Source organism: Anolis sagrei, chromosome X (assembly GCF_037176765.1).
Source record: "Anolis sagrei isolate rAnoSag1 chromosome X, rAnoSag1.mat, whole genome shotgun sequence".
NCBI classification, from domain to species: domain Eukaryota; kingdom Metazoa; phylum Chordata; class Lepidosauria; order Squamata; family Dactyloidae; genus Anolis; species Anolis sagrei.
The window spans coordinates 107,100,842-107,243,963 of record NC_090034.1 but is presented as its reverse complement, the minus strand read 5'-3'; the positions used below and the strand labels follow the sequence as shown (position 1 = coordinate 107,243,963).

General features: G+C 44.8%; 6 protein-coding genes across 6 annotated transcripts; 4 read left to right on the top strand and 2 right to left on the bottom strand.

Annotated features, from left to right (window-relative positions):
- The first annotated feature begins 38,886 nt into the window (after nucleotides 1–38,886).
- Nucleotides 38,887–50,304, top strand: LOC137095005 (apolipoprotein E-like). Its single transcript, XM_067461138.1, has 4 exons — nucleotides 38,887–38,994; nucleotides 43,568–43,623; nucleotides 43,751–43,901; nucleotides 47,603–50,304. The coding sequence occupies exons 2-4, from the start codon at nucleotides 43,581–43,583 to the stop codon at nucleotides 48,231–48,233; spliced, it is 825 nt and encodes a 274-aa protein (XP_067317239.1). The 5' UTR covers nucleotides 38,887–38,994; nucleotides 43,568–43,580; the 3' UTR covers nucleotides 48,234–50,304.
- A 10,442-nt stretch (nucleotides 50,305–60,746) lies between these two features.
- On the top strand, nucleotides 60,747–70,380 carry LOC137097984 (apolipoprotein C-I-like). Its single transcript, XM_067473535.1, has 4 exons — nucleotides 60,747–60,856; nucleotides 62,587–62,679; nucleotides 66,057–66,210; nucleotides 70,128–70,380. The coding sequence occupies exons 2-4, from the start codon at nucleotides 62,625–62,627 to the stop codon at nucleotides 70,201–70,203; spliced, it is 285 nt and encodes a 94-aa protein (XP_067329636.1). The 5' UTR covers nucleotides 60,747–60,856; nucleotides 62,587–62,624; the 3' UTR covers nucleotides 70,204–70,380.
- Nucleotides 70,381–73,287: 2,907 nt separating this feature from the next.
- LOC132780669 (apolipoprotein C-II-like) lies at nucleotides 73,288–79,576 on the top strand. The gene is made up of 4 exons (XM_060784396.2): nucleotides 73,288–73,465; nucleotides 73,690–73,794; nucleotides 75,736–75,895; nucleotides 79,371–79,576. Exons 2-4 carry the CDS (start codon nucleotides 73,743–73,745, stop codon nucleotides 79,459–79,461), a joined length of 303 nt encoding a protein of 100 aa, XP_060640379.2. The 5' UTR covers nucleotides 73,288–73,465; nucleotides 73,690–73,742; the 3' UTR covers nucleotides 79,462–79,576.
- A 4,820-nt stretch (nucleotides 79,577–84,396) lies between these two features.
- LOC137095004 (trypsin-3-like) lies at nucleotides 84,397–92,317 on the top strand. The gene is made up of 5 exons (XM_067461137.1): nucleotides 84,397–84,461; nucleotides 88,087–88,261; nucleotides 88,716–88,975; nucleotides 91,748–91,884; nucleotides 92,068–92,317. Exons 1-5 carry the CDS (start codon nucleotides 84,422–84,424, stop codon nucleotides 92,215–92,217), a joined length of 762 nt encoding a protein of 253 aa, XP_067317238.1. The 5' UTR covers nucleotides 84,397–84,421; the 3' UTR covers nucleotides 92,218–92,317.
- A 24,928-nt stretch (nucleotides 92,318–117,245) lies between these two features.
- On the bottom strand, nucleotides 117,246–122,940 carry LOC132780526 (C-X-C chemokine receptor type 3-2-like). Its single transcript, XM_060784243.2, has 2 exons — nucleotides 122,899–122,940; nucleotides 117,246–118,274 (listed from the first exon to the last, which is right to left on the bottom strand). Exons 1-2 carry the CDS (start codon nucleotides 122,938–122,940, stop codon nucleotides 117,246–117,248), a joined length of 1,071 nt encoding a protein of 356 aa, XP_060640226.2.
- An 8,244-nt stretch (nucleotides 122,941–131,184) lies between these two features.
- On the bottom strand, nucleotides 131,185–132,304 carry LOC132780153 (C-X-C chemokine receptor type 3-like). The gene has a single exon (XM_060783710.2). The coding sequence runs from the start codon at nucleotides 132,292–132,294 to the stop codon at nucleotides 131,185–131,187; it is 1,110 nt and encodes a 369-aa protein (XP_060639693.2). The 5' UTR covers nucleotides 132,295–132,304.
- Nucleotides 132,305–143,122: the final 10,818 nt, after the last annotated feature.

The following is a 143,122-nucleotide window of genomic DNA, read 5'->3' as shown; positions in this document are numbered from 1 at the left end:
TATCATATCTCCTCTCATCCTTCTCTTCTTCAGGCTAAACATGCCCAGCTCCTTAAGCCGCTCCTCATAGGGCTTGTTCTCCAGACCCTTGATCATTTTAGTCGCCCTCCTCTGGACACATTCCAGCTTGTCAATATCTCTCTTGAATTATGGTGCCCAGAATTGGACACAGTATTCCAAGTGCGGTCTATTTACTATACAAAAGGTGAAAAACAGGCCAAACTTTCCTCTCCAAACAAGTAGGAATTCATTGCAAGGAAGTGGAAAAATGCATGCATTCGGAGGCAGAAAAGAAATCTCAACTTCATATGTGCAGCATATGGGAAGTTTACACACGTCCTGTACATTGACTAACCTTGCTGAGACTAACTAAAAAATGGCTCCCTTCCCTTCCCAATTGGCCTGAGCAAGGGGCGGGACCAAACTCAACGATGATGGACAGGTGGCTTGCCCTATAACTGCAACCAAAAGAAGCCACCTATCTGCAGAGTCCCTGAAACTTAAGACTGCAAACAAACATACAATGTAAAGCAAACAAAATTGGAGCTCCTGCAAAGGACGAAAAGCAGGCCGAAGCTTCCACAAACCCATTTATTTAATTTTTAAATTATCATTATTTTTATTTGGGTCAAACTTTCCTCTCCAAATGGGTAAATGATTCCTTGCAAGGAAGTGGAAAATGTATGCATTTGGAGGCAGAAAAATCTCAATTTCATATGTGCGGAAATGTGTTGTGTATTTTGGAAACTGCACGGTGGTGAAGCATTATTTATAACTAGCTGTGTGCTGCCACGCGTTGCTGTGGCCTATAGTAAAACTTATCAAAGTTGAGGTAGATATCTGGACTATTATGTGTGTGCAGCGGCAGGGGGAATGATGGAGCCTGGGGTTGCGTGTGTGTGTGCGGTGGTGGGGGGAGTGATGGAGTGTGGGGTTGCGTGTGTGTGTGCGGCGGCGAGGGAGTGATGGAGCGTGGGGTTGCGTGTGTGTGTGCGGCGGTGGGGGGAGTGATGGAGCATGGGGTTGCATGTGTGTGGCGGGGGAAGTGGGGTTGCGTGTGTGTGGCGGCGGAGGGAGTGATGGAGCGTGGGGTTGCGTGTGTGTGTGTGCGGCGGCGGGGGAGTGATGTAGCATGGGGTTGCATGTGTGTGTGCGGCGGCGGGGGGGATGATGGAGCCTGAGGTTGCGTGTGTGTGTGCGGCGGCGGGGGGAGTTGGGTTGCGTGTGTGTGTGCGGCGGCGGGGGAGTGATGGAGGGTGGGGTTGCGTGTGTGTGTGCGGCGGCGGGGGGAGTGAGGTTGCATGTGTGTGGCGGCGGAGGGAGTGATGGAGCATGGGGTTGCGTGTGTGTGTGTGGCGGCAGGGGGAGTGATGGAGCGTGGGGTTGCGTGTGTACGTGCGGCGGCGGGAATGATGGAGCCTGGGGTTGCGCGTGTGTGTTTGCGGCGGCGGGGGGAGTGGGGTTGCGTGTGTGTGTGCGGCGGCGGGGGGAGTGATGGAGCGTGGGGTTGTGTGTGTGCGTGCGGCAGGGGGTGTGTGTGTGCGGGAAGCGGCGTGGGGGGGCTTGGAGTGGGCATTGCTTCTGCAGAGGGAACGTTGGCCGGAAGGCTGTGTGCGCACGCCAGGGAACTTGCGGCTGGGCACCAATGCGCATGCTCAGTTGTTTTGCCGTTTTGTGAGTGTGTTGTTGTGTTGTTTTTCATTTTGAGTAGATATGTTTGTACCTTGTGGGTTGTGTTATGGGCATGGGAATTCTGGTTAAGTTTCGTTGGGGTTTTTTTGAGTTTTGTTGTTTTGCCGTTTTGTGAGTGTGTTGTTGTGTTGTTTTTCATTTTGAGTAGATATGTTTGTACCTTGTGGGTTGTGTTATGGGCATGGGAATTCTGGTTAAGTTTCGTTGGGGGGTTGTGGAGTTTTGCTGTCCGGTTGAACCAACCTAACAGATTTATATATATAGATGCAAAGGACGAAAAGCAGGCCGAAGCTTCCACAAATCCATTTATTTAATTTATTTAATTATTATTATTATTTATTTGGGTCACAAACAAGTCGAGTATAAGTTTCTAAAGTTCTAAACGTCTAAACCCATGTATTTAAGAAGTCCAGGTAACTACAACAACGTGTATTTGCACCCTTTTTTTCAACCATGGTGGCTTTTTTTCGCCCTGCGTTCACCAATCCATTCCTTTTGGGGATGCTCCGAAGGTCCTTCCGCCCATTCCTTGAATTCCTCCATGTATTTCCGGACGGCTTGGAGGACGGACTCCACCAAGGGCTGAAAGGTCTGCTTGATCTTCTCCATCCCTTCCTTGAACTTCTCGTAGGGCGCCCACGAAGCCTGGAAGGCCTCCAGCTTGTTCTGCAGCCCTTCGGCGTAAGGCACCAACTGGTTCCTCAGCTCTCCCAGTTGCCGTTCCAGCTTCTCAACCAGTTTGGGCCTCTTCAGCTTGTTGGCGGCTTCGGCCACCGTCCGGCGCATGGCGTCCGTGTAGGTGTCCACCGTCCGGGCCACCGAGTTGGCGAAAGGGAGCACCGTGTCGTAGAAGGACGTGACCAGCTCGCCTGCGGCCGGAGTGGCCTTGTCCTTCAAGCCGCGGAGCGAGTCCAGGCCCTTCTTGACCACCTCCATGGAGACCCCCACCACCTGCTTGTAGGCCTGAAAGACCTCCGCAGGAAGCTCCCTCTTCAGCTCCATCACCCGCTGCTTCACCCCATGGAGCTGGTCTCTGTTAGGAAGACAAGCAAAGAGAAGAGGAAGAATGGAGGTCAATCAAAGTGGTGGTGGACGTGATGATGATGACTGTTATCAAACTACAAGAGAGGAGATTCCATCTGAACATGAGGAAGAACTTCCTGACTGTGAGAGCCGTTCAGCAGTGGAACTCTCTGCCCCGGAGTGTGGTGGAGGCTCCTTCTTTGGAAGCTTTTAAACAGAGGCTGGATGTCCATCTGTCAGGGGTGATTTGAATGCAATATTCCTGCTTCTTGGCAGAATGGGGCTGGACTGGATGGCCCAGGAGGTCTCTTCCAACTCTTTGATTCTATGATTCTATGATTCTATTCTATATCCATGGTGTTGTTGGGACCGCTGGTTGCCTACAGTGGCCACTCTTTAAGGCTGTTCCATTCTTCACTCCCTTTTCCTCATATACCTTCTCCCTCTCTCTTTTTTCTTTCTTTCCTCTTCCCTTCTTTTTCTCTCTTAACTCTCTTACCTTCAACCCTCCTCCCTTGCTTTCTCTCATATGCTTTTCTTCCTTCCTTCCTTCCTTCCTTCCTTCCTTCCTTCCTTCCTTCCTTCCTTCCTTCCTTCCTTCCCTTTCCTTTCCTTTCCTTTCCCTTCCCTTCCCTTCCCTTCCCTTCCCTTCCCTTCCCTTCCCTTCCCTTCCCTTCCCTTCCCTTCCCTTCCTTTCCTTTCTCTTCCCATCTTTTTCTTTCTTTCCTTCATACCTTTTCCTCTTTCCCCTTTCTTCCTTTCCTCTTATGGTTCTTTCCCCTTCCCCTTCTTTTTCTTTTCCTACCTTCCTTCCACTCTTATTTCTTCTCTTCCTTTCTTTGTCTTTTTTCCCTTCGTTTCATACCTTTCCCCTTTCCCTTTTCTTTCTTCCTTCTTGCCTCCTTTCCCTTATTTTTTCTTTCTTTCTGCTTTCCTTCCTTCCTCTCTTCTTACTTCCCTTCTTTTCTCTTCCCATCTTTTTCTTTCTTTCCTTCATACCTTTTCTTCTTTCCCCTTTCTTCCTTCCTTTCCTCTTATTGTTCCTTCCCCTTCTTTTTCTTTTCCTACCTTCCTTCTACTCTTATTTTTTCACTTCCTTTCTCTTCCTTTCTCTTTCTTTCCTTCCTTTCATACCTTTCCCCTTTCCCTTTTTTCCTTCCTTCTTGCCTCCTTTCCTTTATTTTTTCTTTCTTTCTGCTTTCCTTCCTTCCTCTCTTCTTACTTCCCTTCTTTTCTCTTCCCATCTTTTTCTTTCTTTCCTTCATACCTTTTCCTCTTTCCCCTTTCTTCCTTTCCTCTTATGGTTCTTTCCCCTTCCCCTTCTTTTTCTTTTCCTACCTTCCTTCCACTCTTATTTCTTCTCTTCCTTTCTTTGTCTTTTTTCCCTTCGTTTCATACCTTTCCCCTTTCCCTTTTCTTTCTTCCTTCTTGCCTCCTTTCCTTTATTTTTTCTTTCTTTCTGCTTTCCTTCCTTCCTCTCTTCTTACTTCCCTTCTTTTCTCTTCCCATCTTTTTCTTTCTTTCCTTCATACCTTTTCCTTTTTCCCCTTTCTTCCTTCCTTTCCTCTTATTGTTCCTTCCCCTTCTTTTTCTTTTCCTACCTTCCTTCTACTCTTATTTCTTCACTTCCTTTCTCTTTCTCTTCCCTTCTTTTTCTTCCTTTCCCTTCATACCTTTCCCCTTTCCTTCCTTTCTTCTTGCCTCCTTTCCCTTATTTTTTCTTCCTTCCTTCCTTCCTTCCTTCCTTCCTTCCTTCCTTCCTTCCTTCCTTCCTTCCTTCCTTCCTTCCTTCCTTCCTTCCTTCCTGGCTCTCTTATTTCTTCTCTTTCTTTCTTTTCCCTTCTTTCTCTTTCTTCCCTCCCTTTCATACCTCCCCCCTTCCCCCTTTCTTCCTTCCTTTCCACCTATTCCTTCCCCTTCTTTTTCTTCCTTCCTCTTTTATTTCTTCTCTTCCTTTTTCTTCCTTTCCTTCTCTTCCTTTCCTTCCCTTCACACCTTTTCCACTTTCCCTTTTCTTCCTTTCCTCCTATTAGTTCCTTCCTTCCTTTCCCTTCTTTTTCTACCTTCCTTTCTCCCTCTCTTATTTCTTCTCTTCCTTTCTCTTCCATTCATTCTCTTCCCTCCCTCCCTCCCTCATTCCTTCCTATCTTATTTTCTTCTTTTCCTTTCTCTTCCCTTTTTTCTCTTCCCTTCCTACCTTTCCCCTTTCCCTTTTCTTCTTTCCTTCCCTCCTATTCATTTCTCCCTCCCTCTCTCCCTCCCTCCCTGACTCTCTTATTCCTTCTTTCTTGCTTTTCCCTTCTTTCTTCCCTTCTCTTCATACCTTTACCTTCCCCCTTTTCCCCTCCCTCCCTCCCTTCCTCTCTTATTTCTTCTCTTCTTTTCCCTTTCTTTTTTCTTTCTTTCTTCCCTTCCCTTCATACTTTTCCCCTTTCTTTTTTCTTCCTTCCTTCCTTCCTCTCTTATTTCTTCACTTCCTTTCTCTTCCCTTCTTTCTTTCCTTCCTTCCCTTCATACCTTTTCCCCTTTCCCTTTCCTTCCTTCCTTCCTTCCTTCCTTCCTTCCTTCCTTCCTTCCTTCCTCTCTTATTTTTTCTCTTCCTTTCTCTTTCTCCCTCCCTCCCTCTCTTATTTCTTCCTTTCTCTTTCCTACTTTCTTCCCTTCCCTTCATATATTTTCCCCTTTCCCTTTCCCCTTCCTTCCTTCCTCTCTTATTTTTCTCTTCCTTTCTCTTCCTTCCTTCCTTCCTTCCTTCCTTCCTTCCTTCCTTCCTTCCTTCCTTCCTTCCTTCCTTCTCTTCATACACTTGCCACCTTTCTTTCCCTTTGACATTCCAGATGGCCGACTTTGATCTCAGGAACTGAGAAAAGGGTTAAAACAAAAAGCAGAAAGCAAGGTTTTCCCCACATCTTTCAGCCCGCACAATGTCCTGAACTGGAACATCATCATCATCATCATCACCACCACCATCACCATCCTCAGGATCCCCACCTTTCCCCACCATTAGGACTGCAATGCACAAGATTGAACCCAAAAGAGAGGAACTCCCCACAGGAAGGACTTACACGAGTGCCTGGGTGAGCTCCAGCCTTCGGATGTAGTCTATCTGTTCCTTCACGACTTGGGTCATGTTCCTCAGGTATTCCTGCAAGTCGCCTTTTAACTTCTCCAGCTGGGGATTGGCCTCGTTTCGGAGGATGAACGCCTGGCATCCTGGAAGAGAAGGAGAAATGTAGGCCCCTAATGGTCTCACAGGGTCCTAGAGCTGGAAGGGACCCCCAAAGGGCATCTAGTCCAGTCCCGGGCAGGAAGACACCATCAAAACACTCCCAACAGCATCTGCTCCAAAACCTACAGAGAAGGAGACTCCATTGGACTCCCAAGCAATCTATATTGCGTTAGATTTAGAAGGGGTTCCCAAGGGTCACCTAGTCCAACCCTCTTCTGCCAGGGAACCCCAGAGGTCATCCAGTCCAGCCCCATTCTGCCATAAAGGAAGATTCAATGGAAGCCCTCTTGACAATTTGCCCCAGTTGTCAAACTACAACTCAAAGTTCATCCAATTTAGAGTGCAGATGCACCCTTCATGAAACTAGAACTCCCAAGGTACATTGTACAGTGTAAGATGCACCCTTTGTGAAACGACTCCTCCCGATATACATTTTACAGCGTAAATGCACCCTTAGTAAAACTACAAATCCCAGGGTACCACAGCAGTGAAACTAGAACTCCCAAGGTACATTCTACAGCACAGATGCACCCTTTGTGAAACTACTCCTCCCAATATACATTTTACAGCATAGATGCACCCTTAGTGAAACTACAACTCATAAAACTACAACTCCCAGGATCCCACAGCCATGTGGATGCACCCTTTATGAAACTGGAACTCCCAAGGTACATTCTACAGTGTAAGATGCACCCTTTGTGAAACTACTACTCCCAGTATACATTTTACAGCATAGATGCACTCTTAGCGAAACTACAACTCCCAGGATCTCACAGCAGTGTAGATGTACCCTCCATGAAACTAGAACTCCCCAGGGTACATTCTATAGTGTAAGATTCACCCTTCGTGAAACTACTTTCAATATACATTTTACAGCGTAGATGTACTCTTAGCGAAACTACAACTCCCAGGATCCCACAGCAGTGTAGCTGCACCCTTCATGAAAACAGAACTCCCAAGGTACATTCTACAGCATAAGAAGCACCCTTCATGAAACTACTACTCCTGATATACATTTTACAGTGAAGATTCACCCTTAGTGAAACTACAACTCACAGGATCCCACAGCAGTATAGATGCACCCTTCATGAAACTGGAACTCCCAAGGTACATTCTACAATGTAAGATGCACCCTTCGTGAAACTAGAACTCCCCAGGTACATTCTACAATGTAAGATGCACCCTTCGTGAAACTAGAACTCCCCAGGTACATTCTACAATGTAAGATGCACCCTTCGTGAAACTACTACTCCCAATATACAGCGTAGATGCACCCTTCATGGAACTAGAATTCCCAAGGTACATTCTACAGTGTAAGATGCACCTTTCATGAGACTAGAACTCCCAAGGTACATTCTACAAAGTAAAATGCACCCTTCGTGAAACTACTACTCCCAATATACAGCGTAGATGCACCCTTCGTGAAACTAGAACTCCCCAGGTACATTCTACAATGTAAGATGCACCCTTCGTGAAACTAGAACTCCCCAGGTACATTCTACAATGTAAGATGCACCCTTCGTGAAACTACTACTCCCAATATACAGCGTAGATGCACCCTTCATGGAACTAGAATTCCCAAGGTACATTCTACAGTGTAAGATGCACCTTTCATGAGACTAGAACTCCCAAGGTACATTCTACAAAGTAAAATGCACCCTTCGTGAAACTACTACTCCCAATATACAGCGTAGATGCACCCTTCATGAAACTAGAACTCCCAAGGTACATTCTACAGTGTAAGATGCACCCTTTGTGAAACTACTACTCCCAATATACAGCGTAGATGCACCCTTCATGAAACTAGAACTCCCAAGGTACATTCTACAGTGTAAGATGCACCCTTTGTGAAACTACTACTCCCAATATACAGCGTAGATGCACCCTTCATGAAACTAGAACTCCCAAGGTACATTCTACAGTGTAAGATGCACCCTTTGTGAAACTACTACTCCCAATATACAGCGTAGATGCACCCTTCATGAAACTAGAACTCCCAAGGTACATTCTACAGTGTAAGATGCACCCCTAGTAAAACTACAACTCAATTGAAAATGGGGCGAGCCTTCCACTTACCTGTGAAAATGGCCAAAGCCAGTGCCATAGTGAGGACCTTCATGGTGGCCCAACGTTGGATGTTCTGCAGAACCTTGTGGTGTGGAATCAATGGGACGGGTGGGTTTTAAGGTCCTGTGGAGGGCTTTCCCCAGCCCCTTTGCATCCTTTATTAACTCCCCACCGGCCTCGGGCGTCTGCGGACGTGCGGGTGGGCGCCCTTTGCAAACACTGCAATTCCCAAAAGCCATAAAAAGAGAAGGCCACACATTTGGGAAAGCGTTGAGCAAGTCGGGAAGGAGGCCATAAATGAATCAGCAGGCCTTCTTCTTCGTGTCAACGCTTGGGCTTATCTCTCCCAAGGACACATCCCCACCGTAGAACGGATGCAGTTTTGACCTGCCTTGGTGGAAAGTACTATGAGATCCTGGGAATTGTAGTTTCACTAAGAGTGCATCTGGACCGTAGAATGAATGCCATTTGGCATCACTTGAACTTCCCTGGCTCAATGCTAAGGGATCCTGGGAGTTGTAGTTTCACTAAGGGTGCACTGACGTTGTAGAATGTAACTTGAGAGTTCTAGTTTCATGAAGGGTGCAGCCACACTGTAAATTGGATGCATTTTGACCTCACTTGAACTGCCTTGGCTCAATGCAATGGGACCCTGGGAGTTGTAGATTTACTAACGGTTCATCTATGCTGTAGAATGCACCCAAAGAGTTCTAGTTTCCTAAAGGGTGCATCTACACTGCTGTGGAATCCTGGGAGTTGTAGTTTCACTAAGGTTGCATCTACACTGTAAAATGCACCTTGGGAGTTCTAGTTTCATGCAGGGTGCATCTGCACTGCTGTGGGATCCTGAGAGTTCTATAGTTTCACTAAGGGTGCATCTTACACTGTAGAATGTTTTTTGGAAGTTCTAGTGTCATAAAGGGGTCATCTGCACTATAAATTGGATGCACTTTGACCCTACTTGAACTGCCATGGCTCAATGCAATGGGATCCTGGGAACTGTAGTTTCACTAAGGGTGCATCTATGCTGTAGAATATACCTTGGGAGTTCTAGTTTCATGAAGAGTGCATCTGCACTGCTGTGGGATCCTGAGAGTTCTATTGTTTCACAAAGGGTGCATCTACACTGTAAAATGTATATTGGGAGTAGTAGTTTCATGAAGGGTGCATCTTACACTGTAGACTGTACTTTGGGAATTCTAGTTTCATGAAAGTTGCATCTGCACTGTAAATTGGATGCACTTTGACCACACTTAAACTGCCATGGTTCAATGCGGTCGGATCTTGGGAGTTGTAGTGCAATGCAATGGTATCCTGGAATTTGTAGTTTGCACTCTTGGGCGGAGAGAAGGGCTAAATACCTTGCAAAACTACAACTCCTAGGATCCCACTGCACTGGGAATTCTAGTTTCATGAAGGGTGCATCTGCACTGCTGTGGGATCCTGAGAGTTCTATAGTTTCACTAAGGGTTCATCTTACACTGTAAAATGTATTTTGGGAATTCTAGTTTCTTAAATGGGTCATCTGCAATCTAAATTTGATGCACTTTGACCCTACTTGAACTGCCATGGCTCAATGCAATGGGATCGTGGGAGTTGTAGTTTCATGAACGATGCATCTGCACTTCCATGGCTCAATGTAACGGAATCCTGGGAATTGTAGTTTGCATTCTAAGTCAGAGAGAAGGCTAAATACGTACCTTGCAAAACTACAACTCCTCGGATCCTGATGCATTGAGTCATGACAATTCAAGTGGATTCAAACTTCACACATTTCAAATCTGTACAGATTACATTTCTGAAATTGGAAAGCAAAATATATATGTATATACAATACATATATGTATGTATGTGTAGGTAGGTAGGTAGGTAGGTAGGTAGGTAGGTAGGTAGATAGATAGATAGATAGATAGATAGATAGATAGATAGATAGATATTGGAGAAGAGGATGTGAAAATACCAACTTCCCTCTTTCCTTCCTTCCCTTTTTCTTTCTTTCTCTCCTTCCTTCCTTCTCTACCTCTTTCCTTCCTTCCCCCCTTTTTCTTTTCCTCCCTTTCTCTCCTTTCTTCCTTCTCTATCTCTTTCTGTCCTTCCTTCTCTCTTTGCTTCCATCCTTCCTCCTCTCTTTCCTTCTCTCCCTCTTTCTCTCCTTCTTCCCCTCCTTCCTTTGCTCCCTCTTTCCTTCCTTCCTTCCCTTTCCTTCTCTCCTTCTCCCCTTCCTTTTCTATCTTTCCTTCCTTCCTTTGCTCTTTGCTTCCATCCCTCCTTCTCTCTTTCCTTCCTTCCCTTTCTCCCCTTCCTTCCCTTCCTCTTTCCTTCCTTTTTTCTTCCTTTCTCTCCTTCCTTCTCTATCTCTTTCCTTCCTTCCACCCTTTTTCTTTTCCTCCCTTTCTCTCCTTCCCTCCTTGTCTCTATCTTTTTCCTTCTTTCTCTCTCTCTTTGCTTCCATCCTTCCTCCTCTCCTTCTTTCTCTCCCTCTTCTCTCCTTCTTCCCCTCCTTCCTTTGCTCCCTCCATCCCTCCCTCCCTCCTTCCTTCCTTCCTTCCTTCCTTCCTTCCTTCCCTTTTCTTCTTTCCTTCTCTCCTTCCTTCTCTACCTCTTTCGTCCCTTTTTCTTTTCCTTTCCTTTCTCTCCTTCCTTTCTTCTCTATCTCTTTACTTCCTTCCCCCTTTTTCTTTTCCTTTCTTTTCTCTCCTTTCTTCCTTCTCTACCTCTTTCCTTCCTTCCTTCTCTCTTTGCTTCCATCCTTCCTCCTCCCTTTCCTTCTTTCCTTCTCTCCCTCTTGCTCTCCTTCTTCCCCTCCTTCCTTTGCTCCCTCTTTTCTTCATTCCTTCCCTTTTCTTCTTTCCTTCTCTCCTTCCTTCTCTCCTTCCTTCTCTCCTTCCTTCCTTCCTCCCTTCCTTCCTTCCTTCCCTTTCTCTCCTTCCTTCCCTCCCTCCCTTTTTCCTTCCTTTGTTTTTTCTTTCTTTCTCTTCTTCCTTCCTTCTCCAATTCTTTCCTCTCTCCCTCCCTTTTACTTTTCCTTCCCATACTCTCCTTTCTTCCTTCTCTGCCTCTTTCCTCCCTCCCTCCCTTTCTTTTCCTCCTTTTCTCTCCTTTCTTCCTTCTCTACCTCTTTCCTTCTTTCCTTCTCTCTTTGCTTCCATCCTTCCCTTTCCTTCTTTCCTTCTCTCCCTCTTGCTCTCCTTCCTTCCTTCCTTCCTTCCTTCCTTTCTTTCTTTCTTTCTTTCTCCACTTCCTTCCTTCCCTTCCTCTTCCTTCCCTTTTTATCTGTATCGTCGTTTAGCTTTTTGTCATTTAGCTATTTTGGCTTTTTAAGTCTCTTCCGCTGTGTTTTCCAGTGTTTTTATGAGTGATGGTCACTCGTTGGCCTGAGAGGTGCCTTGTGTCCAAATTTGGTGTCCATTCGTCCAGTGGTTTTTGAGTTCTGTCAATCCCACAAACTAACATTGCATTTTTATTCATATAGAAGACTATAAGAATTCCACCAGCAGAGGGCAATGAAAGCTAGAAGAAAGCATGCAATCTAGATACATAAAAATGTAATGTTTGTTTGTGGGGTTAACAGAACTCAAAAACCACTGGACGAATGGACACCAAATCTGGACACAAGACAGCTAACAACCCAATGTATGTCCTTCACTCAAAAAAACTGATTTTGTCATTTGGGAGTTGTAGTTGCTGGGATTTATAGTTCACCTACAATCAAAGAGCATTCTGAACTCCACCAATGATGGAATTGGGCCAAACTTAGCACACAGGGCTCCCATGACCAACAGAAAAAAAAACTAGAAGGGTTTGGTGGGCATTGACCTTGAGTTTGGGAATTGTAGTTCACCCACATCCAGAGAGCACTGTGGACTCAAACAATGATGGATCTGAACCAAACTTGGCACGAATATACCATATGCCCAAATATGAACACAGATGGAGTTTAAGGGAAATAGACCTTGACATTTGGGCGTTGTCGTTGCTGGGATTTATAGTTCACTTACAATCAAAGAGCATTCTGAACTCCACCAATGATGGAATTGAACCAAACATGGCATACAGGACTTCCATGACTAACAGAACACACTGGAATGGTTTGGTGGGCATTGACCTTGAGTTTGGGAGTTGTAGTTCACCTACATCCAGAGAGCACTGTGGACTCAAACAATGATGGATCTGGACCAAACTTGGCACGAATATACCATATGCCCAAATATAAACACAGATGGAGTTTGGAGGAAATAGACCTTGACCTTTGGGATTTGTAGTTACTGGGATTTATAGTTCACTACAATTAAAGAGCATTCTGAAGCCCACCAACAACAGAGTTGGGGCAAACTTCCCACACAGAAACCCCATGACCAACAGAATACACTTAAGGCCATCCAGTCCAACTCCTTTCACCAGGGCAAGAAAACCCTCCTGACAGAGAGCCATCCAGCAATAGATATAGATAGATATATATGATTCACAAAACAGAGAGATATAGTATCACAGATTTGAAAGGGACTCCTAAAGAAGGACAATTACATGTTGCATGTTCCAGAGGAGGCAAACCAGACAATCTCCACATCAACACTGACAAAGAAACAGCAAGAAATACTGTTGTTTACCCACAAACATAAAGAAATTACATATATTAGAAACCAACACTTTCTCATTACTTTATTTTCCAGATCAACAGACTGGGCCACAGCGACACCTGGCAGTGGGTGGCTAGTAATGATACATGTACAATGATCACAATCTGGCTACCAGTATTAAAAAACTCTAAAATTACAACAGCACAACAACAGAGAGGAAACAAACAAGGACATCTAATCACCTCTCAACAAAAGTTTGCTCCAGGCACTGTCAGGTCATCAAATGCTAATCCAGGTGGTCAGTTGAAACATTCACACCTAGGTTGTTGTGGGTTTTTTCAGGCCATGTTCTAGAGGCATTTTCTCCTGACATTTTGCCTGCATCTATGGCAAGCATCCTCCTCACTACCTCTGAGGATGCTTGCCGTAGATGCAGGCGAAATGTCAGGAGAAAACGCCTCTAGAACATGGCCCTATAGCCCGAAAAAACCCACAAGAACCTAGTGATTCCAGCCATGAAAGCCTTCGACAATACATTCACACCTAGCTCCAGCAGACAAGAGTTCTTTGTCCCACTCTGGTCATTCCACAGGTATATAAACCCATTTTCCTAGTTCCAACAGACCTCACTACCTCTGAGGATGCTTGCCATAGATGCAGGCGAAACGTCAGAAGAAAATGCCTCTAGAACATGGCCATATCGCCCCAAAAAACCTACAACAACCCAATGATATATGTATATATAGTTTCCTTGCATTTCTCTATCCCAGTAGGTTTTGCAAGACCCTCTTCTATCTTATCTCTCCTTTTCTTTTCTTTGTTCCCCCGCTTCTCCCTTTTGAATAAGGAAAACTACAACTCCCAAGATGCCATAGCACTGGGCCATGGTGGTCAAAGTGGTGTCAAACCGCATCCATTCCTCAGTGTCGATGCACTCTTTGCAAAAAATACAACTCTGGCAATCCATAGCAATGAGCCTTGGCAGCCAAAGTGACATCAAAGTAGATTAATTCTGCGGTGTAGATGCCCCCAAGGCTCCTTGGAATGGTGTCACTCCTGCCATTTGAAGGCTAGGCTTTTGTCAGCGAGATCTATTAGCCGAAGCAGAGACAAAGTTATCAGCAAGATGGGGAGAAGCTTAAGTTAAAATTGCAAAAGAGCCATTGCAAAAAAAAGAAGAAGAAAAGTGCCAATAATTAGGGAAAGGTTATCAATGGAGGGCAAAGGTGTGTGTTGTGTCTTTGCTTTGAAATAAGGGATCTGGTTGTATACCTACAGGAAAGGCCATTGTTTGCATCCAAAGGTATTCCAGACTCTCTGTGCTTTGAAACCCTCCTGAATCAGATTACTAAGCAGGGCCGGCCTTGGTTAGCATTTGGATGGGAGACCGCCAACAAACAGCAGGTTCCATAAAGCTCGATTTCGGAGTAAGAAACTGATAGGAAACACTACTAGCCTAGTCCGAAGTCATAGGCCCAAATGCTGTGGGCCCAAATCCAACTTTTCTCTCACCGATACTTCCACCAAAGTTCCCCCATTGTTCCTATGTCTCAGCACCGGAAAAATCCAGATCTTGGCAGGATCGCCAAACATCAATGTTTATTACCATTGCGTGACTTGGACCTTTTACTCTAGCACTTAAGACCTGGCTTTTTACTAGAGCATTCGATCTCTGTTAATTTTTAAATTCTGTATGTATGTATTTTATCTTTTACAATTTAGCTGTAAATCGCCTGGAGCATTCTCGGATGGAGGGCGATGAATAAGTAATTAAATATGATGATGATGATGATGATGATGATGATGATGATGATTACGGTCACTCATTGTCAATAGCCAGACTGGCTCGCAGGTCCTCAGGACTCACCGGTCACTTGGACATCCGAAAATCTCCATAATCCACTCAAGAATGCATTGTTTCCCCTTGTCCCGCCTCCCTCTCTCCTGATTCATCAGGACGCCAAGGCGGCAGGAGCCCAGTGATTAGCTTAGGCGCTGGGGAGACAGCCAAGCCTCCTCCCAGCTGTTCAGGCGTCAGCCAATCACCGTCGAGCCGGCAGGGGGGTGGGGAGCGGGAAATTCAAAACTGGCAACCCTGTTTCTGTATAAAAATGGCTTTTATTTAAATGCCATGAATTCTTGCATGCTAAGCAGGGCTAGCCTTGGTTAGCATTTGGATGGGAGACTGCCAACAAACAGCAAGTTCCATAGAGCTCAATTTCGGAGGAAGAAACTAGTAGGAAATGCCCCTAGCCTAGTCCGAAATCATAGGCCTAAATGCCATGAATTCTTGCATGCTAAGCAGAGCCGGCCTTGGTTAGCATTTGGATGGGAGACTGCCAACAAACAGCAAGTTCCATAAAGTTCCGTTTCGGAGGAAGAAACTGGTAGGAAACACTACTACCCTAGTCCAAAGTCATAGGCCTAAATGCCATGAATTCTTGCATGCTAAGCAGGGCCAGCCTTGGTTAGCATTTGGATGGGAGACCGCGAACAAACCGGAAGTGCTATAAAGCTCTGTTGCGGAGGAAGAAACTGGTAGGAAATGCCTCTAGACTAGTCCGAAATCATAGGCCTACATGCCATGAATTCTTACATGCTAAGCAGGGCCGGCCTTGGTTAGCATTTGTATGGGAGACCGCCAACAAACAGCAAGTTCCATAAAGCTCCGTTTTGGAAGAAGATACTGCTAAGATAGAATTGATAGAATTGACACTGTGTTTTTCAGTGTTTTCATGAGTGATGGTCACTTCTTGGCCTGAAAGGTGTCTTGTGTCCAAATTTGGTGTCAATTCATCTAGTGGTTTTTTAGTTGTGTTAATCGCACAAACAAACATTACATTTTTATTTATATAGACTAGCCATTCCACACCATGCGTTGCTGTTGTCCAGTCTGTGTATATGTGTTTTGTGTGTATATATTTTTGTACATGTGTATATGTGTGTTTGCATTTGGATCATCCTCCTCTCCTAAAGGGCCTGGTCTAAGGGATGCTGGGAGCTATAGTCCAGAAGAGAGTGTGGATATGCTATTGTGTGTTTTGTTTGCCGGGGGAGTCGTTTTTGCACATGCACTGTAGCATCTCTTTGCTTTTTTGGCTTTTTAAGTTTCTTCCGCTGTGTTTTTCAGTGTTTTCATGAGTGATGGCCACTTCTTGGCCTGAGAGGTGTGTTGTGTCCAAATTTGGTGTCCATTTGTCCAGTGGTTTTTGAGTTCTGTTAATCCCACAAACGAACATGACATTTATATAAATAAAAATGTAATGTTCGTTTGTGGGATTAACAGAACTCAAAAACCACTGGACGAATGGACACCAAATTTGGACACAACACACCTAACAACCCAATGTATGTCCTTCACTTTAAAAAATTGATTTGGTATTTGGGAGTTGTAGTTGCTGGGATTTATAGTTCACTTACAATCAAAGAGTATTCCAAACCCCACCAACAATGGAATTGAACCAAACTTGGCACACAGTTCTCCCATGACCAATAGAAAATACTGGAAGGGTTTGGTGAGCAGTGTCCTTTGGTTTTTGAGTTGTAGTTCACCTATATCTAGAGATCACTGTGGACTCAAACCATGATGGATCCGGACCAAACTTGGCATGGATACTCAATATGCTTAGATGTGAAGACTGGTGGAGTTTGAGGAAAAATAGACCTTGACATTTGGGAGTTGTAGTTGCTGGGATTTATAGTTCACCTACAATCAAAGGATATTCTGAACTACACTAATGATGGAATTGAACCAAACTTGGCACACAGTTCTCCCATGACCAATAGAAAATACTGGAAGGGTTTGGTGGGCAGTGTCCTTTGGTTTTGGAGTTGTAGTTCACCTACATCTAGAGATCACTGTGGACTCAAACCATGATGGATTCGGACCAGACTTGGCACAGATACTCAATATGCCCAAATGTGAACACTGGTGGAGTTTGGGGAAAATAGAATCTTGGCATTTGGGAGTTGTAGTTGCTGGGATTTATAGTTCACCTACAATCACAGAGTATTCCGAACCCCACCAACGATAGAACTGGGCCAAACCTCCCACACAGAAGCCCCATGTGGGCCACAGCGACGCGTGGCAGGGGACGGCTAGTTTTTATTTCTATAGATCGATGCAATGCAATTTGAGAGGGAGAAACCCTTTAGAAAGATAAAGCCTCTCGTTCGAGATAAGGCTTTCTGGTAAACAAGGCCATAAAAAGGAGTGACGCACAATGGACAACTGCGGAGGAGACCTTTTCTTTGGGATTTATCAAGCTTTGAGGTTGGGAGTGATGGAAAACAACGCCTTTCACAAAGGGGCAAAGGGCAAACCGCCCCCCAACATCTGGCTCATTGGAAACAGGGGCATTTCAGGAAGTTGTTGTTGTTGTGTTGCTCCAAAAAACAAACAAACAAACAAACAAACAAAACCGAAAGGCCCTTTGCATCAGAGCGCTGTGTTGCTTCATGCAAAGGTTCTCTCTGTCTCTCTCTCTCTCTGTCTATCTATCTATCTATCTATCTATCTACTGATCTATTTTTCAATCTATCTATCTATCTATCTATCTATCTATCTATCTATCTATCTCCCTATCTATCTATCTACCTATCTATTTTTCTATCTGTCTATCTATCTGTCTGTGTCTATCTATCTATCTATCTATCTATCTATCTATCTATCTATCTATTTTTCTATCTGTCTATCTATCTATCTGTCTGTCTGTCTGTCTGTCTGTGTCTGACTAAATATCTATTTTTCTATCTGTCTATCTATCTGCCTGTCTGTCTGTCTGTGTCTGACTATCTATCTATTTTTCTATCTGTCTATCTATCTATCTATCTATCTATCTATCTATCTATCTATCTATTTTTCTATCTGTCTATCTGTCTGTGTCTGTCTATCTATCTATCTATCTATCTATCTATCTATCTATCTATCAATCAATGTATCTACCTATCTATCTATTTTTCTATCTGTCTGTCTGTGTCTGTCTATCTATCTATCTATCTATCTATCTATCTATCTATCTATCTATCTACTGATCTATTTTTCTACCTATCTACCTATCTACCTACCTACCTACCTACCTACCTACCTACCTATTTTTCTATCTGTCTATCTGTCTGTGTCTATCTATCTATCTATCTATCTATCTATCTATCTATTTTTCTATCTATTTTTCTATCTATCATCTATCTATCTATCTATCTATCTATCTATCTATCTATCTATCTATCTATCTATCTACCTATCTATCTATCTATTTTTCTATCTATCTGTGTCTATCTATTTTTCTATCTATCTGTGTCTATCTATTTTTCTGTCTGTCTGTCTGTCTGTCTGTCTGTATCTCTCTCTCTCTCTCTCTCTCTCTCTATCATCTATCTATCTCTCTCTCTCAAGGTTTGGGGCCAGGAGTGATGCCAAAGACCTCTTTTGGAGAGGGGCAAAGGGCAAACCGCCCCCCAACATCTGGCTCATTGAAAACAGGAGCATTTCAGGAAGTTGTTGTTATTGTTGTTGTGTTGCTCCAGAAAAACAAAACAAAAGGCCCTCTGCATCAGAGCGTTGTGTTGCTTCATGCAGAGGCTCATCCAGAGAAGGAAGTTATGTGAGCAAATGCAAAACAAAGCAAGACAAAAAAAGCAGAAGCGGCGCTTACAAAACCAAAATCAACATCCTCCAACGAGTCGGCCAAAGATGATTTTCCAAAGCGAGGGACTCTTGCTGCGCTGGAAGACGTGTCCCCCCACGCGTGGCCTCTTCCACCCACAGATGGACGGCAGTAACCTTTGCTTCGGGGAGAAAGGCTGCGTTACGTCAAGGATCTTGGCCTGGATTGCAGCCAGGACCCAGCCACACTGCAAAGTTACACCACTTCGAGAGCACGTGGCTTCGTTCGATGGCATCTTGGGGTTCCTAGGGTGCAGCTACACTGTGGAATGAATGCAGTTTGGCGCCACTTGAATGGCCATGGCTCGATGCTGTGGGACCCTGGGAGTTGTAGTTTCACCAAGGGTGCATATCTATAGTGTAGAATGTAAATTGGGAGCTGTAGTTTCACCAATGGTCCATCTTGACCGTAGAATGAATTTTGGGAGCTGTAGTTTCTCCAAGGGTCCATCTACTGTAGAATGAATACAGTTTGGCACCACTTGAACTGCCGCGACTCAATGCTATGGGCGCAGTTTGGTGCCACTTGAATGGCCATGGCTCGATGCTGTGGGACCCTGGGAGTTGTAGTTTCACCAAGGGCGCATGTCGACACTATAGAATGAATATTGGGTATTGTAGTTTCACCAAGGGCTCATTTCCACAGTAGAATGAATGCAGTTCGGCACCACTTGAACTGCCACAACTCAATGTTATGGGAGACTGGGAGTTGTAGTTTCACTAAGAGTCAATCTACATTGTAGAATGAATAGTGGGAATTGCACTTACACTGTGGAATGAATATTGGGAATTGTAGTTTCACCAAGGGTACACCTACACTGTGGAATGAATGCAATTTGTTACCACTTGAATGGTCATGGCTCGATGCTGTGGGACCCTGGGAGTTGTAGTTTCACCAAGGGCGCATGTCGACACTATAGAATGAATATTGGGAATTGTAGTTTCACCAAGGGTCCATTTGCACAGTAGAATTAATGCAGTTTGGCACCACTTGAACTGCCACAACTCAATGTTATGGGAGACTGGGAGTTGTAGTTTCACTAAGAGTCAATACATTAATATTGGGAATTGCATAGACATTGTGGAATGAATATTGGGAATTGTAGTTTCACCAAGGGTACACCTACACTATGGAATGAATGCAATTTGTCACCACTTGAATGGCCATGGCTCGATGCTGTGGGACCCTGGGAGTTGTAGTCTCACCAAGAGTCCATTTCCACAGTAGAATGAATGCAGTTTGGCACCACTTGAACTGCCACGACGCAATGTTATGGGAGACTGGGAGTTGTAGTTTCACTAAGAGTCAATCTACATTGTAGAATGAATAGTGGGAATTGCACTTACACTGTGGAATGAATATTGGGAATTGTAGTTTCACCAAGGGTACACCTACACTGTGGAATGAATGCAATTTGTTACCACTTGAATGGTCATGGCTCGATGCTGTGGGACCCTGGGAGTTGTAGTTTCACCAAGGGCGCATGTCGACACTATAGAATGAATATTGGGTATTGTAGTTTCACCAAGGGCTCATTTCCACAGTAGAATGAATGCAGTTCGGCACCACTTGAACTGCCACACCTCAATGTTATGGGAGACTGGGAGTTGTAGTTTCACTAAGAGTCAATCTACATTGTAGAATAAATAGTGGGAATTGCACTTACACTGTGGAATGAATATTGGGAATTGTAGTTTCACCAAGGGAACACCTACACTGTGGAATGAATGCAATTTGTCACCACTTGAATGGCCATGGCTCGATGCTGTGGGACCCTGGGAGTTGTAGTTTCACTAAGAGTCAATTTACATTGTAGAATGAATGCAGTTCGGCACCACTTGAACTGCCACAACTCAATGTTATGGGAGACTGGGAGTTGTGGTTTCACTAAGAGTCAATCTACATTGTAGAATGAATATTGGGAATTGTATAGACACTGTGGAATGAATATTGGGAATTGTAGTTTCACCAAGGGTACACCTACACTGTGGAATGAATGCAATTTGTCATCTCTTAAATGGTCATGGCTCGATGCTGTGGGACCCCGGGAGTTGTAGTTTCACCAAGGGCGCATGTCTACACTGTAGAATGAATATTGGGAATTGTAGTTTCACCAAGGGAACACCTACACTGTGGAATGAATTCAATTTGTCATCACTTGAATGGCCATGGTTTGATGCTGTGGGACCCTGGGAATTGTAGTTTCACCAAGTCCATTTCCACTGTAGAATAAATGCACTTCGGCACCATTTGAACTGCCACAACTCAATGCTATGGGAGACTGGGAGTTGTAGTTTCACTAAGGGTCCATCTACATTGCAGACTGAATATTGGGAGATGTAGTTTCACCAAGGGTACACCTACACTGTGGAATGAATGCAATTTGTCACCACTTGAATTGCCATGACTCAATGCTGTGGGGCCCTGGGAGCTGTAGTTTCTCCGAGGGTCCATCTCCACTGTAGCATGGCACCACTTGAACTGCCACAACTCAATGATATGGGTAAGTGGGAGTTGTAGTTTCACCAAGGATGCATCCGCACTGTAGAATAAATATTTGGATTTGTAGTTTCACCAAGGGCCCATCTCCACTATAGAAGAAATATTGTGAGTTGTGGTTTCACCAAGGGCCCATCTACACTGTAGAACGAATACAGTTTGCCACCACTTGAACTGCCACGATTCAATGCTATAGGTGTGTGGGAACTGTGTTTTCATCAAGGTTCCATAAACACTGTAGAATTAATATTGGAAGTTGTAGTTTCACCAAAGATGCATCTATACTATAGAATGAATTCAGTTTGGCACCACTTGAACTGCCATGACTCAATGCTATGGATACGTGGGAGCTGTAGTTTCACCAAGGGCCCATGTACACTGTGGAATGAATATTGGAAGCTGTAGTTTCACCATGGGGCCATTTGCAGTGTAGAATGAATGAGGTTTGGCACCCCTCGAACTGTCACGACTCAATGCTATGGGTGTGTGGGAATTGTAGTTTCACCAAGGGTGCATCTACACTGTAGAAGAAATATTGGGAGCTGTAGTTTCCCCAAGGGTGGATCTACACTGTAGAATGAATACCAGGAGATGTAGTTTCACCAAGGGTGCATCTACACTGTAGAAGGCCTATCGGGAGCGGTAGTTCCACCAAGGGTGCACCTATACTGTGGAATGAATTCAGTTTGGCACCACTTGAACTGCCACGACTCAATGCTATGAGTACGTGGGAGTTGTAGTTTCACCAAGGGCCCATCTACACTGTGGAATGAATATTGGGAGCTGTAGTTTTACCAAGGGTTCATTTGCATTGTAGAATGAATACGGTTTGGCACCCCTTGAACTGTGTGGGAATTGTAGTTTCACCAAGGGTGCATCTACACTGTGGTATGACTATCAGGAGATGTAGTTTCACCAAGGGGGCATCTACACCATAGAATGAATATTGGGAGTGGTAGTTTCACCAAGGGTGCATCTATACCATAGAATGCATATCAGGAGATGTAGTTTCACCAAGGGTGCATCTACTCCATAGAATGAATATTGGGAGCGGTAGTTTCACCAAGGGTGCATCTACACTCTAGAAGGAATATTGGGAGATGTAGTTTCACCAAGGGTGCATCCACACCATAGAATGAATATCGGGAGCTGTAGTTTCACCAAGGGGGCATCTACACCATAGAATGACTATCAGGAGATGTAGTTTCACCAAGGGTGCATCTACACCATAGAATGAATGCGGTTTGGCATCCCTTGAACTGTCACGACTCAATGCTATGGGTGTGTGGGAATTGTAGTTTCACCAAGGGTGCATCTACACTGTAGAAGGAATATTGGGAGCGGTAGTTTCACCAAGGGTTCTTCTACTCCATAGAATGAATATTGGGAGTGGTAGTTTCACAAAGGGTCCATTTGCACTGTAGAATGAATGTGGGTTGGCACCCCTTGAACTGTCACGACTCAATGCTGTGGGTGTGTGGGAGTTGTAGTTTCTCCAAGGGTGCATTTACACTGTAGAAGGAATATTGGGAGATGTAGTTTCACCAAGGGAGGATCTATACCATAGAATGCATATCGGGAGATGTAGTTTCCGCAGGGGTGCATCTACAGTGTAGCGTGAATGCAGTTTGGCACCACTTGAACTTCCCTGGCTCAATGCTATGGGACTCCTGGGAGTTATAGTTTGCACTCTTTGGCAGGGAAGGCTCAAGATGTTGTCAAACTACAACTCCCAGGATCCCAGTGAGCCATAGCCGTTAAAGTGGTGCCGAGCTGCAGTGGAGAGATGCACTCTGTGTCTCTTTGCGCTCTGCTTCCCACTCTTGGCCCAGATTCCGATTTGCTTGATCAGCGTGTTTTGGCAAGGGCCAAGGCCGGGGGCAAGCCAGCTGCGAGGCTCCTGCGGTTTGAAGCAGGTGACCATCAATCATCCTTCCAGAGGATGACTTGTAGTTTTGCTGAGTGGGAGGGTTGTATAGAGACACCATTGTGTTGGTGCAGCCGGGGATTTGGGGAGGCAAGCGAGTGAATCACAAAGGAATTAGAGAGATGGGCCAAAACTAACAAAATGAAGTTCAACAGTGACAAATGCAAGATACTCCACTTTGGCAGAAAAAATGAAATGCAAAGATACAGAATGGGGGACAATGCCTGGCTCGAGAGCAGTACGTGTGAAAAAGATCTTGGAGTCCTCGTGGACAACAAGTTAAACATGAGCCAACAATGTGATGTGGCGGCAAAAAAAGCCAATGGGATTTTGGCCTGCATCAATAGGAGCATAGTGTCTAGATCTAAGGAAGTAATGCTACCCCTCTATTCTGCTTTGGTTAGACCACATCTGGAATATTGTGTCCAATTCTGGGCACCACAATTCAAGAGAGATATTGACAAGCTGGAATGTGTCCAGAGGAGGGCGACTAAAATGATCAAGGGTCTGGAGAACAAGCCCTATGAGGAGCGGCTTAGGGAACTGGGCATGTTTAGCCTGAAGAAGAGAAGGCTGAGAGGAGATATGATAGCCATGTATAAATATGTGAGAGGAAGCCACAGGGAGGAGGGAGCAAGCTTGTTTTCTGCTTCCTTGGAGACTAGGACGCGGAACAATGGCTTCAAACTACAAGAGAGGAGATTCCATCTGAACATTAGGAAGAACTTCCTGACTGTGAGAGCCGTTCAGCAGTGGAACTCTCTGCCAGGGGGTGTGGTGGAGGCTCCTTCTTTGGAAGCTTTTAAGCAGAGGCTGGATGGCCATTTGTCAGGGGTGATTTGAATGCAATATTCCTGCTTCTTGGCAGGGGGTTGGACTGGATGGCCCTTGAGGTCTCTTCCAACTCTTTGATTCTATGATTCTATGAATGATTACACTATGGAAGAGGAATCTCAGGGCGAGAGCGCTCCCTTGTAAATAAGACAGCTTGACTACTACTATCCCAGATCCAGGTTCGAATCCTCGCTAATACTCATTCCAAACAATGAGGGTTGTCAGATCCAAAGGTCCAAAAGCGGAATCCCAAAACCTTCGTATCCGGAAAGGGAGAAAGCTCAGGGCGAGACTATTGCCTTGAAAAAGGACAGGTTCAGTATTCCAGTTCTGGGTTCGAATTGATGGGGAGGAAGCTCAGAGTGAGAGCACTGCCTTGAAAAGGACAGGTTGACTATCCCAGATCCAGGTTCGAATTGTCACTGATGCTATATTATAATGGGATTGGCAGACCTAAAGGTCCAAACTGGAATCTTGGGACCCCAAAACTTATTTTAAGGATGGGGAGGAATCTCAGGGCGAGAGTGTTGCCTTGGAAAGAACATATTGGACATCCCAAAATCACTCAGAATAACCACTGATGGGGAGGAATCTCTGGGCAAGAGTGTTGCCTTGGAAAGAACAGATTAGACATCCCAAGTCCAGGGTCAAATTCTCACTCAGAATTGCCAACGATAGGGAGGAATCTCAGGGTGAGAGCATTGCCTTGGAAAAAACACATTGGACATCCCAGATCCAGGTCCAAATCCGCACTCAGAATCGCCATTGATGGGGAAGAATCTCAGAGCGAGAGCGTTGTCTTGGAAAGTAGACGTTGAACATCCCAAAAGCACTCAGAATTGTCATTGACAGGGAGGAATCTCAGGGCAAGAGTGTTGCCTTGGAAAGAACATCCCAAAAGCACTCAGAATCACCATCGATGGGGAGGAATCTCCAGGCAAGAGTGTTGCCTTGAAAAGAATATGTTGGACATCCCAAAAGCACACAGAATCACCAATGATGGGGAGGAATCTCAGAGCGAGAACGTTGTCTTGGAAATAACATGTTGGACATCCCAAAATCACTCAGAATAACCATTGATGAGGAGGAATCTCTGGGCAAGAGCATTGCCTTGAAAAGAATATGTTGGACATCCCAAAAGCACACAGAATCGCCAATGATGGGGAGGAATCTCAGGGTGAGAGTGCTGCCTTGGAAAGAACATGTTGGACATCCCAAAAGCACCCAGAATCAGCATTGATGGGGAGGAATCTCAGGGCAAGAATATTGACTTGGAAAGAACATGTTGGACATCGCAAATCCAGGTTCAAATCCTCACCCAGAATCGCCATTGGTGGAGAGGAATCTCATGACGAGAGTGTTGCCTTGGAATGTACACACTGAACATCCCAAAAGGACTCAAAATAGCCAATGATGGGGAGAAATCTCAGGATGACAGTGTTGCCTTGGGGGAAAAAAGTGTTGAACATCCCAGATTCAAGTTCAAATCCTCACTCAGAATCGCCATTGATGGGGAGGAATCTCATGGCGAGAGTGTTGCCTTGGAATGTACACACTGAACATCCCAAAAGGACTCAGAATAGTCAATGATGGGGAGAAATCTCAGGATGACAGTGTTGCAAGGGGGGTGCGGTTCCCACCCCCCACCCCTTTTGTGGCATGGGGCATGGGCCCTGGATCTGGTTTGGTATCCCCCCCCCTAGCGGTTAGGGGTGGACGCCCGGTGGTCCCAGGGGTGCCGGGTTGCGTTTGCCCGGTATTGTGCCGGCGGCACCCCGGCATGTGCGGGATCGGGCAGTATTGGGCTGTCCGATCATGATCCAGGACCCATGCTTGGCTGCCAACCCTTGTTCCTGTTTGCAATAAATGAGTTGTGGCCATTGTTTATCCCACACCGTGTGTGCGTGTTATTATTGGGCTGGCTGTGGGAGGTGTATCGCACTTGCACACACAATTGCCATTGAAAGGAAGGAATCTCAGGGTGAGAGCATTGCCTTGGAAAGGACATGTTGGACATCCCAAAAGTATTCAGAATCGCCATTGATGAGGAGGAATCTCAGGACGAGAGCATTGCCTTGGAAAGAACACGTTGAACATCCCAAAAGCGCCCACAGTTGTCATTGCTGGGAAGGAATCTCAGGGTGAGAGCGCTGTTTTGCAAAAAAAAAGTTTTGATCCCCTTTGATCTGGGTTTTTAATCCTCACTAATCGTATGATTGGTTTTCCAGTATCTCAGGAAGGAATCTCAGAACGAGAATGTCACCTTGAAAAGGACAAGTCAATCATCTACAAGATGAACAACTTCAAACTACAAGAGAGGAGATTCCATCTGAACATGAGGAAGAACTTCCTGACTGTGAGAGCCGTTCAGCAGTGGAACTCTCTGCCCTGGAGTGTGGTGGAGGCTCCTTCTTTGGAAGCTTTTAAGCAGAGGCTGGATGGGCATCTGTCAGGGGTGATTTGAATGCAATATTCCTGCTTCTTGGCAGAATGGGGTTGATCTCCTCCAACTCTAGGATTCTATGATTCTAGGAAGAGCCCTTGTGTGTTTGAATGAAACAGAGGCTGGATGGCCATCTGTCAGGGGTGCTTTGAATGCGATTTTCCTGCTTCTTGGGAGAATGGGATTGGACTGGATGATGGCCCACCAGGTCTCTTCCAACTCCAGGATTCTAGGATTCTATCCTGATCCAGGTTCGAATTCTTGGCACGACACCTGGGAAGGCCAACTGATGTTGCATTGTGATGGTCCAAATCTTAATCTTGTCCAGGAGCCAAGATTCCTGGCTCCTTTTAACTCCCGATTAGGCCTCCGAGTCACGCTGGAGTGACTCCAGATCGAGTCATTCTTTGCACACGAAAGACCCCGAACAATGTTGTCTCCTGCTTCCAGTAACTCTCCCACAATTTGCAGACGGATCAAAGGCTCGTCCTGGGACGGCAAGGAGGAGGAGGCACATTCTTTGCTCGATTTGGGCGATGATCTCTTTGCAAAACAAACAAGAGCAGAGAAGACGAGGGGAAATGGAAATAGATTTTCAGATGTGCATCTACAATGTGGAATTAATGCAGTTTGACTCCACATAGAATCATAGAATCCTAGAGACCTCATGGGCCATAATCCAGTCCAACCACATTCTGCCAAGAAGCAGGAATATTGCATTCAAATCACCCCTGGCAGATGGCCATCCAGCCTCTGTTTAAAAGCTTCCAAAGAAGGAGCCTCCACCACACTCCAGGGCAGAGAGTTCCACCGCTGAACAGCTCTCACAGTCAGGAAGTTCTTCCTCGTGTTCAGGTAGAATCTCCTCTCTTGTAGTTTGAAGCCATTGTTCCATTGCGTCCTAGTCTCCAAGGAAGCAGAACACAAGCTTGCTCCCTCCTCTCTGTGGCTTCCTCTCACATATTTATACATGGCTATCATGTCTCCTCTCAGCCTTCTCTTCTTCAGGCTAAACATGCCCAGCTCCTTAAGCCGCTCCTCATAGGGCTTGTTCTCCAGACCCTTGATCATTTTAGTCGCCCTCCTCTGGACAAATTTCATGTTGTCAATATCTCTCTTGAATTGTGGTGCCCAGAATTGGACACAATATTCCAGGTAAAGTGGTCTAACCAAGGCGGAATAGAGCATGGGGAGCATGACTTCCCTGGATCTGGACACTAGGCTCCACTTGATGCAGGCCAAAATCCCATTGGCTTTCTTTGTTGACACATCACATTCCTGGCTCATGTTTAACGTGCTGTCCACGAGGACTCCAAGACTTTTTCGCCAAAGATTTCGCCAAAACATCTGTATGACAATTACGTATTTGTTTTTGGTGTGTGCAATTGGTATTCATACAAGGGTTGCCTGGATTTCCTGCATTCCTTGAACAGGAGGCAAAGGAATACATATTCATGAGCATTCAAAGCGAATGGCTTTTCTTGCAAGTCATCCCTACTTTGCCCTTTTGTGTTTGTTTGTTTGTTTCTCCGGAGGGCAAATGCAAAAGATCCTGACCTCTTTGGGCTGGAAAGACACCACAGGGACAGCAAATTAGAGTTGGAAGAGACCTGGTGGGCCATCCAGCCCAACCCCATTCTGCCAAGAAGCTTACTTACTTAGGCGATCCCTCGTAGTCCGAGGATGATGGTCCTCCAAGTGGAGTGTCCTGGGGGTGGGTCCATAGGTGACTGTGGAGCCCTATTCTTGATCTGCATCTTCTCCCGCAGTGAGGACATCGGTTTCCAGGTGGAAGGCGGTCCCGGTCAGGGTTGGCTTGACTCGCCTTCCTCTTGGCACATTTCTCTCTTTCACCCTCCATTCGTGCCTCTTCAAATTCTGCAGCACTGCTGGTCACAGCTGACCTTCGGCTGGAGCACTCAAGGGCCAGGGCTTCCCAGTTCTCAGTGTCTATGCCAGAGTTTTTAAGGTTGGCTTTGAGCCCATCTTTAAATCTCTTTTCCTGTCCACCAACATTACGTTTTCCGTTCTTGAGTTCGGAGTAGAGCAACTGCTTTGGGAGACAACGTGGCAGACAACGTGGCCGGCCCAGTGGAGTTGATGGCGGAGGACCATCGCTTCAGTGCTGGTGGTCTTTGCTTCTTCTTCCAGCATGCTGACATTTGTCTGCTTGTCTTCCCAAGAGATTTGCAGGATTTTCCGGAGGCAGCGCTGATGGAATCGTTCCAGGAGTTGCATGTGACGTCTGTAGACAGTCCACGTCTCGCATGTGACATCTGTAGACAGTCCACGTCTCCTGGAATCGTTCCAGGAGTCGCATGTGACGTCCGTAGACAGTCCACGTCTCGCATGTGATGTCTGTAGACAGTCCACGTCTCGCATGTGACGTCTGTAGACAGTCCACGTCTCGCATGTGACGTCTGTAGACAGTCCACGTCTCCTGAAATCGTTCCAGGAGTTGCATGTGATGTCCGTAGACAGTCCACGTCTCGCATGTGACGTCTGTAGACAGTTGACGTCTCGCATGTGACGTCTGTAGACAGTCCACGTCTCCTGAAATCGTTCCTTGAGTTGCATGTGACGTCCGTAGACAGTCCATGTCTCGCATGTGACGTCTGTAGACAGTCCATGTCTCGCATGTGACGTCTGTAGACAGTCCACGTCTCGCATGTGACATCTGTAGACAGTCCACGTCTCCTGAAATCGTTCCAGGAGTTGCATGTGACGTCCGTAGACAGTCCACATCTCGCATGTGACGTCTGTAGACAGTCCACGTCTCGCATGTGATGTCTGTAGACAGTCCACGTCTCCTGAAATCGTTCCAGGAGTTGCATGTGACGTCCGTAGACAGTCCACGTCTCGCATGTGACATCTGTAGACAGTCCACGTCTCCTGGAATCGTTCCAGGAGTTGCATGTGACATCTGTAGACAATCCACGTCTCGCATGTGACGTCTGTAGACAGTCCACGTCTCTCAGGCATATAGCAGGGTTGGGAGGACAATAGCTTGGTCTCCCTACAGATGTCCCGGTCCTCAAACACTCTCTGCTTCATTTGGAAAAATGCTGCACTCGCAGAGCTCAGGCGGTGTTGTATTTCAGTGTCAGTGTTGACTTTGGTGGAGAGGTGGCTGCCAAGGGAGCGGAAATGGTCGACATTTTCTAATGTTACACCATTCAGCTGTATCTCTGGCATTGGAGAGGGATTGGCCGGTGACTGCTGGAAGAGCACTTTGGCCAAGAAGCAGGGCAATCTCTTTCAAAGCACCCCCGACAGATGGCCATCCAACAGACCTCACAACCTCTGAGGATGCTTGCCACAGATGCAGGCGAAACGTCAGGAGAGAATGCCTCTAGAACATGGCCATATAGCCCGAAAAACCTACAACAACCCAATAATAATAACAGTGATGATGATGACGATTTGTCAAACTACAACTCCATAGCCTTAATGCACAGCAGGGAAAGTGGTGTCGAACTCCATTCATTCTGCAAAATAATTATAATTACAATTACAATTTTGGCAAGACAGTCCCAGTTCATTCTCCGCAATCCCATTTTCTTGGCTGCTGTTAAAACGTCCCGGATTCTCTCTCTGACTCTCTCACCTTTTCCATCCTCAGCTCATTTCAATGGCTGCAAAAACTGGATTTCAAATGGCAAAAGTAGCCTCGAAAAATGACATTTGCCCACAATCTTCTTGCCAACGTTGCATTTGTTTCCTCAACCTTCCGCTTCCCACCCACTGATTGCAAAGCGAAATAACGTGTACTTTTGGACTCTGTTTTCTCTCCTCCTGACAACAAGGGAATGCCACGTTTGTTGGTTCGGTGGCAAATGTGATAACGCTCGATTTCTGACCCTGTGCTTCATAACAACACAAATCTCCAAGATCTCGATTTTTCCCTTTGGAAAGGAAGCTAAAAATGAGCACCCCTATTCACATTTGGCCATATTGAGTATCCGTGCCACGTTTGGTCCAGATCCATCATTGTTTGAGTCCACAGTGCTCTCTGGATGTAGGTGAACTACAACTCCAAAATTCAAGGTCAATTCCCACCAAAGCTTTCCAGTATTTTCTGTTGGTCATGGGAGTTCTGTGTGCCAAGTTTGGTTTAATTCCATCCTTGGTGGAGTTCAGAATGCTCTTTGATTGTAGGTGAACTATAAATCCCAGCAACTACAACTCCCAAAACTCAAGGTCAGTGCCCACCAAACCCTTCCAGTATTTTCTGTTGGTCATGGGAATCCTGTGTGCCAAGTTAGGTTCAATTTCACTGTTGGTGGAGTTCAGAATGCTCTTTGATTGTAAATGAACTATAAATCCCAGCAACTACAACTCCCAAAACTCAAGGTCAATGCCCACCAAACCCTTCCAGTATTTTCTGTTGGTCATGGGAATCCTGTGTGCCAAGTTAGGTTCAATTTCACTGTTGGTGGAGTTCAGAATGCTCTTTGATTGTAGGTGAACTATAAATCCCAGCAACTACAACTCCCAAAACTCAAGGTCAATGCCCACCAAACCCTTCCAGGATTTTATCTTGGTCATGGGAGTCCTGTGTGCCAAGTTTGGCTCAATTCCATCCTTGGTGGAGTTCAGAATGCTTTTTGATTGTAGGTGAACTATAAATCCCAGCAACTACAGCTCCCAAATGACAAAATCAATCCCCACACCAACCCCACCAGTACTCAAATTTGGGCATATTGGGTATTTGTGCCAAAGTTGGTCCAGTGAATGAAAATACATTCTGCAAATCAGATATTTACATGACGATTCATAACAGTAGCAACAAAAATAGTGTTATGTTTGGGGGTCAACACAATATGAGGAACTGGATTAAGGGGTCGTGAAATTAGGAAGGTTGGGAAAAACTTGTCTACACTGTTGATTTAATCCAGTTTGAGTCAACTTTAAGTGCTTAGTTTGCTGAGGCCACAGCCCTCAAGACCTTGCAAAACGACAGCCACCTGGATCCCAGAGCATTGAGCCGCAGCAGTTTAAACTGGTGCCAAACTGCATTAATTCCACAGTGTGGATGCACCCATGTTGGCTCAGCTGTGGCAGCTGTTTTGCTGATCTGTGCACGAAAGAGCCTTCCCTCCTCCCCAGTTTTCTCTATGTCACAGTGATCCTTCGCTGGTATCGCTCTGACCCTTGCTCTGAATGCTGTGGGGGTTATTTGGGGTCATGGCTTGCCATGAGAGTCACGCTGCTGTGGCCAGAGGGATGGACGGACGGAGGGAGGACGCATTGGTGTGCTTTTCCTTTCCTGTTTTGAGAGAGAGTTTCCCCAGTCTTTGAGGCCGAACGCAGGCCCGGCCAAAGCTGGAGACAGCCTGGGGATCTCAGATTATTAGAGACATGCAAAAACCCATCCTGTATTGCACCAAATGCATCAAATATTGCAAAATCAATGCAGTTAGACACCACTTTCCATGCTGTGGATCAATGCTATGGGATGCTGAGAGTTGTAGTTTGCCAAAGCACCAGCCGTCTGGGGCATGAGCCAACAAAGTGATGTGGCGGCAGAAAAAGCCAATGGGATTTTGGCCTGCATCAAGAGGAGCCTAGTGTCTAGATCCAGGGAAGTCATGCTCCCCATGCTCTATTCTGCTTTGGTTAGACCACACCTGGGATATTGTGTCCAAATCTGGGCACCACAATTGAAGAGAGATATTGACTCTAAGCTGGAATGTGTCCAGAGGAGGGCGACTAAAATGATCAAGGGTCTGGAGAACAAGGCCTATGAGGAGCGGCTTAAGGAGCTGGGCATGTTTAGCCTGAAGAAGAGAAGGCTGAGAGGAGATATGATAGCCATGAATAAATATGAGAAGGGAATATGTCATAGGGAGGGTGACTAAATGATCCAGGGTCTGGAGAACAAGCCCTATGAGGAGCGGCTTAAGGATCTGGGCATGTTTAGCCTGAAGAAGAGAAGGCTGAGAGGGGATATAATAGCCATGTATAAATATGTGAGAGGAAGCCACAGGGTGGAGGGAGCAAGCTTGTTTTCTGCTTCCCTGGAGAGAGACTAGGACGCAATGGAACAATGGCTTCAAACTACAAGAGAAGAGATTCCATCTGAACCTGAGGAAGAACTTCCTGACTGTGAGAGCTGTTCAGCAGTGGAACTCTCTGCCCCGGAGTGTGGTGGAGGCTCCTTCTTTGGAAGCTTTGAAACAGAGGCTGGATGGCCATCTGTCAGGGGTGATTTGAATGCAACATTCCTGCTTCTTGGCAGAATGGGGTTGGACTGGATGATGGCCCAGGAGGTCTCTTCCAACTCTTGGATTCTAGGATTCTATGATTCTATGAGGCCGAGCGCAGGTCTGGCCAAAGCTGGAGACAGCCTGGGGTTCTCAGATTAGCAGCGCCGTGCAAAATCCCATCCTGTATTGCACCAAATGCATCAAATATTGCAAAATCAATGCAGTTCGACACCACTTTCCTTGCTGTGGATCAATGCTATGGGATGCCGGGAGTTGTAGTTTGCCAAAGCACCAACCCTCTGGGGCAGAGAAGGCTCCTGACTGTGTAATCACATAATAATAATAATAATAATAATAATAATAATAATAATAATAACGGGTTGTTGTCGGTTTTTCCGGGCTATATGGCCATGTTCTGGAGGCATTTTCTCCTGACGTTTCGCCTGCTTCAAGTGCAAAAGACGAAGAGGGAATACCGTCAAAACACAATCCAGAGCAGAAGAGAAAACTGGCGAAAGAAGGCTCTCCATGGACAGTTCTGGGGAAACACTGAGAGCCAAATTGATGAGGAAAAAAAAAGGCTGTGGCTCACAAATGGGACTCTGAAAAAGGAGACAAAGGAGGGCCTGATTCTGGCAGCCCAAGAACAAGCCATTCGAACCAAGGCCATCAGAGCCAGAATTGAAAAGTCCACGACAGATCTCAAGTGTAGACTCTGCAAGGAAGCAGGTGAAACAAGAGATCCCATCCTCAGCTGCTGCAAGAAGATCACGCAGATGGACTACAAGCAGAGGCACAACACCCTTGCTCAGATGATTCATTGGAACGTGTGTCACAAACACCATCAGCCTGCCACTAAGAACTGGTGGGATCACAAGCTGGAAAAAGTTACAGAAAATGAACACATCAAGCTACTCTGGGACTTCTGGATTCAGACAGACAGAGTTTAGGAGCACAAGACTCCTAACCTCACGATCGTGTTAAAAAACCAAGTCTAGATTGGAGAGAACATAAGGAGAGAACGAAATAAAAAAGTGAAAGAGGGAAGGAAGGAGAGGAGGAATGAAAGAGGGAAGGAGGGAAGGAAGGAAACAGACAAGGAAGGATGGAACCAAAGAGCAAAGGAAGTGAGAAAAGAAACAGGCAGAGAAGGAAGAAAGAAGGGAAAGAAAAAGAGGGAGGGAAGGAGAGAAAGAAAGAAGCAGACAAAGAGGGAGGGAAGGTTGACCACAGCAATGCGTGGCGGGTGCAGCTAGTCAGAAATATATGGTCTTTGGTGACCCCCCCCCCCCCCCGAAACCCCCTTACGACCACCCTAGGTGTCCCAACCCTCAGGTTGAGAAACACAGTATTAATTCACTCGCTTATTTAATAATTTAATGCATTTGCATTGTTTGAATTAGTATTGTCTCATAGTGTGTGTTAGTTGCTGTGTTTGTCAAGTGTTTTGATACAGCTGATGGGTAATCAATAACATGTCCTACTGTGTTAGCAACCTTGAGTTCCTATATTGGGAGAAAAAGTTGTTGTTATTATTATTATTATTATTATTATTATTATTATTATTATTAGCCGTCCCTTGCCAGATTACTAGCCGTCCCCTGCCAGGCGTTGCTGTGGCCCAATCTGGTGATCTGGAAAATAAAGGAATGAGAAAGTGTTGGTTTCTAATAAATGTAATGTCTTTCTGCTTGTGGGTAAACAGTATGTCTTGCTGTTTCTTTGTCAGTGTTGATGTGGAGATTGTCTGGTTTGTCTAGTCTGGAACTTATCATTGTCCTTCTTTAAGGGTCTCTTTCAAATCTATGATACTATATCTCTCTGTGTGTGAATCATCTATCTATCTCTATCTATGGCTGGATGGCTCTTTGTCAGGAATGCTTTGATTATATTTTCTTGCCCTGGTGAAGGGAGTTGGACTGGGCGGCCTTAAGTATTTTCTGTTGGTCATGGGGGTTCAGTGTGGGAAGTTTGCCTCAATTCTGTCGTTCGTGGGGTTCAGAATGCTCTTTGATTGTAGGTGAACTATAAATCCCAGTAACTACAACTCCCAATTGCCAAGGTCTATTTCCCCCAAATTCCATCTGTGTTGATATTTGGACATGTTGAGTATCCGTGCCAAGTTTGGTCCAGAACCATCATTGTTTGAGTCCACAGTACTCTCTGGATGTAGGTGAACTACAAGTCCCAAACTCAAGGTCAATGCCTACCAAACCCTTCTAGTGTTTTCTGTTGGTCATGGGAATCCTCTGTGCCACATTTGGTTGATTCCATCATTGGTGGAGTTCAGGATGCTCTGATTGTAGGTGAACTATAAATCCCACCAACTACAACTCCCAAATGTCAAGGTCTATTTTCCCCATACGCTATCTATGTTCACATTTGGGCATATTGAGTATTTGTGCCCAGTTTGGTCCAGGTCCATCATTGTTTGTGTCCACAGTGCTCTCTGGATGTAGGTGAACTACAACTCCCAAACTCAAGGTCAATGCCCATCAAATTGTTCCAGTATTTTCCATTGGAATGGAAATAGATAGATCGATCGATAGATATGCAAACACACATATATACACATATACACAAACAGATGGATAGATAGATAGATAGATGGATGTATATGTTTGTGTGCATATGTGTGTGTGTGTATATATTTCATAGAATCCTAGAATCAAAGAGTTGGAAGAGACCTCCTGGGCCATCATCCAGTCCAACCCCATTCTGCCAAGAAGCAGGAATATTGCATTCAAATCACCCCTGACAGATGGCCATCCAGCCTCTGTTTAAAAGCTTCCAAAGAAGGAGCCTCCACCACACTCCGGGGCAGAGAGTTCCACTGCTGAACGGCTCTCACAGTCAGGAAGTTCTTCCTCATGTTCAGGTGGAATCTCCTCTCTTGTAGTTTGAAGCCATTGTTCCATTGCGTCCTAGTCTCCAAATATTTGTGTATTTCTGTGTTTATATGTGTATATGTATGTTGCGTATATGTGTGTGCTTGTGTATATATGTGTGTATGTGTGCATGTGTAAATGTAAATATATGTGTATGCATGCATGTATGTGTGCATGTGTATATGTATTTGTATATTTGTGTGTGCTTGTGTATACGAACATTACATTTTTATTTATATAAATCAGTAGTTGTTGTAGTAGTAGTAGTATTGTGTGTGTATCCGTGTGTATATATTTGTGTATTTCTTTGTTTATATGTGTATATATGTATATTGCGTATATGTGTGTGCTTGTGTATATATGTGTGTATGTGTGTCTATATGTATATGTGTGTATGTGTGCATGTGTATATGTAAATATATGTGTATGTGTGCATGTATGTGTGCATGTGTATATGTAAATAATATATGTGTATGTGTGCATGTATGTGTGCATGTGTATATGTAAATATATGTGTATGCGTGCATGTATGTGTGCATGTGTATATGTAAATATATGTGTATGAGTGCATGTATGTGTGCATGTGTATATGTAAATATATGTGTATGTGTGCATGTATGTGTGCATGTGTATATGTTAATATGTTTGTATGTGTGCATGTATGTGTGCATGTGTATATGTAAATATATGTGTATGAGTGCATGTATGTGTGCATGTGTATATGTAAATATATGTGTATGAGTGCATGTATGTGTGCATGTGTATATGTAAATATATGTGTATGTGTGCATGTATGTGTGCATGTGTATATGTAAATATATGTGTATGCGTGCATGTATGTGTGCATGTGTATATGTAAATATATGTGTGTGTGTGCATGTATGTGTGCATGTGTATATGTTAATATATGTGTATGTGTGCATGTATGTGTGCATGTGTATATGTAAATATATGTGTATGTGTGCATGTATGTGTGCATGTGTATATGTAAATATATGTGTATGCGTGCATGTATGTGTGCATGTGTATATGTAAATATATGTGTATGTGTGCATGTATGTGTGCATGTGTATATGTTAATATGTGTGTATGTGTGCATGTATATATGTAAATATATGTGTATGTGTGCATGTATGTGTGCATGTGTATATGTATGTGTATATTTGTGTGTGCTTGTGTATACGAACATTACATTTTTATTTATATAGATTAGTATTAGTAGTCGCATTGCGCCGAGCCCTGGCTTGCCCACCCAGCTCCCTATTGCAATCTGCAAAATCTTGCAAGTGATGCAACGTATCATTATTTAGTGTTAGGACATGAAAAGCAAGCTGTGCCGACTTGTCCTTCCCTTTGCAGAAGTCTGCCTGCGTGGGAGGGATGGGGCTCCGCTTCTGAGTCAGGTCCAGATACTCCAGGGAAGGGGCTTCCGGGGCTTATTTTATCTCTCCTCCTGAAATCACATGCGGATTGCACCATCCTCGCCCATGCAAAGAATTTTGCTGCCTTAGGGAAACGTCCCATGCAGGCCCCTTGCATGTCCAGACCACAGCCGGGAATGCAAAAACAACAGACCTGGCTTGTGACCCAGCAGCATCTGAACTCACCACCCATGGCAGCAGATAGGTCAGATGTGAGGTTTCAGGGCATGGAAATGGGGCAGAATCAAGGCATCACGTTCCCTCTAAACAAGAACTACATCTCCCTTCGGTCTCCAGATTCCTAGCCTGCAAAATCTTTGGTTCTGGCCCTTTCCTTGCAAAGCCCCAAACACACTATTATTAGTTCTCCATTTCTAGACATTTGGAGATTGTCTATATAACGGCGCTCCGTGCATTCATACCAATGGCCACATGATCTTGGAGGTGTCTATGAACAACGCCGGCTCTTCGGCTTAGAAATGGAGATGAGCACCTGACTGGACTTGATGTCAAGGGGAAACCTTTACATTTACCTTTAACTATATTTCATTCTTAATTTGTGCCCGATGAAAGGACTTGGGCTACGGAAATGTTCACAGGATGGAGAGATGAATTAGAAAGGAAGGAAGGAAGGAAGGAAGGAAGGAAGGAAGGAAGGAAGGAAGGAAGGAAGGAAGGAGGGAAGGAAAAGAAGGAAGGAAGGGATTAAAGAAGGAAGGAAAAGAAGAAGGAAGGGAGGGAGGGAGGGAGGGATAAAAGAAGGAAGGAAAAGGAGAAGGAAGGAAGGGATAAAAGAAGGAAGGAAAAGAAGGGAGGGATAAAAGAAGGAAGGAAGGAAGGAAGGAAGGAAGGAAGGAAGGAAGGAAGGAAGGAAGGAAAGACTTATTTTGTGCCCAATGAAACTTCACAGGATGATTGAATTTGATCGATTGATCAATAGATAGATTAATATAGAAACAAATTAGATAGATAGATGATAGATAGATAGATAGATAGATAGATATAGATTCTTATTTATGCCCAGTGAAACTTCATAGGATGACTGAATTAAATCGATTGATCAATAGATTAATATAGAAACAAAAATAGATAGATAGATAGATAGATAGATAGATAGATAGATAGATAGATAGATAGACAGACAGACAGACAGGAAATGAATAGATGGATTGATTAATGGATGGATGGATGGAGAGAGAGAGAGAGAGAGACAGGAAAATGAATGGATGGATAGATAGGTGGATGGATGGATGAAGAGACAGATAGGAAAATGAATGGATGGAGAGATAGATAGATAGATAGATAGATAGATAGATAGATAGATAGATAGATGGATGGATGGATTAATAGCTAGCTGGATGGATAGATAGGTGGATGGATGGATGGATGGATGGAGAGACAGATAGGAAAATGAATGGATGGATAGATATGTGGATGGATGGATGGATGGATGGATGGATGGATGGATGGATGGATGGATGGAGAGACAGATAGGAAAATGAATGGATGGATAGATATGTGGATGGATGGATGGATGGATGGAGAGAGAGAGAGAGAGAGAGGAAAATGAATGGATGGATAGATGGATGGATAGATAGATAGATAGATAGATAGATAGAGTGAGAGACAGATAGGAAAATGGATGGATAGATGGATGGATGGATGGATGGAGAGAGAGACAGATAGGAAAATGAATGAATGGATGGATAGATAGGTGGATGGATGGATGGATGGATGGATGGATAGATAGATAGATAGATAGATAGATAGATAGATAGATAGATAGATAGATAGATAGATAGATAGATGGGGAGAGAGACAGATAGGAAAATGAATAGATGGATAGATAGGTGGATGGATGGATGAATAGCTAGCTAGCTAGATGGATGGATGGAGAGAGAGACAGATAGGAAAATGAATGGACGGATAGATGGATGGATGAATAGCTAGATAGCTAGCTAGAGATAGATAGATGGATAGATAGATGGAGTGAGAGACATATAGGAAAATGAATGGATGGATAGATTGGTGGATGGATGGATGGATGGATGGATGGATGGAGAGAGATAAGAAAATGAATTGATGGATTAGATGGATGGATAGAGAGAGAGAGAGAGAGAGAGGAAAATGAATGGATGGAGGGATGGAGGGATGAATAGATAGATGATAAACACATCGAATGATAGATCTAGTCGGATATATGGTGGATGGATGTGTGTCTCTTTGGTCAACCTCCGGTGATCTCAGGGTTAAGACTTTTGCAGCAGCCGCAGCCAAACAGGAGGAGGAACAGGGTATGATGCTGGAGAGGGACCTTTGTCCCCGGGGCCACCACTCTGGCACTTTTTCCTTGGCTCCAGCTGCTGACTCTGCCCGCCCCACCTCCCTCCCTCCTTCTTTCCTTCCTTCCCCCTTTCCCTCCTTCCAGCCCAGCTGGGCCAGCAGCAGCTATTTAAATCTGGGCTCTTGCTCTGGCTGGACAGAGTGTCCCTGGGGTCCAGCAGCAAGGAGAAAGAAAGGTAAAAGGGGGGAAAGAAAGGAAGGAGGGATGGAGGGATGGAGAAGGGGAAGACAGGCTTGTTCCAAACTGGTAGAATCCATAAAGGGGTGCTGAGATTATTTGCTTTATTTTTCAGAATATCTTAAATGTGTGTCTATAATGCAGAATGACTGCAGTTTGACACTGGGTTGTTGTAGGTTTTTTGGGCTATCCTAGAAGCATTCTCTCCTGACGTTTCGCCTGCATCTATGGGAAGCATCCTCAAAGTTGTGAGGTGAGAGGATGCTTGCCATAGATGGAGGCGAAACGTCAGGAGAGAATGCTTCTAGGACATGGCCATATAGCCCAAAATACCTACAGCTGTCCTTAAAATAGAACAACTAATGAATATTAGATAAGTAATAATATTAAAATATTATAACATAATATAATATAAAAATATAATAAAATATAATCACATTAAAATATAAAATATAATTTTATATTTTATAAAATTATAAATAACATATAAATAATAGTATATATATATTAATAATAATAATATCAAAATGTAATGGATAAGTAATACTATTAAAATATAATATAACAAAATATAATATTAAAATATAATGAAATATAATAGCATTAAAATATAAAATTTTATATTTTATAAAAGTATAAAATAATAAAATATCAATAATAGTAATTATATTTATATATTTATATATATTTATATATTAATAATAATAGTATCAAAATGTAAGGGATAAGTAATACTATTAAAATATAATATAACAAAATATAAGTAATAGTAATAATATTTAATAATATTTGAATATTATAAATACTAATACTATTAAAATGCAATGGGTAAGTAATCGTATCAAAATATAATAATATGATATTATATATATAATAGTATTAAAATATAATAAAATATAAGTAATGTGAATAATATTTCAAAGTAATCGTATTAAAATATAATAATATGATATAATATATATAATAGTATTAAAATATAGTAAAATATAAGTAATAGTAATAGTATTGAATAGTATTTCAAAGTAATCGTATTAACATATAATAATATGATATAATATATATAATAGTATTAAAATATAATAAAATATAAGTAATAGTAATAGTTTTGAATAGTATTTTAATACTATAAATATAATAATTTACTATGAAAAAATTACTATGAAAAATTTAGTATGAAAAATAATATAATATAAGTAATAGTATTAAAATATAATAATATAAATTATATTATTAAAATATAAGTAATAGTCTTTGATAGCATTTAATAGTATTATTAGTAATCATATTAAAATATAATATAAAGTAATAGTATTAAAATCTAATATAAAGTAATAGCATTAAAATATAATAGAATAAAATTTAAGCACTAGTAATACTCTTTGATAATATTTAATACTATTAATAGTAATAGTATTAAAATATAACAGTTAAGTAATAGTATTAAAATATAATATAATATAAGTAATAGTATTAAAATATAATAGAATAAAATATAAGCACTGATATTAGTCTTTGATAATATTTAATACTATTAATAGTAATAGTATTAAAATATAACAGTTAAGTAATAGTATTAAAATATAATATAATATAAGTAATAGTATTAAAATATAATAGAATAAAATATAAGCACTGATAATAGTCTTTGATAATATTTAATACTATTAATAGTAATAGTATTAAAATATAATAGGTAAGTAATAGCATTAAAATATAATAAAATAAATTGTAAGTAATAGTAATAGTCTTTGATAATATTTAATACTATTAATAGTAATAGTATTAAAATATAATAGGTAAGTAATAGTATTGAAATATAATATAATATAAGTAATAGCATTAAAATGTAATAAAATAAATTGTAAGCAATAGTAATAGTCTTTGATAATATTTAATACTTCTAATAGTAATAGTATTAAATTTTAATAGGTAAGTAATAGTATTAAAATATAAGTAATAGCATTAAAATGTAATATAATAAAATGTAAGTAATAGTAATAGTCTTTGATAGCATTTAATATTATCAATAGTAATAGTATTAAATTTTAATAGGTAAGTAAAAGTATTAAAATATAATAATATGATAAAGTATAAATAATACTATTAAACTATGATAAAACAAAACATAGTAAAAGTAATAGTAATAGTGGAGCCTCCAGTGGTGCAGTGTGTTAAAGCGCTGAGCTGCTGAACTTGCTGACCGAAAGGTCGCAGATTCAAATCCAGGGAGTGGGGTGAGCTCCCGCTGTTAGCCCCAGCTTCTGCCAACCAAGCAGTTGGTAAGCATGCAAATGTGAGTAGATCAATAGGTACCTCTCTGGCGGGAAGGTAACGGCGCTCCATGCAGTCATGCCAGTGGCCACGTGACCTAGGAGACGTCTACGGACAACGCCAGCTCTTCGGCTTAGAAATGGAGATGAGCCCCAGACTCGGCCCCAATTGGCTTAATGTCAGGGGAAAACCTTTACCTTTAATAGTAATAGTATTTGATAGTATTTAAAAGTATTAATAGTAATATAATATAATATAAATAATACTATTAAATTATAATAGAAAAAATATAAGTAATAGTATTGGGTAGTATTTAATAGTATTAATAGTAATATTATTAATATAATATAATATAAATAATACTATGAAATTATAATAGAATAAAATATAAATAATAGTATTGGATCGTATTTAATAGTATTAATAGTAATAGTAATATAATATAAATAATAGTATTTAATAGTATTAATAGTAATATTAATATAATATAATATAAATAGTACTATTAAATTATAATAGAATAAAATATAAGTATTAGTATTGGATGGTAATTAATAGAATTAATAGTAATATTATTAATATAATATAATATAAATAATACTATTAAATTATAATAATAGTATTGGATAGTATTTAATAGTATTAATAGTAATATTAATATAATATAAATAATACTATTAAATTATAATAGAAAAAATCTAAGTAATAGTATTGGATAGTATTTAATAGTATCAATAGTAATATTAATATAATATAATATAATATAATATAATATAATAGTACTATTAAATTATAATAGAATATAAATAATAGTATTGCATAGTATTTAATAGTATTAATAGTAATATTATTAATATAATATAAATAGTACTATTAAATTATAATAGAATAAAATATAAGTAATAGTATTGGATAGTATTTAATAGTATTAATAGTAATATTAATATAATATAATATAAATAATACTATTAAATCATAATAGAATAAAATATAATTAATAGTATTGGATAGTATTTAAAAGTATTAATAGTAATATAATTAATATAATATAAATAATACTATTAAATTATAGAATAAAATATAAGTAATAGTATTTAATAGTATTAATAGTAATGTAATATAATATAAATAATACTATTAAATTATAATAGTATAAAATATAAGTAATAGTATTTAATAGTATTAATAGTAATATAATATAATATAAATAGTGCTATTAAATTATAATAGTATAAAATATAAGTAATAGTACTTGATAGTATTCAATAGTATTAATATTAATATAATATAATGTAAATAATGGTATTTAATAGTATTAATAGTAATATAAATATAATATAATATAATATGTACTATTAAATTATAATAGAATAAAATATAAGTAATAGTATTGGATAGTATTTAATACTATTAATAGTAGTAGTATTAAAATATAATAGATAAGTAATAGTATTAAAATATAACAATAAAATATTTATTTACATCAATTATGTCACTTTTATTCTGCCCATATCCGCCCGAAGGCAACTCAGTTATAGTGTAAGTAATAATATTAAAATATAACAACAACAACAACAACAACAACAACAACAACAACAACACTTCCTGGGTTGTTGTAGGTTTTTTCGGGCTATATGGCCATGTTCTAGAGGCATTCTCTCCTGACTTTTCACCTGCATCTATGGCAAGCATCCTCAGAGGTTGTGAGGTCTGTTGGAACTAGGAAAAAGAATTTATCTATCTGTGGAATGACCGGGGTGGGACAAAGAACTCTTGTCTGTTGGAGCTAGACGTGAATGTTTTAACTGACCACCTTGATTAGCATTTGATAGCCTGGAAGTGCCTGGGGCAATCTTTTGTTGAGAGGGGATTAGATGTCCCTGATTGTTTGCTCTCTGTTGTTGTGCTGTTGTAGTTTTAGAGTTTTTTAATTCTGGTAGCCAGATTTTGTTCCTTTTCATGGTTTCCTCCTTTCTGTTGACATTGTCCACCTGCTTCTTGTGGATTTCAATGGCTTCTCTGTGTAGCCTGACCTGGTGGTTGTGAGAGTGGTACAGCACTTCTGTGAAGAAATGTCCAGGTGACTGGATTACAAACGACTGGTGTTTGCCAAATGACCAGGCGATAGCTTCAGGCTCTCAAGCCTGGTCTGAGTTATTGTTTTTGTCTCTTGAGTTTACATTTTTGTCTGGCCCCAAGAGGCCAGGTCCTTTATCTTTCTTATCTGTCTACGGCTGATGTTTTCCTTTTGTCCCAGCCTTTTACTTAATCTGTTTTTCCCATTGCTTTTCCAAATGCAGCTGAGCAGCCACCATGAGGTCCTTTGCCCTGTTTTTTGCAGCTGTGCTGCTGACCGGTGAGTATATTGCAATAAATTGATATAACAACACACCAATTCGAAATGATATTGATAACCCAGGAACGGAAATTGTGTTGCGTAATGTATTCCCATCTTTCTGCTTTTTATTCTCTTTCCAACCCAGGCTCCTGGGCCAATCCGCTTGTCCAAGAGGAGGCGAAAACCAAATGGGAGGAAACCGTAGAGTCCTTTTGGGACTATGTCTCCCAAGTGGGAAACGCGGCCGACGACGTCACGGCTCAGATCAAGAGTTCGCAGATTAGCAAAGAACTGGAGTGAGTCCTTTTGCTTTCCCTTCTTGCAAGGGGTTGAGTTCTGAGTTCGAAAGATATATGTGCATTTACGCCCCCCCCCCCAAACACAGGGTCAGGTTGGGTGGCCTTTGGGGGACCCTCACAACACTATGCTTCCCATTTAAGTTGCTAAAGCTAGACTTTGGGTCGTGCCTTCCTTGCAGAGCATAGTAGGGTCAGGTTGGATGGCCTTTGGGAAGGGGTCAGATTGGAGTCAGATTGGATGGCCTTGGGGGGTAGGATTGGGGTCAGATTGGATGGACTTTGGGGAGGTCAGATTGGGGTCAGATTGGATGGCCTGTGGGGGTGTCAGATTGGGGTCAGATTGGATGGACTTGGGGGGTCAGATTGGGGTCAGATTGGATGGACTTTGGGGAGGTCAGATTGGGGTCAGATTTGATGGACTTCGGGGGGGGGTCAGATTGGGGTCAGATTGCATGGACTTTGGGGGGGTCAGATTGGATGGCCTTTGGGGGGGTCAGATTGGATGGCCTTTGGGGGTGTCAGATTGGGTCAGATTGGATGGCCTTTGGGGGTGTCAGATTGGGTCAGATTGGATGGCCTTTGGGGGTGTCAGATTGGGGTCAGATTGGATGGCCTTTGGGGGGATCGGATTGGAGTCAGATTGGATGGATTTTGGGGGGGTCGGATTGGGGTCAGATTGGATGGACTTTGGGGGGTGTCAGATTGGGGTCAGATTGGATGGCCTTGGGGGGGTCAGATTTGATGGACTATGGGGGGGTCAGATTGGGGTATGGTTGGATGGCCTGGAGGGGGGTCTGATTGCGGTCAGGTTGGACGGCCTTTGGGGAGTCAGATTGGGGTCAGGTTGGATGGACTTTGGGGGGTCAGATTGGGGTCAGGTAAAGAAGACTCCTTTGACGTAGTTTGTGCCACAAAAATAAAACAAAAAATCTAGCCAGGGATTGAACAATGATATTATTATTATTATTATTATTATTATTATTATTATTATTATTATCATCATTATCATTATTATTATTAACACAACAAGATACGTCCACAGCAGACACTCTGCTGGCTGTTGTATTGGATCACACGTTGGACCAAGTGTCTAGAACTGTGTGATGTATCGGCCAATCATGCATGCAGATCCCAGTAAGGTGGCCTTTTGCAGCTGGCAGATGTTAATCTTGTCAGTGCCGATTGTGCTTGAGTGCAGGCCAAGGTCTTGAGGCACCGCACCCAGTGTGCCGATCACCACTGGGACCCCCTTGACTGGCTTGTGCCAGAGCCTTTGCAGTTCGATCTTTAAATCCTCGTATCGTGTCTGCTTTTCCAGTTGTTTCTCTGCAATCCTGCAGTCACCTGGGATTGCGACATCGCTGATCCATATTTTGTTTTTTAACATGATGGTGAGGTCAAGAGTCTTGTGCTCCAAAACTCTGTCTGTCTGAATCCGGAAGTCCCAGAGTATCTTGACGTGTTCATTCTCTGTAACTTTTTTTCCGGCTTGTGATCCCACCAGTTCTTTGTGGCAGGCAGATGGTGTTTGTGGCACAAGTTCCAATGGATCATCTGAGCAAGGGTGTTGTGCCTCTGCTTGGAGTCTGTCCACGATCTTCTTGCAGCAGCTGAGGATGGGAACTATTGTTTCATCTGATTCCTTACAGAGTCTACACTTGGGATCTGTGGTGGACTTTTCAATTCTGGCTTGGATGGCCTTGGTTCTAAGCAGTGGGTGGGGTCATGCAAATTTCATACCAATGGAGAGAGTGAGGAATCCTGGGATGTCCATTCTGGAGGAAAAACAGAACATCTAGGATGAAATTGTCTCAAAGTTGTTGATCAATTCCTATTTGCTGTGTGTCATAGGAACAAGTAGGAAAGGGTTAAGGGAAAAGCAGTGGGTGGGGGTAATCTAAATTCCCCACCAATGGAGAGAGTGAGGAATCCTGGGATGCCAATTCTGGAGGGAAAACAGAACATCTAGGATGAAATGGTCCCCAAGTTGTTGATCAGTTCTTATCTGCTGTGTGCCATAAAAACAGGTAGGAAAGGGTTTGCCATGTAATCCAAGGCTTAGTCCTAGCATTTCAGATCAGGGACCCTCGAGGTGGAAGGGCACCCCAAAAGCCATCCAGTCTGACCTTGTTTTGCCATGCAATCCAAGGCTTAGTCCTAGCATTTCAGATCAGGGACCCTCGAGGTGGAAGGGACCCTCAAAGACCATCTAGTCTGACCCTGGTTTTCCATGTAATCCAAGGCTTAGTCCTAGCATTTCATTTCAGGGACCCTCAAGGTGGAAGGGACCCCCAAAGGCCATCCAGTCTGACCTTGTTTTGCCATGTAATCCAAAGTTTAGTCCTAGCATTTCAGATTGGGGACACTAGAGGTGGAAGGGCACCCCAAAGTCCATCCAGTCTGACGCTGCTTTGCCATGCAATCCAAGGCTTAGTCCTAGCATTTCTGATCAGGGACCCTAGAGATGGAAGGGTACCCCAAAGGCCATCTAGTCTGACCCTGTTTTGCCATGTATTCCAAGGCTTAGTCCTAACATTTCATTTCAGGGACCCTGTAGGTGGAAGGGACCCCCAAAGACCATCCAGTCTGACCCTGTTTTGCCATGCAATCCAAGGCTTCATCTTAGCATTTCAGATCAGGGACCCTAGAGGTGGAAGGGCACACCAAAGGCCATCTAGTCCAACGCTATTTTGCATGCAATCCTAACCTTAGTCCTAGCATTACATTTCAGGGAACATAGAGGTGGAAGGGCACCCCAAAGGCCATCTACTCTGACCCTGTTTTGCTATGCATTCCAAGACTTAGTCCTAGAATTTCATTTCAGGGAACCTAGAGGTGGAAAGGACCCCCAAAGTCCATCCAGTCTGACCCTGTATTGCCATATAATCCAAGGCTTTGTCTTAGCATTTCAGATCAGGGACTCTAGAGGTGGAAGGGCACCCCAAAGGCCATCCAGTCTGACCCTGTTTTGCCATGCAATCCAAGGCTTAGTCCTAGCATTTCCGATCGGAGACTCTAGAGGTGGAAGGGACCCCCAAAGTCCATCCAGTCTGACCCTGTTTTGCCATGCAATCCAAGGCTTAGTCCTAGAATTTCAGATCAGGGACCCTCGAGGTGGAAGGGACCCCCAAAGGCCATCTAGTCCAACACTATTTTGCATGCAATCCAAGGCTTAGTCCTAGCATTTGAAATCGGGGACCCTAGAGGTGGAAGGGCACCCCAAAGACTATCCAGTCTGACCCTGTTTTGCCATGCAATCCAAGTCTTAGTCCTAGCATTACATTTCAGGGAACATAGAGGTGGAAGGGCACCCCAAAGGCCATCTAGTCTGGCCCTGTTTTTCCATGCATTCCAAGACTTAGTCCAAGAATTTCATTTCAGGGAACCTAGAGGTGGAAAGGACCCCCAAAGACCATCCAGTCTGACCTTGCTTTCCTATGCAATCCAAGACTTAGTCCTAGCATTTCATTTCAGGGACCCTCAAGGTGGAAGGGCACCCCAAAGGCCATCCAGTCTGACCCAGTTTTGCCATGCAATCCAAGGCTTAGTCCTAGCATTTCCGATCGGGGACCCTAGAGGTGGAAGGGCACCCCAAAGACCATCTAGTCTGACCCTCTTTTGCCATAGTCTTAGCATTTCCAACTGGGGACCCTAGAGGCCATCCATTCTGACCCTTCTCCTCCTTTGCATCCCCGCAGTGGCCTCATCACGGACACCATGGCGGAGCTGGACCTCTACACGGAGGACCTTCGCTCCAAATTTGGCCCGTACGCGCAGGACGCCCAGCAGCGCTTGACCAGCGAGGTGTCGGCCTTGTCGGAGAAGCTGCGCTCGGACATGGAGGAGACCAAGGGCAAGATCGTGCAGTACACCAGCGACGCCCGGCTGATGCTGGACCACAACCTGGAGGTGGTGCGCTCCCAGCTGGGGCTCTTCCTGCGCAAACTGAAGAAGCGCCTGGCCAAGGACACGGAGGAGCTGCGCCGCAAGATGGCCGAGTACGCCCGGGAGGTGCGCGCCAGCACCGACGAGAAGGTGGACGCCGTGCGCCAGGGACTGGAGCCCTACCTTTCCAACATCCGGGAGCGCGGGCAGCAGCGCCTGCAGGCTCTGGGCCAGGCCGTGGGCGAGCAGGGCAAGATGGTGCACCAGCAGCTCAGCGGGCGCGCACTCGAGCTCCACGACCAGTTGCGCCAGAAAGCCCAGGAGGTCCAAGGCTCCTTCGACCAGGCCGCCCAGGCTCTCCGGCAGTGGTTCGCCCCCTTCCTGGAGGACGTCTCCTCCCAGTTCCAGGCCCTGGTCGAGAAGGTCAAGGCCCTCCAGGCCTGAACACAGGTGCGCATCATGCGCAAGTCATGCGCAAGTCATGCGCCAGCATGCGCATGGGAAGCAAAGGCCTGGCCCTCCGGGGACTCTTTGGCCCTAACCCACTCATGGGCAAACTTGGGCCCTCCAGGTGTTTGGACTTCAACTCCCATCATTCCTAACAGCCTACCGGCTGTTAGGAATGATGGGAGTTGAAGTCCAAAACACCTGGAGGGCCCAAGGTTGCCCCTGCCTGCACTAACCTCACACTCACTCACTCTCCCCTCCTGCCTGGCACCCTTCTCACATGCAAACCCACATCAGCAGACTCTCAGTTAACTGGAGCTCTCAGTTAACCGGAATTATCACTTCACTGGGACTCTCAGTTAGCCAGAACCCCCTTGGACAACCAGAAAGCTTAGTTAACCAGAAGTCTCGCCTAACCAGAACTGCCAGTAAACCAGGACTCTCAGTTAACCAGAATTCTCGGTTAGCCAGAGCTCTCATTTAACTGGGACTCTCAGTTAACCAGAATTCTCAGGTAGCCAAAGTTCTCATTTAACTGGGACTCCCAGTTAAGCAGAACAGTATGGTAACCCATACACTTTCAATTGGCCAGAATTCTCTTGGGTAACTAGAAATCTCAGTTAACCAGAATTCTCAGTTAGCCAGAATTCTGTTAGCCAGAGCTCTCATTTAACTGGGACTCTCAGTTAACCAGAGCAGTATGGTAACCCATACACTTTCAGTTGGCCAGAATTCTCTTGGGTAACTAGAAATCTCAGTTAACCATAATTCTCAGTTAGCCAGAACTCTCTTGGGTAACCTGAAATCTTAATAACCAGAAGTGGCAGTGAACCAGGACTCTCAGTTAACCAGAACATGCTGGTAACCCAAAGACTTTCAGTTAGCTAGAACCACAAATCTCAGTTAACCGAACGCCTCCGTTAACCAGAACTGCCAATAAAACAGGACTCTCAGTTAACCAGAATTCTCAGTTAGCCAGAGCTCCGTTAACTGGGACTCTCATTTAAGCACAACACTCTGGTCACGAGAACACTTTCAATTAGCCAGAACTCTCTTGGGTAACCAGAAATCTCAGTTAACCAGAGCTCTCAGTTAACCGGAATTCTCAGTTAGACAGAAATCTTAGTTAAGCACAACTGTCAGTATTACAACTGCCAGTATTATATTCAGTAATCCAGAACTCTCAGTTATCCAGCGCTCTCGGTTAACCGGGACTCTCAGTTAAATTAGACTCTCAGTTAAACAGTACCCTCTCTGGTAACCAGAAGTCTCAGTTAACCAGAACATTTTGTTAACTGGAATTCTCAGTTTAACCAGAACACTCTCATTTAACTAGAACTCTCTCTGGTAACTAGAAGTCTCAGTTAACTGGAACTCTCAGTTAATCAGAGCTGCTAGTTAATTGGAACTCTCAGTTAACTGGGACTCTCAGTTAACCAGAATTCACTGATAACCAGAAGTTTCCATTAACTGGAGCTCCCAATTAACCAGAATTCTCAGTTTACTTGGACTCCCAGTTAACCAGGGCTCCCTCTGATAACCAGAATTCTCAGTTAACCAGAACTGCCAGTTAAGTGGAACTCTCAGTTAACCGGAGTTCTGAGTTCACCAGCAAAAACCAAGATGACCTCCAGACCTGCTTCAATGCTCCATGCCATGTACTAACTACTAACACAGTACAGTAGACTCTCAGTTAACCAGAACTCTCAAGCAACCAGCAACAGAATAATAATTGAAGAAATAATAATAATACCGTAAATAAAAATAAAAATACAGTCTGTTGTTAGTAATATTGTCGACTCTCAGTTAACCGTAACTCTCAAGCAACGAGTGGGGAAAAAAACAGTCAAAGACATCATACTTTCAATGCCGGTTAACTGAGAGTCCCCCACGTCTTCTCCTTAGCCATTTTGGTGAATTAGTCTCCTGCGCATTCCTCTTTTTGGTCCTTTTTTGTAACCTTCGTGCAAGATCTCTCTTTTAACACCTTGTGTAAACCTTGCATCGCCCCGCCCGCTCCTTTTCCTTTGTTTTGGATCTGTAACAATAAAATATACTTTGGTTTCTATATCTCTCTTGCGTGCATTGTTTCTCATCTGATGCTCCATTGCATTGCTCTCCAGAGTCCTTTGTGACTCTTAGCCAACTACAAATCCCATAGATCCCAGAGGGGAGGGTTATATTGACCCTGGGGATTTTCCATGCGCACCGTTTCAAAGGCCACCCTTGATAACACAGCCTCTACTCATCCAAAGGTTAATACAATGCGCCGGTGTTTTTCCACATCTGTTTATACGAAGCAATGGTTTCAAATGTGAATGGTCACTGGGCAAACTGGGAGGCAGCGCTGATGGAATTGTTCCAGGAGTGGCATGTGACGTCTGTAGACAGTCCACGTTTCGCAGGCATAGAGCAGGGTTGGAAGGACAATAGCTTTATAAACAAGCCCCTTGGTGTCCCTACGGATGTCCCGGTCCTCAAACACTCTCTGCTTCATTTGGAAAAATGCTGCACTCGCAGAGCTCAGGCGGTGTTATATTTCAGTCTCAATGTTGATGTCTGTAGACAGTCCATGTTTCGCAGGTATAGAGCATGGTTGGAAGGACAATAGCTTTATAGACAAGCACCTTGGTGTCCCTATGGATGTCCCGGTCCTCAAATACTCTCTGCTTCATTTGGGAAAATGCTGCACTCGCAGAGCTCAGGTGGTGTTGTATTTCAGTCTCAATGTTGATGTCTGTAGACAGTCCACGTTTCGCAGGCATAGAGCAGGGTTGGGAGGACAATAGCTTTATGAACAAGCCCCTTGGTCTCCCTACGGATGTCCCGGTCCTCAAACACACTCTGCTTCATTTGGGAAAATGCTGCACTCGCAGAGCTCAGGCGGTGTTGTATTTCATTCTCCATGTTGACTTTGGTGGAGAGGTGGCTGCCAAGGGAGCGGGAATTTGCCTAGTCCAATGTGGGCTAGGCAAAACTACGGTCAGGTGGAACTGGAATTGGTTAAATCGACGAACACAGAGGGTGCTCACCAATGCTTCCTCTTCATCTTGGAAAGAAGTGACGAGTGGAGTGCCATCCGCAGGGTTCCGTCCTGGGCCCGGTCCTGCTCAGGATCTTCATTCATGACTGAGATGAAGGGTCGGAAGGCAGGATCATCAAGTTTGCAGACAGGACCAAATTGGGAGGGAGAGCCAATAGTCCAGAGGACAGGAGCAGGATTCAAAACGATCTTGACAGATTAGAGAGATGAAGGGCCAAAACTAACAAAATGAAGTTCAGCAGGGACAAATGCAAGATACTCCACTTTGGCAGGAAAGACGAAATGCAAAGATACAGAATGGGGGACAATGCCTGGCTCGAGAGCAGTACGTGTGAAAAAGATCTTGGAGTCCTCGTGGACAACAAGTTAAACATGAGCCGATAATGTGATGTGGCGGCAAAAAAAGCCAATGGGATTTTGGCCTGCATCAAGAGGAGCATAGTGTCTAGATCTAAGGAAGTCATGCTCCCCATGCTCTATTCCGCCTTGGTTAGACCACTTTACCTGGAATATTGTGTCCAATTCTGGGCACCACAATTCAAGAGAGATATTGACTCTAAGCTGGAATGTGTCCAGAGGAGGGCAGCTCAAATGATCAAGGGTCTGGAGAACAAGCCCTATGAGGAGCGGCTTAAGGAGCTGGGCATGTTTAGCCTGAAGAAGAGAAGGCTGAGAGGAGACATGATAGCCATGTATAAATATGTGAGAGGAAGCCACAGGGAGGAGGAGGGAGCAAGCTTGTTTTCTGCTGCCCTGGAGACTAGGACGCAATGGAACAATGGCTTCAAACTACAAGAGAGGAGATTCCATCTGAACATGAGGAAGAACTTCCTGACTGTGAGAGCCGTTCAGCAGTGGAACTCTCTGCCCCGGAGTGTGGTGGAGGCTCCTTCTTTGGAAGTTTTTAAACAGAGGCTGGATGGCCATCTGTCAGGGGTGCTTTGAATGCAATATTCCTGCTTCTTGGCAGAATGGGGTTGGACTGGATGATGGCCCAGGAGGTCTCTCCCAACTCTTGGATTCTATGATTTTATAATTCTAATGGTCCACGTTTTCTAACAGGGATGGAGGAAAAAAGGAAGAATGGAAAGAAGGAAGATCACAAGAAAGGAAGGGGGAAGAAAGGAAAGAAGGAAGGAAAAGAAAGAAAGGAAAAAGAAAGAAAGATTGAAAGAGGGGGAGGGAGCAAAGGAAGGGAGGAAAAAGGAAGAAAGACATAAGGGAAGGGAGGGAGGGAGGGAGGGAAAGGAGGGAAGAAAAAATAAAGAAAAGAAAGAAAGAAAGAGAGAGAGAGAGAAAGAGGGAGGGAGTGAGGGATGAAAGAAGGAAGGAAAAGAAGAAGGAAGGAAGAAAAGAAGGGAGGGAGGGAGGGAGGGAAGGGAAGGGAAGGAGGGAAGAAAAAAGAAAGAAAGAAAGAAAGAAAGAGAGGGAGGGAGGGAGGGAGGGAGGAAAGAAGGAAGAAAGGAAAGAAGGAAGACTGGAAGAAAGGAAGGGGGAAGAAAGGAAAGAAGGAAGGAAAAAGAACGAAAGATTGAAAGAGAGTGAGGGAGGGAGCAAAGGTAGGAAGGAAGAATGGAAAGAAGGAAGGAAGAGAAAAGAAAGAGATTGGAAGAAAGCAAGGAAGGAAGGAAAAGAAAAAGGAAGAAGTATGGGGGAAAGAAAGAGAAAAATAAGAGGGAAGTAAAGAAAAGAAGAAAGGAAGGGAAGAAAGAAGAAAGGAAGGAAGAAGAAAGGAAGGAAGGGAAGGGAAGGAAGAAGAAAGAAAGAAAGAAAGAAAGAAAGAAAGAAAGAAGAAAGAGAGGGAGGGAGGAAGAAAGGAAAGAAGTAAGAAAGGAAAGGAGGAAGACTGGAAGAAAGGAAAGGGGAAGAAAGGAAAGAAGTAAGAAAGGAAAGGAGGAAGACTGGAAGAAAGGAAAGGGGAAGAAAGGAAAGAAGGAAGGAAAAAGAAAGAAAGATTGAAAGAGAGGGATGGAGGGAGCAAAGGAAGGGAAGAGGGAAGGAAGGAAGAGAAAAGAAAAAAAGAAAGAAGAAAGAGAGGGAGAGAGGGAGGAAGAAAGGAAAGAAGTAAGAAAGGAAATAAGGAAGACTGGAAGAAAGGAAGGGGGAAGAAAGGAAAGAAGGAAAGAAAAAGAAAGAAAGATTGAAAGAGAGGGAGGGAGGGAGGGAGCAAAGGAAGGAAGGAAGGAAGAGAAAGAAAGAAAGGGGAAAGAAAAAAGAAAGAGGGAAGTAAGGAAAAGAAGAAAGGAAGGGAAGAAAGGAAGGAAGGAAAGAAGGAAAGGAAGAAGAAGAAAAAGAAAGAAAGAAAGAAAGAAAGAAAGAAAGAAAGAAAGAAAGAAAGAGGGGGGGGGAGGTTCCTTCCTTAGAAAGGCTTGGGGGACATTGAGTTTTCCAGTGGAAAAACAAAGGATTTCTCAATAAGCTGAACTGCAATGTGAGGGGGTGGGGGTGGGGTGGGGGGCACCCAAGCAAGGCGCCTTCCCAGCAGCCGGGGTTACTGGCGTTCATCCTTTTGGGCGCCTGGAAGGAGAAGAGTCAGACTCTCTCTCGCTCACATCTTTGGACAAACATCTCTTTCTGGTTGCTGCTGTGAACGGGAATAACCCCAGGGCCAGTTGTGTGTCCTTCTGTGTGTGTTGTGTGTCTTGGGTGGGTTTTTCTTCCCTTTTCTTCCCATCCGCCCGGATGAATGGTCTTGCCAGTTCAAACTGGGAACATTTGGAACGGTTTGTTCCTTGGAGATGGAATGAAGGAGGAGGGTAAGAACGGCAAAGAAAGCGTAGAAATCCCATCTAAGAACAGAGAAGGCTTTGGAGGCCTTGTCTTTGGGGTTTTGTCCCCATTGGCTGCATTTTGGCCCAACTCCAGTCTTTTAAAGGGGGTTGTGTGTTCAATACGTACACAAACACACACACACAAACAAATTCACAACAAGCCACAGGGTCACCCACATTCAGGAAGGAAAAGTAAAGCAAACTATACATCAATAACAACAACAACAACAACAACGGAATCCAGCATATAGATCTCATTTGCTGTGACATACTATGTCATAATAATAATAATAATAATAATAATAATAATAATAATAATAATAATAATAAGGTTCTTGTGGGTTTTTTCGGGCTATAGGGCCATGTTCTAGAGGCATTCTCTCCTGACGTTTCGCCTGCATCTATGGCAAGCATCTTCAGAGGTAGTGTGGTCTGTTGGAACTAAGAAAATGCGTTTATATATCTGTGGAATGACCAGGGTGGGACAAAGGACTCTTGTCTGCTGGAGCTAGGTGGGAATGTTTCAACTGACCACCTTCATTAGCATTTGAAGGCCTGGCTGAGCCTGGGAAAATCTTTTGTTGAGAGGTTTTAAGATGTGCCTGGTTGTTTCCTCTCTGCTTTGGCTGATTTCTCTGGTTGGAGTAGTCTGCAGTGCCTTTCCTGTTCCTTGATTCGTGTCTGGGCAATGCTGCTGCATTTGGTGGTCCCTATGTAGACTTGTCCACAGCTGCATGGTATACGGTAGACTCCTGCAGAAGGGAGAGGATCCCTCTTGTCCTTTGCTGAACGGAGCATTTGAACGTATACCATGCAGCTGTGCACAAGAAGTCTACATAGAGACCACCAAACGCAGCATTGCCCAAACACGAATCAAGGAACATGGAAGGCACTGCAGACTCCTTCAACCAGAGAAGTCAGCCACAGCAGAGCACCTGATGAACCAGCCTGGACGCAGCGTATTATTTGAGAACACAGAAATGCTGGACCACTCTCACAACCACCATGTCAGATGACACAGAGAAGCCATTGAAATCCACAAGAAGCATGTGGACAATTTCAACAGAAAGGAAGAAACCATGAAAATGAACAAAATCTGGCTACTAGTATTAAAAAACTCTAAAATTACAACAGCACAACAGCAGAGAGGAAACAACCAGGCACATCTTAACACCTCTCAACAAAACATTTTCCCAGGCTCAGCCAGGCCTTCAAATGCTAATGAAGGTGGTCAGCTGAAACATTCCCACCTAGCTCCAGCAGAGAAGAGCTCTTTGCCCCACCCCAGCCATTCCACAGATATATAAACCCATTTTCCTAGTTCCAACAGACCTCACTACCTCTGAGGATGCTTGCCATAGATGCAGGCGAAACGTCAGGAGAGAATGCCTCTAGAACATGGGCATATAGCCCGAGAAAAACCACAAGAACCTAGAAATTCAAAACAGGCCACAGGGTCACCCACATTCAGAAAGGAAAAGTAAAGCAACTATACATCAATAACAACAACAACAACAACAACAACAACAACAACAACAACAATGGAATCCAGCATATGGGTCTCATTTGCTGTGAAATACTATGTTTTTGTGTCATAATAATAATAATAATAATAATAATAATAATAATAATAATAATAATCTGGCTCTCGTCTTAGATAAATTACTTATTGCAACGTTTGGTAAGAAAGATACATTGTAATTTGTGGGCTTTTTGCAACATTTAAAGGTATCTTTATTACTAAATGTTGCAAAAGCCCACAAATCCGTTGCAATAAGTAATTTAACTGAAAAGTGAACTAGATTATTATTAACAACAACAACAATAATAATAATATGATTATTATTTTAATGCAAACAAATTCACCAAAAGACCAAAAGCATTCAGAAAGGAAGAGGAAGGAGGAAGGGAGGGAGGGAAGAAAGAAAAGAAGATTGGAAGAAAGGAAGGAGGAAGGAGGGAAGGAAGGAAGGGGAGGGAGGAAGGAAGGAAGGAAAGAAGGGAAGGGAAGGGAAGGGAAGGAAAGGAAAGGAAGGAAGGAGGAAGAAGTAAGTAAGGAAGAGAGAGAGGGAGGAAGGGAGGGAGGAAGGAATAGAAAATTGGAAGAAAGGAAGGAGGAAGAAAGGAAAGAAGGAAGGAACGGAAGGAAGGAAGAAAAAAGGATGAAAGACCCAAGCACCACAACTGAAGGGAGATGTTGACTCCAAGCTGGAATGTGTCCAGAGGAGGGTGACTCAAAGGTTCAAGGGTCTGGAGAACAAGCCCTATGAGGAGCGGCTTAAAGAGCTGGGCATGTTTAGCCTGCTGAAGAGAAGGCTGAGAGGAGACATGTATAAATATGTGAGAGGAAGCCAAAGGGAGGAGGGAGTAAGCTTGTTTTCTGCTTCCTTGGAGAGTAGGACACAATGGAGCCATGGCTTCGAACTGCAAGAAATAAAGGAGATTCCACCTGAATATGAGGACAAGCTTCCTAACTGTGTGAGAGAGCTGTTCAGCAGTGGAACTCTCTTCCCCAGAGTGTGGTGGAGGCTCCTTCTTTGGAGGGTTTTAAGCAGAGGCTGGCTGGCCATCTCTCGGGGGTGCTTTCAATGCGATTTTGCAGAATGGGGTTGGACTGGATGGCCCACAATGTCTCTTCCAACTCTAGGATGCTATGATTCTATCATCCATAGTACAGTATAGTCTTGTTGTAGAGCAATTTATAATGGCTGTGGATTAGGCCCAAGCCATTGTGGGTTGCCTGGTGAGAAAAGAGAAGCCAATATTGCAAAATAAATCCCACCAAGTTGAAGCAGAAGCCACCAAGATGATTTATTTGCGATTCAGCTGAAAAGGATGCAGAGCAGCAATCATTTACCAAGCTAAGCATACATGAGTACAAATAATGGCCATTTTTTAAAATAGAAAAACAGAGTTGTGTGGTTCAAATCTCCCGCTCCCCACTCTCCGCCTAGCTTGAAGGTGATTGGCTGGTGTCTCAACAGCTGGGAGGAGGCTCGGCTGCCTCTCGAGCACCTGGGCCAATCACAGGGCTTCTGCTGTGCACCTGGGCCAATCAGGTGGCTTCTGCCGCCTCAGCGCTCCAGTGAATCAGGAGAGAGGGAGGCGGGACAAGGGAATACAATGCATTCTTGAGTGGATTATGGAAACTCAGGAAATGTCCAAGGCCGGGGCTTGGAGAGTCCTAAAAAGGCCTTACTATTGTCTCGTGAATGATTAAAATAAACATTGATGTTGGCGATATCGCCATAATCCGGGTTTTCCTTTCACACCAAGACAGAGTAACAAGACAGAGTCTTCAGTGAGAGAGATTGAATGGATGACAGGTCAGGAGGGGGGAAGCTTTCCGAAAGCTTTCCCCTGTCCCATTGAAATATAATCAAGGTTTGCCAAGCGTCCGTTTGCACATAAGTGTAAAGGGAGGTGGTTTCTCAGTAATAAATGTGTTACCTTCTGCTATATATGAAACATAAAGCATAAAACCTTGATTAAATGTACACACTATCTGACATGGGAAGGGTCCCTGTTGTTGTTAGTGTCTTTGCAAAATTGACCAAGACTTGAGCCCTATTATCCAGCCTGATGTCCTTGTCCTTAGCAAAACTATGTTACTATCTCTTATTGGGGGGGTGGGGTGGGGGTCATGTTCGACTTCAGTCTCACTTATCTAACCTTTGCTCATCCAATATTCTGTATTATCCAACACAGTCTGCCTTCCGCCTGAATCTTAGAGTTTTTTAATACTGGGAGCCTATGTTCATTTTCATGGTTTCTTCCTTTCTGTTGAAATTGTCCACATGCTTTGTGCAGGTACAGCTGTACCAGGAGCTCCTATTTTGTTTGCTTTGTATTGAATGTTTGTTGCAGGCCTAAGTTTCAGGGACTCTGCAGATAGGTGGCTTCTTTTGGCTGCAATCATAGGGCAAGCCACCTGTCAATTATAGTTAGGTTCCCTGGTCCTGCCCCCTTTTTGGGTTTTGGAGGGAATAGGAGCCTTTTTGGGTTCAGTCCACACAGAGAAGCCTTTCCTGCAGGACATAATACCAAGAGCTCCTGTAGAAAGCTTCGTCTTCTACGGCTTGGCCAGGAAGATATACAGCCCACAGCTTGTCCGAGGATCATACAGCCTTACAGCTCCTTCGCTGAGGGACTTCAGTCAACCATCACGGAAACCTGAATTCTTTTTCCCCTGGAAGCCTACAAAGCTCTGCTTGGTAAGGGTCACTTGTGGAAGCCAGAAGCAGTTGGTACCGGGTGCAGGGGCTCCACGCCATCAGAAGCAAAGACAGACTGCCCAGATTAGAAGTTAAGGATTTCCCCATTAGTTAGTATACAGTTATGAAGATAGTGCCTGTTCCCTGTGGACAAGATTGAGAGAGAAACAATAGCCTGTTAAGAAAGCCTTAAAGTACCTGTTTGTCTTCAATAATAAAGAACTTTGTTGAACCTTTAAGCAATCTAGAGACTCTGTTTTAAGGAAATCCAAAGGCCTTTAATCTGAGGCAGCCCCGGTGTCCCGTTGGGCACACGGAATTTATGTCCTGTCTACAGTCTTATGCACAGGCCCAGCATGCGACAGCACATGCTTCTTGTGGATTTCAATGGCTTCTCTGTATAGCCTGACATGGTGGTTGTTAGAGTGGTCCAAAATCATAACAGTAAATAATGAACAACACTCAAAAACAGGGGAATTCCAGACTGGAAACAATCAGGGCCAACTAATCACTTTTGGACTCTCACTTGCTGGGGTGTTCGAGCAAGTGTCTCTGTAGATCTTAGAAAACGATTTCTTGATTTAAGTCATTGACGTGCTGGAGATGTCTCTGCCTTGGTCCTTTCACTATTGGCTGCTCCTTCCCGGCGGATGTCAGGTGGTGCAATACCGGCTAAGCAGTGTAATTTCTCCAGTGGTGTAGGGCGCAGACACCCCGTGATAATGCGGCATGTCTCATTAAGAGCCACATCCACTGTTTTAGCGTGGTGAGATGTGTTCCACACTGGGCATGCATACTCAGCAGCAGAATAGCACAGCGCAAGGGCAGATGTCTTCACTGTGTCTGGTTGTGATCCCCAGGTTGTGCCAGTCAGCTTTCGTATGATATTGTTTCTAGCGCCCACTTTTTGCTTGATGTTCAGGCAGTGCTTCTTGTAGGTCAGAGCACGGTCCAGAGTGACTCCCAGGGATTTGGGTGCGCTGCAATGCTCCGGTGGGATTCCTTTCCAGGTAATGATCCTCAGAGCCCAGGATGCTTGTCTGTTCTTAAGGTGAAAGGCACATGTCTGTGTTTTAGATGGATTAGGGATCAGTTGATTTTTGCTGTAATAGGCAGTAAGAGCACCTAGAGCTTCGGAGAGCTTCTGTTCAACCATCTCAAAGCTCCCTGCTTGAGTGGTAATGGCACGATCATCAGCATAGATGAAACTCTCTGTCCCTTCTGGCAGTGGCTGGTCATTTGTGTAGATGTTGAACAACATGGATGGGGCAAGCAGGCTCCCCTGAGGCAGGCCGTTCTTCTGTTTCCGCCATCTGCTTCTCTGGCCCTGGGACTCAACAAAAAAGCCTGTTATGGTCCAGAGTGACTCCCAGGTATTTGGGTGTGTTGCAATGCTCCAGTGGGATTCCTTCCCAGGTAATAATCCTCAGAGCTCAGGATGCTTCTCTGTTCTGAAGGTGAAAGACACATGTCTGTGTTTTAGATGGGTTAGGGATCAGTTGGTTTTCCCTGTAATAGACAGTAAGGGCACCTAGAGCTTCGGAGAGCTTCTGGTGTGAGATAATTGGCCATCTGCAAGGATGTTGCTCAGGGGATGCCAGGATGTTCGGAGAAGTCTGAGAGGGGATATGATAGCCATGTATAAATATGTGAGAGGAAGCCACAGGGAGGAGGGAGCAAGCTTGTTTTCTGCTTCCCTGGAGACTAGGACACGGAACAATGGCTTCAAACTACAAGAGAGGAGATTCCATCTGAACATGAGGAAGAACTTCCTGACTGTGAGAACCGTTCAGCAGTGGAACTCTCTGCCCCGGAGTGTGGTGGAGGCTCCTTCTTTGGAAGCTTTTAAGCAGAGGCTGGATGGCCATCTGTCAGGGGTGATTTGAATGCAATATTCCTGCTTCTTGGCAGAATGGGGTTGGACTGGATGGCCCATGAGGTCTCTTCCAACTCTTTGATTCTAGGATTCTATGATTCTATGTTTTACTTCTGAAGATGCCTGCCATAGATGCAGGCAAAGCATCAGGAGAGAATGCTTCTGGACCATGGCCAGACAGTCCAGAAAACTCCCAACAATGCAGTGATTCCAGCCATGAAAGCCTTTGACAATACATGAAGGTATTATTGTTGTTGTTTATGTTTATTTATACCTCGCTTTATCTCCCCCAAAGGAGACTTGCAGGCTTGTTCTATGCAAAATTTGCACTTGGGGTTATTTTGTACCGAAAATGGTGGGAGGGTGGACTAGATGACCCTTGGGGTCCCTTCCATATCTGTTTGTGTTTTTGTGCAAACTTGTTTTGCAACCACCTCTATGGAAATGGCAAGCCAGCCATTCCTTCCTTCTGCTTTTTTTCTTGCACAATCTGTCTGGAAGTGTGAAGAAACCAGACGGCGCATCAGCACAATGACAACAGACAAAAGTAATTGTTTCTCCTTTTTGACAAATTGAGTTCCCAAGAAGGGATGGAGCACCTTAGCAAAGGAAGGAGGAGACGGAGGAGGAGACACAACAAGAGTCCTTTTAGGGAGCAGCCCAGTGCGAATCCTGCCCAGAACCGTGGGTGATTGTCTTTGCAGTCCTTGGGACCAGTAAGTATGGGAGGGAGACTAACGGAGATGGGATGCAGGTAGGAAAGACATCCCAGTCCATAGAAATGGATGTTTCATTTTGGGATAATGGGAGTGGTAGTCTCCAGAAGGAAGTTCTCAAGGTGCAATGCTGGTTTGGAGGATTTGTCGAGCGGGAAAGCCAGGAAGAACTTTTCAAAACTTTTCCAAAACTTTTCCAAAACTTTCAGAAAACTTGAAAACCTTTTGCAGGTTCCATCCTGGTTTGAGGATTCTGGGAGTGGTAATCCCAGAAAGAACATTTCAGGACTCTATATTGGTTTGGGGATTCTAGGAGTAGTAGTCCCAAAAAGGAACTTTTCAAGACTCTAGACTGGTTCGGGTATCTTGGGAATGATAATCCCAGAAATAACTTTTTAAAATGTTTGGAAAACTTTTCAAAAGCTTTTGGAAAAACTTTTGGAAAGCCTTTTGGAAGAAGTTTCAAAAGGTTGTGGTCAGTTTTTCAGGCTGTATGGCCATGTTCTAGAAGCATTCTCTCCTGAAGTTTTGCCTGCATCTGTGGCAAGCATCTGCAGAGGTTGTAACAAAAACTTTTCGAAAACTTTTGGAAAAACCTTTGGAAATCCTTTTGGAAAAAGTTTCAAAACTTTTGAAAAACTTTTCAAAACTTTTGGAAAGGCCTTTAAATCCTTGTAAAGAATTTTTGGAAAACTTTTCAAAACTTTTGTAAAACCTTTTTTCGAAACTTATTTATTTATTATTTATTTACTTTATTTATATACCGCCTTTCTCAGCCCTTAGGCTGAGAAAAGTCCTTTTGCATTGCATCCATACTGTAAAAACTTTTTTTCAAAACTTTTGGAAAACCTTTCAGAATGTTTTTTTCCAAATCTTTGGAAAAAAACTTTTTCAAAACGTGCAGAAAATGTCCCAAAACGTTTGGAAAACTTTTCTAAAACTTTGGGAAACATTTCTAAAAACTCTTGGAAAAAACGTTTTCAAAGCTTTTAGAAAAACCTTTGGAAACCCTTTTGGAAATAGTTTCAAAGCTTTTGAAAAACTTTTGAAAACTTTTGGAAAACACTTTAAAATCTCGTAAAGAACTTTTGGAAAACTTTTCAAAACTTTTGTAAAAACCTTTTTTTTGAAACTTTTGTAAAAACTTTTTCAAAACATGCGGAAAATGTCCCAAAACTTTTGGAAACCTTTTCTAAAACTTTTGGAACAATTTCTAAAAACTCTTGGAAAAAGCGTTTTCAAAACTTTTGAAAAAATCTTTGGAAACCCTTTTGGAAAAAGTTTCAAAACTTTTGAAAAACTTTTCAAAACTTTTGGAAAACACTTTAAAATCTCGTAAAGAACTTTTGGAAAACTTTTCAAAACTTTTGGAAAAACGCTTTTTTCAAAACTTTTGAAAAACTTTTCAGAATGTTTTTTCCCCCAAAACTTTTGGAAAAACTTTTTTCAAAACATGCGGAAAATGTCCCAAAACTTTTGGAAAACTTTTCTAAAACTTTTGGAAAAAAATGGTTAAAAGTCTTGGAAAAAATGCTTTCAAAACTTTTGGGGAAAAAAATTGAAAAACTTTTCAAAACTTTAGGAAAAACGTTTCAAAACTCCATGCTGGTTTGGGGATTTTGGGAGTGCTGATCTCTCAAAAGAACTTGTAGATGCAGCCTGTATTTATTACTGGATTGAAAAGTTGCCTCCTATATAAAAAGTGCTCATGGTTTTCATTTTCTTTCCAGTTCCTTCACCAAGAAGTCCAATTTTCTCTTTCGCAATCATGCAGATCGTACTTTCTGTTGCCGTGGTCCTCGTGGCACTGTCTGTTGTGGCAGGTGAGACCTAAATGCAACTGTTTATTATTATGGTATCGTAATAGATTCTCTTACGGTGAGTTCCCCATGCTCTTCAACCACAGGTAGGTCAAACTGTGGATAGGGGATCTGCAGATACGGAGACCCTATTGAATGCATTATATTCCATTTTTCCACCCAAAGGTCGTATAATAAGGTCATATAATGTGAAAATGCCATCCAGCCAACCCAGGTGTTGCAATCCTCGGGTGAAACTTTTGCAAAGGCTGCTTTTCCCATATTGTGCTGTGCCGTCGTCTCCGGTTTGGCCAGCTTTGGCAGTTTTGCAATCTCTCCATCGTGGGTCGCCGCACCTTTTTGCTCCCCAAAAAGAGATACACCCCCAGTTTGGAAGGCCCTCCGAAACCCATTGCAGCAGCCCTTCCCAGTTGGACATGTCCCAGCAGGTCTGGACCCTCCCAGTATCTTCCTCCCAGCTTTCATTCCTTTCTTCTCTTTCTTTCTTTTCTTCTTTTTCATTCCTTTCTTCATCCCAGTTTCCCCAGGGAAAAGTCCTTCTGCAGTGCAGTCATACTGAAGAAAGTATGCAGTTTGCCACTTGAACTGCAATGGCTCAATGCCATAGAATCCTGGCAGTTGTAGTTTTGTAAGGCCTTCAGCGTTCTTTGCTAAACTACAACTCCCAGGATCCCGTAGCATTGAGGCACAGCCGTTCAAGTGGCGTCAAACTATGTTCCATCCAGGAGTGTCGTCAAGTTAGGTTCCATTCGGGAGTGTAATTGCACTCCAAGAATCCTGGGAGTTGTAGTTTTGCAAGGCCTTCAGCCTTCTCTGCTAAACTACAACTAGCATTGAACCACAGCCATTCAAGTGGCGTCAAACTATGTTCCTTTTGGGAGTGTAATTGCACTCCAAGAATCCTGGGAGTTGTAGTTTTGCAAGGCCTTCAGCCTTTTCTGCCAAACTACAACTCCCAGGACAATGTAGCATTGAGCCACAACAGTTCAAGTAGCGTCAAACTATGTTCCATCCGGGAGTGTAATTGCACTTCAAGAATCCTGGGAGTTGTAGTTTTGTAAGGCCTTCAGCCATCTCTGCTAAACTACAAGTCCCAGGATGCCGTAGCATTGAGGCACAGTCATTCAAGTGGTATCAAACCATTTTCTATCTGGGAGTGTAATTGCACTCCAAGAATCCTGGGAGTTGTAGTTTTGCAAGGTCTTCCGCCTTCTCTGCCAAACTACAACTCCCAGGATCCCGTAGCATTGAGGCACAGCCATTCAAGTGGTGTCACACTATGTTCCATTCGGGAGTTTAATTGCACTCCAAGAATCCTGGGAGTTGTAGTTTTGCAAGGCCTTCAGCCTTCTCTGCTAAACTACAACTCCCAGGATCCCGTAGCATTGAGCCACAGCAGTTCAAGTGGCGTCAAACTATGTTCCATTTGGGAGTGTAATTTTTCTTCAAGAATCCTGGGAGTTGTAGTTTTGTAAGGCCTTCAGGCTTCTCTACCAAACTGCAACTCCCAGGATCCCGTAACATTGAGCCGCAGCCGTTCAAGTGGCGTCAAACTATGTTTCATTCAGGAGTGTAATTGCACTCCAAGAATCCTGGAAATTGTAGTTTTAGAAAGTCTTCAGCCTTCTCAGCCAAACTACAACTCCCAGGTTCCCGTAGCATTGAACCACAGCCATTCAAGTGGTATCAAACTATGTTCCATTCGGTGGTGTAATTGCACTCCAAGAATCCTGGAAATTGTAGTTTTGTAAGGCCTTCAGCCTTCTCTGCGAAACTACAACTCCCAGGATCCCGCAGCATTGAGGCGCAGTTGTTCAAGTGGCGTCAAACTATGTTCCTTTCGGGAGTGTAATTGCACTCTAAGAATCCTGGGAGTTGTAGTTTTGTAAGGTCTTCAGCCTTCTCTGCCAAACTACAACTCCCAGGATCCCATAGTTTTGTAAGGCCTTCTCTGCCAAACTACAACTCCCAGGATCCTGTAGCATTGAGCCACAGCAGTTCAAGTGGCGTCAAACTATGTTCCATTTGGGAGTGTAATTGCACTCCAAGAATCCTGGGAGTTGTAGTTTTGTAAGGCCTTCAGCCTTCTCTGCCAAACTACAACTCCCAGGTTCCCGTAGCATTGAACCACAGCCATTCAAGTGGCATCAAACTATGTTCCATTCGGTGGTGTAATTGCACTCCAAGAATCCTGGAAATTGTAGTTTTGTAAGGCCTTCAGCCTTCTCTGCCAAACTACAACACCCAGGATCCCATAGCACTGAGGCACAGCCGTTCAAGTGGCGTCAAACTATGTTCCATTCGGGAGTGTAATTGCACTTCAAGAATCCTGGGAGTTGTAGTTTTGCAAGGCCTTCAGCCTTCTCTGCCAAACTACAACTCCCAGGATCCTGCAGAATTGAGGCACAGCCGTTCAAGTGGCGTCAAACTATGTTCCATTCGGGAGTGTAATTGCAGTCCAAGAATCCTGGGAGTTGTAGTTTTGTAAGGCCTTCAGCCTTCTCTGCCAAACTACAACTCCCAGGATCCCGTAGCATCGAGGCACAGCAGTTCAAGTGGTATCAAACTATGTTCCATTCAGGAGTGTAATTGCACTCCAAGAATCCTGGGAGTTGTAGTTTTGCAAGGCCTTCACCTTCTCTGCCAAACTACAACTCCCAGGATCCCATAGCATTGAGCCACAGCAGTTCAAGTGGTGTCAAACTAAGTTCCATTCGAGAGTGTAATTGCACTCCCAAGAATCCTGGGAGTTGTAGTTCTGCAAGGCCTTGAGAGTGCCAAAGAGTGCGAATGACCACTCCCAGGATTCGATATATATGGCATTACACCTGCATTCATTTTAGTTAAAGCAGACTGCAACCATATTCATTCCACAGTGTGTAGATGCATCCTTTGCAAGACTACAACTCCCATGAGCCTGGGCAGTGTTGGCACATGGTTTCCTCATTGCCAGCAGGCGGGAGAAATGTCTGTATGCGGGAGATGTTTTGAGCCATCGCTGTTCAAGTGAGGTCAAATTGTGTTCCATTCTGCAGTGTAATTGCACTTGAAGAATTATGGGAGTTGTAGTTCTGCAAGGCCTTGTGAGTGCCAAAGAGTGAAAACTACAACTCCCAGGATTCAATCTCATGGAGCCATGGGAGTTAAAGCAGAGTGCAACCACATTCATTCCGCAATGTGTAGATGCACCCTTTGCGAGACTACAACTCCCATGAGCCTGAGCAATGTAGTCGCATGTTCCCAAGTAAGAGAGGAGATGTGTGCAAGCAGAAGATGCTCCACAGTTCACAAACATGACCTTTTCATCCCCTTTGATATCTCCCAGGATGCTGGGAGTTGTAGTCCAAACACTACCCAGCTGCTTCTTTGCCTTGCTCTAGGTACTGATGAAATCCCAGTTGCAAACGAACCCAGTTTGTCTCAGAAACTGGAGAAATTCCAGCAGGAAGTCCAGACTTTTGTGGACCGCGTCGGCGAGGAAACCAAGGAGGCGTTCCGTGACATCCATCACAGCGAATTCAGCAACAAGACCAGGTGAGTCGGCATCGAATCCCATGCAAAGTTGGACTGCAAGTCCCAGAATCCCCACTGGCCTGTCAAAGGGATGCCGCTGGAACCTCTCTTTGAGCGCCATGACTCCAATGTGATGCAAACCCTTGGGAGTTATAGTTTGCTCAACCTTTGGGCAGAGAAGGCAGAAAAGACCTTGGGGAAACTACAACTCCCAGGATTATATAGTTTTGGGTTAAAATAGGGTCAGACTGCAGTGTTGTTATACAATGGAACTCCATAGGCCCAAATAAATACCCCCCTCCCCAAAAGGTGAAAAGATCTAGTATAATTTTAGAAAGCTAAGCAGGGTCTGCCTTGGTTCGGATGTGGATGGGAGACCGCTGTTCTATTTCAAAGGAAGGAACCAAACTACTACTACTAATACTACTACTACTTGTTATTATTAACAATGACCCAAATAAATACCCCCAAAAAGGTGAAAAAATCTAGTATAATTTGAGAAAGCTAAGCAGGGTCTGCCTTGGTTCGGATGTGGATGGGAGACCGCTGTTCTATTTCAAAGGAAGGAACCAAACTACTACTACTACTTGTTATTATTAACAATGACCCAAATAAATACCCCCAAATAGGTGAAAAGATCTAGTATAATTTGAGAAAGCTAAGCAGGGTCTGCCTTGGTTCGGATGTGGATGGGAGACCGCTGTTCTATTTCAAAGGAAGGAACTAACCAAATTACTACTACTACTACTACTACTACTTATTATTATTAGTAGTAGTATTAAGTAGTAATAATAATATAATAGTAATAATAAATATTACTTATTATTAAGTAGTAATAATAATATAATAGTAATAATAAAGTAGTAAAATAATAATAATAATAATAAGTAGTAATAATAATATAATAGTAATAATAAATATTACTACTTATTATTATTATTATTAAGTAGTAATAATAATATAATAGTAATAATAAAGTAGTATAATAATAATAATATTAAGTAGTAATAATAATAATATAATAGTAATAATAAAGTAGTAAAATAATAATAATAATAAGTAGTAACAATAATATAATAGTAATAATAAATATTACTACTACTTATTATTATTAAGTAGTAACAATAATATAATAGTAATAATAAATATTACTTATTATTATTAAGTAGGAATAATAATATAATAGTAATAATAAAGTAGTATAATAATAATAATAAGTAGTAATAATAATATAATAGTAATAATAAATATTACTACTTATTATTATTATTAAGCAGTAATAATAATATAATAGTAATAATAAAGTAGTAAAATAATAATAATAATAATAAGTAGTAATAATAATATAATAGTAATAATAAAGTAGTAAAATAATAATAATAATAATAATAATAATTTGGGTTGTAGGTTTTTCTGGGTTATATGGCCATGTTCTAGAGGCATTTTCTCCTGACGTTTCGCCTGCATCTATGGCAAGCATTCTCTGAGGGCCATATAACCCGGAAAACCTACAACAACCCAGTGATTCCAGCCATGAAAGCCTTCGACAATAATATAATTTGTTTATGTTTATGAATAAACACTTGAGAAAACACTAGGATATTCACTAGGTAAGTCGATGGCAGACTTGAAGGCCTGATGATCTGCTTTGAACTGGATTATATGGCAATGTAGACTCATACAACCCCAGATCATGTGGATTATCTGCTTTGATGATCTGGATTATATGGAGATCCAGCCATATAGTCTTCTTCAGAGTCCAGTTGGTCAAAATCAAGATTGACTTCTATAGAAAAGGTGGCAGTTCCTGGAGGCGCCACTAGGAGGAGCTGCAGGCTATGGCAAAAATGCATTGGGGATGCAATAAGGAAAGGTGCCTGTTGTAGAACAAATAAATGAAGTCAGATCCCATTTGAACTGCCATGGTTCAATACTATAGGGTCGTGGGAGTTGTAGTTTGCAAGGCCAAAGGGTCCAGACTACAACACTCAGGCTTCCATAGCAATGCAAGGAGCATTCGTTCTCCAATCTAGAGGTGCATCCCACCCAAAAAGTGAAATGACTCAATACTATGGGGTTGTGGGACCTGCAGTTTGCAAGGTCAAAGTGTCCAAACTACAACTCCCAGGCTTCCATAGCAATGCTTCCTGTTGCACTGATGATGCAACAAGAAAAGGTGCATGTTGTAGAACATATAAATGTAGTCAGTCCCCATTTGAACTGAAATGGCTGAATATTATAGGGTTGTGGGAGTTGTAGTTTGCAAGGCCAAAGGGTCCAAACTACAACACTCAGGCTTACATAGCAATGCAAGGAGCATTCGTTCTCCAATCTAGAGGTGCATCCCACCCAAAGAGTGAAATGACTCAATACTATGTATGGGGTTGTGGGAGTTGTAGTTTGCAAGGCCAAAGGGTCCAAACTACAACTCCTAGGCTTCCATAACAATGCAAGGAGCATTCGCTCTCCAATCTAGAGGTGCATCCCACGCAAATATACTTTGGAGTTGTGGGAGTTGTAGTTTGCAAGGCCAAAGAGTCCAAACTATAACTCCCAGGCTTGCATAGCAATGCAATGAGCATTTGTTCTCCAAGCTAGAGGTGCATCCCACTCAAAAATACTATGGAGTCGTGGAAGTTGCAAGGCCAAAGGGTCCAAACTATAACTCCCAGGCTTGTATAGTAATGCAATGAGCACTTGCTCTCCAATCTAAAGGCTCATCTCACCCAAAATTACTATGGAGTCGTGGGAGTTATAATTTGCAAGGCCAAAGGGTCCAAACTACAACTTCCAGGCTTCCATAGCAATGCAAGGTGCATTTGCTCTCCAATCTATAGGTGCATCCCATCCAAAGAGTAAAGTGACTCAATACTATGGGGTCGTGGGAGCTGTAGTTTGCAAGGCAAAGGTTCCAAACTATAACTCCCAGGCTTCCATAGCAATGCAAGAAGCATTCACTCCCCAGTCTAGAGGTGCATCCCACCCAATGAGTGAAGTGACTCAATAATATGGAGTCCTGGGAGTTGGAGCTGTAGTTTGCAAGGGCAAAGGGTCCAAACTACAACTCCCAGGCTTCCATAGAAATGCAAGGAGCATTCACTCTCCAATCTAGAGGTGCATCCACCCAAAAATACTATGTAGTCATGGGAGTTGTAATTTGTATGGCCAAAGGGTCCAAACTATAACTCCCAGGCTTCCATACCAATGCAAGGAGCATTCGTTCTCCACTCTAGAGGTGCATCTCACCCAAAAATACTATGGAGTTGTGGGAGTTGTAGTTTGCAAGGCCAAGGGTTCCAAACTACAACTCCCAGGCTTCCATAGTTGTGGGTCCCTTTGGCCTTGCAAACTACAGCTCCCATGACCCTGTAGTATTTTTGGATGGGATGCACCTCTAGATTGGAGAGCAAGTGCTCATTGCATTGCTATGGGAGCCTGGGACTTGTAGTTTGGACCCTTTGGCCTTGCAAACTACAACTCCCAGGCTCCCATAGCAATGCAATGAGCAGTTGCTCTCCAATCTAGAGGTGCATCCTATCCAAAAATACTACAGGGTCATGGGAGCTGTAGTTTGCAAGGCCAAAGGGTCCAAACTATCATTCCCAGGCTTGCATAGCAATGCAATGAGCATTTGTTCTCCAAGCTAGAGGTGCATCCCACTCAAAAATACTATGGGGTCATGGGAGTTGTAGTTTGCAAGGCCAAAGAATCCAAACTACAACTCCCAAGCTTCCATAACAATGCAACGAGCATTCGCTCTCCAATCTAGAGGTGCATCCCACCCAAAGAGTTAAATGACTCAATACTATGGGGTTGTGGGAGTTGTAGTTTGCAAGGCCAAAGGGTCCAAACTACAACTCCCAACTCCAATCTGGAGATACATCCCATCCAAAGAGTGAAGTTGACAGGTTCCTCTTACTTTTTCTTGCCCTCGACAGGAACTGGTTCTCGGAAAACTTCCGGAAGCTGAAGGAGAAATTCAGGACCCTCTTTCCCAGAGAGGAAGCCAACTGAATCTATCCGTGGACTCCGATTCCCATCATCCTCACACTGGATGGAAGGAGAGGACCTCCACGAAGCAATGATGGAGCACCACACGTACCTCCGTGCCCTGCCTTTGTTTTCCTTTTGTCCTTCTTTGATCCGCTTCCATTATTAATAAAGAGATCATGCCTTCCTGGTGAAATACAATCTCTGCTTATTCTTAGGATATGTTTTCCCCTTCTTTCCTCCGAGACACACTTGTGGGAGTTGTAGTTTCGCAAGGCCCAAGGGTCGAAACTACAACTCCCAGGCTTCCATAACAATGCAAGGAGCATTCGCTCTCCAATCTAGAGGTGCATCCCACCCAAAGAATGAAGTGACTCCATACTATGGAGTCGTGGGAGCTGTAGTTTGCAAGGCCAAAGGGTCCAAACTACAACTCCCAGGCTTCCATAGCAATGCAAAGCGCATTCGCTCTCCAATCTAGAGGTGCATCCTACCCAAAGAGTGAAGTGACTCAATACTATGGAGTTGTGGGAGCTGTAGTTTGCAAGGCCAAAGGGTCCAAACTACAACTCCCAGGCTTCCATAGCAATGCAAGCAAGGGGCATTTCTCTACAATCTAGAGGAGCATCTCACCCAAAGAGTGAAGTGACTCAATACTATGGAGTCGTGAGATCTGTAGTTTGCAAGGCTAAAGGGTTCAAACTACAACTCCCAGGCTTCTATAGCAATGCAAGGGGCATTCGCTCTCCAATCTAGAGGTGCATCCCACCCAAAGAGTGAAGTGACTCCATACTATGGAGTCGTGGGAGCTGTAGTTTGCAAGGCCAAAGGGTCTAAACTACAACTCCCAGGCTTCCATACAAGGAGCATTCGCTCTCCAATCTAGAGGTGCATCGCAAAGAGTGAAGTTACTCAATACTATGGAGTTGTGGGAGCTGTAGTTTGCAAGGCCAAAGGATCCAAACTACAACTCCCAGGCTTCCATAGCAATTCAAGGAGTATTCGTTCTCGAATCTAGAGGTGCATCCTACCCAAAGAATTAAGTGACTCAATACTATGGAGTCGTGAGATCTGTAGTTTGCAAGGCCAAAGTGTCCAAACTACAACTCCCAATTCAAGGAGCATTGGTTCTCTAATCCAGAGTGAATGAAGTTGACAGGTTCTTTCTTCTTTCTTCCAAGACACACTCGTGGGAGTTGTAGTTTCACAAGGCCAACGAGTGCAAACTACAAAGCCCACAATTCCTGATACTGCAGTTAAAGCAGTATCCAACTGCACTAGTAAGGGCGTGTACCTGCGCCTTTGGTGTCCGCCAATGAGGCTGGTTGATCAATGACCAGGGAGTCAATATTGCACAAACTGGCCTGAGCGGATCCTGACCTTTTTTGCCCCAATTCTGTCTGCTCACCAATATTTGTGCAAACACACCTTTGGACTAAAAGTCTAGCTTTTGGATGAGGTTGTTTGATTTCAACTAGAAGGTCCAAGAGACCTCCTAAAACTAGAAACGCTATATAATGGTGGGATGTGTAGTTTTCCTAAGGTGTGCATCTTCAATTCAATTACCTTCACTAAATGCGAAGGAATCCTGGGAGTTGTTGTTTTCCAAACTGTAGAAGGAATGCACACTGGAATTTCCATGTTTCAGTGCGGGGGCATCATGGGATATGTAGTTTGCCAAAGGGTGCACTGGAGAATGAATGCACGTTGGCACCACTTCAACCAATATAGAATAATATAATAATAATGGGATCTGTAGTTTTACTAAGGGTGCATGAGGTTCGGCATCCATGAAGTGCCATGTCTCGATGTTATGGAGTCTTGGGATTTGTAGTTTTCCTAAGGGCATGTCAAACCATTGAATTAATATACTTTGACACACTTGAACTGCCATGGAAACATGGGAGTTGTAGTTTTACTAAGGGCGCATCCACAAACTGCCATGGCTCAATTCTATGGAGTCCTGGGATTTGTAGTTTTTCTAAGGGTGTCTCAAATGGATTAATTAATACACTTTGGCACACTTGAACTGCCACGGAAGCATGGGAGTTGAAGTTTTACTAAGGGTGCATGCGGTTCAGCATCCACAAACTGCCATGGCTCGATTCTATGGAGTCCTGGAATTTGTAGTTTTTCTAAGGGTGTCTCAAACGGACTAATTAATACACTTTGGCACACTTGAACTGCCACGGAAGCATGGGAGTTGTAGTTTTACTAAGGGCACATGGGGTTCAGCATCCTCAAATTGCCATAGCTCGATTCTATGAAGTCCTGGAATTTGTAGTTTTCCTAAGGGCATCTCAAACGGACTAATTAATACACTTTGGCACACTTTAACTGCCATGGAAGCATGGGAGTTGTAGTTTTACTAAGGGTGCATGCGGTACAGCATCCACAAACTGTCATGGCTTGATTCTATGGAATCCTGGGATTTGTAGTTTTTCTAAGGGTGTCTGAAACGGATTAATTAATACACTTTGACATACTTGAATCTCCATGGAACCAAGAGAGTTGAAGTTTTACTAAGGACACATGCGGCATCCACGAACTGTCATGGCTTGATGCTATGGAGTCCTGGGATGTGTAGTTTTTCTAAGGATGTCTCAAACTGATGAATTAATACACATTGGCATACTTGACCCTCCATAGAACCAAGGGAGTTGAAGTTTTACTAAGGGCACATGCGGCATCCACGAACTGCCATGGCTTAATGCTATGGAGTCCTGGGATTTGTAGTTTTTGCAAGGGCTTTGAAGTGGATTATCTGCATCTACAGTGCTGTATAGTCCACTACGAAGCAGGTAATCTGGGTTTCATACGGCAGCCTAGAAGGGGCCTCAGTGGACAGCAAGTTAAACATGAGCCAACAAAGTGATGCAGCAGCGAGAAGACCCGATACAGTTTTGGACCGCATCCAAAAGAGTATAGTGTTGATGCTAGATCCAGGGAAGTCATGTTTCCCTTCGATTCTGCTTTGGTCACCTGGAATAATAGCCTTGTGTGGCAGATTGGGGTTGGACTAGATGGCCTTTGGGTGCCCCTTCCAATTCCCGGATTCTCTTCTAGGGTTCTCCTGCCTGTCTCCCAAAGGTCATATTTATCTGACCCAGGCCGGCTTGCAACCTTTGTTTGCTCGGACTCTGGCCGGCTCGAAGGGGAGCGGAGGTCCCATTGGGCGAGCAGGTAGAGGACCAGAAAGAGGACTGCCGACTGGACGCTTGACCATCTCTTTCCGGTCAGAGCTTAGTCGGTCCAGAAGACGGACGAGGCGGATTCAGGCGGAGAGGTAAGAGCGCTGGGGCATTTCGATGGCCAAAGGGAAGCAGGATGACCAATGGGGCAAAGCATGGAATAGGTGCTGATGGTGCTTCTACACCAGGCATGGGCCACCTTGGGCCCTCCAGGTGTTTTGAACTTCAACTCCCACAATTCCTAACAGCCAGTATTCCTAACAGGCACTTTTGGCAGTTTGGGACATTCAGTAATACGTTTGGCTTTGAATTCTTCCAGGTTTTGGCTGCAAAGCTCTATCTCTTTCAACATCTCAGGCAACTCTGCTGAAAATGGGTCTCAAACTGGTGGCAACAACACTCTTGTTAGTGGTCCTCTGCTCTGGTAAGTACTTCCGGACTGCCAATTCGGACTTCTGACCATGTACAAAATGCGAATAGAGTGTGGTTTTGGGTTCTGCTGAAAAATATATAGCATCAGGGGCAATACAGCAATACTATTTGGAATACAGAAGTTGGAAGAGACCCCAAAAGGTCATCTAGTCTGACCTCATTCTGAGTAGAAAGCCAAAGTCCTTTGGAAACATGACCAAGGTTCCTATAGTCTTTGTATAATGTTCATATACTACAGTGTTTCTCAACCTGGGGGTCAAGACCCCTGCAAGGGGGGGGTCGCGAGGGGGTCTCAGAGGGGTCTCCACAGACCATCAGAAAACACAGTATTTTCTGTTGGTCACGGGGGTTCTGTGTGGGAAGTTTGGCCCAATTCTATCATTGGTGGGGTTCAGAATGCTCTGTGATTGTAGATGAACTATAAATCCCAGCAACTACAACTCCCAAATGTCAAGGTCTATCTTCCCCAAACTCCACCAGTCTTCACATCTAAGCATATTGAGTATCCATGCCAAGTTTGGTCCAGATCCATCATTTTTTGAGTCCACTGTCCTCTCTGGATGTAGGTGAACTACAACTCCCAAACTCAATGCCCACCAAATCCTTCCAGTATTTTCTGTTGGTTGTGGGAGTTTTGTGTGCCAAGTTTGGTTCAATTCTATCATTGGTGGGGTTCAGAATGTTCTTTGATTGGAGGTGAACTATAAATCCCAGCAACTACAACTCCCAAATGACAAAATCATTTTTTTTAGTGGACTGGACGGCCTTAAGTATTTTCTGTTGGTCATGGGGGGGGGGGGGGTTCTGTGTGGGAAGTTTGGCCCAATTCTGTCGTTGGTGGGGTTCAGAATGCTCTTTAATTGGAGGTGAACTATAAGTCCCAGCAACTACAACTCCCAAATGTCAAGGTCTATCTTCCCCACCAGTCTTCACATCTGAGCATATTGAGTATCTGTGCCAAGTTTGGTCCGGATCCATCATTGTTTTGAGTCCACAGTGATCTCTGGATATAGGTGAACTACAACTCCCAAACTTAAGGTCAATGCCCACCAAACCCTTCCAGTATTTTCTGTTGGTCATGGGGGTTCTGTGTGCCAAGTTTGGTTCAATTCCATCGTTGGTGGAGTTCAGAATGTTCTCTGATTGGAGGTGAACTATAAATCCCAGCAACTATAAATCCCAGCAACTACAAATCCCAGCAACTACAACATGGCGCACGATAATGTCCAATATAGCTCAATGCTATGGGAATCCTGGGATTTGTAGTTTCCCAAGGTGTTGATCCTCTTCTGAGTGTGTCAACACTGTAGAATGGATGCAGCTTGACGCACGATAATGGCCAATATAGCGCAATGCTATGGGAATCCTGGGATTTGTAGTTTCCTGGGATTTGTAGATGACAAAATCAGGTTTTTTGAGTGGACTGGACGGCCTTAAGTATTTTCTGTTGGTCATGGGGTGGGGCGGTTCTGTGTGGGAAGTTTGGCCCAATTCTGTCGTTGCTGGGGTTCAGAATGCTCTTTGATTGTGGGTGAACTATAAATCCCAGCAACTACAACTCCTGAACGTCAAGGTCTATTTTCCTCAAACTCCACCAGTCTTCACATTTGGGCATATTGGGTATCCGTGCCAAGTTTGGTCCAGATCCATCATTATTTTGAGTCCATAGTGCTCTCTGGATGTAGGTGAACTACAACTCCCAAACTCAAGGTCAATGTCCACCAAACCCTTCCAGTATTTTCTGTTGGTCATAAGGAACTGTATGAAGGGGTCACGGCAGTAGGAAGGTTGAGAAACTCTGATATATTGCATTGTTTTTAGTAGTTTGCTGCTTTGGATCTCCATTAAGGGAAGAAGCAGCATGTAAATAAATACATAACAATAACAATAACAACAATAACAACAACAATAACAATAACTCATCTTTTCGTAGAAATCTCCAGTTTCCGCCTGCAGAAACGGGAAGCTCAGGAGGAGGCGCAAGTCCTGACCCAACTCCAGGAGACAGCCAAAGGATACTGGGACCAGGTTTCCAATACGACCCTGGGGTGGTTCGGCCAAATCAAGACCCTTGGGTTTAATCAGAAGCTCAGGTGAGAATACTACAGATCCCAAGCCAGGGAGGCAAGTGCAGGGATCTCCAGTCCGCATCACTTGTCAAGACATATGGAGTATCTACGCTGTCAAATGTGAATGCAGAATGACCCTCCACTTAACTGCCATGGCACCATGATATGGAAACATGGGAGTTGTAGTTCCTCAATGCCCTGACCTTTGTCTTATCAAAGACTTCCTTCTCCATAGCATTGATCCAGGGCAGTTAAAGTGTTCAAATCACATTTATCCGACAATGACAGTAGATAAACCCTTGGTGAAACTACAATTCCCAGGATTCCATAGCACTGAACCACAGCAATTAAAGTGGTAACAAACTGCATTCATTTTGCAGCATTGATGCACCCTTAGTGAAACTACAACTTCCAAGATTCATTCACAGTGTAGCTGCACCCTTAGTAAAACTACAACTCCTAGGATTCCATAGCATTCAGCCATTGTGGTCAAGTGGGGTCATACTACATTCATTGGTTAAACAACAACTCCCAATATTAATGCTACATTGTAGGTGCACCCTTAGTGGAACTACAACTTCCAAGATTCATTCACAGTGTAGATGCACCTTTAGTAAAACTACAACTCCTAGGATTCCATAGCATTGAGCCATTGTGGTCAAGTGGGATCACACTGCATTCATTTCCTTGGTTAAACAACAACTCCCAATATTCATGCTACATTGTAGGTGCACCCTTAGTGAAACTACAACTTCCAAGATTCATTCACAGTGTAGCTGCACCCTTAGTAAAACTACAACTCCTAAGATTCCACAGCATTGAGGCATTGTGGTCAAGTGGGGTAATACTGCATTCATGGGTTAAACAACAACTCCCAATATTAGCGCTACGTTGTAGGTGCACCCTTAGTGAAACTACAACTTCCAGAATTCCATAGCATTGAGCCACAGCAATTAATCTGGAGTCACTGAGCTTTGGTTCTATAGATGTTTCTTTGGTGAAACTACAACTCCCAAGATTCATTCCACAGTGCAGGTGCACCCCATAGTGAAACTATAACTCTCTGGATTCTATAGCATTGAGCCACGGCAATTAAAGTGGGGTCACAGTGCATTTGTTCTATAGTGTAGATGCACCCTTAGTGAAACTATAAGTCCTAAGATTTATACTAGAGTCTAGATGTACCCTTAGTGGAACTACAACTCCTAGGATTCAATAGCATTGAGCCACAGCAATCAAAGTTGGGTCACAGTGCATTTGTTCTATAGTGTAGATGTACCCTTAGTGAAACTACAACTCCCAAGATTTATTCTACAGTCTAGATGCACCCTTAGTGAAACTACAACTCCTAGGATCCAATAGCATTGAGCCACGGCAATTAAAGTGGGGTCACAGTGCATTTGTTCTATAGTGTAGATGTACACTTAGTGAAACTACACCTCCCAAGATTCATTCTACAGTGTAGATGCACCCTTAGTGAAACTACAACTCCTAGGATTCAATAGCATTGAGCCACAGCAATTGAAGTGGGGTCACAGTGCATTTGTTCTATAGTGTAGATGTACCCTTAGTGAAACTACACCTCCCAGGATTGGTTCTACAGTGTAGATGCACCCTTAGTGAAACTACAGCTCCCAAGATTCATTCTACAGTGTAGATGTACCCTTAGTGGAACTACAACTCCTAGGATCCAATAGCATTGAGCCACGGCAATTAAAATAGGGTCACAGTGCATTTGTTCTATAGTGTAGATGTACCCTTAGTGAAGCTACTACTCCCAAGATTGGTTCTACAGTGTAGATGCCCCCTTAGTGAAACTACAGCTCCCAAGATTTATTCTTCAGTCTATATGTAACTTAGTGAAACTACAACTCCTAGGATTCAATAGCATTGAGCCACAGCAATTAAAGTGGGGTCACAGTGCATTTGTTCTATAGTTTAGATGTACCTTTAGTGAAGCTATAACTCCCAGGATTCATTCTACAGTGTATATCCCCTCTTAGTGAAACTACAAGTCCTAGGATTTGTATCGGATTCAATGGCATCGAGGCATGGCAATTAAAGTGGGTTCACAGTGCATTTGTTCTAATGTATAGATGTACCTTTAGTGAAACCTCAGCTCCCAAGATTCATTCTACAGTGTAGATGCCCCCTTGGTGAAACTAAAACTCCCAAAATTTAGTCTACAGTCTAGATGTACCCTTAGTGAAACTACAACTCCTAGGATTCAATGGCATTGAACCACGGTAATTAAAATGGGGTCACCGTGCATTTGTTCTATAGTGTAGATGCCCCCTTAGTGAAACTACAACTCCCAAAATTTATTCTTCAGTCTAGATGCCCCCTTAGTGAAACTACCTCTCCTAGGACTCAATAGCATTGAGCCACGGCAATTAAAGTGGGGTGAGGTCACAGTGCATTTGTTCTATAGTGTAGATGTACCCTTAATGGAGCTACAACTCCCAAGATTTATTCTACAGTCTAGATGTACCCTTAGTGAAACTACAACTGCCAAAATTTATCCTTCAATCTAGATGCACCCTTAGTGGAACTACAACTCCCAGGAGTCAATAGCATTGAGCCATGGCAATTAAAGCGGGGTCACAGTGCATTTGTTCTATAGTGTAGATGTAACTCTAGGGAAGCTATAACTCCCAAGATTCATTCTACAGTGTAGATGCCCCCTTAGTGAAACTACAACTCCCAAAATTTATTCACAGTCTAGATGCACCCTTAGTGAAACTACAACTCCTAGGATTCAATAGCACTGAGCCATGACAATTGAAGTGGGGTCACAGTGCATTTGTTCTATAGTGTAGATGCACCCTTAGTGAAGCTACAACTCCTAAGATTTATTCTTCAGTCTAGATGCCCCTTTAGTGAAACTACAACTCCCAATATTTATTCTACAGTCTAGATGTAACTTAGTGAAACTACAACTCCTAGGATGCAATAGCATTGAGCCATGGCAATTAAAGTGGGGCAACAGTGCATTTGTTCTATAGTGTAGATGTACCTTTAGGGAAGCTATAACACCCAAGATTCATTCTACAGTGTAGATGCCCCCGTAGTGAAACTACACCTCCCAAAATTTATTCACAGTCTAGATGCACCCTTAGTGAAACTACAACTCCTAGGATTCAATAGCATTGAGCCATGACAATTGAAGTGGGGTCACAGTGCATTTGTCCTATAGTGTAGATGTAACCTTAGTGAAACTACAGCTCCCAAGATTCATTCCACAGTGTGGATGCACCCTTAGTGAAACTACAACTCCTAGGATTCAATAGCATTGAGCCACGGCAATCAAAGTGGGGTCACAGTGCATTTGTTCTATAGTGTACATGTACCCTTAGTTAAGCCACAACTCCCAGGACTGGTTCTACAGTGTAGATGCACCCTTAGTGAAACTACAACTTCCAGGATTCCATAGCGTACAGAAAGAAAGCCTCTAATGTTGTCGTGACGCCTTCTCTTCTCTTTCCTTCTTCCTTTCCAGCGACATGTACGAAAAGGGCACCTCGGCCGTGGGCACCTACTGGAACATCATCTCCGACCAACTCTATCACCATTGGCACGGCGATCAATAATTAGCGTGGTTTGCAAGGCCCGTGGTGGCCCTCTGGCTTGCTTTTCGTACAATTTGGACACAAAGATCTGTCTTTCCCACGTCTCGAGTGAATAAAGTGCCTTTCCTTCCCCTGAGGTCTTCCCGTATGCCTCTTGTGTTCCCATAGATAGACACATGGTTGTATTCTATTGATTTTGACATTTAATTCCCAATTTAGCCCCCATTTAAAGTCTATATTCTTGCAATTTTGCATTTTCTGTGCTCTAGCGACACCTACAGGTCATAATAGGCATTACATTAAGTCCAGTTGTGTCTGACTCTGGGACTCTGGTGCTCATCGCCATTTTGAAGCCGAAGAGCCGGCGTTGTCCGTAGACACCTCCAAGGTCATGTGGTCAGCATGACTGCATGAAACGCCGTCAGCTTCTCGCCGGAGCGGTATCTATTGCTCTACTCACATTTGCATGTTTTCAAACTGTAGGTTGGCAGGAGCTGGGACTAACAGCAGGAGCTCACCCCATTCTCAGGATTCGTATCTACTAGTCATGTGGCCAGCATGACTGCATGAAGTGCCGTGTGGCCAGCATGACTGCATGAAGTGCCGTTACCTTCCCGCTGGAGCAGTATCTATTGCTCTACTCACATTTGCATGCTTTCAAACTGTTATGTTGGCAGGAGCTGGGGCTAACAGCAGGAGCTCACCCCATTCTCAGAATTCGAATCTACTAGTCATGTGGCCAGCATGACTGCATGAAGTGCCGTTACCTTCCCGCCGGAGCGGTATCTATTGCTCTACTCACATTTGTATGCTTTCAAACTGTTAGGTTGGCAGGAGCTGGGGCTAAGAGCAGGAGCTCACCCCATTCCCAAGATTCGAACCTACTACTCATGTGGCCAGCATGACTGCATGAAGTGCCGTTACCTTCCAGCCAGAGCGGGACCTATTGATCTACTTACATTTGCATGTTTTCGAATTGCTAGGTTGGCAGGAGCTGGGGCTAACAGCAGGAGCTCACCCCATTCTCAGGATTCAGATCTACTAGTCATGTGGCCAGCATTACTGCATGAAGTGCCATTACCTTCCCTGCTTTCAAACTGTTAGGTTGGCAGGAGCTGGGGCTAACAGTGGGAGCTCACCCCATTCCCAAGATTCGAACCTACTAGTCATGTGGCCAGAATGACTGCATGAAGTGCCGTTACCTTCCAGCCAGAGCGGGACCTATTGATCTACTTACATTTGCATGTTTTGGAATTGCTAGGTTGGCAGGAGCTGGGGCTAACAGTGGGAGCTCACCCCACTCCCAGGATTCGAACCTACTACTCATGTGGCCAGCATGATTGCATGAAGTGCTGTTACCTTCCCTCTGGAGTGGTATCTATTTCTCTACTCGCATTTGCATGCTTTCAAACTGTTAGGTTGGCAGGAGCTGGGGCTAACAGCAGGAGCTCAGCCCATTCTCAGAATTCGAATCTACTAGTCATGTGGCCAGCATGACTGCATGAAGTGCCGTTACCTTCCCGCCGGAGCGGTATCTATTGCTCTACTCACATTTGTATGCTTTCAAACTGTTAGGTTGGCAGGAGCTGGGGCTAAGAGCAGGAGCTCACCCCATTCCCAGGATTCGAACCTACTAGTCATGTGGCCAGCATGACTGCATGAAGTGCCGTTACCTTCTCACCGAAGCGGTATCTATTGCTCTACTCACATTTGCATGTTTTCGAATTGCTAGGTTGGCAGAAGGTGGGGCTAACAGCAGGAGCTCACCCCATTCCCAGGATTTGAACCTACTAGTCATGTGGCCAGCATGACTGCATGAAGTGCCATTACCTTCACTGTTTTCAAACTGTTAGGTTGGCAGGAGCTGGGGCTAACAGCAGGAGCTCACCCCATTCCCCGGATTCGAACCTACTAGTCATGTGGCCAGCATGACTGCATGAAGTGCCGTTACCTTCCCGCCGGAGCGGTATCTATTGCTCTACTCACATTTGCATGTTTTCGAATTGCTAGGTTGGCAGAAGGTGGGGCTAACAGCAGGAGCTCACCCCATTCCCAGGATTTGAACCTACTAGTCATGTGGCCAGCATGACTGCATGAAGTGCCATTACCTTCACTGTTTTCAAACTGTTAGGTTGGCAGGAGCTGGGGCTATCAGCAGGAGCTCACCCCATTCCCAGGATTTGAATCTACTAGTCATGTGGCGAGCATGGCTGCATGAAGTACCGTTACCTTCCCGCCGGAGCGGTACCTATTGCTGTACTCACATTTGCATGCTTTCAAACTGTTAGGTTGGCAGGAGCTGGGGATAACAGCAGGAGCATGACTACATGAAGTGCCGTTACCTTCCCGCTGGAGCGGTATCTATTGCTCTACTCACATTTGCATGCTTTCAAACTGTTAGGTTGGCAGGAGCTGGGGCTGACAGCAGAAGCTCACCCCACTCCTAGGGTTCGAACCTACTAGTCATGTGGCCAGCATGGGGCATGTGTATATGAGAAGCCCCCGCTGAGCTGCTAAACTTGCTGACTGAAAGGTCGCAGGTTTGAATCTGGGGAGAGGGGTGAGCTCCCGCTGTTAGCCCCAGCTCCTGCCAACCTAGCAGTTCAAATACATGTAAATGTGAGTAGATCAATAGGTATCGCTCCGGAGGGAAGGTAACGGCGCTCCATGCAGTCATGCCCGTGGCCACATGACCTTGGAGGCCGGACACATGACCTTACCTTTACCTATGTGTATCATATATGTGTGTGTGTGTATATATATAGTCTGCAAAGAATGGCAAAACAAACAAACTCTGCAATAATCGAGCGGCTAATCTGCCGACAAAGGAAGTTGTTCTTTCCTTTCGAGATGAAGGCTAACGGTCAACTTCTCCTCCAACGAAATGAACATTTTATTAGTTTGCGTACACACTGGCGAATCAATATAGTTTGACCCCCACGGCTCAAGGGAGTTGTAGTTTCCCAAGGTCTTGAGCCTTCTCCGCCAAAGAGGGATGGTGACTCGACAAACTACAACTCCCAGGGTTCTCTAGGGTTGTTCAAGTGGCATCAAAGTGCATTAATTCTGCATTATCAATGAAACCCTGAGTTTAATGGCAATCAGAACTTGATCTGAGCCTATGCGGTTATTTTCACCCAAACAACAACAACAACAACAACAACAACAATAATGGCGCAGTGGGTTAAAGCGCTGAGCTGCTGAGCTTGTTGATCGAAAGGTCGCAGGTTCGATTCCGGGGAGCGGCGTGAGCTTCCGCTGTCAGCCCTAGCTTCTGCCAACCTAGCAGTTCGAAAACATGCAAATGTGAGTAGATCAATACTTCCCGGCGGGAAGGTAATGGCGCTCCATGCAGTCATGCTGGCCACATGACCTTGGAGGTGTCTACGGACAATGCCGGCTCTTCGGCTTAGAAATGGAGATGAGCACCAGAGTCCCAGAGTCGGACACGACTAGACTTAATGTCAGGGGACTACCTTTACCTTTTAACAAGACACAATTGTCCAGTCTGGGTTGCTGTGGGATTTCCGTGGATGGAGCATACCTGGATTTCAGGAAGGCCTTCTATTGACAAGGTCCCCCATGACCTTCTGGCAAGGAAACCAGTCCAGTGGGGGCGAGGCAAAACTACCGTGAGGTGGATCTGGAATTGACTAAATGGACGAACCCAGAGGGTGATTCTCCCCAATGCTTCCTTCTCTTCATCCTGGAAAGAAGTGACGAGTGGAGTGCCATCAGGAGCGTTCCATCCTGGGCCCGGTCCTCTTCAGGATCTTCATTCATGACTTAGATGAAGGGCTAGAAGGCAGGATCATCAAGTTTGCACACGACACCAAATTGGGAGAGCCAATACTCCAAAGGACAGGAGCAGGATTGAAAACGATCTTCACAGATTAGAGAGATGATGGGCCAAAACTAACAAAACGAAGTTCAACAGGGACAAATGCAAGAGACTCCACTTAGGCAGGAAAAACGAAATGCAAAGATATAGAATGGGGGACGATGAGGCCTGGCTCAAGAGCAGTATGTGTGAAAAAGATCTTGGAGTCCTCGTGGGCAGGAAGGTAAACATGAGCCAGGAATGTGATGTGGCGGCAAAAAGAGCCAATGGGATTTTGGCCTGGATCAAGAGGAGCCTAGTGCCTAGATCCAGGGAAGTCCTGCTCCCCATGCTCTATTCCACTTTGGTTAGACCACATCTGGAATATTGTGTCCAATTCTGGGCACCACAATTCAAGAGAGATATTGACAAGCTGGAATGTGTCCAAAGGAGGGCGACTAAAATGATCAAGGGTCTGGAGAACAAGCCCTATGAGGAGCAGCTTAAGGAGCTGGGTATGTTTAGCCTGAAGAAGAGAAGGCTGAGAGGAGATATGATAGCCATGTATAAATATGTGAGAGGAAGCCACAGGGAGGGGGAGGGAGCAAGCTTGTTTTCTGCTTCCTTGGAGACTAGGACGCAAGGGAACAATGGCTTCAAACTACAAGAGAGGAGATTCCATCTGAACATTAGGAAGAACTTCCTGACTGTGAGAGCTGTTCAGCAGTGGAACTCTCTGCCCCGGAGTGTGGTGGAGGCTCTTTCTTTGGAAGCTTTTAAGCAGAGGCTGGATGGCCATCTGTCAGGGGTGATTTGAATGCAATATTCCTGCTTCTTGGCAGAATGGGGTTGGACTGGATGGCCCAGGAGGTCTCTTCCAACTCTTTGATTCTAGGATTCTATGGTTGTTGAAGGTGAAGGCATTATTTTTCATTCAACCCTCGTATTATTTGCCTTTGGCGTTGGGTCATCTCCGAACTCCAAACGCCACCAGGGAACATGGCAGCTGGGATTGACCAACACATCCTTCAAAATCCAGATAAGAGGGTTGTTCTTTCTATTTCGGGCCTGGTTTCTCAGCAGCTGCAAAAGACAAGAGCTAGTGATGGTGGGCTATAAAAGGCCAAGGATGACCAGCCATTGGTCTACATCGACAACACCATGGAGCTCATCCTCTTCGCAGTTCTTTTCGGCGCCGCAGGTAATGCCTTCCTCCTCTCCTCGACTTCACCATCCGTCAAACAATCCTTCAGACTAAGGGTGGGTCTTACTTTACTTAGGCGATCCCTCGTTGGACGAGTAAGATGGTCTTCCATGATGGGTTTCCTTGTGTATTTGTAGGTGGCTGTGGAGCCCTATTCTTGACCTACATCTTCTCCCACAGTGAAGGCATTGGTTTCCAGGTGGAAGGCAGTTCCGGTTGGGGTTGGCTTGACGCGCCTTCCTCCTGGCACGTTTCTCTCTTTCACCCTCCACTCGTGCCTCCTCGAATTCTGCAGCACTGCTGGTCACAGCTGACCTCCAGGGCTTCCCAGTTCTCAGTGTCTATGCCAGAGTTTTTAAAGTTGGCTTTGAGGCCATCTTTAAATCTCTTTTCCTGTCCACCAACGTTCCGTTTTCCGTTCTTGAGTTCAGAGTAGAGCAACTGCTTTGGGAGATGGGGGTCGGGCATCCGGACAACGTGGCCGGTCCAGCGGAGTTGATGACAGAGGACCATCGCTTCAATGCTGGTGGTCTTGGCTTCTTCCAGCACGCTGACGTTTGTCCGCTTGTCTTCCCAAGAGATTTGCAGGATTTTCCGGAGGCAGCACTGATGGAATCGTCCCAGGAGTTGCACGTGACGTCTGTAGACAGTCCACGTTTCGTAGGCATAGAGCAGGGTTGGAAGGACAATAGCTTTATAGACAAGCCCCTTAGTCTCCCTACGGATGTCCCGGTCCTCAAAAACTCTCTGCTTCATTCGGGAAAATGCTGCACTCACAGAGCTCAGGTGGTGTTGTATTTCAGTGTCAGTGTTGACGTCTGTAGACAGTCCACGTTTCGCAGGCGTAGAGCAGGGTTGGGAGGAGAATGGCTTTATAGACAAGCACCTTGGTATCCCTACGGATGTCCCCGTCCTCAAACACTCTCTGTTTCATTCGGGAAAATGCTGCACTCGCAGAGCTCAGGCGGTGTTGTATTTCAGTGTCAGTGTTGACGTTTGTAGACAGTCCATGTTTCGCAGGCATATAGCAGGGTTGGGAGGACAATAGCTTTATAGACAAGCACCTTGGTATCCCTACGGATATCCCGGTCCTCAAACACTCTCTGCTTCATTCGGGAAAATGCTGCGCTCACAGAGCTCAGGCGGTGTTGTATTTCGGTGTCGATGTTGACTTTGGTGGAGACGTGGCTGCCAAGGAAGTGGAAAGGGTCAACATTTTCTAATGCTACACCATTAAGTTGTATCTCTGGCATTGGGGAGGTGATGGCTGGTGACTGCTGGAACAGCACTTTGGTTTTCTCAATGTTCAATGACAGGCCAAGCTTCATGTATGCTTCTGCAAAGGTGTTGAGAGTGGCTTGTAGATCTTCTTCTGAATGCTCACAGACAACATTGTCATCAGCATACTGGAGTTCTATAACAGATGTTGTTGTAACCTTGGTTTTAGCTTTCATTTAGTCTGCTGAGGTTAAACAGCTTGCCATCTGTCCGAGAGATGACTTCCACTCCGGTGGGAAGCTTCCCGTCAACAAGGCGAAGTCTCATAGCGATGAAGATGGAGAATAGAGTTGGGGCAATAACACATCCCTGTTTGACACCCCATTCCACCTTAAATGGGTCACTTTGGGAGCCATTGCTGTCCAAGACTGTTGCCATCATGTCATCAAGGGTGGGTCTACACTGAAGAGTTAATGCAGTTTGAAACCAGTTTAGTCCCATGCTATGGAATCCTAAGAGTTGTAGCTCACACTACAACTTAAGAAGGCTTAAGAACTTGAGAAAAAACATTATTATTATTATTATTATTATTATTATTATTATTATTAATCTCTCCAAAGGGGACTCACTTGGATCCAGCATAGTTAAAGTGGTGTCAAACTGCATTAATTCTTCAGTGTAGATGCGCCCTTAACCAAGTCGATTAGCAAGTGAATTCTGGGCATTGTAAGACTATGGGTTTGGTTCTGATTTTGGAATACCTTTAACCCTTTAACTGCCTTTAAACCTCGCAATACAGGACCCAAGTCTAAGCAGGACATTTGATAGACCCTTTCATACACAATCTTAGCAATAATTTGGAGGCATAAAACTGTGTTTGCGCCAATTGGACAATCAGGAAGCAAAGGAGTCACTCCCTCAGCCATTTAGGAATTCCAGATGTGTTAAGAGTCCACTTGGATTCAAACATCGATCCCAAAAGGCAGGTCTTCATTTTGCATTTTTAAAATTTTTCTATTGCATATAATGGGACCTGAGTATTCACACACTCAGGTCCCATTATGCAATGGGTTGGTTTGGATTACCTTTGGGGGTCCCATCAAACTCTAGTGGAATATGGACTACCTGGTCGTCAAATAAGGTCTCCTTCTCTGGAGGTTTTCAAACAGAGGTTGGATGGCCATCTGGGAGAAAGAGGTTGGACTAGATGGCCTTTGAGGGTCCCTTCTAATGCTATGATTCTATGGAGGTTTTAAGCAGAGACTACATGACCATCTGTTGGGATGGTTTGAATTGTGTCTCTCTGTATGGCAAAGATAGGTTGGACTAGATGGCCTTTGGGGGTCCCAACTCTATGATTCTATGGAGGCTTTTAAGCAGAGACTAGATGGCTATCTGTTGGGAGAGCTTGGATTGTGTCTCTCCAAATGGCAAAGAGGGGTTGGACTAGATGGCCTTTGAGGGTACCTTCCTATGTTATGATTCTATGGAGGCTTTTAAGCAGAAACTAGATGGCTATCTGTTGGGATGGTTTTAATTGTGTCTCTCTATATGACAAAGAGGGGTTGGACTAGATGGCCTTTGGGAGGTCCCAACACTATGATTCTATGGAGGCTTTTAAGCAGAAACTAGATGGCCATCTGCTTGGGATGGCTTGTATTGTGTCCCTCTATATGGCAAAGAGGGGTTGGACAAGATGGCCTTGGGGGTCCCTTCCAATGCTATGATTCTATGGAGGCTTTTAAGCAGAGACTAGATGGCCATCTGTTTGGGATGGCTTGGATTGTGTCTCTCCCTATAGTAAAGAGGGGTTGGACTAGATGGCCTTAGAGGGTCCCTTCCAATGTTATGATTCTATGAAGACTTTTAAGCAGAGACTAGATGGCCATCTGTTTGGGATGGCCTGGATTGTGTCTCTCTGTATGGCAAAGAGGGGTTGGACTAGATGGCCTTTGGGGGTCCCTTCCAATGCTATGATTCTATGGAGGCTTTTAAGCAGAGACTAGATGGCCATCTGGGATGGCTTGGATGGTGTCTCTCCAAATGGCAAAGGGGGGTTGGACTAGATGGCCTTGGGGGTCCCTTCCAATGCTATGAAGGCTTTTAAGTAGAGATTAGATGGCTATCTGTTGGAAGGGCTTGGATTGTGTCTCTCCAAATGGCATATGGCATATGGATTGTGTCTCTCCAAATGACAAAGAAGGGTTGGACTAGATGGCCTTTGGGAGGTCCCAACTCTATTAAGCAGAGATTAGATGGCTACCTGTTGGGAGTGCTTTTTAGCAGAAACTAGATGGCCAACTGTTTGGGATGGCTTGGTGTTTCTCTGTATGGCAGAAGGGGGTTGGACTGGATGGCCTTTGGGGGTCCCTTCCAACTCCAACTCCCGTTTCCCTTCCTGCAGTGGCTGCACCCCAAAGAGGATATGAAGACGACGATAAGATCATTGGGGGCTACGAATGCCCGGCTCACTCCCAGCCTTGGCAAGTCTTCCTCACTTACGGGGCCGGCTACCGATGGTGCGGCGCTTCCTTGATCAATGACCGTTGGATCATTTCGGCCGCTCATTGCTACAAAAAGTGAGTACAAAACACTGCCAAGGTCTCTCCCTTTCTTGACATCTTCAGAGCATGCACAGTTTTTGGAAAGACAACTAGGGTGCATCTACACTGGGGAATGAATACAGTTTGACGCCACTTGGACTGCAATGGCTCAATGCAATGGAATCTTGGGAGTTGTAGTTTGGGGAACTCTCAAAACCTGGTAAATCTACAGCTTCCAGTCATGGCATTGAGTCATGGCAGTTCAAAGGGTGCATGTAGAATGATGCACCCTAGAAAAGCCATTCCCGTGTTATATCACATTTGCACTACTCTGCTTCATTGCACAAATGTGACATCACACACCTAAGTGCGTGTTCCATATCGTCACATGATGCACACCAATGCATGGTGCATAATGGTGCGCAAATAGGTACACAAGATGCACAAGATGCCAGTCACGGTTCATCTTCTTGTTCTTCTTCCCTTTTAGCCCTCGCACACTTGTTGCACACTTGGGTGAGCACGACACCAACAGCGAGGAGGGTACTGAGCAACACATCCAGGTGGAGAAGGCCATCCCGCACCCCGAGTACAACTCCCGCAACATCGACAACGACTTCATGCTCATCAAGCTGGCCCAACCGGCCAAATTCAATGCCTTTGTGCAACCCATTGACATTTCGCCAACCTGCCCAATCACTGGCACCCAATGCATCGTCTCCGGATGGGGCAATCTGCAGACAGCAGGCGGTAAGGGTAATTCCAAGACGCATCTACATTACCATAGAATGCACTTTGAAACTGCATTATATGGTCAGTGTAGACCCAGACCCAGCCTGAGAGTATATTGTGATTAGAGGCAGATAGGAGTATGATGTACTGCCTTTCGGGATAAGCAATGCCTTCCTTCCTTTGCTGTTGTGATCATATATCTTTCCAAGCAGTGCTGGGCAAAAGATTTATTTATTATTTATTTACTTTGCTTCTATACCGCTGTATCTCAAGCCCGAAGGCGACTCACGGCAGTTCACAAACAGTAAAAACAGTAGAAACAGCAGTGGTTCCATACAACATATAACAATTGACTTAACACATTATCCATAAATTACCAATAAGCAATTACAATGCACAATTATTACAAAAAAGAACCGTACCCAATCTTCTCATCATCCAAGCATAGTCCAGGTTCGCTGTCCATTGTTCCATTCCTATGTTCCATTACCAGATTGCACTAAATTACTCAAACGCCTGCACAAACATCCAGGTCTTCACCTTTTTGCGGAATACCATTAGAGATGGTGCTAGTCTAATGTCCGTAGGAAGGGCGTTCCACAGCCGAGGAGCCACCACCGAGAAGGCCCTATCTCTCGTCCCCGCCAGCCGAGCTTGAGAAGCAGGTGGGATCGAGAGCAGGGTCTCCCCGGAAGATCTCAAACTCCTCGTGGGTTCATAGGCAGAGATGCGGTCAGATAGGTAGCTAGGGCCGGAACCGTTTAGGGCTTTAAAGGCCAACGCCAGCACTTTGAATTCAGCCCGGTAGCAGATTGGTAGCCAGTGGAGTTGGCGCAACAGGGGGGTTGTATGCTCCCTGTGCTCCGCTCCTGTTAAAATCATGGCTGCCGAGCGTTGGACTAGTTGGAGCTTCCGAGCTGTCTTCAAAGGCAACCCCACGTAGAGAGCGTTGCAGTAGTCTAAACGGGATGTAACCAGAGCGTGGACTACCGTGGCCAAGTCAGACTTCCCAAGGTACGGGCGCAGCTGGCGCACAAGCTTTAGCTGTGCAAATGCTCCCCTGGTCACCGCTGAAACCTGGGGTTCCAGGCTCAGCGATGAGTCCAAGATAGCAGCATTTTCTGTGCAGAAATCAATATTTTTCCCTTGAAATATTAATTTCCATCCAGAAAATGCAGTTCTCTGCAAAGGAAATGCTGTAATTGGGGTTTGAGTCTGCAAAATTCAGACCTGGATGGCTTATTTAGAAAAATAGGCCTTTTCTGCACATGGGGTCAATCTATATAAATAATAATGTAATGTCTGTTTGTGAGATTGACAGAACTCAAAAACCACTGGACAAATTGACCCCAAATCTACTAACCCAAGGATTGACCATCACTCCAAAAAAATTGATTTTGTGATTTGGGAGTTGTAGTTGCTGGGATTTATACTTCACCTATAATCAAAGAGCATTCTGAATTCTGCCAATGATAGAATTGAACCATATGTGGCACACAGGACTCCCATGACCAACAGAAAACACTAGAAGGGTTTGGTGGGCATTGACCTTGAGTTTGGGAGTTGTAGTTCGCCTACATCCAGAGAGTACTGTGAACTCAAACAATGATGGATCTGGACCAAACTTGGCATGAATATTCCATATGCCCAAATATGAACACAGATGGAATTTGGGGGAAATAGACCTTGACATTTGGGAGTTGTAGTTACTGGGATGTATAGTTCACCTACAATCAAAGAGCATGCTGAACCCCACCGATGACAGAATTGGGGCAAACTTCCCACACAGAACCCCCATACTTAAGGCCATCCAGTCCAACTTCCTTCACCAGGGTAAGAAAACGTAATCAAAGCCATCCAGCCATACATATAGATAGATATGATTCACACATACACAGATATAGTATCATAGATTTGAAAGGGACCCGCAAAGAAGGACAATTATATGTTGCATGTTCCAGAGTGGGCACACTAGTCAATCTCCACATCAACACTGACAAAGAAACAGCAAGAAATACTGTTTACCCACAAGCAGAAAAACGTTACATAGATTAGAAACCAACGCTTTCTCATTACTTTATTTTCCAGATCACTAGACTGGGCCACAGCAACGCCTGGCAGGGGATGGCTAGTATTTAAATAATTACTTAATATTTAAATATGGATTGTGTTGCATCATAATAACTACTTGCATCATAACTACTTAAATATTAATTGATTATTTGAATATTTAATATTAAAATATTAAGTCAATTAATAGTTAAGTTAATTAATATTTACATAATTAATATTTATTTAATTAGTGTTCAATTAAATAATTAATATTTACATATTTGATTATGGTGAATCAAATATGTAAATATTAATTATTTAACTGAACACTAATTAAATAAATAATGATTATGTAAGTATTAATTAAAGATTAATTACAAGGAAATATTATTTTCTACTCAGACAAATGCTGTTTCTGGCACAAAACAACCACGGGTTAATTTTCTCCCCAGTTGCAAATAGTTTTCAAAAATGGTGTGGTTTTCGAATAATTTCTTGCATGCGGAAAGAAATGGCTGAAATTATTGTCTGTCGCCTTTGAGAAGGAACTTAATTAAGGATTACTTAATAAAAGATTATTTCGTGGCTCTAGAAGTCCCAGCTGCTTTAGGAAAATAGAGGCGGAGGGATGGATGTTTGAAGCATTATGCACCAGGAAGAAATTGCAGGGATTTGGCAAATCTAAGTTTGATTTTGTCTTTGAAATCCTTGCTTGAGTTGGGTCTTTCTTCCTTCCAGTTGAGTATCCGGACGCCTTGCAATGCCTGGATGTGCCCATCCTATCGGAGACCACCTGCCATGCCGCCTATCCGGGACGCATCACTTCGAACATGTTCTGCGCCGGATACACCGAGGGTGGCAAAGACTCCTGCCAGGTAAGGAGGAACTAGCTGAACGGGGACAAATGGCTAGAAGCGAAAGGCTTAGGTTGACCACCGCAACCCCGCCTCCCCGCCCTCCGGATCCTGGTTGGTGCTGCACGGAGAACCCTGGTGGGCAGAGCTGGGTCAAATTTACGCCTCGGAAGCACGGATCATATTGTTTTGCTTGAATTGCAGGGAGACTCCGGAGGACCGTTGGTGTGCAATGGAAAACTGACCGGCGTGGTGTCCTGGGGCATCGGATGCGCCCAGAAAGGCTACCCTGGCGTGTACACTCCAGTGTGCAAGTACAAAGCCTGGATAGAGGAAGTGCTGGCCAACAACTGAGGTTAACGTTGGGGTTCCAACGCACCCCCATTTTCCCCAGGAGAAAGACCCATTTCGTTGGAAAGAAACAAAGCTCCCATTGAAAATAAAGAAGGGAAAATGTGGGTGTTTGTGTGTGTGTGTGTTACTGGATGCATCCCTCCTGTAGAATGAGTGCAGCTTGGCACTGCTTGGCTTGCCACGGCTCAGAGCTGTGGAATCCTGGGAGTTATAGTTTTGCAAGGTCTTTCCATTCTCTGGGTGGCATCTCCATTGTCCCTGGTTGTTGCACCCCAGAACAGGTGAGCTGTGGAATCCTGGGAGTTATAGTTTTGCAAGGTCTTTCCATTCTCTGGGTGGCATCTCCATTGTCCCTGGTTGTTGCACCCCAGAACAGGTGAGCTGTGGAATCCTGGGAGTTATAGTTTTGCAAGGTCTTTCCATTCTCTGGGTGGCATCTCCATTGTCCCTGGTTGTTGCACCCCAGAACAGGTGAGCTGTGGAATCCTGGGAGTTATAGTTTTGCAAGGTCTTTCCATTCTCTGGGTGGCATCTCTATTTTCCCTGGTTGTTGCACTCCAGAACAGGTGAGCTGTGGAATCCTGGGAGTTATAGTTTTGCAAGGTCTTTCCATTCTCTGGGTGACATCTCCATTGTCACTCCAGAACAGGAAATAGCCCCTCTGACTAAAAACACATCACAGGTTGAGTGAAGGAACAATCCTTTTTATTAAAGCTTAGCAAAAAAAAAAGCCATTAGAAATAAATGCTTGTAAAGACAGATCAGATTCCAAAAAGCAATAAGGCATTCAAAGGCAGCCAGAGAAAACAGTGTCCAAAACGTAGCAATTAAAAGCAATGTCCAAAAAAACATGAGAATATAATCCAGTGGTTCTCAAGCTTATTTTATTTATTTGTCGTGTCAGGGGCAACCAGTCAATTGTATTACATTTCTAACAAAACAAAACAAACAAACAGACAAAACACAAAATTTGCAAGTTTGGTAGTTGATTAAATGTCCTTTCACCAGTATCTGGCCCCTTGGAGTGCCTCTGGTGTTTCCACAAGGAGGTCCTCCATGGTGCATGTGGCAGGGCTCAGGGTGCATTGCAGCAGGTGGTCAGTGGTTTGCTCTCCTCCGCACTCGCATGTCGAGGATTCCACTTTGTGGCCCCATTTCTTAAGGTTGGCTCTGCATCTCGTGGTGCCAGAGTGCAGTCTGTTCAGCGCCTTCCAAGTCACCCAGTCTTCTGTGTGCCCAGGGGGGAGTCTCTCATCTGGTATCACCCATGGATTGAGGTTCTGGGTTTGAGCCTGCCACTTTTGGACTCTCTTTTGCTGAGGTGTTCCAGCGAGTGTTTCTGTAGATCTTAGAAACCTATTTCTTGATTTAAGTCGTTGACATGCTGGCTGATACCCAAACAGGGGATGAGCTGGAGATGTCTCCGCCTTGGTCCTTTCACTATTGGCTGCTACGACTAAAATGATCAAGGGTCTGGAGAACAAGCCCTATGAGGAGCGGCTTAGGGAACTGGGCATGTTTAACCTGAAAAAGAGAAGGCTGAGAGGGGATATGATAGCCATGTATAAATATGTGAGAGGAAGCCACAGGGAGGAGGGAGCAAGCTTGTTTTCTGCTTCCTTGGAGACTAGGACGCGGAACAATGGCTTCAAACTACAAGAGAGGAGATTCCATCTGAACATGAGGAAGACCTTCCTGACTGTGAGAGCCGTTCAGCAGTGGAACTCTCTGCCCCGGAGTGTGGTGGAGGCTCCTTCTTTGGAAGCTTTTAAACAGAGGCTGGATGGCCATTTGTCAGGGGTGATTTGAATGCAATATTCCTGCTTCTTGGCAGAATGGGGTTGGACTGGATGGCCCAGGAGGTCTCTTCCAACTCTTTGATTCTATGATTCTTTGATTCTAAGATTCTATGATTCCCGGCGGATGTCAGGTGGTGCAATACCAGCTAAGCAGTGTGATTTCTCCAGTGGTGTAGGGTGCAGACACCCCGTGATAATGCGCCATGTCTCATTAAGAGTCACATCCACTGTTTTAGTGTGGTGAGATGTGTTTCACACTGGGCATGCATACTCAGCAGCAAAGTAGCATAGCGCAAGGGCAGATGTCTTCACTGTGTCTGGTTGTGATCCCCAGTGTGTCTGGTTGTGACTGGGATTTCTGGGAGTTGTAGGCCAAAAACATCTGGGCACCCAAGGTTGAGAAGCACTGAAAAACAATGATATCCAGACAGGAGTCGGACAAGAAGCAAAAACAGACCAGATGCTGCTAGTCACCTGGAAAGGCTAGAAAAATCCACGAAGATAAGACCTTATGCTGGATTTCCAAACAATGCCTGATCTGACAAGATTTTCTACAGGCAAACCTTAAATCCCAAAAACTGGTTTTGTTTTTCCCCAGTCTTTGACTTTAATTGACGAATTCTTTCTGATCTACGTAAGCCAGTGGTTCTCATCCTTCCTAATCCTGCGACCCCTTAATACAGTTCCTCATGTTGTGGTGACCCCCAACCATAAAATTATTTCCATTGCTACTTCATAACTGTAATTTTGCTACTGTTATGTATCGTCATATGAATATCTGATATGCAGGATATATTTTCATTCACTGGACCAAATTTGGCACACATACCTGATATGCCCAAATTTGCATACTTTGGGGGGATTGATTTTGTCATTTGGGAGTTGTAGTTGCTGGGATTTATAGTTCACCTACAATCAAAGAGCATTCTGGACTCCACCAAAGATGGAATTGAACCAAACTTGGCACACAGGACTCCCATGAACAAGAGAAAATACTGGAAGGCTTTGGTGGGCACGGACCTTGAGTTTTGGAGTTGTAGTTCACTTACATCCAGAGAGCACTGTGGACTCAAACAATGATGTATCTGGACCAAACTTGGCACAAATACTCAATATGACCAAATGTGAACACTAGTAGAGTTTGGGGGAAATAGACCTTGACATTTGGGAGTTGTAGTTGCTGGGATGTATAGTTCATGTGCTGTCACACGCTGGGCCTGTGCATAAGACTGTAGACAGGACATAAATTCTGTGTGCCCAATGGGATGCCGGGGCTGCCTCAGATTAAAGGCCCTTGGATTCCCCCAAACAGAGTCTTTAGATTGCTTAAAGATTCATCAAAGTTCTTTATTAATGAAAACAAACAGGTACTTTAAAGCTTTCTTAACAGTCTATTGGCTCTTGCAATCTTGTTCACTGGGAACAGGCACTATCTTCATAACTATATACTAACTAATGGGGAAATCCTTAACTTCTAATCTGGGCAGTCTGTAAGCAATCTAAAGACTCTGTTTGGGGGAATCCAAGGGCCTTTAATCTGAGGCAGCCCCGGTGTCCCGTTGGGCACACAGAATTTATGTCCTGTCTACAGTCTTATGCACAGGCCCAGCATGCGACAGCACATGAACTATACATCCCAGCAACTACAACTCCCAAATGTCAAGGCCTATTTTCCCCAAACTCTACTAGTGTTCACATTTGGGCATACTGAGTTTTTGTGCCAAGTTTGGTGTGCCTCTGTTGGCGTGGAGCCCCTGCACCTGGTACCAACTGCTTCTGGCTTCCGCGAGCGACCCTTACCAAGCAGAGCTTTGTAGACTTCCAGGGGAAAAGAAGGAGTTCAGGTTTCAGTGATGGCTGGCTGAAGTCCCTCAGCGAAGGAGCTGTAAGGCTGTATGATCCCCGGCCAAGCTGTGGGCTGGATAACCCCAGCCAAGCTGTAGGCTGTATATCTCCCTGGCCAAGCTGTAGAAGACGAAGCTTTCTACAGGAGCTCTTGGTTTCATGTCCTGTATAGAAAGCTGCTCTATGTGGACTGAACTCAAAAAGGCTCCTATTCCCTCCAAAAACCCAAGGGGGGGGGGGACCAGGGAACCTAACTATAATTGACAGGTGGCTTGCCCTATGATTGCAAACTATAACAGGAAGCCACCCTGCTGCAAAATCCCAAGCCTGGGATTGCAAACAAACATTTATTGCAAAGCAAACAAAATTGGAGCTCCTGGGACAGCTGTACCAGCACAGTTCACCTACAATCAAAGAATATTCTGAACCTCACCAACGATAGAATTGGGCCAGACTTCCCATATAGAACCCTCATGACCAACAGAAAATACTGTGCTTTCTGATGGTCTTTGGCGACCCCTCTGACATCCTCTTGTGACCCCCCTCGGGGTCCCGACCCCCAGGTTGAGAACCACTGATGTAAACATTGGGCCTCTTGTTGATTCTGGCCAATCTCCAGCCCCCGACTCTGCTTATCTGACTCCACATTAACCTTCCCAGGTGCCAGACTGTTTTCCAAACTAGAATCTAAAGAGCTCAGAGGCGGAGGGAGTAAACCTTCCTCCCAAGGCTTGACCGAAACATTCTCATGAGAGGTTGGGTTGTTGTAGGTTTTTCCGGGCTATATGGCCATGTTCTGGAGGCAATTTTTCTCCTGACGTTTCGCCTGCATCTATGGCAAGCATCCTCAGAGGTAGATTCTCATGAGAATCTGCCCTTTGCACTGAAGCCTCTCTGTCAGTGTCTGCATGAAACCTACTGACCAAAGTGACGCCATCTTGCACCTCAGAGTCAGGCCCAGCATCCCCCACATCAGAAGCAACAGGAGACTGATTTCCCTCCTCATTACCCGAAAGGTCGACAATTCCAATCCGGAGAGTGGGGTGAGCTCCCATGTGTCAGCTCCAGCTTCCCATGTGGGGGACATGAAACAAGCCTCCCACTGGATGGTAAAACATCTGTGTGTCCCCTGGGCAAAGTCCTTGCAGATGGCCAATTCTCTCACACCAGAAGCAACTTGCAGTTTCTCAACTCACTCCTGACACACACACACAAATTCTCCCTTGTCAAATGAATGTAGCTTGATGCCACTTCCAAAGTTAAATTATTTGGAATTACATGCTTGTGAGTCTGGGATTTGTAGTTTGGTGCCTCAACAAACTACAAATCCCAGGATTCCATAGCATTGAGTCATGGCGATCAAAGTGTGTTCAAACTGCATTCATTCCACAATGCAGATGCGCCCAAAGGTGATACTGAACCATTGAAAATATATACTGGGCATTGTCACAAAACTACAACTCCCAGAAATTTGTCCTAGTATCCAGGGCAACAGAAAGGAAGCCTGCTCCCTCCTCTCTGTGACTTCCCCTCACATATTTATACATGGCTATCATCATGTCTCCTCTCAGCCTTCTCTTCTTCAGGCTCAACATGCCCAGCTCTTCCAGCCGCTCCTCATAGGGCTTGTTCTCCAGACTCTTGATCATTTTAGTCGCCCTTTTATGGACACATTCCAGCTTGTCAGTATCTCCAGCCTTCTCTTCTGCAGGCTAAACATGACCAGCTCTTTCAGCCGCTCCTCATAGGGCTTGTTCTCCAGACCCTTGATCATTTAAGTCGCCCTTTTATGGACACATTCCAGCTTGTCAATATCTCCAGCCTTCTCTTCTGCAGGCTAAACATGACCAGCTCTTTCAGCCGCTCCTCATAGGGCTTGTTCTCCAGACCCTTGATCATTTAAGTCGCCCTTTTATGGACACATTCCAGCTTGTCTATATCTCCAGCCTTCTCTTCTGCAGGCTAAACATGACCAGTTCTTTCAGCCGCTCCTCATAGGGCTTGTTCTCCAGACCCTTGATCATTTAAGTCGCCCTTTTATGGACACATTCCAGCTTGTCAATATCTCCAGCCTTCTCTTCTGCAGGCTAAACATGCCCAGCTCTTTCAGCCGCTCCTCATAGGGCTTGTTCTCCAGACCCTTGATCATTTAAGTCGCCCTTTTATGGACACATTCCAGCTTGTCAATATCTCCAGCCTTCTCTTCTGCAGGCTAAACATGCCCAGCTCTTTCAGCCGCTCCTCATAGGGCTTGTTCTCCAGACCCTTGATCATTTAAGTCGCCCTTTTATGGACACATTCCAGCTTGTCAATATCTCCAGCCTTCTCTTCTGCAGGCTAAATATGACCAGCTCTTTCAGCCGCTCCTCATAGGGCTTGTTCTCCAGACTCTTGATCATTTTAGTCGCCCTTTTATGGACACATTCCAGCTTGTCTATATCTCCAGCCTTCTCTTCTGCAGGCTAAACATGCCCAGCTCTTTCAGCCGCTCCTCATAGGGCTTGTTCTCCAGACCCTTGATCATTTAAGTCGCCCTTTTATGGACACATTCCAGCTTGTCAATATCTCCAGCCTTCTCTTCTGCAGGCTAAACATGCCCAGCTCTTTCAGCCGCTCCTCATAGGGCTTGTTCTCCAGACCCTTGATCATTTAAGTCGCCCTTTTATGGACACATTCCAGCTTGTCAATATCTCCAGCCTTCTCTTCTGCAGGCTAAACATGCCCAGCTCTTTCAGCCGCTCCTCATAGGGCTTGTTCTCCAGACCCTTGATCATTTAAGTCGCCCTTTTATGGACACATTCCAGCTTGTCAATATCTCCAGCCTTCTCTTCTGCAGGCTAAACATGCCCAGCTCTTTCAGCCGCTCCTCATAGGGCTTGTTCTCCAGACCCTTGATCATTTAAGTCGCCCTTTTATGGACACATTCCAGCTTGTCAATATCTCCAGCCTTCTCTTCTGCAGGCTAAACATGCCCAGCTCTTTCAGCCGCTCCTCATAGGGCTTGTTCTCCAGACCCTTGATCATTTAAGTCGCCCTTTTATGGACACATTCCAGCTTGTCAATATCTCCAGCCTTCTCTTCTGCAGGCTAAACATGCCCAGCTCTTTCAGCCGCTCCTCATAGGGCTTGTTCTCCAGACCCTTGATCATTTAAGTCGCCCTTTTATGGACACATTCCAGCTTGTCAATATCTCCAGCCTTCTCTTCTGCAGGCTAAACATGCCCAGCTCTTTCAGCCGCTCCTCATAGGGCTTGTTCTCCAGACCCTTGATCATTTAAGTCGCCCTTTTATGGACACATTCCAGCTTGTCAATATCTCCAGCCTTCTCTTCTGCAGGCTAAACATGCCCAGCTCTTTCAGCCGCTCCTCATAGGGCTTGTTCTCCAGACCCTTGATCATTTAAGTCGCCCTTTTATGGACACATTCCAGCTTGTCAATATCTCCAGCCTTCTCTTCTGCAGGCTAAACATGCCCAGCTCTTTCAGCCGCTCCTCATAGGGCTTGTTCTCCAGACCCTTGATCATTTAAGTCGCCCTTTTATGGACACATTCCAGCTTGTCAATATCTCCAGCCTTCTCTTCTGCAGGCTAAACATGCCCAGCTCTTTCAGCCGCTCCTCATAGGGCTTGTTCTCCAGACCCTTGATCATTTAAGTCGCCCTTTTATGGACACATTCCAGCTTGTCAATATCTCCAGCCTTCTCTTCTGCAGGCTAAACATGCCCAGCTCTTTCAGCCGCTCCTCATAGGGCTTGTTCTCCAGACCCTTGATCATTTAAGTCGCCCTTTTATGGACACATTCCAGCTTGTCAATATCTCCAGCCTTCTCTTCTGCAGGCTAAACATGCCCAGCTCTTTCAGCCGCTCCTCATAGGGCTTGTTCTCCAGACCCTTGATCATTTAAGTCGCCCTTTTATGGACACATTCCAGCTTGTCAATATCTCCAGCCTTCTCTTCTGCAGGCTAAACATGCCCAGCTCTTTCAGCCGCTCCTCATAGGGCTTGTTCTCCAGACCCTTGATCATTTAAGTCGCCCTTTTATGGACACATTCCAGCTTGTCTATATCTCCAGCCTTCTCTTCTGCAGGCTAAACATGACCAGTTCTTTCAGCCGCTCCTCATAGGGCTTGTTCTCCAGACCCTTGATCATTTAAGTCGCCCTTTTATGGACACATTCCAGCTTGTCAATATCTCCAGCCTTCTCTTCTGCAGGCTAAAAATGCCCAGCTCTTTCAGCCGCTCCTCATAGGGCTTGTTCTCCAGACCCTTGATCATTTAAGTCGCCCTTTTATGGACACATTCCAGCTTGTCAATATCTCCAGCCTTCTCTTCTGCAGGCTAAACATGCCCAGCTCTTTCAGCCGCTCCTCATAGGGCTTGTTCTCCAGACCCTTGATCATTTAAGTCGCCCTTTTATGGACACATTCCAGCTTGTCAATATCTCCAGCCTTCTCTTCTGCAGGCTAAATATGACCAGCTCTTTCAGCCGCTCCTCATAGGGCTTGTTCTCCAGACTCTTGATCATTTTAGTCGCCCTTTTATGGACACATTCCAGCTTGTCTATATCTCCAGCCTTCTCTTCTGCAGGCTAAACATGCCCAGCTCTTTCAGCCGCTCCTCATAGGGCTTGTTCTCCAGACCCTTGATCATTTAAGTCGCCCTTTTATGGACACATTCCAGCTTGTCAATATCTCCAGCCTTCTCTTCTGCAGGCTAAACATGCCCAGCTCTTTCAGCCGCTCCTCATAGGGCTTGTTCTCCAGACCCTTGATCATTTAAGTCGCCCTTTTATGGACACATTCCAGCTTGTCAATATCTCCAGCCTTCTCTTCTGCAGGCTAAACATGCCCAGCTCTTTCAGCCGCTCCTCATAGGGCTTGTTCTCCAGACCCTTGATCATTTAAGTCGCCCTTTTATGGACACATTCCAGCTTGTCAATATCTCCAGCCTTCTCTTCTGCAGGCTAAACATGCCCAGCTCTTTCAGCCGCTCCTCATAGGGCTTGTTCTCCAGACCCTTGATCATTTAAGTCGCCCTTTTATGGACACATTCCAGCTTGTCAATATCTCCAGCCTTCTCTTCTGCAGGCTAAACATGCCCAGCTCTTTCAGCCGCTCCTCATAGGGCTTGTTCTCCAGACCCTTGATCATTTAAGTCGCCCTTTTATGGACACATTCCAGCTTGTCAATATCTCCAGCCTTCTCTTCTGCAGGCTAAACATGCCCAGCTCTTTCAGCCGCTCCTCATAGGGCTTGTTCTCCAGACCCTTGATCATTTAAGTCGCCCTTTTATGGACACATTCCAGCTTGTCAATATCTCCAGCCTTCTCTTCTGCAGGCTAAACATGCCCAGCTCTTTCAGCCGCTCCTCATAGGGCTTGTTCTCCAGACCCTTGATCATTTAAGTCGCCCTTTTATGGACACATTCCAGCTTGTCAATATCTCCAGCCTTCTCTTCTGCAGGCTAAACATGCCCAGCTCTTTCAGCCGCTCCTCATAGGGCTTGTTCTCCAGACCCTTGATCATTTAAGTCGCCCTTTTATGGACACATTCCAGCTTGTCAATATCTCCAGCCTTCTCTTCTGCAGGCTAAACATGCCCAGCTCTTTCAGCCGCTCCTCATAGGGCTTGTTCTCCAGACCCTTGATCATTTAAGTCGCCCTTTTATGGACACATTCCAGCTTGTCAATATCTCCAGCCTTCTCTTCTGCAGGCTAAACATGCCCAGCTCTTTCAGCCGCTCCTCATAGGGCTTGTTCTCCAGACCCTTGATCATTTAAGTCGCCCTTTTATGGACACATTCCAGCTTGTCAATATCTCCAGCCTTCTCTTCTGCAGGCTAAACATGCCCAGCTCTTTCAGCCGCTCCTCATAGGGCTTGTTCTCCAGACCCTTGATCATTTAAGTCGCCCTTTTATGGACACATTCCAGCTTGTCTATATCTCCAGCCTTCTCTTCTGCAGGCTAAACATGACCAGTTCTTTCAGCCGCTCCTCATAGGGCTTGTTCTCCAGACCCTTGATCATTTAAGTCGCCCTTTTATGGACACATTCCAGCTTGTCAATATCTCCAGCCTTCTCTTCTGCAGGCTAAAAATGCCCAGCTCTTTCAGCCGCTCCTCATAGGGCTTGTTCTCCAGACCCTTGATCATTTAAGTCGCCCTTTTATGGACACATTCCAGCTTGTCAATATCTCCAGCCTTCTCTTCTGCAGGCTAAACATGCCCAGCTCTTTCAGCCGCTCCTCATAGGGCTTGTTCTCCAGACCCTTGATCATTTAAGTCGCCCTTTTATGGACACATTCCAGCTTGTCAATATCTCCAGCCTTCTCTTCTGCAGGCTAAACATGCCCAGCTCTTTCAGCCGCTCCTCATAGGGCTTGTTCTCCAGACCCTTGATCATTTAAGTCGCCCTTTTATGGACACATTCCAGCTTGTCAATATCTCCAGCCTTCTCTTCTGCAGGCTAAACATGCCCAGCTCTTTCAGCCGCTCCTCATAGGGCTTGTTCTCCAGACCCTTGATCATTTAAGTCGCCCTTTTATGGACACATTCCAGCTTGTCAATATCTCCAGCCTTCTCTTCTGCAGGCTAAACATGCCCAGCTCTTTCAGCCGCTCCTCATAGGGCTTGTTCTCCAGACCCTTGATCATTTAAGTCGCCCTTTTATGGACACATTCCAGCTTGTCAATATCTCCAGCCTTCTCTTCTGCAGGCTAAACATGCCCAGCTCTTTCAGCCGCTCCTCATAGGGCTTGTTCTCCAGACCCTTGATCATTTAAGTCGCCCTTTTATGGACACATTCCAGCTTGTCAATATCTCCAGCCTTCTCTTCTGCAGGCTAAACATGCCCAGCTCTTTCAGCCGCTCCTCATAGGGCTTGTTCTCCAGACCCTTGATCATTTAAGTCGCCCTTTTATGGACACATTCCAGCTTGTCAATATCTCCAGCCTTCTCTTCTGCAGGCTAAACATGCCCAGCTCTTTCAGCCGCTCCTCATAGGGCTTGTTCTCCAGACCCTTGATCATTTAAGTCGCCCTTTTATGGACACATTCCAGCTTGTCAATATCTCCAGCCTTCTCTTCTGCAGGCTAAACATGACCAGCTCCTTAAGCCGCTCCTCATAGGGCTTGTTCTCCAGACCCTTGATCATTTAAGTCGCCCTTTTATGGACACATTCCAGCTTGTCAATATCTCCAGCCTTCTCTTCTGCAGGCTAAACATGCCCAGCTCTTTCAGCCGCTCCTCATAGGGCTTGTTCTCCAGACCCTTGATCATTTAAGTCGCCCTTTTATGGACACATTCCAGCTTGTCAATATCTCCAGCCTTCTCTTCTGCAGGCTAAACATGACCAGCTCCTTAAGCCGCTCCTCATAGGGCTTGTTCTCCAGACCCTTGATCATTTAAGTCGCCCTTTTATGGACACATTCCAGCTTGTCAATATCTCCAGCCTTCTCTTCTGCAGGCTAAACATGACCAGCTCTTTCAGCCGCTCCTCATAGGGCTTATTCTCCAGACCCTTGATCATTTAAGTCGCCCTTTTATGGACACATTCCAGCTTGTCAATATCTCCAGCCTTCTCTTCTGCAGGCTAAATATGACCAGCTCTTTCAGCCGCTCCTCATAGGGCTTGTTCTCCAGACTCTTGATCATTTTAGTCGCCCTTTTATGGACACATTCCAGCTTGTCTATATCTCCAGCCTTCTCTTCTGCAGGCTAAACATGCCCAGCTCTTTCAGCCGCTCCTCATAGGGCTTGTTCTCCAGACCCTTGATCATTTAAGTCGCCCTTTTATGGACACATTCCAGCTTGTCAATATCTCCAGCCTTCTCTTCTGCAGGCTAAACATGCCCAGCTCTTTCAGCCGCTCCTCATAGGGCTTGTTCTCCAGACCCTTGATCATTTAAGTCGCCCTTTTATGGACACATTCCAGCTTGTCAATATCTCCAGCCTTCTCTTCTGCAGGCTAAACATGCCCAGCTCTTTCAGCCGCTCCTCATAGGGCTTGTTCTCCAGACCCTTGATCATTTAAGTCGCCCTTTTATGGACACATTCCAGCTTGTCAATATCTCCAGCCTTCTCTTCTGCAGGCTAAACATGCCCAGCTCTTTCAGCCGCTCCTCATAGGGCTTGTTCTCCAGACCCTTGATCATTTAAGTCGCCCTTTTATGGACACATTCCAGCTTGTCAATATCTCCAGCCTTCTCTTCTGCAGGCTAAACATGCCCAGCTCCTTAAGCCGCTCCTCATAGGGCTTGTTCTCCAGACCCTTGATCATTTAAGTCGCCCTTTTATGGACACATTCCAGCTTGTCAATATCTCCAGCCTTCTCTTCTGCAGGCTAAACATGCCCAGCTCTTTCAGCCGCTCCTCATAGGGCTTGTTCTCCAGACCCTTGATCATTTAAGTCGCCCTTTTATGGACACATTCCAGCTTGTCAATATCTCCAGCCTTCTCTTCTGCAGGCTAAACATGCCCAGCTCTTTCAGCCGCTCCTCATAGGGCTTGTTCTCCAGACCCTTGATCATTTAAGTCGCCCTTTTATGGACACATTCCAGCTTGTCAATATCTCCAGCCTTCTCTTCTGCAGGCTAAACATGCCCAGCTCTTTCAGCCGCTCCTCATAGGGCTTGTTCTCCAGACCCTTGATCATTTAAGTCGCCCTTTTATGGACACATTCCAGCTTGTCAATATCTCCAGCCTTCTCTTCTGCAGGCTAAACATGACCAGCTCTTTCAGCCGCTCCTCATAGGGCTTGTTCTCCAGACCCTTGATCATTTAAGTCGCCCTTTTATGGACACATTCCAGCTTGTCAATATCTCCAGCCTTCTCTTCTGCAGGCTAAACATGCCCAGCTCTTTCAGCCGCTCCTCATAGGGCTTGTTCTCCAGACCCTTGATCATTTAAGTCGCCCTTTTATGGACACATTCCAGCTTGTCAATATCTCCAGCCTTCTCTTCTGCAGGCTAAACATGCCCAGCTCTTTCAGCCGCTCCTCATAGGGCTTGTTCTCCAGACCCTTGATCATTTAAGTCGCCCTTTTATGGACACATTCCAGCTTGTCTATATCTCCAGCCTTCTCTTCTGCAGGCTAAACATGCCCAGCTCTTTCAGCCGCTCCTCATAGGGCTTGTTCTCCAGACCCTTGATCATTTAAGTCGCCCTTTTATGGACACATTCCAGCTTGTCAATATCTCCAGCCTTCTCTTCTGCAGGCTAAACATGCCCAGCTCTTTCAGCCGCTCCTCATAGGGCTTGTTCTCCAGACCCTTGATCATTTAAGTCGCCCTTTTATGGACACATTCCAGCTTGTCAATATCTCCAGCCTTCTCTTCTGCAGGCTAAACATGACCAGCTCCTTAAGCCGCTCCTCATAGGGCTTGTTCTCCAGACCCTTGATCATTTAAGTCGCCCTTTTATGGACACATTCCAGCTTGTCAATATCTCCAGCCTTCTCTTCTGCAGGCTAAACATGCCCAGCTCTTTCAGCCGCTCCTCATAGGGCTTGTTCTCCAGACCCTTGATCATTTAAGTCGCCCTTTTATGGACACATTCCAGCTTGTCAATATCTCCAGCCTTCTCTTCTGCAGGCTAAACATGACCAGCTCTTTCAGCCGCTCCTCATAGGGCTTATTCTCCAGACCCTTGATCATTTAAGTCGCCCTTTTATGGACACATTCCAGCTTGTCAATATCTCCAGCCTTCTCTTCTGCAGGCTAAACATGCCCAGCTCTTTCAGCCGCTCCTCATAGGGCTTGTTCTCCAGACCCTTGATCATTTAAGTCGCCCTTTTATGGACACATTCCAGCTTGTCAATATCTCCAGCCTTCTCTTCTGCAGGCTAAACATGCCCAGCTCTTTCAGCCGCTCCTCATAGGGCTTGTTCTCCAGACCCTTGATCATTTAAGTCGTCCTTTTATGGACACATTCCAGCTTGTCAATATCTCCAGCCTTCTCTTCTGCAGGCTAAACATGCCCAGCTCTTTCAGCCGCTCCTCATAGGGCTTGTTCTCCAGACCCTTGATCATTTAAGTCGCCCTTTTATGGACACATTCCAGCTTGTCAATATCTCCAGCCTTCTCTTCTGCAGGCTAAACATGACCAGCTCCTTAAGCCGCTCCTCATAGGGCTTGTTCTCCAGACCCTTGATCATTTAAGTCGCCCTTTTATGGACACATTCCAGCTTGTCAATATCTCCAGCCTTCTCTTCTGCAGGCTAAACATGCCCAGCTCTTTCAGCCGCTCCTCATAGGGCTTGTTCTCCAGACCCTTGATCATTTAAGTCGCCCTTTTATGGACACATTCCAGCTTGTCAATATCTCCAGCCTTCTCTTCTGCAGGCTAAACATGACCAGCTCCTTAAGCCGCTCCTCATAGGGCTTGTTCTCCAGACCCTTGATCATTTAAGTCGCCCTTTTATGGACACATTCCAGCTTGTCAATATCTCCAGCCTTCTCTTCTGCAGGCTAAACATGCCCAGCTCTTTCAGCCGCTCCTCATAGGGCTTGTTCTCCAGACCCTTGATCATTTAAGTCGCCCTTTTATGGACACATTCCAGCTTGTCAATATCTCCAGCCTTCTCTTCTGCAGGCTAAACATGACCAGCTCCTTAAGCCGCTCCTCATAGGGCTTGTTCTCCAGACCCTTGATCATTTAAGTCGCCCTTTTATGGACACATTCCAGCTTGTCAATATCTCCAGCCTTCTCTTCTGCAGGCTAAACATGACCAGCTCTTTCAGCCGCTCCTCATAGGGCTTATTCTCCAGACCCTTGATCATTTAAGTCGCCCTTTTATGGACACATTCCAGCTTGTCAATATCTCCAGCCTTCTCTTCTGCAGGCTAAATATGACCAGCTCTTTCAGCCGCTCCTCATAGGGCTTGTTCTCCAGACCCTTGATCATTTAAGTCGCCCTTTTATGGACACATTCCAGCTTGTCAATATCTCCAGCCTTCTCTTCTGCAGGCTAAATATGACCAGCTCTTTCAGCCGCTCCTCATAGGGCTTGTTCTCCAGACTCTTGATCATTTTAGTCGCCCTTTTATGGACACATTCCAGCTTGTCTATATCTCCAGCCTTCTCTTCTGCAGGCTAAACATGCCCAGCTCTTTCAGCCGCTCCTCATAGGGCTTGTTCTCCAGACCCTTGATCATTTAAGTCGCCCTTTTATGGACACATTCCAGCTTGTCAATATCTCCAGCCTTCTCTTCTGCAGGCTAAACATGACCAGCTCCTTAAGCCGCTCCTCATAGGGCTTGTTCTCCAGACCCTTGATCATTTAAGTCGCCCTTTTATGGACACATTCCAGCTTGTCAATATCTCCAGCCTTCTCTTCTGCAGGCTAAACATGCCCAGCTCTTTCAGCCGCTCCTCATAGGGCTTGTTCTCCAGACCCTTGATCATTTAAGTCGCCCTTTTATGGACACATTCCAGCTTGTCAATATCTCCAGCCTTCTCTTCTGCAGGCTAAACATGCCCAGCTCTTTCAGCCGCTCCTCATAGGGCTTGTTCTCCAGACCCTTGATCATTTAAGTCGCCCTTTTATGGACACAATCCAGCTTGTCAATATCTCCAGCCTTCTCTTCTGCAGGCTAAACATGACCAGCTCCTTAAACCGCTCCTCATAGGGCTTGTTCTCCAGACCCTTGATCATTTAAGTCGCCCTTTTATGGACACATTCCAGCTTGTCAATATCTCCAGCCTTCTCTTCTGCAGGCTAAACATGCCCAGCTCTTTCAGCCGCTCCTCATAGGGCTTGTTCTCCAGACCCTTGATCATTTAAGTCGCCCTTTTATGGACACATTCCAGCTTGTCAATATCTCCAGCCTTCTCTTCTGCAGGCTAAACATGCCCAGCTCTTTCAGCCGCTCCTCATAGGGCTTGTTCTCCAGACCCTTGATCATTTAAGTCGCCCTTTTATGGACACATTCCAGCTTGTCAATATCTCCAGCCTTCTCTTCTGCAGGCTAAACATGCCCAGCTCTTTCAGCCGCTCCTCATAGGGCTTGTTCTCCAGACCCTTGATCATTTAAGTCGCCCTTTTATGGACACATTCCAGCTTGTCAATATCTCCAGCCTTCTCTTCTGCAGGCTAAACATGCCCAGCTCTTTCAGCCGCTCCTCATAGGGCTTGTTCTCCAGACCCTTGATCATTTAAGTCGCCCTTTTATGGACACATTCCAGCTTGTCAATATCTCCAGCCTTCTCTTCTGCAGGCTAAACATGACCAGCTCCTTAAGCCGCTCCTCATAGGGCTTGTTCTCCAGACCCTTGATCATTTAAGTCGCCCTTTTATGGACACATTCCAGCTTGTCAATATCTCCAGCCTTCTCTTCTGCAGGCTAAATATGACCAGCTCTTTCAGCCGCTCCTCATAGGGCTTGTTCTCCAGACCCTTGATCATTTAAGTCGCCCTTTTATGGACACATTCCAGCTTGTCAACATCTCTCTTCAGTTGTGGTGCCCATCAACACGGATGGAACCGAAGCCATGCTGCTTGAAGCCATTGCCTCAAAACCACAAGGTCCCGTCCAGGCCAAGTTGCAAGATGGGCAAACTCTTTTTGCAAGAGAAATACTTGCGTGCATGCAAAGCCATGCCTCTCCCCAAGACAGGAAACCACCGTCAAGGTAATTCCAGTAAGCGTGACACGTAGTGCAAGCCTTGGCTGTTTTGCAACTACCTCTCAAGCTGTTTGTTGCAAGGCTTTCTTCCCACGAATGCAATAAAGGCAGGAAGGCAGGGAGGGAGGGAGGTGGGCGGAAGGAGAAGAAGATACAGATGCAGCCTGATAGCATTGCACCAGCTGCGCCCGTACCTTTGGAAGCCTGACTTGGCCACAGTGGTCCATGCTCTGGTTACATCCCCGAATAGACGACTGCAACGCGCTCTACATGGGGTTGCCTTTGAAGACTGTTCGGAAACTTCAATTAGTCCAAACGGTGACAGTCAGGTTACTTACTGGAGCGACACACTGGGAGCACCCTTAGTGAAACTTCAACTCCCAAGATTCATTCCGCAGTGTATCACTGGTTCTCAACCTGTGGGTCCCCACATGTTTTGGCCTTCAACTCCCAGAATTCCTAACAGCTAGTAAACTAGCTAGGATTTCTGGGAGTTGTAGGTTAAAACACCTGGGGACCCACAGGTTGAGAACCACTGATGCACCCTTAGTGAAACTACAATTCCCAAGATTCATCCCACAGTATAGATGCACCCTTAGTGAAACTAGAACTCCCAATATTCATTTCACCAGATGCACCCTTTGTGAAATTACAACTTCCTATATTCATTTTGCAGTGTAGATGCACCCTTAGTGAAACTGCAACTCCCAAGATTCATCCCACAGTATAGATACTCCCTTAGTGAAGCTACAACTCCCAATATTCATTTCACTAGATGCACCCTTTGTGAAATTACAACTTCCAATATTAATTCTGCAGTGTAGATGCACCCTTAGTTAGACTACAACTCCCAATATTCATTTCACTAGATGCACCCTTTGTGAAATTACAACTTCCAATATTCATTCTGCAGTGTAGATGCGCCCTTAGTGAAACGACAACTCCCAATATTCATTTCACTAGATGCATCCTTTGTGAAATTACAACTTCCAATATTAATTCTGCAGTGTAGATGCACTCTTAGTGAAATTACAACTTCCAATATTCATTCTGCAGTGTATATGCACCCTTAGAGAAACTACAACTCCCAATATTCATCCCACAGTATAGATACACCCCTATTGAAGCTACAACTCCTAGAGAAACTACACCTCCCAATATTCATTCCACAGTATAGATGCACCCCTATTGAAACTTCAACTCCCAAGATTAATTCCACAGTATAGATGCACCCTTAGTGAAACTACAACTCCTTAGATTCATTCCATGGTATAGATGCACCCTTAGTGCAACTACACCTCCCAATATTCATTTCACTAGATGCACCCTTAGTGAAATTACAACTTCCAATATTCATCCCACAGTATAGATACACCCCTATTGAAACTACAACTCCTGCTGAAACTACACCTCCCAATATTCATTCTACAGTATAGATGCACCCTTACTGAAACTACAACTCCTTAGATTCATTCCACAGTATAGATACACCCCTATTGAAACTACAACTCCTTAGATTCATTCCACAGTATAGATGCACCCTTAGTTAGACTACAACTCCCAAGATTCATTCCACAGTATAGGTACACCCCCATTGAAACTACAACTGCTTGGATTCATTCCACAGTATAGATGCACCCCTATTGAAACTGCAACTCCCAATATTCATTTCCACAGTATATATGCACACCCAGTGGAACTACAGATCCCAAGATTCGTTCCATAGTATGGATGCACTCTTAGTGGAACTACAAATCCTAATATTCATTCTGCAGTATATATGCACTCCTAGTGGAACTACAGATCCCAAGATTCATTCTACAGTGTAGATGCACCCTTAGTGAGACTACAGCTCCCAGGAACCCATAGTATTGAGCGAAGGCAGTTAAAGTGGTGCCAACCTGCATTAATTCTACAGTGTAGATGCACCCTTGGTTTTCTTATTCCCATCCATATTCAGTAGTACAACTCTTGCCAAAACAGATTTAATATCCTCTCTCCACATTTTTTGGGACCAGAAGTATTTGGGATGTTGAATTTTGGAATACAAATTTTGACATATACGGACAAAATAAGACATTTTTGGAGATGAGACTCACATTGTATCATGACATCCATTAATGACTCATATTTCCTTTATACACAGAACCGGAAGGCCGTTTAATGTACAATATTTGTAATATTATGAATCTCTAGGTACAACTCTGTGGTCAACTTCTGTGCAACTTCTCTTCCCGGAGCAAAACCACATCAATTTCTTTCAAGTCTATAATTCTCTGATAAGTATATCATAGAACACAGTGTGTCCATGTCTATCATATCTATGGCCGGATGGCCACCTGTCAGGAGGGATCGGATGGTGTCTTCTTGCATGACAGAACTGGGGTTGGACTGGATGGCCCTCGGGGGTCCCTTTTAACTCTAGTATGCTATGGAAGATTTTAAGCAGAAGCTGGGTAGACATCTGTCGGGAGTGCATAATGAGTACCTTAAAAACAAAAGAACCAATGAACGAAATCACACCAAAATTGGCAACAAAACATCTCAAAACCCAAGGAGTGACCATCACTCATTTTTTTTTTGTCATTTGGGAGTTGTAATTGCTGGGATTTATAGTTCACCTATAATCAAAGAGCATTCTGAACTCCACCAACTATGGAATTGAACCAAACGTGGCACGCAGGACTCCCCTGACCAACAGAAAACACTAGAAGGGTTTGGTGGGCACTGACCTTGGTTTCTGGAGTTGTAGTTCACCTACATCTAGAGAGCACTGTGGACTCAAACAATGATGGATCTGGACCAAACTTGGCACGAATACTCAATATGCCCAAACATAAACACAGATGGAGTTTGGGGGAAATAGCCCTTGACATTTGGGAGTTGTAGTTTCTGGGATTTATAGGTAAGGTAAAGGTAGTCCCCTGACATTAAGTCCAGTCATGTCTGACTCTGGGGTGTGGTGCTCATCTCCATTTCTAAGCCAAAGAGCCAGCGTTGTCCGTAGACACCTCCAAGGTCATGTGGCTGGCATGACTGCATGGAGCGCCATTACCTTCCTGCTGGAGCGGTACCTATTGATCTACTCACATTTGCATGTTTTCGAACTGCTAGGTTGGCAGAAGCTAGGGCTGACAGCGGAAGCTCACGCCGCTCCCCGGAATCGAACCTGCGACCTTTCGATCAACAAGCTCAGCCGCTCAGTGCTTTAACCCACTGCGCCACCGGGGGGATTTATAGTTCACCTATAATCAAGAAGCATTCCGAACCCCACCAATGTCAGAATTGGGGAAAACTTCACACACAGAACCTTCATGACAAACAGAAAATGCTCTTTTCTGGTGGCCTTTGGTGACCCTTCTGACACCCCCTCGCAACCCCCCCCCCCAGTGTTCCCAAACCCCAGGATGAGAAATGCTGCCTTAAGGCCATCCAATACAACTCCCTTCACCAGAGTAAGAAAACATAAAGCCCTCCTGACAAAGTGCCATCCAGCCATAGATATAGATAAATATACAGGGTTAGTCAAAATGAATAGGCCAATTCGGGTACAATTAATTTTCTTATTGGCCTATTCATTTTGACTAACCCTGTATATGATTCACACGCACACACATGTTTATGACAGATACAGTACCATAGATTTAAAAGGGACCCCTAAAGAAGGACAATGGTATGTTGCGTGTTCCAGAGTAGGCAAACCAGACAAAAATGCTCTGTTCGTTTTCTTTGGTGACCCTTCTGACACCCCCTTGGTGACCCCCCCCCCCCCCCGGGTCTTGACTTCCCAGGCTGAGAAATGCTGCCTTAAGGCCATCTGGTCCAACTCCCTTCCCCAGGGCAAGAAAACATAATCAAAACCCTCCTGACAAAGGGCCATCCAGCCATTCTCTCGCTCTCTCACACACACATATATATTAGGCTTGGTTGATCCAGTTCGTTAATTTCTTATCTCGTTATTAATTCATAGAATCATAGAATCATAGAATCCAAGAGTTGGAAGAGACCTCCTGGGCCATCCAGTCCAACCCCATTCTGCCAAGAAGCAGGAATATTGCATTCAAATCACCCCTGACAGATGGCCATCCAGCCTCTGCTTAAAAGCTTCCAAAGAAGGAGCCTCCACCACACTCCGGGGCAGAGAGTTCCACTGCTGAACGGCTCTCACAGTCAGGAAGTTCTTCCTCATGTTCAGATGGAATCTCCTCTCTTGTAGTTTGAAGCCATTGTTCCATTGCGTCCTAGTCTCCAGGGAAGCAGAAAACAAGCTCGCTCCCTCCTCCTCCCTGTGGCTTCCTCTCACATATTTATACATGGCTATCATGTCTCCTCTCAGCCTTCTCTTCTTCAGGCTAAACATGCCCAGTTCCCTAAGCCGCTCCTCATAGGGCTTGTTCTCCAGACCCTTGATCATTTTAGTCGCCCTCCTCTGGATACATTCCAGCTTGTCAATATCTCTCTTGAATTGTGGTGCCCAGAATTGGACACAATATTCCAGATGTGGTCTAACCAAAGCAGAATAGAGGGGTAGCATTACTTTAAAATTCGTTAAATAATTACCTTTAGAAGTGATATCGATGCGTTTTGGCAACCCGGAAGTATTTTTGCCAAACTGGCTTCAAACTGGCTCCCCTCCTTCCTTCACAACCGTGGACAGCGAGTAGAGAGGGGAGGCCTGGTCTCTGAGAGGTCCCCCCCCTCTCTCTCTCTTGTGGGGTTCCTCCTCAGGGGGCCATCCTCTCCCCTCTCTTGTTTAACATCTCTATGCGACCACTTGCTCAGCTGGTTTGAGGTTTTGGGCTGGAGTGTGACCAGTACGCCGATGACACTCAGCTGGTGCTGAAGATGGAAGGCCGGCCGGACTCTCTACCCGATTGTTTCCATCCGTGCCTCATTGAGGCCGTGACTGGGTGGCTGCGTGCCAGCAGGTTGAGGGTGAATCCAGCAAAGACAGAGATCCGATGGCTGGGTCAACCGGGCAGTGGGGACGTCCATCTGCCCACCCTGGATGGCGAGGCGCTACGCCCGTCCTCGTTGGTCAAGAGTCTGGGAGTCCTTTTGGACCCGCTGCGGACGATGGAGGCCCAGGTCTCTCTCCGCCGTGAGCAGAACCGCCTTCTTTCACCTGCGGCAGGCTAGACGGCTGGCCCCCTCCCTGTCCAGGGACGACCTGGCTACGGTGATCCAGGCTACGGTCATCTCAAGACTGGACTACTGCAACGTCCTCTACATTGGCCTTCCTCTGTTGGTGATCCGGAAGCTCAAGCTGGTACAAAATGCAGCTGCTCGGCTTCTTGCGGGAATTCCGATGAGATGCCACATCACCCCAATCTTACTACTTGCCAATTGAGCACCGGATCACTTTCAAAGGGATGGGACTCACCTTGAAGGCCTTGCATGGTCTGGGGCCGATGGACTTGAGGGACCGCCTCACCCCCTCCCAACCCCAGAGATCCCTCCGTTCTGAGGACCAAGATCTATTGGAAATTCCCAGTGTCAAGACCTTGCGCCTAACAGCAACCAGGCGCAGAGCCTTCACAGCAGTGGCACCATCACTCTGGAATACTCTGCCACCTGAAGTCCGTGCCCTGCGGGACTTACCAGCTTTCCGCAGGGCATGTCAGACATACCTGTTTCGACAGACCTTTGATCTTTGATAGTGTTGTTTTTAAATTGTTTTAAACTGCTTTTAAATTGTGTTAGATTTTAGCCATTCTTGTAAGCCGCTCTGAGCCCCAGGGGAGTGGCCGCATAGAAGTTTAAATAATAATAAATAAATAAATAAAATATCGAAGCCGCGTCCGCCATCTTCCTTACGACTTCCGCCAGTGAATCGTAAATGCTGGGGGTGTGGCTGTTCTTACCCACGCCCACCTCCTTCCTCTTTGCATCGGCGGCTTTGCGAGGTGGGTGTGGCTACTTCCCTGGCAACAAGCGGCGATGCGGAAGAGCCGGTCGTAGCCACGCCCACCTCGCAAAGCCGCCGATGCAAAGAGGAAGGAGGTGGGCGTGGCCAAGCACAGCCTTCCTTGGAGGCCTCGCCCCCAGCAACCTCCGAGGAGCGCTGTGCTTGGCCCCGCCCACCTCTCCCTTGGACAGCTTGCCAGGGAAGAGAACGAAAGGTGAGAGATTTAAAAAGTGTTAGTTTTAAAATCTCCAAGGAGCGCTGTGCTTGGTCGCTGGGGGCGAGGCCTCCAAGGAGGACTGTGCTTGGCTACATCCACCTCCCCCTTCTGCATGGAAGTTCGCCGCAAGGGAAGGAAGGGAAACTGCGAGATTTTAAGGATTCTGGAGGGAGGGAAGGGCACCTTCCATTAACGAAACAAAGGAAGCGATTCGTATTTCCTGGTATTTTCGATCTTTTTTTAAAGAAAATTTTGGAAATAATTTAAAAATCGAACCTCCAGCGCCCCCTACATACGAAACGAGTTTAGAACCTTTTTTTTCTTGATCAACCAAGCCATATACATATATATATTAGGCCTGGGTAACAACGGAAAAATTTGTTTCTAAAATCGATTCGTTTTTTGGGGGGTTTTGCGTTTTGTTATTTAAAATAATTACAAAATTTTCCTTTTAAAAAGTTCGATATTTACGAAATTTCATAAATGTGAAAAAATTACAAAACAATAACGAATCGATTTCCGAAACAATAACGAATCGATTCGTTAATGGCGGACGCGACCGCGCAATACGCTAAAAAACCTCCAAACGGGACAGGGGGAACTTCTGAAGCTTAATTAAACCAAAAACAACTATAAAAACCCTTAGAAAACCAAAAACAACTATAAAACTTGCCCCAGACATGCGGAAATAATAACGAAACGACCTCAAAACAATAACGAAACGAATACAATAACAAAATACAAAACATTTACAAAACGATTTAAAAATTCATTTTTTTAAAAAATTGCTCCAGGCTGGTTCGTTATCGTTTTGTAATTGAAAAAGTAACGAATTTTTTAACGAATTACGAATTAACGAAACGAAACCGCCCAGCCCTAATATATATATATATATATATATATATATATATATATATATATATGACAGATGCAGTATCAAAGATTTGAAAGGGACCCCCTCAAGAAGGACAGTGATATGTCGCATGTTCCAGAGTAGGCAAACCAGACACTCTCCACATCAACACTGGCAAAGAAACAACAAGAAATACCGTTTACCCACAAGTATCAAGACATGACATAGATTAGAAACCAACACTTTCTCATTACTTTATTTTCCAGATCACCAGACTGGGCCACAGCAACGCCTGGCAGGGGACCGCTAGTATCTTATATATTGTGACTACTACATTTAGCATTTACTTTTACTTTGTCATTCTGTAGATGCCTGTGCCGTCCAAATATTAATTTCACATTTTGGAAAATATAACTGTGGGTTAGATTCCCTCTTTCTCTTTCCTTCCCATGTCAGATGATACGCCGCAGGGTAAACTAACGGTGACAGTTTGATGATGTTACTTGGAAACCGCTCTGAGTCCCCTCAGGGAGATAGAGTGGTATATACATAAAGTTTTGTTGTTGTTGTTTCTATCTAGTCATAAAACATAGCGTATCTGTTTATTTATCATATCTATGGCTGGATGGCCATCTATCAGGAGAGATCAGATGGTACCTTCTTTCCAGGCAAAAGGAGGTTGGACTGGATAGCATTTGAGCTCTCTCCCAACTCTAAGAGCCTATGATTCAATCTCTGTAGGTTTCTCAGCAGAAGCTAAATGGCCATCTGTTGGGAGGTATCAGATGGTGCCTTCCTACCTGGCAGAAGGAGGTTGGACTGGATAGTGTTTGGGAATACTTCCACCTCTAGGAACCTATGATTCTATCTCTGTAGGTTTCTAAGCAGAGGCCAGATGGCCATCTGTTGGGAGGGATCAGATGGTGCCTTCCTGCCTGGCAGAAGGAGGTTGGACTGGATAGTGTTTGGGAATACTTCCACCTCTAGGAACCTATGATTCTATCTCTGTATGTTTCTAAGCAGAGGCTGGATGGCCATCTGTTGGGAGGGATCAGAGGGTGCCTTCCTGCCTGGCAGAAGGAGGTTGGAGTGGATTATGTTTGGGATCTCTTCCAACTCTAGGATCCTATGATTCTATCTCTGTAGGTTTCTCAGCAGAGACTGGATGGCCATCAGTTGGGAGGGATCGGATGATGTCTTCTTGCATGGAGGAAAGGAGACTCTTCCAGTTTTAGGATCCTATTATTCCATCTCTGTAGGTTTCTCAGTAGAGGCTGAATGGCCATCTGTTGGGAGGGATTGGATGGTGCCTTCCTGCCTGGCAGAAGGTGGTTGGAGTGGATGGTGTTTGGGATCTCTTCCAACTCTAGGATCCTATCATTCTACCTCTGTAAGTTTCTAAGCAGAGGCTGGATGGACATCTGTTGGGACTGATCAGATGGTGCCTTCCTGCTTGGCAGAAGGAGGTTGGAGTGGATGTTTTTTCCAACTCTAGGATCCTATGATTCCATCTTGGTAGGTTTCCCAGCAGAGGCTGGATGACCATCTGTTGGGAGCGATCAGATGGTGCCTTCCTGCTTGGCAGAAGGAGGTTGGAGTGGATGTTTTTTCCAACTCTAGGATCCTATGATTCCATCTTGGTAGGTTTCTCAGCTGAGGCTGGATGGCCATCTGTTGGGAGGGATCGGATGATGTCTTCTTGCATGGAAGAAGGGAGACTCTTCCAACTCTAGGATCCTATGAGTCTATGCTTTGGAATTGCATGCACTGAATGAAGTGTGATGCTCTCACATCATGATGGAATAGTCTGCCATTTGGGCCACGCTCAACTCAGTCTCCCGGACGCTGGCCACCGGACTCGGGGCTCTTCCTTGTCTCCACCGACATTGCCGCCAATCCCGGAACAACCCGGAGAGCTCCTTCCGGAACTTGGCCCCCACGAAAGCGTAAACCAAGGGGTTGAGGCAGGAGTGGACAAGGCCCAGGCTCTCGGTGAAGAGCAGCCCAAAGTCCAGAATCTTCTCCTTGTCACAGTCGCGGCTCAAGTGTCCCAAGCGCAGGAGGCTGTCCGCTAAGACGAAGCTGTGGAAGGGACCCCAGCAAAGGACGAAGAGGAGGAGGATCACGGACAGAAGCCGCAACGCCGTCACGCGGAAGAAGAGCTGCCGGAGCTTGACCGCCATTTGGACGTAGCAGTAGGCCATGGCTACGAGCGGGAAGAGGAAGCCCAGCAGAAAGGAGACCAAGCGGAGGGTCAAGCGCCACGTGTTGGCGTCCTGGACATCGAACCCCAAATGGCACACGACGGCCTTGGCTCGCGAGACGTACGACACGGTTCGGAAATGGAGCTCCACCACGGAGAGGCCGATGGAGACGGCCCACAACAAGGTGGAGACCAGGAAGGCGCCGTGGAGCGTCCACCGCGGCTGGAGGGAGTGGACAATGGCCAGGTAGCGTTCGATGGTGATGCAAGCCAAGAGGAAGGCGGTGCTGTAGCTGTTCATGGCGGAGAGGGCCCCGACCAGCTTGCAAAAGGGTTCCCCGAAGGCCCACGACTGGGAGAACTGTGTGGCACGGAAAGGAAGAGCCAGAACCAGGAGGAGGTCGGCGACGGCCAACTGGAAGAGGAAGCGGTCAGCTAGGAGCCACGGGCAGCGGCGAGCGGAGAGGACGACCAGGACCAAGCCGTTGCCCACCAAGCCCAGGAGGAAAGCCACCGAGAAGACGGCCGGGCCAAAGGTGCGGGCGAAGGAGCCCACCTCGCTCTGGGTGCAAGGGAAAGCCCGGGGATCGATGTCCGGCAGGTCCGAAGGGAACTAGGAAAGAGAAAGCAGAAATGGGTCAATGGGAGATGGAATTCAGACCGCAATAAAAGGGAGGGAACTGCCTGGTGAGCGTTGCACCAACCAAAGTTCCAGATTGAAGACTTACCAGGAAGTGTATTGTCGAAGGCTTTCATGGCTGGAATCACTCAGGTCTTGTGGGTTTTTTCGGGCTATATGGCCATGTTCTAGAGCAGTGGTTCTCAACCTTCTTAATGCTGTGACCCTTTAATGCAGTTCCTCATGTTGTGGTGACCCCCCAACCACATAATTTTTGTTGTGACTTCATAACTGTAATTTTGCTAATGGTATGAATCATAATGTAAATATCTAATATGTAGGATTTATTTTCATTCACTGGACCAAATTTGGCTCAAATACCCAATATGCCCAAATTTGAATACTGGTGGGGTTGTGTGGGGATTGATTTTGTCATTTGGGAATTGTAGTTGCTGGGATTTATAGTTCATTTAAATTCAAAGAGCATTCTGTGTACTCCACCAACAATGCAATTGAACCGGACTTGGCACATATAACTCTCATGACCAACAGAAAATATTGGGTTTGGTGGGCATTGACCTGGAGTTTGGGAGCTGCAGTTCACCTACATCTAGAGAGCACTGTTAACCCAAACAATGATGTATATGGACCAAACTTGGCATGAATACTCCATATGCCCAAATGTGAACACTGGTGGAGTTTGGGGAAAACAGACCTTGACGTTTGGGAGTTGTAGTTGCTGGAATTTATAGTTCACCTGTAATCAAAGAGCATTCTGAAGCTCACCAGTGATACAATTCTCCCAAACTTCCCACACAGAACCCCCATGACAAAAGAATATACTGTGTTTTCTGATGGTCTTTGGTGACCCCCTGACACCCCCTCACGACCCCCCAAGGGGTCCTGACCCCCAGGTTGAGAAACACTGTTCTAGAGGCATTTCTCCTGACGTTTCGCCTGCATCTTTGGCAAGCATCCTCAGAGGTGAGGTCTGTTGGAACTGGGAAAAAAGGGGTTTATATATCTGTGGAATAATGACCAGGGTGAGACAAAGGGCTTTGGTAAGTTGGGCTAGGTGTGAATCTTTCAACTGACCACCTTGATTAGCATACAATGGGCTGACTGTGCCTGGAGCAAACTCTTCTTGAAAGGAGATTAGATGTCCCTGCCTGTTTTTCTCTCTGCTGTTTTTGCTGTTGCAATTTTAGAATTTTTTAATACTGGTAGCCAGATTTTGTTCATTTTCATGGTCTCTTCCTTTCTGTTGAGATTGTCCACATGCTTGTGGATTTCAGTGGCTTCTCTGTGTAGTCTGACATGGTGGTTGTGAGAGTGGTCCAGCATTTCTGTGTTCTCAAATAATATGCTGTGTCCAGGTTGGTTCATCAGGTGCTCTGCTTTGGCTGATTTCTCTGGTTGGAGTAGTCTGCAGTGCCTTTCATGTTCCTGGATTCGTGTTTGGGCAATGCTGCTGCGTTTGGTGGTCCCTATCTATGTAGACTTGTCCACAGCTGCATGGTATACGGTAGACTCCTGCAGAGGTGAGAGGATCCCTCTTGTCCTTTGCTGAACGGAGCATTTGTTGGAAAAGTATTCCTGCCAGACATCAAGGGAACCACTGACCGCATAGGGAAGCTGATGAGGAAACACAACATACAAACAATCTACAAACCCACCAAGAAAATCCAACAAATGCTACGTTCAGCAAAGGACAAGAGGGACCCTCTCACCTCTGCAGGAGTCTCTACCGTATCCCATGCAGCTGTGGATAAGTCTCCATAGGGACCACCAAACGCAGCAGCATTGCCCAAACACGAATCATGGAACATGAAAGGCACTGCAGACTACTCCAACCAGAGAAGTCAGCCATAGCAGAGCACCTGATGAACCAACCTGGGCACAGCATTTTATTTGAGAACACAGGAATGCTGGACCACTCTCACAACCACCACGTCAGACTACACAGAGAAGCCATTGAAATCCACAAGCAGGAGGACAATTTCAACAGAAAGGAAGAGACCATGAAAATGAACAAAATCTGGCTACCAGTATTAAAAATTCTAAAATTGCAACAGCAAAACAGCAGAGAGAAAAACAGGCAGGGACATCTAATCACCTTTCAAGAAGAGTTTTCTCCAGGCACAGTCAGCCCATTATATGCTAATCAAGGTGGTCAGTGGAAAGATTCACACCTAGTCCAACTGACAAAAGTCCTTTGTCTCACCCTGATCATTCCACAGATATATAAACCCCTTTTTCCCAGTTCCAACAGACCTCACTACCTCTGAGGATGCTTGCCATAGATGCAGGCGAAACGTCAGGAGAGAATGCCTCTAGACCATGGCCATATAGCCCGAAAAAACCCACAAGAACTGAGTTACCAGGAAGTGTTCTGTGTTCTCATAAAATATTCTGTGTCCAAGCAGAGTACTTGATGAACCAACCTGGCCACAGCTAATCAATGCTATGCAAGCCTGCAATTGCAACATTTGCACTTGCTTCAAACAGACAAGGGTTCTTTCTCCCACCCTGGACATTATTCCACAGTGTATACATACACTCCACTTGCCTCATTTCCAACAGAACTTCTGAAGATGCCAGCCACAGATGCAGGAGAAACATCAGGAGAGAATGCTCCTGGAACGTGGCTATGTTGTTGTTGTTCATTTGTTCAGTCGCTTCTAACTCTTTGTGACCTCATGGACCATCCCACGCTAGAGCGCCCTGTCAGCCATCACCTCCCCCAGCTCCTTCAGAGTCAAGCCAGTCACTTCAAGGATGCCATCCATCCATCTTGCCCTTGGTCGGTCCCTCTTCCTTTTCCCCCAGCATCATTCCCTTCTCCAGGCTTTGCTGTCTCCTCATGATGTGGCCAAAGGACTCCAACTTTGTCTCTAGTCTCCTTCCCTCCAGTGAGCAGTCGGGCTTTCTTTCCTGGCGGATGGACTGGTTGGATCTTCTCGCAGTCCAAGGCACTCTCAGCACTTTCCTCCAACACCACAGCTCAAAAGCATCTCTCTTCCTTGTCTCAGCCTTCCCGAAGGTCCAGCTCTCACATCCGTAGGTGACTACAGGGAAGACCATGGCTTGGACTAGGCAATGGATCTTGGTTGCCAGTCTGATGTCTCTACTCTTGACTATTTTATCGAGATTGGACATTGCTCTCCTCCCAAGAAGGAAGCGTCTCCTGATTTCCTGGCCACAGTCTGTGTCTGCACTCATCTTTGTGCCTAGAAATACAAAGTCTGTCACGGCCTCCACGGTTTCTCCCTCTATTTCCCAGTTGTCAATCATTCTTGTTGCCATAATCTTTGTTTTTTTGACGTTTAGCTGCAACCCGGCTTTTGCGCTTTCTTCTTTCACCTTGATTAGAAGGCTCCTCAGCTCCTCCTCGCTTTCGGCCATCAGAGTGGTATCATCTGCATATCTAAGGTTGTTAATGTTTCTTCCAGCAATTTTCACCCCAGCCTTGCATTCGTCAAGCCCCGCACATCCTCACATGATGTGTTCTGCATACAAGTTAAAAAGGTTGGGTGAGAGGATGCAGCCTTGCCGGATGCCTTTCCCAATCTGGAACCCGTCTCCTGTTCCGTGGTCAGTTCTGACTGTGGCTCCTTGGTCCTTGTACACATTCCTCAGGAGAGAGGGAAGGTGATTTGGTCTGCCCAGACCACCAAGAACTTGCCACCATTTATGATGATCCACACAGTCAAAGGCTTTAGAGTAGTCAATGAAGCAGAAGTAGATGTTTTTCTGAGACTCCCTGCCTTCCTCCATTCTCCAGCATCTGGATATTTGCAATCTGGTCTCTGGTTCCTCGGCCTTTCCTAAACCCAGCTTGTCCATCTGGCAACTCTCTCTCTCCATGTATTGCTGGAGTCTTCCTTGCAGGAACGTGGCTATAGAGCCGTAAAAACGGACAGCAACCCAGTTGGGTTGTTGTAGTCTTTCGGGAACCCAGTTCTCTAACCATTGATCCGTCCTCCAGTTTGATTCTTTGGCCAACTATCCAGCAGAAGGATGACATAGCACAGCCTGGAGGACCAATGGAGATGCCTGGAGAGGACTGTAGAGGCAGAGACCTAAGATTAAAATGCATTTAAATGATATCGGCAAGCTGGAATGTGTCCAGAGGAGGGCGACTCAAATGATCAAGAGTCTGGAGAACAAGCCCTATGAGGAGCGGCTTAAGGAGCTGGGCATGTTTAGCATAAAGAAGAGAAGGCTGAGAGGAGACATGATGAGGGCCATGTATAAATATGTGAGAGGAAGCCACAGGGAGGAGGAGGGAGCAAGCTTGTTTTCTGCTTCCTTGGAGACTAGGACGCAGAACAATGGCTTCAAACTACAAGAGAGGAGAACATGAGGAAGAACTTCCTGACTGTGAGAGCTGTTCAGCAGTGGAACTCTCTGCCCCGGAGTGTGGTGGAGGCTCCTTCTTTGGAAGCTTTGAAACAGAGGCTGGATGGCCATCTGTCAGGGGTGATTTGAATGCAATATTCCTGCTTCTTGGCAGAATGGGGTTGGACTGGATGGCCCAGGAGGTCTCTTCCAACTCTAGGATTCTATGATTCTATGATATTTGCCAGAAAGCAGGCAGGACAAAGGAAGGACATACCTCATAATCGGTGTAATCCAGGCCCCAGGAAAAGGTAGTCATCTTTGCCCCCGAACCATTCCAGGTTATGGGGGAACGTCCGCTTTCGGCCACTTTCCCCTTTTGTCCGCAAATGAGGAAACGGAACGAGGCGCTCGTTCTGAATCAGATCCCAAAACCTTGCCTATGATGGACGGAAATAGAAAGGAAACGAAAGGGGAAACCGCTGCTTTGTGAAATAGTCCCAAATGGGGAAGTGAATTTTTCTTAATGTTAGACAGCCAAAGCCTTGCTATTATTCGACAGGTGAAGTCCCATTGATGTGGGTGCATCTACACTGTAGAATTATTGCCGTTTGGCCCCATTTGAGCCGTCATGGCTCAAATGCCACAGGGTCCTGGGAGTTGTAGTTTGGGCTCCTTTGGAAGAGAGGGCCCTTGCTAAAACTGAAGTCGAACATGACCCCCCCCCCCCCCCAAATAGAATCATAGAATCCTAGAATCAAAGAGTTGGAAGAGACCTCATGGGCCATCCAGTCCAACCCCATTCTGCCAAGAAGCAGGAATATTGCATTCAAATCACCCCTGACAGATGGCCATCCAGCCTCTGTTTAAAAGCTTCCAAAGAAGAGCCTCCACCACACTCCGGGGCAGAGAGTTCCATTGCTGAACGGCTCTCACAGTCAGGAAGTTCTACCTCATGTTCAGATGGAATCTCCTCTCTTGTAGTTTGAAGCCATTGTTCCTTTGCGTCCTAGTCTCCAGGGAAGCAGAGAACAAGCTTGCTCCCTCCTCCCTGTGGCTTCCTCTCACATATTTATACATGGCTATCATATCCCCTCTCAGCCTTCTCTTCTTCAGGCTAAACATGCCCAGCTCCTTAAGCCACTCCTCATAGGGCTTGTTCTCCAGACCCTGGATCAATATTTATACATGGCTCTCATCATGTCTCCTCTCAGCCTTCTCTTCTTCAGGCTAAACATGCCCAGCTCCTTAAGCCGCTCCTCATAGGGCTTGTTCTCCAGACCTTTTATCATTTTAGTCGCCCTCCTCTGGACACATTCCAGCTTAAAGTCAATATCTCTCTTGAATTGTGGTGCCCAGAATTGGACACAATATTCCAGGTGTGGTCTAACCAAAGCAGAATAGAGGGGTAGCATGACTTCCTTAGATCTAGACACTAGGCTCCTCTTGATGCAGGCCAAAATCCCATTGGCTTTTTTTGCCACCACATCACATTGTTGGCTCATGTTTAACTTGTTGTCCACAAGGACTCCAAGATCTTTCTCACACGTACTGCTCTCGAGCCAGGCATCCCCCATTCTGTCTCTTTGCATTTCATTTTTCCTGCCAAAGTGGAGTCTCTTGCATTTGTCCCTGTTGAACTTCATTGTGTTAGTTTTGGCCCATCATCTCTCTAATCTGTCAAGATGGTTTTGAATCCTGCTCCTGTCCTCTGGAGTCTTGGCTCTCCCTCCCAATTTGGTGTCGTCTGCAAACTTGATGATCCTGCCTTCTAGCCCTTCATCTAAGTCATGAATGAAGATCCTGATCAGGACCGGGCCCAGGACGGAACCCTGTGGCACTCCACTTGTCACTTCTTTCCAGGATGAAGAGGAAGCCTTGGGGAGAATCACCCTCTGTGTTCGTCCACTTAACCAATTAGAGATCCACCTCACCGTAGTTTTGCCTCGCCCACATTGGACTAGTTTCCTTGCCAGAAGGTCATGGGGGACCTTGTCAAAAAAGGCCTTCCTGAAATCCAGGTACGCTACATCCACGGCATTCCCCGTGAGTTGGTTTCAAGTTCATTTCACAGCCATTTTAATCCAGATTGCAGCAAAAAGTAGACATAATATAACATTCTTAAAAAATCAACAACTATTTTAAAATGCCATTCAAATGGGGGGATCAGTTACCAAAAGGATGCTACTAAACATCCTTTGTGTGTGTGTGTGTGTGTGTCAGGAGTGACTTGAGAAACTGCAATGGAGTAATAACGGGGATTATAACAGGATCCTTCCCTCTTTGAGACTTTTGGCTGGTCTCTGCTATTTCTGGCACTGTCCACAAGATACTAACAGAGAGATTTTTTCCTCCTAGAATTTGGAATAAATCTATTATCTGGACTAGCCGTCCCCTGCCACGTGTTGCGGAGGAGGGCTCATTAAAAACAGTGGAAGTCGAACATGACCCCCCCCCCCCATAAGAGATAGTAATTTATAGTTTTGCTAAGGGCAAGGACGCCAGGCTGGATAATAAGAGTTAAGCCTTGGTTAGTTTGGTGTGTATCATTTAATCAAGGCTTTATGCTCTATTTTCATATGTTTACAGCAGAAAAGCATCCCCCTTTCTGCCCTGTTGCCCCATTCAATCATTCATCAAAAACTTCACCCCGTATTGCCCCTTTTGTCCTTCTGTTTTGCCGCCACAGAAAGCCCGGATTTTCCTGTTTGTATTCAATTATCACCATTCATGAATCAATAGAACTGCTTGATTAGAAGGCCCTTCCTGGGACTCATTAAGCCGCTGGCATTTCCTTACTTCATAATCCATTCAAGTATCCATTGTTTTTCCCTCGTCCCGCCTCCCTCCCTCCTGATTCGTCGAGACGCCAGAGCGGTAGAAGCCTTTTCATTGGCCCTGACGCACTGCAGCGGCTCCCTGATTGGTCCAGATATGCCGGGGGCGGACAAGCCCCCTCCCAGCTGTTGGCACATCAGCCAATCACGACGAAGACCGGCCGGGGGGGGGGGCGGGCGCGGGGGATTTGAACCATACAACTCTGTATTTCTAGAAAAATAACATTTATTTCTGTAACCGCATGCTCTGCTTGGCAAATGATTGCCACTCTGCATCCTTTTCAGCTGAATCGCAAATAAAACATCTCGGTGGCACTTCCTTCCACTTGGTGAGACCTTTTATTGGGAAAAATCAGGGATTGGGTGCTTCTCTCTGTCTCGCCAGGGTAACGAACTCTTTAAAGAGTCTGATTGGTCTCTGCCTCCTGGGCAAGACCCCTAAATTCGTGCTCAATAGCAGGTTGTGAAATCAAGCTTTCCCACAATGACAAAACGTTGAGGCTATGCAATGATATGAGGTTGTATACATAGTCTCAAAAGAAGCGGCAGAAATATACAATGCCAGAAAACCACACTATTATTATTATTATTATTATTATTATTATTATTATTATTATTATTATTATATAAACAACAAGATGAGTACAGAGCAAACAAGATCACTCTGCTGACTGTTGTATTGGATCACACATCAGACACTTCCCAAGTCTGTAGGACTGTGTGATGTATCAGCAAATTATTATTATTATTATTATTATTATTATTATTATTATTATTATTAGTATTAGTATTGGTGTCGTTGATGGTGATGTTGTTATTATTATATGGAGGGCCATATAAAATTACATGGAAGGCTGGATTTGGCCCGTGGGCCTTGAGTTAGTATTATTAATATTGTTGATACTATTGATATTGTTAATATTGTTAATTTGCGAGTTATAGTCAAGCACCAGTAGTCCATCATGATGTTATTGTTGTTGTTTCTGTTGTTGTTGCTGGTGCTATTACATGGAGGGCCACATAAAATGACACGGAAGGTCGGATTTGGCCCATGGGTCTAATTTTAATATTAATAATATTATTAATTTGGGAGTTATAGTCCAGCACCGGTAGTCCATCATGATGTTGTTGTTGCTGTTGCTGTTGCTGTTGTTTTTGTTGTTCCTGTTGTTATTGTTATTCTATGGAGGGCCACATAAAATGACATGGAAGGCCAGATTTGGCCCATAGGTCTAGTTTTAATATTATTAATATTGTTAATTTGGGAGATATAGTCCAGCACTGGTAGTCCATCATGATGTTGTTGTTGTTGTTGTTTTAATATTATTAATATTCTTAATATGGGAGTTATAGTCCAGCACCGGTAGTCCATCATGTTGTTGTTGTTGTTACTATTGTTATTGTTATTATACGGAGGGCCACATAAAATGACATGGAAGGCCAGATTTGGCCCAGGGGTCTAGTTTTAATATTATTAATATTGTTGATTTGGGAGTTATAGTCCAGCACCGGTAGTCCATCATGTTGTTGTTGTTGTTGTTGTTGTTGTTGTTGTTGTTGCCATTGTTATTGTTATTATACGGAGGGCCACATAAAATGACACGGAAGGCCAGATTTGGCCCATAGGTCTAGTTTTAATATTATTAATATTGTTAATTTGGGAGTTATAGTCCAGCACCGGTAGTCCATCATGTTGTTGTTGTTGCTATTGTTATTGTTATTATACAAAGGGCCACATAAAATGACACAGAAGGCCAGATTTGGCCCATAGGTCTAGTTTTAATATTATTAATATTGTTGATTTGGGAGTTATAGTCCAGCACCGGTAGTCCATCATGTTGTTGTTGTTGTTGTTGTTGTTGTTGCCATTGTTATTGTTATTATACGGAGGGCCACATAAAATGACACGGAAGGCCAGATTTGGCCCATAGGTCTAGTTTTAATATTATTAATATTGTTAATTTGGGAGTTATAGTCCAGCACCGGTAGTCCATCATGTTGTTGTTGTTGCTATTGTTATTGTTATTATACAAAGGGCCACATAAAATGACACAGAAGGCCAGATTTGGCCCATAGGTCTAGTTTTAATATTATTAATATTGTTGATTTGGGAGTTATAGTCCAGCACCGGTAGTCCATCATGTTGTTGTTGTTGTTGTTGTTGTTGTTGCCATTGTTATTGTTATTATACGGAGGGCCACATAAAATGACACGGAAGGCCAGATTTGGCCCATAGGTCTAGTTTTAATATTATTAATATTGTTAATTTGGGAGTTATAGTCCAGCACCGGTAGTCCATCATGTTGTTGTTGTTGCTATTGTTATTGTTATTATACAAAGGGCCACATAAAATGACACAGAAGGCCAGATTTGGCCCATAGGTCTAGTTTTAATATTATTAATATTGTTGATTTGGGAGTTATAGTCCAGCACCGGTAGTCCATCATGTTGTTGTTGTTGTTGTTGTTGTTGTTGCCATTGTTATTGTTATTATACGGAGGGCCACATAAAATGACACGGAAGGCCAGATTTGGCCCATAGGTCTAGTTTTAATATTATTAATATTGTTAATTTGGGAGTTATAGTCCAGCACCGGTAGTCCATCATGTTGTTGTTGTTGCTATTGTTATTGTTATTATACAAAGGGCCACATAAAATGACACAGAAGGCCAGATTTGGCCCATAGGTCTAGTTTTAATATTATTAATATTGTTGATTTGGGAGTTATAGTCCAGCACCGGTAGTCCATCATGTTGTTGTTGTTGCTATTGTTATTGTTATTATACAAAGGGCCACATAAAATGACACAGAAGGCCAGATTTGGCCCATAGGTCTAGTTTTAATGTTATTAATATTGTTAATTTGGGAGTTATAGTCCAGCACCGGTAGTCCATCATGTTGTTGTTGTTGCTATTGTTATTGTTATTATACAAAGGGCCACATAAAATGACACAGAAGGCCAGATTTGGCCCATAGGTCTAGTTTTAATGTTATTAATATTGTTAATTTGGGAGTTATAGTCCAGCAGTGGTAGTCCACCATGATGTTGTTGTTGTTGCTATTGTTATTGCTATTATATGGAGGGCCACATAAAATGACACGGAAGGCCAGATTTGGCCCATAGGTCTAGTTTTAATATTATTAATATTGTTAATTTGGGAGTTATAGTCCAGCAGTGGTAGTCCATCATGTTGTTGTTGTTGTTGTTGTTGCTATTGTTATTGCTATTATATGGAGGGCCACATAAAATGACATGGAAGGCCCAGATTTGGCCCATAGGTCTAGTTTTAATATTATTAATATTGTTAATTTGGGAGTTATAGTCCAGCAGTGGTAGTCCACCATGATGTTGTTGTTGTTGTTGTTGCTATTGTTATTGCTATTATATGGAGGGCCACATAAAATGACACGGAAGGCCAGATTTGGCCCATAGGTCTAGTTTAAATATTATTAATATTGTTAATTTGGGAGTTATAGTCCAGCACCGGTAGTCCATCATGATGTTATTGTTGTTGTTGCTATTGTTATTGTTATTATACAAAGGGCCACATAAAATGACACGGAAGGCCAGATTTGGCCCATAGGTCTAGTTTTAATATTATTAATATTGTTAATTTGGGAGTTATAGTCCAGCACCGGTAGTCCATCATGTTGTTGTTGTTGCTATTGTTATTGTTATTATACAAAGGGCCACATAAAATGACACAGAAGGCCAGATTTGGCCCATAGGTCTAGTTTTAATATTATTAATATTGTTGATTTGGGAGTTATAGTCCAGCACCGGTAGTCCATCATGTTGTTGTTGTTGCTATTGTTATTGTTATTATACAAAGGGCCACATAAAATGACACAGAAGGCCAGATTTGGCCCATAGGTCTAGTTTTAATATTATTAATATTGTTGATTTGGGAGTTATAGTCCAGCACCGGTAGTCCATCATGATGTTATTGTTGTTGTTGCTATTGTTATTGTTATTATACAAAGGGCCACATAAAATGACACGGAAGGCCAGATTTGGCCCATAGGTCTAGTTTTAATATTATTAATATTGTTAATTTGGGAGTTATAGTCCAGCACCAATAGTCCATCATGATGTTGCTGTTGTTGTTGTTGTTGTTGCTGCTATTGTTATCGTCATTATATGGACAGCCACATAAAATGACATGGAAGGCCATATTTGGCCCATAGGTCTAGTTTTATTATTTATTTACTTTACTTTACTTTACTTTACTTATATACGGCTGTTCTCAGCCCAAAGGCGACTCACAGCGGTTCACAACAAATAAGAACAGCAAAAATCCAATGCTACAGTGTAAAAACAGTTAACAACCTAACATATTACATAATTAATAAACAATTACTACAATAACCATTCACTATTCACTGTCGTCTCATCATCAAAAACATGATCCAGATTCGTCATCCATTGTTTCGTTCCAATGTTCATTAACCAATCATTGCACTAATTATTGGAACGCTTGCTCAAACAGCCAGGTCTTCACTTTCCTGCGGAATACCATTAGGGATGGTGCTAGTCTAATGTCCGTAGGAAGGGCGTTCCACAGCCGAGGAGCCACCACTGAGAAGGCCCTATCTCTCGTCCCCGCCAGCCGTGCTTGAGAAGCAGGCGGGATCGAGAGCAGGGTCTCCCCGGAAGATCTCAAACTCCTGGTGGGTTCATAGGCAAAGATGCGGTCGGATAGGTAGCTTGGGCCGGAACCGTTTAGGGCTTTAAAGGCCAACGCCAGCACTTTGAATTCAGCCCGGTAGCAGATCGGTAGCCAGTGGAGTTGGCGCAACAGGGGGGTTGTGTGCTCCCTGCGCTCCGCTCCTGTTAAAATCATGGCTGCCGAGCGTTGGACTAGTTGGAGCTTCTGAGCCGTCTTCAAAGGCAACCCCACGTAGAGAGCGTTGCAGTAGTCTAAACGGGATGTAACCAGAACGTGGACTACCGTTGCCAAGTCAGACTTTTAATATTATTAATATTGTTAATTTGGAAGTTATAGTCCAGCACTGGTAGTCCATCATGATATTGTTGTTGTTGTTGCTGTTGTTGTTGTTGCTGTTGTTATTGTTATTATATGGAGGGCCACATAAAATGACACGGAAGGCCAGATTTGGCCCAGGGGTCTAGTTTTAATATTATTAATATTGTTAATTTGGGAGTTATAGTCCAGCACCGGTAGTCCACCATGATGTTGTTGTTGTTGTTGCTATTGTTATTGCTATTATATGGAGGGCCACATAAAATGACACGAAAGGCCAGATTTGGCCCATGGTACTTATTTTAATATTATTAATATTGTTAATATTATCAATACAGGAGTTGTAGTCTAGCATTGGTAGTCCATCATGTTGCTGTTGTTGCTGTTGCTGTTGTTGTTGTTCCTATTGTTATTGTTATTATATGGAGGGCCACATAAAATGACACGGAAGGCCAGATTTGGCCCATAGGTCTAGTTTTAATACTATTAATATTGTTAATATTATCAATACAGGAGTTGTAGTCTAGCATCGGAAGTCCATCATGTTGTTGTTGTTATTGTTATATGTTATATAATGTGACATTGAAAGCCAGATTTGGTCCATGAGTCTTGAGTTTGACACACGTGACACATATATAGATATAAATCACTTGGATTTGGTCCTTTCAAAGTCCAGAATGAAGCCAGAGCAGAAGCCCATTTTGGGCAATACAGGTATGGATGGAAACACTGCAAAATGTCCTAGAACCCTCCGGAATAGGTGGCTTCGGTGCTTTCAGACCAGGTGGACTCCCTCCGGATGGCCGACCCCTGCCTGCTATATTTGGCCACGAACTCGTGATTGACACAGCCCAGCTTGTGGAGCAGCTCCAGGTATCGGTGTCGGAACTTGACCCCTACGAAGGCGTAGAGGAGCGGGTTGAGGCAGCAGTGGAAGAAGCCCAAGGCCGTGGCCACCACTTCGGCCGCCTCCAGCCTCTCCTGCCGAACGCAGTCCTCTTCGAGGAGGCCCAGCCTGTCCAAAGTGTTGGTGAACTGGACCAAATGGTACGGCAGCCAGCAGAGGAAGAAGGCGCCCACTACGGCCAAGATGACCCGCATGGCCTTGTGCTTCTGGAAGCCCTTGGACAGCAACAGAGTGAAGACGATGTGGGCATAGCAGTAGCCCATGGCCAGCAAGGGCAGGAAGAAGGTGCCCACTTGGTTGAAGAGGCTCAGGCCCACTTTCCACTGCGTGGCCGAAGCCGTTGGGAAGACCAGCGAGCAGGAGGTGGACTTCTGGCGCGAGTCGTACTCCGCTGACAAGTAGACGAAGTCCGGCACGGTGAGGAGGAGGCAGGCGGCCCAAACGGCCACAGCAGTGAGTCGTACAGCGGAGGTCTTGCTGCGCTTGTACATGCGGACGACGCAGACGATGGAGAGGTAGCGGTCCAGGCTGATGCAGACCAAGAAGAAGATGCTGGCGTAGAAGTTGATCTTGAAGGCACCGCCCACCACTTGGCACAGGAAGGTGTGGAAGACCCAGCCACGGGCCTCTTGGACGGCCCAGAAGGGGAGGGTCAGCACCAGGAGGATGTCGGCCACGGCCAGGTTGAAGAGGAAGACATCCGTCCCGGCCAGAGCCTCCTTGGAGCGCAGCAGGACCGCGATGACCATCCCGTTGCCCCACAAGCCCAGGACGCAGATCAAGCTGTAGAAGGCGGGCAAGAAGCTGCCGGCGAAGGCTTGGGTTGCATTGGAGTTGCAAATGGAAGAGGATGAGCAGCAGGCGTCGGTCGAGTTGTCGTAATCATAATAACCATCGGAGTAGTTGACCAATGAGCCATAGAGGTCACCACTGGTTAAGACCATGCTATCATCTCCATCCTAAAAAGGAAAGAAAAGGGGCAAAGGATGAAATGTATAGCAGAGAGGTGGATAGGGCTTCATAGAATCATAGAATCAAAGAGTTGGAAGAGACCTCATGGGCCATCCAGTCCAACCCCATTCTGCCAAGAAGCACCTTCAACTAAAGGTGTATCAACACTGTAGAAATAATGCAGTTTGGCACCACATTAACTGCCGTGGTTTAATATTATGGGATCCTTGGAGTTGTAGGGTGCATCTATGCTGTTGAACACAGCACCCACAACCTTTTTTTGTGTCAGGAGTGACTTGAGAAACTGCAAGTCGCTTCTCGTGTGAGATAATTGGTCGTCTGCAAGGATGTTGCTCAGGGAATACCTGGATGTGTGACCATCCTGTGATGGTCCCCACATGAGGAGCTGGAGCTAACAGATGGGAGTTCACCCCACGCCTCGGATTCAAAATGCTGACCGAAAGTACTGCCCACACAAGGGTTTAAGGAATTATAGTTCTCCAAGGACACCAAAATAAAATAGACAATTTTATGTCTTTTCTCTGCGAGACTCCCATGGCCTAGCCATGAACCCAGACTGGCAGATGGACCTGCAGCCAAAACCCTCCTTCAGAAGTCCATTTTTCATTTTTATATATTTTTCTTAAAGGTCCGCAGATATGCGCTGAAGTTTGAATAGCTATCAACTGTACAAAACTTCATGTCTCTGTTTTGCATGTTATGCTCGTACATTTTTGGCATCAGCCATACTCGCATCCTTTCTGGCTGGATTGCTAAGAAAATAATTGAGAACTTCGGGCTTTAGTGTAAACACTCACCGGGCACGGACCCTCCATATCAGCGGTTCCAGTCTAACGAAAGAAAGGGGATTCCACCTGAACATGAGGAAGAATTTCCTGACTGTTAGAGCTGTTCAGTTGTGGAACTCTCTGCCACAGAGCATGGTGGAGGCTCCCTTATTAGATGTTTTTAAGCAGATGCTGGATGGCCATCTGTCAAGGGTGCTTTGAAGGCAATTTTCCTGCATCTTGGCAGAAAGCAGTTGGACTGGATGGCCCATGAGGTCTCTTCCAACTCTAGGATTCTATGATTCATCTACACTGTAGACTTAATGCAGTTTTGGCACCACCTCAACAACCACAACGCATTGGCTACGAAACGCCGGGAGTGGCCAATCTATCAATCAATCTTGCCGAGCACGGACCCTCTGTATCCGTGGTCCTAGTCTAAATTCGACCTGATCTACATTGTGGCATTAATGCAGTTTTGGCACCACTTCAACAACCACGACACAATGGCTACGAAACACCGAGAGTGGCCAATCTATCAATCAATCGTGCCGAGCACGGACCCTCTGTATCCGCGGTCCTAGTCCAAATTCGACCTCATCTACATTGTGGAGTTATTGCAGTTTTGGCACCACTTTAACAACCACGACACATTGGTTACAAAATGCCGGGAGTGGCCAATCTATCAATCAATCTTGCCGAGCACGGACCCTCTGTATCCGCGGTCTTAGTCTAAATTCAACCTCATCTACATTGTGGAGTTAATGCAGTTTTGGCACCACTTCAACAACCATGACACATTGGCTACGAAACGCCGGGAGTGGCCAATCTATCAATCAATCTTGCCAAGCACGGACTCTCTGTATCCACGGTTCTAGTCTAAATTCAACCTCATCTACATTGTGGAGTTATTGTCGCTTTGTGGCACCACTTCGACAACCACGATGCATTGGCTACGAAATGCCATAAGTGGCCAATCTATCAATCAATCTTGCCGAGCACTGACCCTCTGTATCCGCGGGCCTAGTCTAAATTCGACCTCATCTACATTAGTATTTGCGGGCACTATGGTTTGTTTTGGATTTTCGGCCCCACAGATTCAGAAGCCATGAAGAAGGTTTACAGAAAGGACGAGAAAAGGAAAGAAAGAGAGATGTGGTTTCCTAAGGACTGTTTCGTTACATCATGTGATTTTGCCCTGCTTGCGACCGTGGTTTCTGGTGAGGGTGGTTTTCGAAAGTTTGGGCACCACATCCTGCGAAGACAGGCTTTCGGAGGCAATGAGTAAGCATCCCCAAAGATGCTGCCTTTGGGGTTTCGCCTAGGGTGCATCTACACTGTGGAATTAATGCAGTTTGATGCCACTTTTCACTATGTGATGGAATCCAGGGAATTTTAGACGTTCTTTTTGCCTTCTGTGCCAAAGAGTATAAACTACCGAAATGCCAGGGCGCTTCAAAGTGGTGCCAAACCGCATTCATTGTACAATGTAGATGCGCCCCCTGTTGGGACAGAAGGCTTGCGCTTCGACATTCACCGGCTACTAGTACTACTACTACTACTACTACTTCCTCCTCCTCTTCTTCTTCCTCTTCTTCCTGTTCTTCTTCCTCTCCTTCCTCTTCTTCCTCTTCTTCTTCCTCTCCTTCCTCTTCTTCCTCTTCTTCTTCCTTTCCTTCTTCCTCTTCTTCCTCCTCTTCCTCCTCTTCCTCCTCTTGTTCCTTTTCTTCTTCCTCTTCCTCTTCCTCTTCCTCCTCTTCTTCTTCCTCTCCTTCTTCCTCTCCCTCTTCTTCCTCTTCTTCTCCTTCTTCTCCTTCTTCTTCCTCTTCTTCTTCTTCTTCCTCCTCTTCTTCCTCCTCCTCTTCCTCCTCTTCTTCTTCTTCTTCCTCCTCTACTTCTTCCTCTCATTCTTCCTCTTCCTCTTCTTCTTCTCCTTCTCCTCCTCCTCCTCTTCCTCCTCCTCCTTTTTTGTCTTCTTCTTCTTCCTCTTCTTCATCTCCTCCTCCTCCTCCTCCTCTTCTTCTTCATCTCCTTCTTCCTCTCCTTCCTCTTCCACCTCCTCTTCTTCTTCCTCTTCTTCTTCTCCTTCTTCTCCTTCTTCTTCCTCTCCTTCCTCTTCCTCTCCTTCCTCTCCTTCTTCCCCTTCTTCTTCTTCCTCTTCTTCTTCCTCTCCTTCTTCTCCTTCTTCCTCTTCTTCTTCCTCTTCTTCCTCCTCTCTTTCTTTCTCTCCTTCCTCTCCTTCTCCTTCCTCTTCTTTCTCTTATTCCTCCTCCTCCTCTACTTCTTCCTCTCCTTCTTTCTCTCCTCCTCCTCCTCGTCTTCTTCTTCATCATCATCTTCCTCTACCTCTCCTTCCTCCTCCTCCTCCTCCTCCTCCTCCTCCTCCTCCTCCTCCTCTCTTCCTCTGAAGTCCTAAAATGAATCAGCTCCAGGTTCAAACCAAGGTCCAGGTTCAAACCAGGTTCAAACCAAGGAAAGAAATGCATATGTCGTCTTCCAGGAAACGTGGAGACATATTCTTCTCCCCTCCTTTGCATCTCTTTCCTTGATGATACTGTGGACGATGGATCTCCGAGTCCTCTTGCAAGTCAAGGCAGCCATGGCTTCCTATATTGAATCTTTCCACCTGCCTTGCAATCGCCCTCTTTTACTTTCTACCTTTTCAATAACGATTGTCCACAGCATGTCAGCCTCTGTTTAGTTATCCTGGCTTCTAAGAACTCAGTTTCAATTCTCTGAGACCCATTTATTAGTCTTTTAAAACACACTTCAATATCTCTGCTCACAATATCTCTTCTTCACTTCCTTTGCTATCCAACTTCTTCAAGCATTCGTAGGAATGGGAACTACAGGAGCAGAGACCATCCTAACTTTGGCATCCATACATATGTGCGTACGTGTAGATATAGATATAGGTAAAGGTTTTCCCCTGACATTAAGTCCAGTCATGTCTGACTCTGGGGTGTGGTGCTCATCTTTCCAACAGACCTCACAACCTCTGAGGATGCCTGCCATAGATGTGGGCAAAATGTCAGGAGAGAATGCTTCTGGAACATGGCCAGGCAGCCTGGAAAACACACAACAACCCAGTGATTCTGGCCATGAAAGCCTTCGAGAGAATTCACTTTAATTGGCTTGGTTCAGTGTTCTGGGGTCTGTAGTTTGAGATCATTGGGGGGTTCTAACTTGATGCCTCACCAAACTACAAATCTCATCATTGCATAGCATTTTTTCATGTCAGGAGCAACTTGAAACCGCAAGTCACTTCTGGTGTGAGAGAATTGGCCATCTGCAAGGATGTTGTCCTGATGTTTTGATGTTTTCCCATCCTTGTGGGAGACTTCTCTCATGTCCCCACATAGGGAGCTGGAGCTGGCAGAGGGAGCTCTTCCGTGCTCTCCCCGGATTTGAACCTGTGACCTACTGGTCTTCAGTCCTGGCCAGCACAAGGGTGTAACCCAGTGGTTCTCAACCTGGGGGTCGGGACCCCGGGGGGGGGGGGTTGTGAGGGGGTGTCAGACGGGTTGCCAAAGAGCATCGGAAACTGCAGTATTTTCTGTTTGTCATGGAGGTTATGCATGGGAAGTTTGACCCCATTCTATCATTGGTGGGGTTCAGAATGCTCTTTGATTGTAGGTGAACTATAAATCCCAGCAACTACAACTCCCAACTGTCAATGTCTATTTTTCCCAAATACCACCAGTGTTCACATTTGGATATATTGAGTATTCTTGCCAAGTTTGTTCCAGTTACATCATTGTTTGAGCCCCCAGTGCTCTCTGGATGTAGGTGAACTACGACTCCAGAACTAAAGGTCAGTACCCATCAAACTCTTCCAGTATTTTCTTTTTGTTATGGGAGTTCTATGTGCCAAGTTTGGTTCAATTGTATCGTTAGTTGAGTTCAGAATGCTCTTTTATTGTAGGTGAACTATAAATGAAAGCAACTACAATTCCCAAATGACATAATCAATACCTTGCCCAATCCCATTAGTATTCAAATTTGGGTGTTTTGGGTATTTGTGCCAAATTTGGTCCAGTGAATGAAAATACATCCTGCATATCTGATATTTACATTACAGTTCATAACAGTAGCAAAATTACAGTTATGAAGTAGCAATGAAAATATTGTTATGGTTGGGGGTCACCACAATATGAGGAAGTGTATTAAGGGGTCGCGGCATTAGGAAGGTTGAGAAACACTGGTGTAACCTGTTATGCCACCGAGGGCTCCTGCTTAGCATTGAGCCATAGCCATTAAATTAGAGATGGTACCCCTCAAATAGGAGCTCCATGTGCTCCTGAACTCACTTCCCCTTTGGCTTTGGCTCAGCACTAAGTTGACCGCATCCCTGATACTCAGGGATTTTTCAAAGCCACAAAGGTCATCAATGGACCAAGAAACCATGGCATACACCCTCTACGCTCATCAGGTGGAAGAAAACTTCTGGAGGACAAAAAATTAATTGCATTACGTTGGAAAGAACACCACCAAAGCCTCCTGAATTGTAGTTCCAATGTGGTTCACAAATCCCACAACAACAAACCAGGGATGAGCTCGCAGCACTGGCTAGTTTGGAAGAAGTCAGCAATGCCATCAGCCAACAACAACAACAACAACAAAAAACAAAGCCAGCAGACCTGATGGGATCCCTGCTGAAATCTTTAAAGAGGGAGGACCTGAGCTGACACAACTACTCCACCAGCTCATAGAAAAAGTGTGAAAAGAAGCAAAGACCACCAGGATTGAAGCGAAGCTCCTCCGCCATCAACTCTACTGGATCGACCACGTTGTCCGAATGCCCGACCACCGTCTCCCAAAGCAGTTGCTCTACTCCGAACTCAAGAACGAGAAACGTAATGTTGGAGGACAGGAAAAGAGATTGAAAGGTGGGCTCAAAGCCAACCTCAAAAACTGTGGCATAGACACCGAGAACTGGGTGTTGATCCAACAATGTGATGCTGCAGCTAAAAAAAGGGATCGCCTAAGTAAGTAAGTAAGTAAGTAAATAAGATGACCGCATGATGCAAATCTAATGCACAGCCTCATTTTGGGAAGGTCGCTTCGCCTCCAAAGGTGAGCATTATTTTCGAGTCTCTTCTCTTGCAGTCTATCCTTTCCCAAACTGAAATCCCAGGGTGCCGTAGAGCATGAAATGTGTGGAAAAGACAGTACGCTTAACCGTCGTGCAAAGGGGGCTCTTGTGCACTCACCATTGTCAGAGCCGATGGGTTTCTCCGAAGTGAAGATGGGCAAAAAGAACTGAGAAATCCTCAAACGTCATCGCTTTTGATCTTGGGCCTCCTTCTGATCTGTGAGCCGTGGGCAGGAAGTCTTCTGAGGTTTGCTACTTCGGTCTGGTACACCAAAGAGGGAAGGAGCTAACCTTGGCATTGCACCCCAGCCCTAGACAACAAGCACCCTGAGATGTAAGAAGCCAAAGGAGTGCTTCTGCCCATGCGCAGAGTGCATTTCCCTTCTTTCGTTGGGGAGTTACAGTGCACCATCTCATCAAGGAATCCATGGAAAGAGCAGAGCTGCTTGGAATTCCTACAGAATTTGGTAGGAATTCTGCAAGGGTTAGGGTTACTCAACCTGGGGGTCAGGACCCCCAGGGGGGAGTCACGAGGGGGTGTCAGATGGGTCGCCAAAGACCATCAGAAAACATGTTGGCCATGGGGGTTCTGTGTGGGAAGTTTGGCCCAATTCTATCATTTGTGTGGTCCAGAATGCTCTTTGATTGTAGGTGAACTATAAATCCCAGTAACTACAACTCCCAAATGTCAAGGTCTATTTTCCCTAAAGTCTATCTATGTTTATATTTGGGCATATTGAGTATTTGTGCCAAGTTTGGTCCATATCCTTCATTGTTTGAGTCTACAGTGATCTCTGGATGTAGGTGAACTACAACTCCCAAACTCAAGGTCAATGCCCACCAAACCCTTCCAGTATTTTCTATTGGTCATGGGAGTTCTTGTGCCAAGTTTTGTTCAATTCCATCGTTGATGGAGTTCAGAATACTCTTTGATTGTAGGTGAACTATAAATCCCAGCAACTACAACTCCCAAATGTCAAGGACTATTTTCCCCAAACTCCACCAGCGTACACATTTGGGCATATTGAGTATCTGTGTCAAGTTTGGTCCAGATCTATCATTGTTTGAGTCCACAGTGCTCTCTGGATGTAGGTGAACTACAACTCCCAAACTCAAGTTCAATGCCCACCACACCTTTCCAGTATTTTCTATTGGTCATGGGAGTTCTGTATGCCAGGTTTGGTTCAATTCCACCGTTGGTGGCATTCAGAATGCTCTTTGATTGTAGGTGAACTATAAATCCCAGTAACTACAACTCCCAAATGTCAAGGTCTATTTTCCCTAAAGTCTATCTATGTTTATATTTGGGCATATTGAGTATTTGTGTAGAGTTTGGTCCATATCCTTCATTGTTTGAGTCTACAGTGATCTCTGGATGTAGGTGAACTACAACTCCCAAACTCAAGGTCAATGCCCACCAAACCCTTCCAGTATTTTCTATTGGTCATGGGAGTTCTTTGTGCCACGTTTTGTTCAATTCCATCATTGATGGAGTTCAGAATACTCTTTGATTGTAGGTGAACTATAAATCCCAAATGTCAAGTTCTATTTTCCCCAAACTCTATCTATGTTTATATTTGGGCATATTGAGTATTTGTGCCAAGTTTGGTCCATATCCTTCATTGTTTGAGTCTACAGTGATCTCTGGATGTAGGTGAACTACAACTCCCAAACTCAAGGTCAATGCCCACCAAACCCTTCCAGTATTTTCTATTAGTCATGGGAGTTCTTTGTGCCAAGTTTTGTTCAATTCCATCATTGATGGAGTTCAGAATACTCTTTGATTGTCGGTGAACTATAAATCCCAGCAACTACAACTTCCAAATGGCAAAATCAATCCACGCCCCCCCCCCAACCCTACCAGTATTCAGATTTGAGTGTATTGGGTATTTGTACCCAGATTAGTCCAGTAATGAAAATACATCCTGCATATCAGATATTTACATTACGATTCATAACAGTAGCAAAATTTTGAAGTAGCAACAAAAGTAATTTTATGGTTGGGGGTCACCACAACATGAGGAAGTGTATTAAGAGGTCGTGGCATTAGGAAGGTTGAGAAACACTGGGTTAGAGAAACGGACCTACAACTTTCGTGGGAAAAATCCTAAGGACTCCAGGGGGAAATCGTTCAGAGCCTTGGCTGGTAGGTCTACTCGGGTACCCAAGAAGATTTTGGAGCTGGGAGTAGAGCCCACACCAGCAAAGGCTAGAAAGCAGATTGCCCAGGGAGGGGTTAAAAAGGGTTTTCCTCATAAAGGAAAGAAATAGTTCTCCAAGCAAGTTGCCTGTCCGTTGTAGACAAGTTAAGAAGCATGTGTTTGATTTGTTGAAGATCTTAGATTGTTTGTTGAAGACCTAAGCAATAATAAAGAACTTTGTTAAACCTTTCAGCTTCTAAAGACTTTGTATAGGAAAACCCATAGGGCCTCTCATCCGAGGCACCCCGGCTTCCCACTGGGCACAAAGAGCACGTCCTCTTCGAAAGCCAATTGCTATAGGCCCAGTGCACGACAGCACAAACACTGTTCTACCATGTAGATGCACCCGTGAAGCTGGAGAGGTAGAGACGAAACACGTATAAAAGGAAGCATTGTTAGGTTCTTGTGGGTTTTTTCGGGCTATGGGGCCATTTTCTAGAGGCATTTCTCCTGACGTTTCGCCTGCATCTATGGCAAGCATCCTCAGAGGGAGTGAAGTCTGTTGGAATTAGGACAATGGGTTTATATACCTGTGGAATGGCTGGGGTGGGGCAAAGAGCTCTTCTCTGCTGGAGCTAGGTGTGAATGTTTCAACTGACCACCTTCATTAGCATTTGAAGGCCTGCCTGAGCCTGAGAAAATCTGTTGCTGGGAGGAAAAAACCAGGCACAGATTAACACCTCCCAGCAACAGATTTTCTCAGGCTCAGGCAGGCCTTCAAATGCTAATGAAGGTGATCAGCTAAACATTCACACCTAACTGCAGCAGGGAAGAGCTCCTTGCCCCACCCCTGCCATTCCACAGATATATAAACCCCTTTTTCCTAGTTCCAACAGACCTTCTCAACCTCTGAGGGTGCTTGCCATAGATGCAGGCGAAACGTCAGGAGAAATGCCTCTAGAACATTGCCCTATAGCCCGAAAAAACCCACAAGAATCTAGTGATTCCAGCCATGAAAGCCTTCGACAATACATGGAAGCATTGTTGTTTTTCAAGTAGTACATCGTCACATTATGATATCGTATAATGGATGTTCTCAAAGGGGAACTGGACAGATAAATAAACTCACAGAACTATAGAATTGGAAGGGTCCTCCAAAGGTCATCTAGTCTGACCTCCCTCCAAAGGTCACCTAGTCTGACCTCATTCCTGCCATACATGGCTTAACCCTATTCTGACCTGCGACCAAAGAGTTTGTCTTAAAATCCTGTTCATTAACGTCTTGTTTGTGTATTTCCACCTATTCTCTACTTGAGTTTATTCGATGCTTAGACATACATACAAAGCAAATAGATAAATACATGAACACCAGATTATTAAATCTATCTATCTATCTATCTATCTATCTATCTATCTATCTATTTATCTATCTATCTATATATAATAGCTCTGTGCATAATGAGTACCTTAAAAACAAAAGAACCAATGAACGAAATCACACCAAATTTGGCAACAAAACGTCTCACAACACAAGGAGTGACCATCATTTTGTCATTTGGGAGTTGTAGTTGCTGGGATTTATAGTTCACCTACAATCAAAGAGCACTCTGAACTCCTCCAACGATGGAATTGAACCAAACTTGGCACACAGAACTCTCACGACCAACAGAAAATACTGGAAGGGTTTGGTGGGCATTGACCTTGAGTTTGGGAGTTGTAGTTCACCTACATCCAGAGAGCACTGTGGACTCAAACAATGATGGATCTGAACCAAACTCTACACGAATACTCAGTATGCCCAAATGTGAACACTGGCTGAGTTTGGGGAAAATAGAATATTGACATTTGGGAGTTGTAGTTGCTGGGATTTATAGTTCACCTACAATCACAGAGCATTCTGAACCCCACGAACAACAGAATGGGGGCAAATTTCCCACATATAACCCTCATGACCATCAGAAAGTACTCAAGGCCATCCAGTCCAACTCCCTTCATCAGTGCAAGAAAACATAATCAAAGCCTTCCAGACAAAGAGCCATCCACCATAGATATAGATAGATAGATATGATTCACACATAGAGAGATATAGTATCATGGATTTGAAAGGAACCCTTCAAGAAGGACTAAGATACGTTGCATATTCCAGAGTAGGCAAACCAGACAACCTCAACATCAACACTGACAAAGAAACAGCAAGAAATACTGTTTACTCACAAGCAGAAAGGCATTACAAATATTAGAAACCAACACTTTCTCATTAATTATTTTCCAGATCAACAGACTGGGCCACAGCAACACCTGGCAGGGGACGGCTAGTACACAATAAAATCCTGTAAATCATTAAAATGCTAAGATCAAGTGTAGTATCTGTTCTTATCCGTCTTGTTTGTGAGACGGTTGTTGACTCCGTTGCTCTGGAAGGCCTTCTTATCGCTCCATCTTTGCACCTGTCTGCATCTGATTGAACTCGATTCTTCTTTGCGTTCATAGAGGATCGACACATGGAGGTTTCGTTTTCACACGTCTTTTTTTTATTTTGTGAAAACGGGCCAGTTTTCTTCTTCTTCTGCTTCCTCTGCCTTGCGGTCTCCTGATTTTTGCCACTTCGCACTTTGCTTACTTAGCAAACAGGTAAAAGCAAGCCAAAAAGAGAGAGAAAAGAGTTGTAAAGCCATAGTTCAAGATGATCTATGACTTTGAACTCAATGAATAGAAATGAAAAAGAGAGCAAAACATATAGGTTTGCTTTTGGGATTTTCCAAGCAGCGGCCGAATCTGTGGATACAGACTCCATGGA

What these genes read in the sequence shown, in the direction of transcription:
- LOC137095005 (XM_067461138.1), top strand. Translation starts at nt 43,581, where the DNA reads ATGAGGTCCTTTGCCCTGTTTTTTGCAGCTGTGCTGCTGACCG. An exon ending in TGCAGCTGTGCTGCTGACCG is followed by an intron (nt 43,624 to 43,750) that starts GTGAGTATATTG and finishes TTTCCAACCCAG; the next exon opens with GCTCCTGGGCCAATCCGCTT. An exon ending in CAGATTAGCAAAGAACTGGA is followed by an intron (nt 43,902 to 47,602) that starts GTGAGTCCTTTT and finishes GCATCCCCGCAG; the next exon opens with TGGCCTCATCACGGACACCA.
- LOC137097984 (XM_067473535.1), top strand. Translation starts at nt 62,625, where the DNA reads ATGCAGATCGTACTTTCTGTTGCCGTGGTCCTCGTGGCACTGTCTGTT. An exon ending in GGCACTGTCTGTTGTGGCAG is followed by an intron (nt 62,680 to 66,056) that starts GTGAGACCTAAA and finishes GCCTTGCTCTAG; the next exon opens with GTACTGATGAAATCCCAGTT. An exon ending in GAATTCAGCAACAAGACCAG is followed by an intron (nt 66,211 to 70,127) that starts GTGAGTCGGCAT and finishes TGCCCTCGACAG; the next exon opens with GAACTGGTTCTCGGAAAACT.
- LOC132780669 (XM_060784396.2), top strand. Translation starts at nt 73,743, where the DNA reads ATGGGTCTCAAACTGGTGGCAACAACACTCTTGTTAGTGGTCCTCTGC. An exon ending in GTTAGTGGTCCTCTGCTCTG is followed by an intron (nt 73,795 to 75,735) that starts GTAAGTACTTCC and finishes ATCTTTTCGTAG; the next exon opens with AAATCTCCAGTTTCCGCCTG. An exon ending in GGGTTTAATCAGAAGCTCAG is followed by an intron (nt 75,896 to 79,370) that starts GTGAGAATACTA and finishes CTTCCTTTCCAG; the next exon opens with CGACATGTACGAAAAGGGCA.
- LOC137095004 (XM_067461137.1), top strand. Translation starts at nt 84,422, where the DNA reads ATGGAGCTCATCCTCTTCGCAGTTCTTTTCGGCGCCGCAG. An exon ending in AGTTCTTTTCGGCGCCGCAG is followed by an intron (nt 84,462 to 88,086) that starts GTAATGCCTTCC and finishes CCCTTCCTGCAG; the next exon opens with TGGCTGCACCCCAAAGAGGA. An exon ending in GCCGCTCATTGCTACAAAAA is followed by an intron (nt 88,262 to 88,715) that starts GTGAGTACAAAA and finishes CTTCCCTTTTAG; the next exon opens with CCCTCGCACACTTGTTGCAC.
- LOC132780526 (XM_060784243.2), bottom strand. Translation starts at nt 122,940, where the DNA reads ATGACTACCTTTTCCTGGGGCCTGGATTACACCGATTATGAG. An exon ending in TGGATTACACCGATTATGAG is followed by an intron (nt 118,275 to 122,898) that starts GTATGTCCTTCC and finishes TCTCTTTCCTAG; the next exon opens with TTCCCTTCGGACCTGCCGGA.
- LOC132780153 (XM_060783710.2), bottom strand. Translation starts at nt 132,294, where the DNA reads ATGGTCTTAACCAGTGGTGACCTCTATGGCTCATTGGTCAACTACTCC.